Below are 121,247 nucleotides of genomic sequence, written 5' to 3'. Positions count from 1 at the left end.
AAGCAGAACAAGCTGCAGCAGCTGAGGCTCGTGGGAACAGAACCACTTTATGAGGAAGCAAAAGTCAAGGTCACACAAAGGCAATGTGAGAAGATGTGAAGGCCTGGCAGGCATCAGGAGACCTGCAGTGCAGGACACCCGAGTTTGGAAAAGGACCGTCACAGGGTGTCAGGTGAAGAGACATCTCCTAGCCAGGTTAGAGAGCAGAGGAAGGGTGGGCAGGGACTGCAGACACAACCAAACAAAAGGCATTCAGCTGTGCTCTCAGTCACTGGTACTGCCATCACCTCCGCGACAAAGATTGTCCCCTGGAATCTTACATCCTCATGTTTCCTCTTTAAGCCTGGGACGCTGGTGCCAAGCTGTCCATGCCTGCAGGCTCAGGCTCAGGAGCTGAGCTGCCTGCCATACCACACAGGAACTGCTTAGCTGCCCTTACAGCGCTCCCCTGAGCATGGGCAGTCGGACACTCAGGAGTGCAGGCCCAACTCACGGGGAAAATAAAGTACTTGGTAGCCAGTTTCTGTCTTCTGCTATCTCTTTACATCTTTTCCTCCTTCAATCCATGCAGCATCAGCTTCCCACACTGTGGGCCCCAGTCAGAAAAGCAGCCAAACTATGCATGGGCGTGGGATACAGTCTGTTGGACTAAAAAAAGCCTCTGTTTTAGTTTCTTGGGGAGCTCCCGCAACATCTACTGGATTAAACACAACCAAGAAATCCTGGCAGAATGAGGATGGACTACCAAAGCTTCTGCCTCTATAAGGGGCAATAAGTGGTAGAAAGATTAAAAAGACTGACTACCAAATGGTTGGATACGTGGACAACACAGCACTTAAAACTCTGGTCTGTGTTGCTCCTCTTGCAGAGAAGAGCAGAGCCAGGTGAATGCTGGACTCCGCTTGCAGAGCAAGCCTTGTAGGACAGAGCAGAAATTGTATTATCTGAGGAGCTTGTAGCACTGTTCATGGTTGATGACCATGCACTGAAGAAGGCATGTAACTGGGACAAAGGACCTTGCAGGAAGCAGCTCAGGTGGGTGGGGGGCAGATACAGGATGGGTTTCCTTATCCATGGAGTGGCTGCCCAGCTGCCATGGGGAGATGGGGGAAGTTCCCCAGCTGCCAACACACTTAACAGAGAGTCTCCTTCACCATCTAACTGAGCTGAGACTTCATTTCACACGCCTTTGCAGCTCCATCTGCTGCAAATCACCATTCAAGAAACTCCGTCGACTTGTTGGCTTCTTAAAATACCAGCATCCCTTAAGAGCCCAAGCACTGCAATGCCAGCACCAAGCAAGTGTGCCAAAGACACATCATTTTGACACATGGAATCTGAGCTCCCACCAAGGCTGCTCTGCAGGCCAGCCTGCTGGGGCAAAGAAAATGTGTTCCAGGGAGATCAGCAAAAAAATGGAGATCTTTAGATTAAATAGGGGTTTAAAAGAAAAGAGACAAGCATAATATTTTTCTGTCTTGTGTTTTCTATCCCGCCCCCTCCCCCCCCCCCCGCCTGCAGGCTGTATCCTATTTTGCAGTGACAAATTGGGGAAATAAAAAATGAAGATGAACAGAAAATAAGGCTGGGGGAGGGAAAAGAAAAGGTATTTCTTGTCCAAAATTCATGAGGAGAAACAAATGCCACAAAATTCTTCAAACTATCACCACTGATTTACAGGCTGTTTTTCGTAGGAACAGGCATTTGGAATGATGGTCAGGAGGTCACTGCCTCCTGACCCCTGCTCTTTCCTCAGCACTGTCTCCCTGTTGGTGAATCCCTTGACTTCTCTGTGGTAATAGCATTAATCTGACTGCCCTTGTGATCCCTCTCCCTCTCCTTAACGATGGTGTGGTTGACTCTGGGCAACCCAGAGGCCATGGGGACCGTGTGCAGTGGCTAAGTGAAAGTCTGGATGTGTTCAGGGGGGATTTGCTCCAGTCAGATATGGAAAAGAGTTTTTCTGTTCTGGGTGCAGAGACACAGAGATAAGGGCTCCATCAAGCCCTGTGCTGCACAAAAGGTTTCATTCTCGTCACGTAGTGATCTGAGCTGCAAGACTAGAAAGGGCTGCAATGATTTCAGCAGCATTGTGCAATCCTCTTCCCAGTAAACGTGTGATTACAGATGGGGTGATAGAGACACAGGGAACCCATTCTGTCAGAGAGTTCGTGTGCACACGTCAGAGAACAAGAGCAGACATGTGCTATGTGTGCATGCATGCAAATGAGTGCTTATTGCACGATTGCATGCACGCGTGTGTGTGTGTGTACGTACAACTGCGTGGATGTGGATAAACACACAGACATATTCGTGCCATGCACGGATTCAAGCAGATCTATGTGTGCATGAAACCATGTGAGGCCACCCTCACAGGTGCACACACACCCAGACCTGCAGGTACTGCTTGGCCTAGGCATGAACGCCCAGAATGCAGCACATTCTCCTTAATGCACGCAGCCCAGGCACGGGCTCAGGCTGGGAGGTGGCATCTGGACCTTGCCCTTGGCTCTCCAGACACACACGTACCCAGCCACCAAACCCAACCACACAACAGTGGTCTGGGGCAGCCATGGACCCATTCAGTGTGACCCTTCTGCTCTGCAGTGGATCTTCAGGAGAAAAACTGGAAGGGCAATGAATGGTGATGGCAGAGGGGCTCCAGTGTGGAGAAGCGAGGGTGTGTTTCCAGGCTGTTACCAACACAGCCCACACATAAAGTCATTTGAAGCTGTTGTTAGGGAGCCGCTGTATTTGTCATCAGCAGGGAATCACAGCAGCTCAGAGCAGGCAACAGCAAAACTGTCCAGGCCATGTTTCAGCTGTTGTATGGGGCTGTGGAACAAGGGGGTGTGTGGAGGGGGCAAGAAGCAGTTAATCCATTGTTGTAATGGGGTAGCCTCCAGAGAAAAGAGACAGGGGAATACAAACAAGGGAAACACCTTCAAAAAAGAAGATGCTCCTAGCTCTCCTGAGGATCCGGCAGAGAATTGAAATGCTTTATCTGCTCGAACGAGTGGAAAATATGCAAATATTTGCTCATGAAAAATTGCTGTTCTTTGCCTTCCCAAGCATAAACTATGCAAACGCCACACACCACGCAGCCGGCTAGCGCAGGTCTCACACTCAGCACGTCATGCACAAACAGACACACGCGCGTACCCCGTACGTCAATGCAGCCGGGCAAGGACACGTGCCTGGGCTGCAGCACAGCAGCCTCCCCTGCGTGACAAACAGGGCCCCGGGGCACGGGAATACGGATGCCTCGACTGGCAAACTGTGCCTGGGCGGGCAGTGCCCCGCCGCGGCTCCCTGCGGTGCTCTGGAGCCGGAGCGGCTGCGGAGCTGCGGGCGGAGGGAACGCGAGAGCCCATCCCGGTCCTGCCGTGCTCGGGGCCACGCGGGACGCCGCCGGGGGACAGGGCAGGGGTGGCACCGAGCGGCGCGGGGGACGCGGGGGACGCGGGGGACGCGGGCGCTGCGCGGCGCGCCCTGCAGAGGGGGATCGGGCGCCGGCCGCAGGTGCGGCACCGCGGGGAGCCGGGAAGCACGGCCAGACCTCTGCCCTTCTCACTGGTGCGAGGGGCAGGCTCGGGACTGTGCTGCCAAGCAGTGGTGGAGCCTCTCCGTGCCAAACTCCCGCGTGTCAGACATCCAGAGGGACTTGTGCAGGCAGGAGAGGCGTGCACTCGCAGCACAGAGAGCCAGTTGTGTCCTGGGCTGCATCAAAAGAAAAGTGGTCGTCCTGCCCCTCTCCTCCTCTCTGGTGAGACCCTGTCTGGAGTGCTGCATCCAGGTCTGGGACCCCCAATATATGAAGGAGCAGGTCCAAGATGACAGTGATTAAGATAATCAGAGGGCTGGAGCATCTGTCCTGTGAAGACAAACTGGGAGAATTGGAGTTGTTAGCCTGGAGAAGAGAAGGCTCCGTGGAGATCTTATAGTCCCAGTACCTAATGGGAGCCTACAGGAGAGCTGGAGAAGGAATTATCACAAGGGCATGTAGTGATAGGACAAGGGGGAATGGCTTTACAATGAAGGAGGTCAGGGTTAAATTAGATATTAGGAAGAAATTGGTCACTGTGAGGATGGTGAGGCATTGGCACAGGTTGCCCAAAGATGCTGTAGCTGCCCCATCTCTGGCAGTATTCAAGGCCAGGCTGGATGGAGCTTTGAGCAACCTGATCCAGTGGAATGTGTCCCTGCCCGTGGCAGGGGGCTTGGAATTAGATGATCTTGAAGGTCCCTTTAACCCAAACCACCCTGTGATTCTATGATTCTGTCATGTCAGTCTGGTTCCCTTAGTGGAAAGCACCTCTCACAAATCCAACAGTCTGTGAGCTCCTAAACACCAGCTTCCTTGCCCATCCATCTGTCCACTCATGTCCCACCAGCCCATCCCCCCTCCACAAAGTTTTTGTTTCTTTGGCAAGAAAGCTCATGGGTATCTCTGAAGAAAGTTTTCTCACCCAAACTGCTGTGCACCTTTCTCAGCACTCCTTGTGAGAGCTGATATGCCCTGAGTAGAGATCTACTGTTGATAAGTGATATGGGCAGGTCTAGGAGTGTGCATAGGAGAGGACAGCACAGGAGTAAAAATGTTGGGGTCTAGACAAGAGCGGATGGGAGGAGGGGGCCTTCCGGTGCACTCAGATGCAGAGAAGCAAAAGGCAGCAGGTTTGGCTGAAGGTCATTTTTAAGAACTGGTTCAAACAGGCTACAATGTCACCTGGTGTCTCCCACCCAGCCAAGCTGCTGGATCTAGATGTTCACAAGGCAGCAAACTCTTCCTTGTTGCAGTAGGGATAGTCCTTGTAGTCATATGCCAGAGTTTGGAGTGGATACCAGCACAGTTCCGTGTCTTGGTGGTCTCACAGGCAGCGTCACAAGGCGGGGGTAAAAGATGGGACACTCAAGCTGGAAAAGCTGCTGATGGGGAGAGGGGCAGCCTGGGTAATGCTTCCTTAGCTGTGAGGCATCTCCAGCTGATGCAGCTTGTGAGCCAGTGTGTGATACCCTCCCTGCTCAGCTGTGTCACACATGGACTGGCTGTGGGGGCACCGGCAAGTGGGAGACAAGCTCACACTTTCATGCTCAATATCAGAGACTGCCAGGTCTAGCAATAGCTTTGCTCAAGCAAGGCGTGCAGGTGAAAGGCTCTTCCAGCTGCTCCTCAGCCACGTGGCATTTCAGCAATGCACAGCAAAAAAAATAAAAATGAGAGTCTTTGCCAGGCCTTGATCTCTGTGTGAGACAGGCCAGGCCGCCAAGCAGCACACAGCAGAAATCCCTGCTGGCAGAAGCGCCTTCAAACTCAGCAGCAGCCTGTGTAAAGCCAGGGAACATGTTGTTTCTGCTTGGTCCAGGCTCCATATGGGCAGAAGTCTTAAGAGCAATGTAGCCATGCAGCTGACATCTAATAGGCCTGCCCATCCTTAGAGACGTAGAAAGTATCCTAAGCCAGTAATTTCATACCATGTCAGTGCTCTTGAGTAACAAGGGCTGGCTGTTACACAAGCCCTGTGCACAGACGTGGAGTCCACAGGCTGGAAAAGATTCATCTAATCATGGAATCACAGAATAGTTTGGGTTTGAAGGGACCTTTAAAGGTCATCTATTCTTCCCAACCTCCTCTGCTGCCTGGCCAGAGATGATCAGTGATCCTGGTACAGCAGAGTGACAGCTGCTCTTACAGGATAACCTGAGGGGACCACAAATTACTGAAGCAAAAGAACACATTGCCACCTTTCCATCTCTCAGGTGTACCCCTCCCCATTTACAGGCCCTTGGAAGGGAAAGGCAAAAGTACCCAGGAGCAGTCGGGCCGTGACGGAGAGGAGGCAAGTGCAGAGCAGTGCTGCTCATCCCTTCCCAGCTCTTCGAACACATGTGAGCTCTCTTTCCAAGGGTAGCAACAACAGTAGCCAAAAGCCTGAACTTTGCTTCCAGAAGGAATCAGCTGTTGAGCTGAGCAAATTGTGATGCTGTGCAGGGTGGGTGGAAGAAGGGAGGGAGGAAGGGAGGGAGGGAAGAAGGGAGGGAAAAGGGAGGGAGAGCCAAGCCTGACACGGGCCAGAGCAGGAGGGGAGGCACACACAAAGGCCTTGGAGGCAGGATGGAAAAGACAGTAATTACATAAGAGCACTTGGCGAGCATCTGGCTGGAGTCAGCTGGGCCCCGCCGGCCCTCCCTCCCACGCTGCTAGCCAGGAGCAGCTGAGGATACAGGATACACATAACTCAGCGCGGGACCCCTGCGGAGGGGAGCGGAGGTAAGAGGTGCTCCGCTTCCCCTCCCGGCTTGCGATGCTCTTGAAGAGTAGGGGCAGAGGACTGGGGAGCATGGGGAAAGAAAGGCAGCTGTGGTGGAGGAGAAGCAGTCAAGAAGGGGAGGAGAAGGGGCTCTTCCTCTGCCTCTTGGTGCAAATGATACCTTCACTCCAGAGTTTGGTGAGGGAGGAACTGTGAAGGGCAAGTGTTTGTGTGTGGATGTAGGTGTGTGTGTGCAACAGATCCACATGTGCCACAGGGGAGCTGAGCTGTGCACAGGGGCTAGAGAGGGGAGAAAACATCAATTTCCTTCTCCATACCTGTGGTAGAAAGGGGTAATAGGGTGGATGCAGCCACTGAGGTAGAGACAGGCTTTGTCCCCCTACAGTGTTGTGGTGCTTACAGGAAAAGGGAGGAAATGGAGGAGGAGGAGGAAGCAGCTGCTTTTGAGCAGGGCTCGTTGCAGTATAATCTGGACAGTTCTTCCCTGGGCTGCCTCCAAGGCAAAGTGTGTGATGAGGGAAAGGGAAGATTGTTGGGCACACAGGGTGCCCTCAGGCTTGGACTACACTTTAAAGCATGGCTGGTGCAGGTTTACTGGATAGAATTCTCAAAATCTCCTGCAAATGTGGCTGCTCTGGCAAAATGTTGCTGGTACACACCGTTCCCTTCAGGGAGGAGGGCAATATTACCCTAGCAAAAGTGTCTTTACTGGCATAAACTTCTGCCCAGCTGGGCAATGCCACCAGGGCAAGTCTTTGTTTGCTGGCTCCTGGCAGGTCCCTATTCAGCCCAGACGAGACATTAAATACAAAGTCCTGCTCACTTCCCACTGTGAGCTGTTCTCGCAGTCAGATGAGACACAGGCAGAGGCCCCAGCTGATGAGGTTCCCCATGAAGAACATCTGCTTGGCTGTGAGCAGCTCAGGAGAGCAGATGGAAATGTGGGACGGAAATGAGGACAATGGCCTCCCTGCTACCTGTTTCCCTTGGAAAGGTGGAAGAGGCCAGGCGAAAGGCCAAGAGCTGCAAAAGTGGGTAATGTCATGTTTGGAAATAAGCCAGGCAGGAAAACTTGAAAGAGGCACTGCAGTAGCTTTTTTGGGACAGAGAGGAACTTTGTCTTCAGTCTCAGACTCTAAGTTTTCATGCACCCCAGAAAATTTATTTGCCTTTAATAGTACTGTCAGCTGCCAAAATTCCCACCAGCAGCAGCCAGGAGTAGACAACACAACTGCTCACAAAATCCCTCTTCTGTCAGCTGGCGAGGCTCCATTAGCAATAAGTATTGCCCTAACCTTTGCCCCTGCCTCTCATTTCCCAAAAGGGGAAACTGAGGCACAGGCAAACATGGGCAACTTGCAGTGGATTTCATTGCACGTCCATGCTGGAGCCCGGTGAGGAGCTCACGTGCTCAGCAGTGAATTTCTCTGTCCTCCTCCTGCCCCAGCTGGAAGGCATGTTCACTCCATGTTCATTGAGCTCCAGGCTGACAGGCAGCCTGAGAATATTTCCAGGCCTCCCAGCCCCCATTCCTCCCTTCCCCCCCCAGCTCACAGTACATATTTTCCCAGAGTTTTCCGCTTGCTTCTCCAGTGGTTCTGGGGTCCTGCCAAACGCCAGCCACTCTCTGGGAAGCGGGGCCTCCCATTCCTAAACCAAACAAATGGGAGAAGGGAAACGGGGAAAAAAAAGTTGCAGTACATGTAGACACGCTCAAAACCCTATTCCCCTCAGAAACCTTGGAGCCTTCTGCAGCTCCTCTTGGAAACTGCAGGAGGCACAGTGCTGACTTGGCATTTCTGACCCCTGCAGAACAGAGCTATTGTCCATCCTTCCTTCTGCCTCCCAAAGATCCCTATGTGCACACACCCCCTCCACACACATCCAGGGTATAAATACCCAGTTTTGGTGCAGGATAGATTCTTATAATCTTCTTCCCAACAGACTCTGCAGTGTGAGAAAAGTCTCCTGTCTCTTCCACCCTGCATTCTTCTCCCCTCCAAAATGCCCTTCATTCCAGCGTTCTGGTGCAGCCACATCATGCTTACCCCAAAGGCAAAAGCTTGTCAGCTTGGCGCCAAGCTGGGGACAATGGTCACAGCCAGGATCTGTTTCCAGATCCCCAGTTTTGCTGGCAGGCAGCTCCCAGCAGCCAGCCTATGCTTCAGACCAGCCACACCCCTCCCATCCAAAATGCTCGGCCCGGGACCTAAGCAAGGGACATGACCAGGGGATGACACGTGCTGGAGCACAAGGCTTGGGGCTCTGCCCAGGCAGAGGGGATGACCAGAGAGGGAAAAAACTGATGCCTCGCCCAGTTGGCAGCTGCTCCTGCTAGAAATACCATGCCTGGGGCAAGAGGCCACAGTGACGTGCAGAAAAAACAATGCAGGAGAGAATGAAAGATGAAGTTTGGGGACTGTGAGTGGGTCAGGCACAGCTGGGGAGAGAGCATGGCCAAGTGAAGGACAAATGCATGGGACAAGGGACTAGCATGGAGGACTGAGGGCAGTCCTGCCTGAAGGGAAGTCTGTCTCTTGCACCAATGCACCTTACCTTGTCCATCCTGAGATGCTAAGAGTGGGACACTGCCCTGCTGCTCTCCACCCTTTGCACAGGGCACAAGCTGTGCTGCCTGCATTTTGCTGGCTGGAAGTGAAAAGGCGGAGAAAAAAACCAAACCAACAACATGGACAAGGACAAGGCGCTTCCTAGGAAAGAGTTAAAAAGACGCTGAAACCCAAGCCGGTTTAGGATGGAGAGCACCCAAAGCCAGGGAGGGAGAAGGAGGGAGAGGAGAGGGGAGGGAGCCGGTCCAAGCCCAGCTTGCGCACCCAGCCAGCAGTGCCTGTGCCAAGAGCCGGCTTCCTTAAAGCCATGGGCCCGGGGGCCGGCCCTGCAGGCAGAGGGGAGCCGGCGAGCAGGGGCTGGGAAGCGAAGAGGGGAGCCTTCGGCCCCCGGGGTGAGCAGCTGCGCTGTGCCGGGGGGCAGGCAGCGGGATGGGGCGCAGGCTGCGAGAGGGGCTTTCTCAGCTGCTTGGCGTGCCTGTCTTTCGTAAGCGTACTTCTCTGCAAGCTGCAGAGCCTCGCGTCCTTCACCTCGGCAGCGAAGCAGCTCCTCTCTGGTGTGCCCGCAAAGGCTGCGCTGAGGAGCCGGCCGTCCCCTTGGGAAGGTGCTGGGGTGTGCCTTGGGAGGGGGCCGAGCCGCCGGGACCGGTGGGGTTTGGTGGGGGAAAGGAGGGGGCTGAATTCAAGTTCCCAGCCCATAAGAGAAGAGGCATCTCCGCCAAGAGATGTGGGTCAGACTCCATCTGGGACTTGGTGATTTTTGGGTTAGATTCCTACAGAGAGTTGATACACAGTGATAGGAGGGCTGGAGAATTTTTTTGCAGCGCTTCCCACAGACTGAGCAGCCTACCAGAGCATGCTTTCGCTAAAGAGCTGTTGAGGTTGGACTCAATGACCCTAGAGGTCTTTTTCAACCTTAACAACTCTATGATTCTCTCTCCTTCCTGTATCCCAGCCTGGGGACTGAACATTCTAGTGGCTTTAATGGTTTGCCTAGCCAGCATCAATCTTTCTTCCAGGGTCAGCACAAAGTCTCCACTGGCCTGGACAGAAGGGCTTGGGGCATCCTCTTGGGCCATGTGGTTGCTGCACAGATTGCAGCCTCGAAAAAGCATGTAAACTCCCTCCACAGGACAATGCCATTTCATCCCACCCCTGGCTCCAGCCACAGAAAGAGGTTTTATCATGATCTCTGTTCCATCCCTTATGACCTCCCCCTTCTTTTACCTCACTCTGGCACTTCCTCGTATCTTCCCAGGTCACCATGGACATAACCTACCTGCGCACATCCCTGACCTTCCTTTTTCTCCCTCTTGTTGTGTTTGGGGCACCCGCTGACGAACCCAACCTCACAGAACCACGCCCTGGTGCTTGCAAGCGCTGTTGTGACTCACTGGACTCTGCCACAGATACCCCACCAGTCCCTCCCAGCCATCACCACTTTCCCTACCCAGTGCCAGAGGTCCGTCCCTATATCAACATCACCATTCTGAAGGGTAAGTCTTTGCCCCGGGATGCCAAGGTTGGCTCAGGGACTGATGGCATTGCAGTGGAGGTGACAGCTGGATTGCTGGCATGCTGGCTGTGCTGACAGACCACCAAGAGCCATCCTGGAGGATAAGTGGCCACACACACCGTGCCCAGCCTTTAGGTGTTTTGTGCTGCCATGAGTAGCCTGGGGGGATGGAATTCAGTCCGAATCCCTGCTGTGATCTCTGTGTCTCAGGATGCTGCCTGCTACCAACTCTTCCTCCCTGCTGACACAGGAGTGGCAGTGACAGCCTCTTGCCAAGCTGGGAGAACACATTCCTTACGTCAGATTTACAGAGTCCTGTAGTGAATGAGGGAAGGAACGCTCCTTATCAACTGCAGAATAAGCATGTTTGGAGGGCATTGGTACCCAGGGAGGCTGGGGGGAAACCTTCTCCAGCTCTGTGGGTTGCATGCATTTGGGAGCAGGAGGAGGGCAAAGGGAAGCAGCAGCTATTTACAAGCACCTCCAGGCTAAACTGGCAGTGACCCCCAGCTCACTCCACCCTGCAGTGGCTGGCTTGGCTAAGGGAAAGGGTTCCCTATCTTAGACCAGCTCCTCCCTTAAGAACTCCCCTTTTAGCCTTTGCTGTGGGCAAAAGCCTGTTCCCAGCTGGATACTGCCACTCGCTTCTTGTAGCTCTGTGGTTCGTGTGGGTTAGCTGGGCAGATGCTCTCCCTTCCCTGCCCTGCCTGGAAGTAGCTGCAATCCACCAAAGCTCAGAAGGGTAGATTGAGGCCTAGATTAGAGTGGAGTGTCATAGGGGGACCTGCAATACTGCGCAGGGGATGGAGAGAAGGATAAGAACAAGACATGAAGTTTGAATGCTGTCACTTTGTGCTGGAGGCTGCTCTCAGCCCCATTTCTTCTCTGCATACACAAAGTACGTTCTGGTGCTGGTGCCTCTCTATATTGATGCCTGCCCAAGTGTGTGATGGGCAGTGCACACACCCCGGTTAGAACTGCAGAATTAATTATACAAGATGCCCAAAGCATGCCAGTATTGTCAGAGTACCATCCCTCTAACTTGCAGTGCTCCATCTGCCCTGTCCAGCTTGGATCTTTTTCCTCTGACCCACCCCATGTAACCCTCCCTAATCATATTCCCCCACAGGCGCTTGCAGTTATTCCCCTTGTCCCGCCTACAGCAAGAACTGTGTGCATCCTGTGTGGATAATTGGGTCATAGGAGAGGTGCGTAGGAGGGCAGGGCCGTGCTGGAGGTAAAGGAGTGTGGGGGAGGAAGAAGAGGTCAAGAGCCTCAGTGGTGCTCTCAGAAGTGTTCCTTCCTCTGGCTTTGCCCCATTCTTGTGCAATCCTCTGCCTCCTTCTTAGGCTTTCTCACCACCACTTCCACATCTTCTGGTATCACACAGGAGTTGTGTCCTCTGCTTCCTCCTGTAGGAGAGAAAGGAGACCGGGGAGAGCCTGGGATGCCGGGGAAATGGGGCAAAGAAGGACCACGAGGCGAGCGGGGTGCCCAGGGCCAGAAAGGCAGTAAGGGGCAGATGGGCACAGCGGGAGACCCCTGCAAGCACCAGTACGCTGCGTTCTCCGTCGGGCGCAAGAAAGCGCTGCACAGCAGCGAGGGCTTCCAGGTCCTGATCTTTGACACCGTCTTCGTCAACCTCTACAGCCACTTCGACATGTTCAATGGCAAATTCTACTGCTCAGTGGGTGGACTTTACTATTTCAGCCTCAATGTCCACACCTGGAACTTCAAGGAGACCTACATGCACATCATGCACAATGAAGAAGAGGCGGTCATCCTGTACGCTCAGCCCAGTGACCGCAGCATCATGCAGAGCCAGAGCCTCATGCTGGAGCTCCAGGAAAATGATGAGATCTGGGTGAGGCTCTACAAGCGGGAGCGGGAGAATGCCATTTACAGTGATGATGTTGATGTGTACATCACCTTCAGCGGGTACTTGGTCAAGCCCAGCACTGAATAACTGCCTCTCCTCTTCCTTGGGGCCTCTTAGGCCTTTTCCTTTTTCCTCTCTCTCTCTCTCTCTCTCTCTCTCCTGCCCGTAACCACTGCAAATCACTTGGAAATGGGCCTGTCAAATCTCAGGCACTGAGTGTGAAACTTGCCACACTGGCTCCCACCTCACGCTCTCTTGTAGCCAGACCTGTATCTGCCCACTTTACATCATGACACTACCCCCTCTTGCCCCTCACCTTATAACCCCAACTTAGGTTATTGGCTTCTTCTCAATCTGCCATGAGCTGCCTCTGGCATTTAGGGTTCTAGAGCAAGAGGAAAGCTAAAATGCTGGTCCTGGGCCTGTGTCCCTCCTTGGGGCTTCATACACAAAGGACTCCTGTGGAAAGGGCTAGAAAGTACCCACTGCCAAGGTACATTCTGGCTCCTCTCCATCCCAACTAGACACACCACTTTTGCAGCCTGAAACATGGTCTTAATGTCACCTCTGATATCTGTAGTCCAAAGAGTGGACTGGGGTCTGATGGTCTCCTGTAGCACCAGGAAGATGTAGGAGCACTGAGAGAGGATATTGTCTTTCCAAAAAGGGAACTGTTGGCCTTCTAAACTGGCTTTCCTTAGACACCCTTCTGTGTCACAGAGTCCAGGTTGGCTGTCAAACCTAGACCTGGTGGGATCGTCCTCCTCTGTGCCAGCTCTAGCTCTTCAAAGAGATGAGGGGTGAGACACCTGGCCAGACACTTCATGGGCATCTGCCATTGATGCCGTAGGGGCAACCATTCTGTTCCCACTAGGGATCACCAGCACAGAATGAGAGAGAGAGAGAGAAAACCTTGGACACCTCCCTCCCACACCTCCCCTGGGAGCTACTCAGCTGTGGGAAGTCTTGGCTCCTCAGCTATGGGAAGCTAGTCCAGAGAGCAAACCCGAATCTGCTCTCCTTTGGCAGAGGTGTCATTTCATTGTTCTCCTGAAGGTGGTTCTCCCACACTGGTACTGAAGGACCACTGTTTCAGGGCCTGAGCTTGAGGCTGTGGGGGCAATTGCAATCAAATCAATTCGAAACCTGGACAGGCTGCCACTTCTTTGCCTCTGTGGTGGAAAAGAGATAGAAGTGAGATTACAGCACCTTGCCCAAGGGTTAAAAGCTTCCCTGCTGCATGCTCCGTGCCCTTTTCTGGCAATGTCATCAGAGAAACTGAGAAAAGCACGTGGCTAAAACAAACCCTCGCTCTTTTTGTCAGGTTGGAGATGTCGCAGTGAGAAAGGCATGCCAGTGCTAGGGTTTTCTAGTACTATTTATATTGGTCTCACACTGCTCCCACTTGCATCCCTCTGGAGGGGATGCTGCAGTCCTGGGGGGAGCAGGTGAGGCTGGCTCAGCACTTTAGAAAGCCTACTTCCACGTGTTGTGATGCTCCCATAGACAGCAGTGCAAGACTTGTCTCTTTTTTGAGTCTCAGGGCAGGACAAGCAGGAGAAACACAGGTATTTCTCCTCTACTCATCACTGATCATGAAATCTTCTGACTTACCCGAGTTCTGCTGTCTCATGGTCTGTGCTTCTAGCACCTGGGACTACCAGAGCTCTCCCATAAGAAATGTGCATCATTGTACAGGGTTAGGTCAGGCACACACAGCTCAGGATGGCAAAGGAGCAGGGACCAAGGCTAAATATTAAAAATGACCTTGAAAAACTTGCAGGGCATTTTCTCTCTTATCCTGTTTACTTACTCTCCGTGCTTTTCTAAGGAAGCTATTCAGACTGTAGTGAGTTTCAGGAAATTTGCTCTGGATCCTCCTCACCACTGTCAGTGAGGCAATGGGTATAAAAACAAAGTTTCACTAAAGCAAGGCTGTTTTTTTCACAGAGAAACATGTGCTGAAGGGATCATGGAAACTAAAGGAGACTGTGGGTTTCTTCCTCTCCCTTAGCAGGTCAAGTGTGTGGAATTGCTCAGAGACAGGATTTCAGATAGCAGAGGAAGCAGAGACCTGGAGGTGATGCTCAGGACTGAATCCCTTTCTCTCTTCCTCAACAGGCTGCAAACCCAGATATAGTCTATTTACAGTCTATAGTGCCCCATGCCTCCCTGAAGAGAAGCAAACCTCTCTAACACTGAATATCTCCATAAACAAGCTTCCTTCTTCCTCCTTTCCTATTTGGTGATTGAATGTTGGTGACAGGTCTCCTGTGCTACCCATGAGCAGCCAGAGGGTGCCTGATGTACGTGAGAGAGGAGGGCAGGGGGACCAAAGGGTGTGTTTAACAGGCTTCTGGTGCTAAACAAGATGGCATTCCCTTGGTGCTAAATCAGATTTCAGGAGTATTGGGTGCTTTCTGGAAGGTGTAGTAGGCTGAGTTGTGATGTACTCTGGAATTAATGGTGCTTTATGTAACAAAACCAAACAAACTCCAAGAACTTTTGTATATATATATTTTTTCAGTGGTATTAAACTTTTTTCCTTGGTTGTTTTGCACTTAAATCTGTTTTTCCCTCCCAACCTATTCATGCTAGCTGTGGTTATTGATGAATGGTGTGACAGAAGAGACACTGACCTGAAATTGACAGGTACAAAGTCTAACTCAGCTCTGAAACTTCCCTGGGTAATCTTTGGCAATCTTGTGTCTGTTTCCCTTGTGAGGAACCATTACCTTAAAATATTTACTGCTTGAACACTTCTAATTATGACAACCCTCTCCTTTTTGCTGGAAATGCTTCCAGGAAATTCAAAAAGGATTCTTTGGAGATTACAAAAAAAATCCCGGGATAGTAGAATGGGTTGTGTGAGCAGGCTGCAAGTACTTAATTATATGGAGGAAGGCTGGGTTAATGTTGCAGTTCTCTTAAGGGAAATCAAATCCTTCATCTTATGGAATTTTTAGCACATTATCAAGTACTTGGTAAGCATGAGTGTTTTCTGTTTTCCCTGTGACATTTCTCTTTTCTCTGCCAAGAGCTGAAGGCCAGGAAGCACAGGGTAGGAGGGATAGTAAACTGTTGATTGGACGCTTGTGCTTCCTAACATTGGAATGAGTGGGAGTTCCAGAATCAAGCTGGACACGCATACTTTGAAGACTTGTGTTTGATGAGAAAGGCCTGAGATTCAGGTCAGAGGTGGAAAGACAAGTGGCAATTGCCCATAAAGTTGGGGGAAAAGGGAAGACATAAGCGGGGTGTGGAGACTTGTAAGCTTGAGTGAAAGATCTAGAAGGAGTAGAATCCTAAGGACGGGGAGATGCCTTTTGGGGTTTCAGTCCAAGTCAAAAAGGTACATGGGGTTTTGTTTATCATCTTTGGATTAGGGGACTCCTGCTGAGTTAGAAGGGTTGAGGGGACTCCTACTGAGATAGAAGGATAGACAGAAAAACAAGATGAAGTGCCCATATAGGAGCTTCTGTTTTGAATTTAATTTGCCTTCACATAGTTTCTCCCGTGGTTTGATGTGTACCAGACACTTCATTTGGCAAAGGGTGGAATACATAATCATACACATCCCTACAGGCCTCTTTGGTCCTGTGTCAGGCCCAGAGCAAGGGCTATAAATATCCTAGCAAATGCAATATTTTGTCAGGTCAGAGCCCAGCCTTCTTCCCATTTCTTATTTACTTCTGAGGAAGCAGATAAAAACGTGTCCTCAGGAAGTGTAGTGGTTGTGTTTGTGCATATTCTGTTCCTTGAGGTGAGATGCTGGCAGATTGGAAGTGACTTTGTCACACTTCTGAAAGGTGAGGAAAGGAGCGAGGAAGGGAGGAGAGGGGACCAGAAAAGTGTAGCCAGATCTTCAAGAAAAGTTTTCTATGATTCAACCTTTTAGCCTGCCACCTGAATAGTCCCTTCTGCCAAATCCCTTGGGGCTAAGCTGCATGGTGACAGGCAGGGTCTGTAGCTGGTGCCACCCATCACACCATGGATGCCCGACCAGGGAGCTGCTGTAGATGAGGCTCAGCTCAGGCAAGGCAGACCCTGCAATGCTTTGAAGGAACAAGGTCGAAACTGGGTCAGGTCAGCCCTGCTGCCCTGCCAGTGAGCACACCCATGCCCAGAAGGCCACAAAACCATTCATTCATTTATTCGTTCATTTATTCACCCAAGGTCTGTGTTCATTTCCCTGCAGTGGAGCTGCCCTGTGGAATGTGATTCAGGGGTTGGTGACAGCCGGTATCTCTCTCCTGGGAAAGCCATGTGTGCCCTGGGGTTGTGCCTCTCTTTTGCTCTGAAAGAGTGGCCCAAACTCTGCTGCAAAGGGCTCTGTGGACATCTCTGAAGTTCAAGGCACCTGTCACGGGCCTGGCCCTTTACACTGCCTTCCTGCAGGTCTGTGGTCTTGCAGGTATGAAAGGAAGGGAGTGGGACGGAGGGCATGAAGGGCAGGACATGGTGCTGCCTCTGGGAAAGAAAGCACATGCCAGGGACAAGTCAGGAGAAGCTGAAGGCCCTGCGATAGCTCCTTGCCCTGTGACAGCTGTGGGAAAGGGAAGAGAGAAGCAGGACAAGAAAAGTATAAAGGAGACCTTTGACCCTGCTGGTGGGCACAGGTGGACGTTCCTGCACCCAAAGCACCAGGGAGAGCAGAGACACAACACAGCAGGACCTGGCTCCACACAGGAGCTCCTTTGTCACAGGAGGGGTAGTCACAGGAAGTGTCTCTGGCCTTGCCCCAGCTGTCAGCTATGGTGCAAGGTCTGCCCCCATCAGTGCACTATGCAGGGGGCTGCCACGCCCTACTATAGCAGGTTTCCCCTCTGCTGCAGCCTGCTGCCCCTCCTCCTCTCCCAAACCACCCAGACAACCTGCTTCACTCACACCTCACTCTTGTTTATCTCCCAGAGTCCAGAGACGGAGAGGGCGTGATGCAACACCCCAGCCAGCGTCGCCCAGTGCCACAAGCAGAGCTGCCACCTCCCTCCATCTAGCACACTGCTGCCAGATGCCAGCAGTGGATTCAACCTGCCCAGGTCTCCTTTCTCTCAGCTTCCCTTTCCCACTGTTGGCTGGGAGCTGCCGTAGGATTTGAAGGGCTGGATGTGGACCCTGCTCGTGGCTGTGTGGATGATGGGGCACAGCTGCATTTGTGGGCAATTGTTCCACTGCCTCCTGTGGTGCGGCCCTTCTCTGACCACAGTGGCAAAGCAGCCCAACCATGCCAGGCTTCGGAGGTCTGCTCGAGGTATGCTCTGCTGTGACACCCACACATGTATACACACACATACCAACCTCATGTGGACATCTCTCACCTTCCTGCCAGCGGAAACTGTTGCTCTTTTCAAGCCTGGTTCGTTCTGAAGATGCTATCAGGAGGTGGGCAGTGGGGGCTGAGGGTCCAGGCCTCTTTGGTATAGGCACAGCTCCCTCATCTAATGAAATGCCTTCTTCACCCACGAGCTCTCTGTGATCTCTCACCTTGCAGTTATACCACAGTGAGGGCCAGAGCAGAAGGTCTAAATCAAAGGCTTCTGACAGTTTCTCATTCCACAGACCATCCAGCCTCTTGAGTCCACTTGACTCACAAATGACCTGGGAATTATTGCAATACTTCACACTTTTCCCAGTCTGTTTGCAGCAGTTAAAATGGGAGGGAGCAGGATGTAGAGCTCTCGGCTTGGAGAAGCTAAGGAGTAGGGAGCTCCCCATCTAGCTGGGGAGGTTGTAAATAGAGCCGTGGGTGAGTGGGAGGCAGGAGGCTGGGTTCTTTCTTGATTCATTTTAACACACTTGGACCCATTGCCAGTGTGGGTGAGGATGGAAAAGTGCAGAGGTGCCTCTGCTGACAGGGAGCCCAGATGGTGTCAGCTGCAGTGCACCTCTGAGGGGGCAGATGTGCCCAAGCCTCGCCAGGTGCGACTGAGGGCAGATGCAACGCTTCAAAGTAGCCAGAGGAAGAAAAGTTCTGTGGAGAAGGAGGCAATAGGTCTCCTGTCTAACTGACCCACATCCTGCAGGGATCATTTTCACAATTCTGGTCTCCTGCTCTGAAGCCCTGACCACCTTCCATGTGTTTGACACTGCAGGGATCATTTTCACAATTCTGATCCCCTGCTCTGAAGCCCTGACCACCTTCCGTGTGTTTGACACAACAGTGCCCTAGAGCAAGCATCATCCATGGAGTGCCTGATGGCCACTGCATTCTGTTTGCCCCACACATGGTTTTCTGGGCTTGTGGCGTTCTCACGTTCACCCCTATGGATGCTTTCTTTTCTTCCCCACGTGTCCCCAATTCTTCCCCTGAAACAGTGGAATGGGGCAGATGACTAGACAGGACATTCCAGGCAACAAAGCCCTGCCACCTGCAGCCGCAGCCAGTAACTCAGCAGATCTTTAGGGCCAAGGATCCACAGGATTACCATTCCACACACCATCTAAAACACCTCCCAAGCCTTTGCTTTGCTCCAATTCCCACTTTTCTATGTGTGGTGTGCTGGTGACATTGTTTGACTCTAAGAGCCTATGCAGGCTTTTACAGCTGCACCACACGATTTTAAATGTTTTTTGGTGTTTTAATTCTATTTGTTCATTATATGGCAGATACTGAAGCACTCCCCTGACCCTCAGACAGGCTTGCTTCTCCTCTCTCATCCCCAGTCCTGCCAGCCATGGAGGCAGAACACCTGTGCCTTCAGTCCAATGGCTAGACCAGGCAGGGACAGTGGTGAGCTGGCTCAGCCCATGACTCTCTTGTCCTGCAGGATGGCAACCTGAGCCCAGAGGAAATGGAGAGAGGATGAATGCATAGCCTTCTCTTTGCTGCAGGTATTTTTTTTTTTCCACTCCCCCCTCCTCCTTTACATTCCTATGCCAGTCCCCCTCACCATTTCAAAGCACTGTGCAGAGAGCTCTCAGAGTGCAAAGTGCAGGGGGAGCAGTGGGAGGGTCAGGTGAGGACTGAGAAGGGCAAGAGGAAAAGGTCAGTGACGCAAGCCCAAAGCAATGGCTCTCAGCTGAGCTGCTCGGCTGTTTGTCCGTGCTGCGCTATTTCTACTAGGCAACAATTCACACATCTGGGGACCACAACTCCTTCCACCTCCCACGCTCTTCCCTCCCCCACCACGGGGGCTGAGGCAGGGGAGGGGGAAGGACAGAGAGATGCTGCACCAGCTTGCTAGCATCGTTTCCAAGACCAAAAGGATAAAAACCCTGAGCAGTCCTTTTCATCAGCCACTTTCCCTCTGAACACTGAGCATCTCTGACGAAGGAACCTGCTGCCTGCAAAGAGGCGGGGGAGAGTAGCAAGAAAGTGGGGGGTCTTTTGTGGTGCTCGTAGTGGCACCCTCACCCTTGAAACATAAAAGCAACAGTACATGTTTCCTATTAGAATTAAAGCCTCACCTAAGTAGACCGTGGCTAAGAGAAGGGACTCTGGTGCCTGCGGACACGTGCTGTCCTTGGCCTGTTTCCAGGGTAAGCATTCAAGTGGAGCCAAGTGCTTGATGCCCCCCACGCTGCCCCACTGGGCCTGGACTGTGCTCTGTGCATGTGTTTGTGTGCACGAATGTGTGCACAGGTGCAAGCACAGGGCAGTGCCCCCACGGACCTGCCCCACAGCCTGCTCCACCTGTGTGACACAGCACCTGCCTAAAATAGCCCTCCCAGCCCCGTGCAATTGCTCTTTGCAACTGCAGGGAGAGGGAGGGTGAAATCATGAACTGCTTCAACACTCTGTGCCCTTTCCTGCCTCTTATGTGGGAGCTACCAGAGCGACAGGGAACGGCAATACCCAAAATGACATTTCCTCCCTGCCCATGCATGTCAGCCAGGAAGAGAAGGGGAGGAAAGTGTAACCCTGTGTGTCTTTCTCACAAGGAACTAAGTCCCATTTTCCCTGAGACTTCTACATCCCATTTCCCAAACAGGGGCACAGCCTATGAAGCAGATGGGGTGAGGTGCACCTTGGGTTTTGTGTTATGGCAATGAGCCTGGCGGGTACCTCATGGACAGGGCTCTGTGTTGCATCTCTCAAGGAGCATCTACAGGCTCCTCAGAGACCACAGTGAGGAAAACAGTAGTATCCATAGTGCTTGTTTTTCCTCCAAGTGGTGGTTTGCAATGTTCACCGGGATCTGTTAGTAGTCTCCACTAACATGCAGCCTTGGCTGCCCATAGCCAAAAAAAAGGCTTTTCAATTGTGTGCAGCCTCATCTAGCCACAGAGCCACTCTGCTACAGGCAGTTCACGTCAGAGGAGGGCTCCATAGGAGAAAAAGTCCCCAGAGAAGCGATCCCATAGCTGAAACCCTGGCAGAGGTGTGCTCTCAGGAGGGCTGGGGAGCTCTTAGTTCTGAGCTGTTTCACAAGGTGGTGGTACATCCCTTGAGGGAGTGAAGTGCCCTCAAGTCCTTGGGTCAGGGGGTGGACCTGAACACCACCCTTCCCTTCCATTCCTTACACCCAGGCACGTTGGCTGCTGCCTTTCTCATCAGACCTTCTGCCTCCCCAGGTGGGGAGCAGCAACGTTAGAGAGCAAATGGGAGGAGAGCTGAACCCAGGAAACTACAGAGCAGAGGAAAAATAGCTCTTCTGGCTGAGCCCAGGGGAGAAACAGGAATGCAGCTCCTGAGCAGCGAGCTGTAAGGAGACAGGAAGCTGCCTCCAAACAAGTAATTTCTGTGCAGGCATCTTAATGACATGAAAGTTAATAATTGCCGCAGTCACAAATCAGTAACCCCCGGAAGGGCTTAAGGGGGAGTAGGGGGCTGGCCCTTGGATAAGCATGACATCACCAACCATATTTTATAACAAAATCAACAATCCAATTAATTCCCTTTCTAGAAACTGCTCAGGCACAGAGATGAAGAAAACAGAGGAGCAAGGAGAGCTCTGAGCAGAATGGGGGTGGTGGCTGTAATGATTTTTTCCTCTAGAGAAGGAAGGGAAATGTGATTAAACTGGGAGCAAGCCTTGATAATCAAAATACCTGAGGGTTTATTCTCAAGAATCTTCTTACAGTATCGTGTCTTGCCTTCAAGCAATTTTGAACGTACAATAAATCTCTAAATTCTTCTCAATTTATTAGGTCTGGAAGCTGTCATTGCTTCGTATTAGGCTTGTCAAGTATTTGTACCCTCTAGCTTTAAATAGAGAGAGATGTAACACATTGACAGGCTGAAAAACAGAGCAGGGCTTTATCTCTCCAAGACTGCCCAGGTAATAAGGTAATGATTTCCCTCAAGGACAAGAGCAGCCACTGATGCTGAATAGCAAATCAGCCAGCATTCAGCTCATTAGTTTGCTTAGGCATGGATTTGGTGTGAGGCTGTTCTCTGAGTCCAGTGCTGCCTTCCTGTAGAACATATCACTTGCACAGGCAATCCCTCTTCAAGACAGTCCTGTGAGCAAGTTCTGTGGGCAATCAAGCCATGCATCTTCAGCATTCAGTGCCAGGAGAACCCTCAGGGATTTGCAGAGGCATGTTTTAACACTGTAAGTCCATAACAGCCCTACAGACCTGGGCAGTGGACACCTGGGTGTGATGCAGGACCCAGAGCCTGGTCTGTGAATCTGTTTTTGAAGAAGATGGGAAGGTGTCCTTTGCGCTCCTTTCTCTGCTGTGGAAATTGAGACTCAGAGAGGATGTGAGAGCTGTACACACATGCTGATAGTCCCATGGGTACGTCACCCTCCTTACAGTTCACGCTACTGAGTTTTCCATCGCAGGTGTGCCAGAATTAGACCATCTGCACACACAAGCACCACAATTAGCTGGCAGAGATCACTTGCCACACTGCTGTGTCTCAAATGCCTGCTGGGCCTCAGACACTGTCTCCACAGGCTCAGACAAGGGTGTAGGCACTGGCCTTCCTTCATGTTGCTGAGCCTAAGGATGCCTACGGACGCAGAGTGCCAGGCCCAGGGTGACAGCCCAGGTCTTCCTCGAGTGTCTCTAGGGAGGGACTCTGGGTCTGAGCAAACCTTGTGGCACCATGAGCACTCATCAGGGAGACAGACATCCACTCCTGGGAGCTCTCGTAAAGTTTGACTCTGCTGCTGGGCTCCAGCCCCTCCAGCCAAAGTCCTGTCACCATCTAGTTCAACCCAAACATAATGAGGAGCCAGGGCTCAGGTCCTGAGCAGGGGCATCTCGTGGCCATCCCGTGCTCCTCCTCACGAGTTCATAGCAGTGTATTCACAGCCAGGCAGGCTAAGAGTGAAACTGCTTGAAAGTAGCATGCTCTCCCTCCCACCCTTTTTTCCCCACTTCTCTGTGGCTGTGGCCATCACTGTCAAGGAGTGAAAGTGAACACCTCCTCCATCGCCTCCCACCTCTGGCCCCTGACTTGCCTCGAGTGAAAGTGCTTGTGAGTGCCTCAGCTTCCTAACACTTTTGCCCATGTTCCTCTATAGCCTACAGGGCTAGGGAATCCCTACTTTTGAACATTTTGTGTATTCATGTGTATATTTGATGTCTACTGCCTTTACCAAGCATGTCTATCAGGACGCTCCGTAGGGCAGAATTTGTAAGGAAAGAAATGCAGGAATATCATCTGCTCTGTAGATAGGCTTAGTACTTGCTGCCCAGCATTGTTACTCCGTTGTGGTACCCGATTCCAGATCTTAAACTCCGTTGCTGAAATGCCTCTCCACTTAGTGGTGGAGATTAACCTGAGGGCAGTGTTTAGCCTGCAGCAGCAATATCCCTAGGGATGATGGAGCAGGAGGGGAAAAAACCTCTCTCTTACTTCAGCCCAAGTTTGCTGTTTTGATACAAAGTAAAGCCTCTTTTAGGCCTGTAATGTGAAAAAATTGAATAAAGACCTCACTGATACACTGAGCAGTGGTTTCCCACAAGGCCATTTTAGAGACATTTTTCGGAGTAGAACCACAGTTTAACGGGAAAATAACTGCAGATGTAGAACAACAGCGTAGTTTTGAGAAGCGCACGCATACGATTGGCAGGAAACTCAATGCAAAGGTTATAGTTAAAACAACATTATTTGGAAAGTACCAGAAATAACTTACAGAGCGTCTCGAGACCTTCACAGTGTATCCTGTCAGGAAGCGAACTTTAGTGGCCACCAGGGCATCTCTGCCCTCCTCCCTTCACCTCCTGCTGGTTCTGCGCTCTTTCCACTGCTCCAGTCCAGAGGGCCGTGAGGACAGTCCAAGATGGATCTGCTGAGCCCTCCACTGAGCTCACCCCGTGAGCTGGGTGGCTTGCAAGGCATCCCAGTTAGCCTGGCATTCTGGTCCCACTGAGAGCCAGCAAAGGCAAAGGATGTCCCCAGCCTAATGAACATGTTGAGCTGGTGAATCCTGGGGTAGTTTGACACCACACAACACTTTTGCCTTCGTGCTTCTTCTCTGTCTCTGTTGCGCTGTTCTCCTTTGCCATTTTGCAGAGACTCTCAGTGGACGTGCAGCTGAAAACAAGCAGTTTCAGCAGCACTGCTCTTCTCTAATGAAAGCTGTGTGAGGGGAAAAAAGTCTTGTGCATAAGTACATGCCTCAGTCTTGAGTATTTTTAAAACTTTTAAAGCTTATGAAACCAGTCTGGCCCAAACAACATCTTTAAGCAAACCTCCATCATCACACTTTTACCTGCCACTTTAACACTGAACAACAACACTGACTGCAGAGTTTACCCATCCCAGCCACCATTATGGGGACAGGAAGGTAAAGACAAGAACACCTCGCATATGTTGCTGACAATGTGGTTTTGTTTGGCTTCTCACATTACAAATGGCACAATTCCTAACAATATCAGTGTAAAGGAGATAAAAAGTGCTACATTCTCAGTAGCACAACATCTTGGGCAATCAAGTTTGAAAACTGTGGTGGCAGGAAGCGTAATTTATATGTGCCAAACAGGGTCTGCACATAGTACTATTATCATGTCTCTGGAGGAAACCTTCTCTTATTTATGCCACACAATTGTTGTTTCAATGCATTTTAAACTGTGTTTCCAAGGGAAATATGCTGAGGAAGTTTGTGTCCCCACACATCAAGGTTTGGTTGTCTGTTAGCTGATCCGTCGGACCATTCCCCCTCCCTTCACAGTTTTGGAAAAGTCAATCAATTCCAGTTGCACTTGACAAAGAGGTATATGTCTTATTACTCTTGAGCAAGGGTATCTTGATAGAGGAGTGCTGTTTTTCCATTGGCACCCTGCGTGGGAAAGTCTTCAATGTGACACCAGTGCTTACTAGATAGCAGAAAATCTGCATGAGAGTCTATCACAGAGAAACAGATCTAGAAAAAAACAGTCTCCAGAGAGGCAGCTGATCACACAAATCCTTGTTTCCAACTGCAGCAGCCACCATCTCCTAGAGGGCCTGACTACATGTTAAGTTTTCCACTTCCACTGTTTCAGGTACCATAGTGCACAATCAATCTCATAAGATTTTTATATATTAAAAAAAAAAAAAAAGAAAAAAATAGGAAAAAAAAGGAATCAGTGGATTTTTTTCCCTGATAAGCTGAACAGAGCTGTGCTTTGTGCTCTTGCTGTCCCAAAGTGGTCTCTGGTCTTAAGCTGTAGGTTTCTGCAGTCTGAAAGACAAACAGGAAAAATGATGGTTAATAGGAAAGCTCCATTGCAGCTGCAATGCTGGTGATGCCAAGATCTTACTCACAGAGCACTTCATTGCTTCAGATGAGGATTTCTGTGTCAGAGTAAGCTGCATTCATTTTAAGAGTTCCTGGCAAAGGCGGGCTGTGGCCTGATGATCCATGCCATTGCAGCTCCATCCCAACGGGAGCCTCCACAGTGCAGCATACACAGCCAGCGGTTACCAGAGCAGGAGAGCACACAGCTCATCCTCTCTGCTGCTCCTCCTCAACAGAGGCTGGCTGGTTCTGATTCCCCAGTTGTCCTCCCCAAGCCTGGCCATGACAAGAGTTTTCAGATGCCTAGGAAGAGCATTCAAATGACAGCTCTCAAGACTCCCAGTCCTTGTTGTGCGTGGTGAAGAAAGAGGTGCTGCACTCCACTACTGCTGGCTGAGTGAGTGTTTGGTTCTGGATCAGCTGCTATGCTTTCCCAGAAATGGCCATGAGGACTGACTATTGCAGCCTCCTGCAAAACAGCTCTGCCCATGCCTTCAAGCTACTGGTTTGCTCCAACGCTACTTCTTTTTGAGGTCTAGTATCTTCTGAGATCCAGTGTCTGGGCTGGGCTTCCTGTGACTAAGAACTCATCCTCCTCCTACACCCTTTTTCCACTACCTGAATCCAAGATCCCTTTGTTGTTAAACTCAGTCCCATCCTCCAGGTTTATAGAGCCCTCAAACAGGAACTGCCTGAAGATTTGTGATTAGCCTCTGGCAACTTTTGGTCAGCAAAACTGTCTTGCCAGACCTGAGCTTGGGCCTTGAGCTGCTCTAGGAGAGAAAGATGAGAAGCATGGAGTGTGGTGACCACTGTACATGTAAGAGGAGATGCTCATCATCTGGCCTCACACCAGTGGCCATCATTGTGCAGCGCAGACCAGGCAGGAAATATGATGTGCTGCACTTCAGAGAATTCTATTTCTGTATGGAAAAGAGAGAGGGGGGTGAGGACACGTTTGCAGGTCCGTGTCTATCTGTGAACCGGGCAACCATCAGGCTGTGGATTTGCATTTGTACATCTGCCTTGGCTTGGGATGTGAAGGCAACAAAAGGGGCTATCTGTCTGCAAAGGTGAGGGCACAGGAAGCTTTGGAAAAAGGTGGAAATATTTTTTGTATCCTTGTCTGCCCTGTTGAACGGACAAGCCATGCCAGACAGACACTGCAGCTACTGCAGGGTGGCATTGCCTGGCTGGACTAGCTGCAAGGCTTAGGTTAGAGGGGGTGGTTCTTCCTTCTGTGGAGTGAATGGGGTGTTTGGCTGGGTAGGGAGGCAGTGGGATGGGTGTTCTTGTGGTGTCACAACATCTGCAAGTGTGAGGGTGTACCTCAAATTTGTTCACACTCAGTGTTGACCTGGTTCCACTCCCACTGCGACCCAAGATGGATCCTCTAAAACTGGGGCAACGATGTCTGGTTTCATTCAGGTGTTGCTCAGGTCAACAACTCCAGCTATTTTTCACAAAGTGGTCCATGGCATTTCTACTGTAGACAGACTCCTGTCCCCGGTTTCAAAGTGATCTGTAAACTTGTGCAGACCCTGAGAGCAATATGAGTGAACCATTTGGGTGTCTGAAAGAGGAAGCTATGGGTCTTGCCAGTATCCCAAGAGGACAGGTCCTTTTCGCTCTCTCTTTTGCCTCCCAGCAATGGCTTAAACTGGTCCCAGTATGTCTGAGCAGTGCTAACACCTGACCCCTCTAACTCGGTTTCTACACTTATTGCTTTATCAGCAGGAAGTAGAATGTGGTTTGGGTTTTTTTATTCTTGGCCTTACTAGCCTTTTCGATACTTCGGGGCCTTGTCTCAGTCTGACAAGGCAAGCAAGCAGCAGCTTCCTGTGCACAGGTGAGAGGGAGAAGACAGAGAGAGACCATGCATGTATGACAGAAACAGCTTTGAAGCAGAACTGCTGGGCTGGAGGCACCTCTTCTCTTGTGGACATGCGCTGAGCCAGGATACCTGCCTTCATCGCTCTCCCTTTTTCCCCTTGCCCTTCCCCTCACTATTTGACAATCAGCACCTGCTGCCATCCAACCTCACGACCCCAGGCACTCCCTTCGTCCAGACTGCTCAGTGACTGGAGCTGGAAGGTAAAGGGGGCAATGCCAGCTCTCTCCCACATGGGGGTGGCTGACCTGAAAGCATCTTAGAAGGAGTTTCAATCTGACAAACTGAATCTTGCCGTTGGGAAGGGCTTAGAACGTATTTATCTCTCTGTCTCTCCACAATCCTCTCAAATCATACCCCACATCTCACTACCACACCGCCCACTTTCTCTCTCTCCCCTGTCTGCTAATGTGTTGTCATCATGTTTTTCTTCCTCTGAACCTAATCTTTTATCACAACGGGAATTGGTAGTAAGCTCATGCCAGCCCTTTATAAACCCTCTCTTCCCACTCCTCTGGCAGTCCCAGCAAGGTCCAGTGGGGCTCCCCTCTTGTTTTGCTCAGGTCTGCCTGAGCTCCAGGGCTGGTGAGAGGTGAGGGTGGTTCCTTCTCCTGTGGGCAAAGGCAGATCTCAAGGTATGGGTGTCCAGGTGGATGGGGAGAGAGAGGGGCTTGGATGAGAAGACCATGAGACCAGTCTGTCTGATATGGAACAAGATTGTACAGGCTTTGTAAGACGAGGAGGCTCCCTGGGTGCCTGGGCTGGATGAGGGCTGCTGCTGAGTTTCCTTATTACAAAGCCCAACTTTTCTGATACCTAAAATCATGACTCCTTCCAAGGCAGAGCAAGGGTCTACTTAGAGGGGATGATGCATAGTTTGTGCACAGCTATGTAATATTTTTTTGATATGGTAAAGCCTTGACTTTCTAGGACCTGGTAAACACTTTCTTCTCCCTGATTCTCCCACCTGTCCCAAACATGGTATTCAAAATCTGCCTCCTAAGCCATGAGCTCTGCAACTAACTTCTGCCAGTTGCATCCAGAGACCCTCTTACTCAGCAAGCACCTAGTTATTTCAGCCCTAGGGTTTACCAAAAAAAGAAGCTCTCCAAAGCGCAGGCTGTGCGCAGCCGAGGCAGCACTCTCTACCTGAGTCAGCAAGCAGCCTGAGACAACGTGCGCGGACCGCTGTGCGCTCGCTCACGCGCTTTCAGAAGATATGATTCCTCCAAGCAGCCTCTCTGTGCTGCCCTGTGAACAGCTTCACTGCTGAGCAAAGCACCCAAGGCAGGAAAGCAGTGAGGTGCTGAGGGAGAAGTGCAGGCTCTGGAGTGGAAGGGATATGAGTTTCTGAACCCAGAAGACTGGCACTGCATCCCAGGACCGTGGATGCCGCCTGTGAGATGACATCTTGACATCTTCCCAAGTTCCACTGCTGAGCTGTGTTGTGGGGGTGTCTTCTCTCTTTCAGTGTGACACCAGTACTGATGAAGCCTTCATTGCTGCTTCTGTCTCACCTCTGCCTGTTCAGCCTCATGCCTCCCTCATGGGCATTAGACTCGGCGCAAGGTAAGAAGCGATTCCTTTCGCCTGTGCCAGCTGGGTGAACAGGGAGGGGAGTCAGCCAGGGCAGTGAGTGTGCCACAGTATGCTGCTGTGCAATGTTTGTGTTGTAACATACAGCCAGAGGAGGTTGCAGTATTACCAGTCTCTTACGAGCACATCAGCCTCCAAGGATATAGAGAAATGAGTGGCTCTGCTTTTCTTACTTGGAGTTGTCCAGCAGAGGAGTCAGTCTGTAGTTTGGGATGGGGCAGAATTGTCCGGGGTGGTGGTTAATGCCGAGCATCGATGCTAATTGGGCCACACTGCTGTCCATTTCTTCTCTGCTGGCAGGTGCCTCCAGCCTCACTTGTTGGTATGACTCACGGGCAGCTCTCTTCTGTGACTGGGACCCGGGCAGGGATCTGGTTGAAGCACCCTGCCAGCTGGAGATTTTATCAAAGAATGGCTTTTGTGACAGGTGGGTGACTGGAGAGGCTGAGGAAAAACAATGCCACTTAACAAAAATGTAGGCTTCCCCTTCCCAGGCCAGGTGTAGCGGAGTCACAGAGCTGAGGTGTTTTGTCTTGAATTCTGTCTCTAACCCCAGGTGGGCTGAGATGCTGGCAGCCACTGCTCAGTGTTTGCCATCTGACGGTCCCAAACTGTCTAGCACGACCCATCTTCCAGCTCCTTGGTTCTTTCTGAGCTTCGCTTTTCAGAAAATCCCTTTTCCTTGTCAGCCACCCTTGGGACAGAAAGGCATTTTCCATGGAAAATGAGGATGTATGGAGATGGGCTGGAGAAGGATGGAATTGAAGTTATACAGAGGCCATTTGGTGGTTGCCAGGATGAGATGAGATGTTGCACCCTGAGTAACAATGAATGAAGAAAAAGATTGTCCCACTTCTCTCCCCTGGCTCTTTCACCTCTTCCAGTTCATGGTGTTTTCCTCTCCCATATGCCTCCCAGCACAGGGGAGGTGTTTGCCCAGTCCTGCAGAGGGGGCTGGCTGACTCTCTGTCACCTCCAAATAGGACATCTGCAGCCAGGAGGGTTGCCAGCCTAGCCCAGGACTGCCCTGGGTGCCTGTCCTAAGGAGAGGCTCACTGTGATTCTGGCATTGAGTGGATTACTTGTCACTGTCATACAGACACCACCAATGGGGTCAGATTGGCAAATATGTCCTGGGGCTGGTGCATGGACCTAGAAAGTTGAAATATTTATGTTGCTCCATGAATGTGAATCAGACACTGTGGCTGGATTTGTTTGACCAGTGCTGTAGGAAAAAACTCCTCCCCACCATCAGCAAGTCCCAGGCCTGATCTGACCTTACAGGCAGATCAGTCAGACACCCCCCAGCTGCTCCAGCCACACTTAGAGCAGAAGAGAGGTCATGGTGTAGTGCTACCACTTGTGATGTCCTGTTCTGGCTGACTGAGATGTGACCTGGCTCAGAAGGTACATGTCACTCAGTATCTGAGATCCTACAGGGCTGTCAGTGGCTGGAAGGAGATCTGTAAATCCTAGAGGAGCTGAAACAGGCACCTGTCTTCCAGGGCCACGTTGCTGTAGGTGAGTTTGGGCTCTGCATGCCCTCTGAAATCAACAGGAAGCAGAGAAGATAGGAAGAGGGTTTTGTGAAGTCTTTGAAACTGGAAATCTGCTATTATCTTTGCCTTGAAATAACAGGGGTGCATTGACTTCCATGTGCCAGCACATAAAATTTGTTTGAGTGATACAATGGGGAGAGAAAGTAGGATTAGATCTTTGCTGTAACCTGTTCAGCAAATACAGTAGGATGTAAAATGCTTTGAAAGCCCTTTAGTGTTACATAATATTTGACTAACTATGAAACAACCTTCCCAGCTCATTGGAGTTCTTTCCCCCACCTGAAAAACGCAAGAAGCACTGCACATTACTCAAGGGAGAGAATATGACAGGGCTGAGGAGATGCAACAAAACCTTCAACCAAAACGTTAATGTGAGTAATTCATCTGGGATGTCCTGGCTAATGACAGGGTGGAAAGGATTTATATATGCATTTTGGGTGTATAAACACTGTGGCATCCAGGAGTAGTACAAAAAGCCCAGACCTAATCCCTGGCTCTGGTTCTGGGATTGGGCTTGGTGTTTTGTACTGTTGATGTACATGACTCCTGTGGGTTCCCCTGCAGGAGGGATTGGCTTCCTTGTGAGCTGGGCCACACTGGCCTGACCCATGCAGAAGAGCTGCAGGACAGACAGATCATATGCAGTGTCCCATGTCTCTGTTACCTGGGTTTGGCCCTAATCTCTTCCTCTGAGGAGGGATGGGCATCACCACCAGCTCTGAGGTCACCTCCTGAACTCATTTTCCTGGAAAGGATCAATACCATTTTCCAGATCATTAGCTACTGTGAAGTGGGGTTAGATGTGTCTAAAGCAAGATGCAACAGCAACACATCATTGGAGATGATGGTGATGCAAATCTAACTACTATTCCGTATTTAAATCACTCATATTTTAGATTCATTATGTATTTCCATCAGCCATACCCAGAGTCACTGCAGTCCCCATATTTTCAGAAAACACCCACCCAAATTTGAGCTAATATTTTTATTGATAAAGTCACAACCAGTTCTAACGACAGACAAGCTTTCATATATTTGTATATCATGTGCAAAGACAAATTTCAGGGTGGGTATATAGCTCCAAAGTCTTTTCTTTCCAATCAAGCTAATTCGTTGCTTATTCAGTACTGTATGGTGTATGTGGCCCTTCAGCATCATTGCATCTCAAGTGTCATGTTTAATACTAATGCAGTTTCAGTCTTACCAGGGAACTTAAAATGCTTTCATAAAAACAAAATTTCTCAATAAATGTCACTCATAGAGAGTAACTTCTTTTCTGCTTAGTCAGCACATACAGGAATCCCAGGAAATTAATGTATCGCAATATTTTGTGCCCTTCTTGCCAACAAACCAAGAAACAATCCAACCACATGAAATATAAATTTTTGGTTCCTCACTCACCACTGAGGTTTATGCCCTTCCACCACAAATACCTTCCATATTTATTGTCAAGTATTCCTAAACATCTTATGCATAGGCAATGCTTAGAAATCTGAATGCTTATTCACGAGATTTCATTGTCAGCAGTGGTTAATTTTCCTTGCAGAATCAGTGCTTCACCATTTCAGACCGTCTTGACTTGTCTGTCCATTGCCAAACTGGAGAGAATGAGAACAGAATACCTGTGGAAATAAAAAACTTCAATCCATTTGCAAATAGTGAGTACTCATCTGTCTTCTGGTCTCTGAAGCTTCCCCATGAGAGGATAGCTGATTTCCCTTCCTCCTCCACCCCTGTGCAACACCCACAGCTGATTTTAAGGCTTGGTCTTTTGCTTGTCCCCTGCTACAATGAGCACAATGTTGACTGCTGCCACTCGCACCTCTGTCATGCCAGTCACATCCTGTCCTGTCCCTTATCTGGATTCAAACAGGTATATCTCAGCTGCCTTCCTGAAAAATATGTGCTGCTAGAAGGACGGAAAGTCCTGCTGCTCTTCCTCTGCCCCCACACTAGTTATGTGCTTCCACCCTTCTTTAAGACAGCTTTGGCATGCATCAGTCTTTGCTGAAAGGATTCAGCTCACTAACCCAGAAGAAAAACATCTGCTTGGGACATTGTTTTGCTGGATATGTGAGTTTACCTGTCTCAAGGAGATGTCCTGCTGCTGAGGGGCTTGATGTGCAGTCCTGTTATGGGCAGACTATAGGGATATCAGCCCTGCTTCTTCTCTCTTTCCAGTAAAGCTGAGGCCTCCAGGAAACCTTCAGGTGGCTAACATAACTGAAAACACCTCCAACCTAACATGGAGCCTGAATATTTCCTCTCACTATTTGGAGGGGAGACGGGAGTACCAAGTGCGGTACCGACATGTGAGTCAGTCCTGGGAGGTGAGTACCAGAGGGAGAAACTGGGATGTGTTACCATATGAATCCTGGATGAATCCTGGTCTTGTTTATGTAACCCAAGACTTGCTCCTGGGCCTCCTCTCAGAATGTAACCAGTTTTGGTGAAGCTGGAGAGTGGATGACAGCCCCCGTTCTTTTATCTGTGTCACCTGCTGCCAGTGTTTGGTGATGACAAGGAGGCAGATGGGGATCCTATTTTACTTAGTGCTGTCACAAAAAAAATTCAGACAGTTCCAGGACAGACCTGAAAGGGATGAAAAAAGCAAAGTGAAGAAGAATTTTCCTTCAGGGTGAACAAGGAGTGCAGGAGGTGTAAGGTTTTGAGACAGGTCTTCTCTGAGGGCCTTGGAAAAGATGGGTATGTGAGGCTGTAAACCAAGGTGTTGACGATGTTCTAAATTCTCCCTACTGCCAGGAGGCTGCAAACTTGCCCATTGAACAGGACCAGATGTGGACAAATTTTGAGAGACTCTCACCCAACTCGAAATACGAGGCAGCTGTCCGTGCAAGGCCGAGTGCCAGAAGCACCTACAAAGGCATGTGGAGTGACTGGAGCAAGCCGGTCCTGTGGAGGACACACGCTGACCGTAAGGATCAGTCAGGTAGTCTGACCTGGAGGGGAAAATGGGGACTCAGGGCACACAAGGTAGAATGGCCAAAACAGGGTGAGAAGCTGAAGGAAGATGTGTAGGGAGGACTGTGTTGACCAAAGAGCAGTAGAAAGGCTGAAAACTGTCCCTCCTGATCAGTAAGGACAGATGTCTGACCAGCAGAAGCAGTGGCCAGGACTGGCATTTTCCCAGATGCTAATGTTACCTAGGAACATTCTCCCAGCTTCCTAAAATGGCCCAGTTCAGTGGAGGTATTGATCAGTGAAATGCAGTGAAATGGCTCTCAGCTCCTGAGCTGAAGAACACCTGAGCCCGGGAAGCAAAGTCTCGTGGAAACTGGGAGAGACCCACTGACTTACATGCATGATAAGACCCTTTCAAAGAAAGATCTGCTGAGATTTGCATCGGTCACTGCATGAACTTCCAGCCTTGAAAGATAATGCCCTTCGGTGAGTCACTGGCTGTGGCCTCTGTCATTTTTTTTTCCCAAAAAATAAGCAGGTAGAGGTTATTCCTTCTCATGTTGCCCCCATCCTGCCCCTGCTCAACCCCTCCCTGTTGTTCCTGGTGTTGGTATAAACAGAGGAGCTATGTTTAGAAAGGGCACTGTGTTGCTGTGGCGATCAAATTTTGACAGTGTGTGATGTCAGAGAATAGGATACAGCCGCAACCAGTTGTCATAGCAACCAAGACCCAAAGATAACCAGGGTACCAGAGGCAGAGGAGACAAAGTGATCTGAGTAGCATCTCAAGGACAGGGAAAGAGAGAATGTGCTAAAAATGTCTCCTCTGTCTTTTATTTTCCTCTGTTCTCTCATAACTTCTCCAGAGACTCTCTGCATGACCAGACCAAGGGACACAAGGGATGGGAGGAGATGAGGGGCAGGCAGAGGAAACAGGCACCAGAATAGCAAGACCAAGCAAAGGTGCACTGGGGAGATACGTGTGAAAGAGACAGATCAAGGAAAGTTTGAGATGGCGCCAAACAAGCCTGAGGAGTGCTGGCAGCCCTGGCAACGTGGGAACCCAGTCTCTTTGTCCTAACCCTACAATCCAAGTACTAAAATATGGTGTGAAGCTGTAAACTTTGACTAGGAAGGTTCCTGATGCTTTCCTACACCTCTCAAAAGAAAGAAGCCAGTCCCTTGATCCCTAGCCTTCTCTATCCTTATCCTCTTGCATTCTCAGAGACTTGTGGACCCCATGACTCCCTCCCCCACTGACCATTAATGCTGCTTCAAGCCTCCAACCCCACTTTTAGCTGGTTTTAGGAGTCCCTGCTTTCCTTGGCAATGAAACAGACGGGTTGGTGGACACTTCAATCAGCAGCAGACTGTGCCACCTCATCTGTGGCAAGCCCTAGCTGTGGTGCTGTTGTGAACAGGGAGCTCAAGCTGTTCAGCACAGATTATCTCTTAAGCAGCACTTAGGCTCTGAAACCCGTATCAGCTCAAAGGCACCCAACACAACACAGCAGAACCCACTCATACTCTGACCTGTATATTACAATTCTATGTATTATTATAATATTATATAAAATTATAACAAAGGCCCACTTTGATCATCTTGAACAGCCATGAGAGGGCTGCAGCTTCTACCTCCAGAATCCTGGTTACATTTTCACAGCCATTTCCTCATTCTTTCTCATCTTGCAGGAACATCCCAGCCAGTCCTGCCAGTTCTTATAGTGAGCACTTTCCTCTTCGTGATCATTGGGACTGCCTTCCTTATTAACTTACGGACCCTGAAATGGTAATTGAGAATTAAGTTTACATCTCTGTTCCTCTCCTGTACCTTGTGTGTACTCTCAAAACTCAGATTATTTTTCACCTGATGTTACTCAGGATAGAGATGGCTTTAAGCCAACCAATTTATGGTTTATAGCCCAACCTTCTGAGACTGATATTTGCCTGTGGAGAAATAACACCACCACCAACACTGTCGTATTGTGCCTGGTGACCTGGTGCCATGCCCTGGTGCCATGCCCTGGTGCTATGCCCTGGCTAAATTTAAAACAGCTGCATCAACACATCTGCTTCCCAGGGGTTAGAGTGGTGTTTCCTAGCAGGGATGCATCAAAATTGCCTCTTCAAAAGCAGGTCACTGGGTTGAGCACTCTCCCTGCAGCAAAAACCAAGCAAGCCTGGTTACCACTACCTTCTCATTTAAACATTCCAGCAAGAGCTCAGGCAGGATGAGGTGACTTTGGTCTGCAAGCAAAACTCCTGAGCGAGGAGTACAATTCTTGTTCTCCCTGGTCTGTGCAGTCCTCATGCACTGATAAAACCCATATGATGCTTCAAGACCTCTTTGCCAGTGTTTCTACCCAGACACTGCTTTTATTAGGGACTGAAAGTGTCTCACAAGGTTATTCCACACAATAATAGGAACAGTGACCTGTCAGCTTGGCAAGGTTAGAAACAGTCACAGGTTTTCTCATCTCAGGTCAGGGATAAAGAAGCAGGGTGCTGATATTCATGGCAGGGAGCAGGGACAAACATCCTCAGGGATGAAGCTGCAGAGGCTGGATGGTTTCTCTGTAAGGAAAGACAGAGAACCGTGCTGAAGGAAGATGGATACTGAGAAAGTCACTGGTCACTCTTTTACCCTGAGTCATAACACAAAGTTGAGGAAGTGCTAGATGTACAGCACAGAGAGAGTTAAAAAGGCCTTCTTTCTCCACAAAGTATAATTAACCTAGGGGAATTGAGTGCAGAATAATGCTGAGGTAAGATGCAAGGAAGGATTAGACATGCATGAATAAAAATAGCATCTGCAATGATGTAAGGTAGTTTATATGCAAGAACTAGCAAGTTCTGATGCTTCAGAGAGTACACCAAATGCCTCCAGAGGTCAGGAGGGTTTTTCCTTAGAAAATCCTACAGCAAAGCTTCTGCAAAGGAATGACAAGATGATCCAACCACCCTGAGGAATTGAGGAGCAGATTAGATCACTTCATGCTGCCTCAGGATGACAACGCAGCGGTTCCAGTGAAGGAGAGGCCTCTGGACCGATGCAAGGTGTACTCACTCAGGTGGCTTGCATGGCCAGTGTGCCACAGCTGTACCATGCAGCACCCTGCTAGGAGGGCAGAGAGCTGTGGCACAGCTTTCCCACTGATGGCCCTGCTCAGGCCACATGGTCCCTGTGGTGTCATTGTGGTGGCAGCAAAACAAAGAAGGGGCAGCTCACAGCAGTGGGAGCTTGGAAACAAGGGAGGTCTGCTCAGCTTGTCATCAGGACAGGGGCTGAAGGGGGTGTGTGGAGAGGTTAAGGTGACCAGGCAAGGCAAGGAAGAAACCACTAAAACCAGGAAAACCACTTCCCCAGGGAAAAGGCTGAGGGAAGCGTATTTTCCAATGCCAGGTTTATCTGTCTCATCTCTGCACATCTCATGGCTCAGCTAGTGCCTCTCGGACCACGTGAGCAAGGACAGCCCTCAGGCTCGACCTTGTTTTACCTCTCCCCCATGCCAGGGCAGTACCTGTGAATTGCAGTCCACTCTTCCACCCCCACCACAGCGACAGTGATCAGGATCAGGCCCTGCTTCATTTGTCCTTCTCATTCTCTTTCCTCAAGGTTTAAGAAGATCCTGAAGATTCACATCCCAGACCCTGAGAAGTTCTTTCCCCCACTCGTTTCGGTGCACGGCGGTGACATTCAGGTATTGGACTGGGGATGGAACCATAGGAGGGGGAAATGAGGGAAAGGAGCGTCCAGCTGCACGTGCCCAGGACAGATAGACCTACACATGCACACATGATATATGTGCCTGTAGCACCAGCTGCTGGGTTCTCTTCTTAAGTTCTATTTTCTGACCTTCTGAAACCTGACACTCAGCCAAGGCATCTCTAATTACAGAGAAATGGCAAACCACGCAAAACACAGCAAACCCTGCTCCCATAATTGGCAGCCTGAGAGAAAACAAGGGACCTGCAGGAGGGAGCTTGGCCTCTCAAGATCCCCTTCCCTCCCAGCTGAGTGCCTCCCTGCCTGCCCTAGGATGCTGTTCCAGTTTGGGCAAATTTAGAAATATATCCTCTGAGAGAAGGCACAACCACCCCTCCCCCACCAGGTTCGGGAAAAAATAAATTTTCCTCGAAGGAAAGTGAAGAAGATAAAACTATTTATTTAACAAACACATGGGAAGGAAAACAATGTTAGATGGTAAAATCTTTCGCGGTAGAGGAAAAAAACTGGGAAAGTGTTCGAGTCCTCCCTTTGGTCTCCTCGGAGCTGGGGCTTGGGCCGGGGCCAGGCCCTCTGTGCCCGGTGGAAAGTCCTCCCGATGTGCTCTGATGTTACAGCAATCAGGCAGTCCAGTAGAAAAGGGGAAAAATCCGGAATTCCAGAGAAGGAAATCCAAAGTCCAACTCTCAGTCTCTCTCCAGAGAACAAGAAGAAAAAACTGGCCAAAAACTGACTGGAAAAAAAACAAGCCGGGTGCTTCCTCCCTCCCCTGCCCCAGCTAGGGAAAAAAAAAAAACCTGCTATCTTTTTGTAACCTTGAACGAGCTGCAAACTGCTTTGAGAAAGTTTTGCTCAGTTTTTTCCTTCCCCCTTTCAGGCTCAGTTTAGAGGCATAGAAAGGCACAAAAATTAATTTCTGGGCATAGGCAGCGATATGGGATACACATCATAAGGTCACCCCAAGACATTCCACCCCTTATCCCATATTGTTGGCTCAATGCCCAAACTAAGATATTCCAATTTTACACACACATTAATACATATATATATATATATATATATACACAGCTATATATGAACAGTGACAGTGATAATCAGCAAGCAGGGGTATACTGGCATTTCACACTACAGGTGGTTGTCACACAACAATCAGATCTCCCTGTGGTACACAACGTGTTGTTCCATCTTTCTGCATTACCCACCATGTGCAACCAGGTCCCTGAGCAAAGACAACCCCACGGATGGGTTTGTCTGTACTCGAGGCAGAATTTATCCACACAGTCTTTCCTAATAGACCTCTGACATGCACTACTGGGACCTTATCTCCATCTGTTGTATGCAGGGATTCAGATTGGGCTGGACCAGCTCTATTGGTGGAACCTCGGGTGTTAACTAACCAGGTGGCTTTTGCTAGATTCTGTTCCCAATTTTTGAAAGTTCCCCCACCCAGTGCCTTCAAAGTGGTTTTCAACAATCCATTGCACCGTTCCACTTTGCCTGCAGCTGGTGCATGGTAAGGGATGTGGTACACCCACTCAATGCCATGTTCTCTAGCCCAGGTGTTTATAAGGCTGTTCTTAAAATGAGTCCCATTGTCAGATTCGATTCTCTCAGGGGTGCCATGCCTCCAAAGGACTTGCTTTTCCAGGCCCAGGATGGTGTTCCGGGCAGTAGCATGAGGCACAGGGTAGGTCTCCAGCCATCCAGTGGTGGCTTCTACCATTGTGAGCACATAGCGCTTGCCTTGGCGGGTTTGAGGCAGTGTGATGTAATCAATCTGCCAGGCCTCCCCGTACTTGTATTTGGACCATCGCCCACCATACCACAGGGGCTTCACCCGCTTGGCCTGCTTGATCGCAGCGCATGTCTCACAATCATGGATAACCTGGGAGATACTGTCCATGGTTAGATCCACCCCTCGGTCTCGTGCCCACTTATAGGTGGCATCTCTGCCCTGATGGCCTGAGGCATCATGGGCCCATCGAGCTAGAAACAACTCTCCCTTGTGTTTCCAGTCCAAGTCTACCTGTGACACTTCTATCTTTGCAGCCTGATCTACCTGCTTGTTGTTTTGGTGTTCTTCATTAGCCCTACTCTTGGGGACATGGGCATCTACGTGGCGGACTTTCACAACCAGCTTTCTTACTCGGGCAGCGATGTCTTTCCACTCTTCAGCAGCCCAGATTGGTTTTCCCCTACGCTGCCAATTAGCTTTTTCCCACTTTTCTAACCATCCCCACAGAGCATTGGCTACCATCCATGAATCAGTGTAGAGGTAGAGCTTTGGCCACTTCTCCCTTTCAGCAATGTCCAGGGCTAGTTGAACAGCTTTGAGTTCAGCGAGTTGGCTTGATCCCCCTTCTCCTTCAGTAGCTTCTGCAACCCGTCGTGTGGGACTCCATACGGCTGCTTTCCACTTTCGTTTCATCCCTACGATGCGACAAGAACCGTCGGTGAAAAGAGCGTAGCGTGTGTCTTCTGATGGCAGCTGGTTGTACGGTGGAGCTTCTTCAGCACGTGTCACTTGTTCTTCTTCATCAGTGAGACCAAAGTTTTCACCTTCAGGCCAGTTTGTAATTATTTCCAAAATCCCAGGGCGATTCAGTTTTCCGATACGGGCGCGCTGTGTGATGAGAGCAATCCATTTGCTCCACGTGGCATTGGTGGCATGGTGGGTAGAGGGAACCTCTGCTTTGAACATCCACCCTAGCACTGGTAGTCGGGGTGCCAGGAGGAGTTGTGCCTCAGTGCCAATTACCTCTGAGACGGCTTGGATTCCTTCATAGGCTGCCAAGATTTCCTTCTCTGTTGGGGTGTAGTTGGCCTCAGACCCTCTGTAGCTTCGGCTCCAAAATCCCAGTGGTCGACCTCGAGTCTCACCGGACACCTTCTGCCAAAGGCTCCAGGACAGGCCATGGCTCCCGGCTGCAGAGTAGAGCACGTTGTTCACTTCGGGTCCTGTCCTGACTGGGCCAAGGGCTACCGCATGAGCGATTTCCTGCTTGATCTGGGCAAAAGCTTGTTGCTGTTCAGGGCCCCAATGGAAATCGTTCTTCTTGCGGGTAACCAGGTAAAGAGGACTCACAATCTGGCTGTACTCAGGAATGTGCATCCTCCAGAAACCTATAGCACCTAGGAAAGCTTGTGTTTCCTTCTTGTTGGTTGGTGGATCTTATTGCTGTGATCTTATTGATGACCTCAGTGGGAATCTGACGCCGTCCATCTTGCCATTTCACTCCCAGGAACTGGATCTCTCGGGCAGGTCCCTTGACTTTGCTCTTCTTGATGGCGAAAACAGCTTCCAGGAGAATCCTGATAACTTTCTCTCCTTTCTCAAACACTTCTGTTGCGGTGTTCCCCCACACAATGATGTCATCAATGTACTGCAAATGTTCTGGAGCCTCACCTTTTTCTAGTGCAGTCTGGATCAGTCCATGGCAGATGGTGGGGCTATGCTTCCACCCCTGGGGCAGTCGGTTCCAGGTGTACTGCACGCCCCTCCAGGTGAAGGCAAACTGAGGCCTGCACTCTGCTGCCAGAGGAATGGAGAAAAATGCATTAGCAATGTCAATAGTGGCATACCACTTCGCTGCTTTGGACTCCAGCTCGTACTGGAGCTCCAACATGTCTGGCACAGCAGCACTCAGTGGTGGAGTCACTTCATTCAGGGCACGATAGTCCACAGTCAATCTCCATTCCCCGTCAGACTTGCGCACAGGCCAAATGGGGCTGTTGAAGGGTGAGTGGGTCTTGCTGACCACCCCTTGGCTCTCCAGCTCACGGATCATCTTGTGGATGGGAATCACAGCATCTCGAGTTGTCCGGTACTGCCGGCGGTGCACTGTCGAGGTAGCAATTGGTACTCTTTGTTCTTCCACCTTCAGAAGGCCGACTGCAGACGGGTTCTCTGATAGCCCAGGCAAAGCGTTCAATTGCTTAATGCCCTCTGTCTCCACAGCAGCTATTCCAAAAGCCCACCTGAGTCCCTTTGGGTCTCTAAAATACCCGTTCCGGAGGAAGTCTATGCCCAAAATGCACGGGGCCTCTGGGCCAGTCACAATGAGATGTCTCTTCCACTCATTTCCAGTCAGGCTCACCTCGGCTTCCACCAAGGTCAAATCTTGTGATCCACCTGTTACACCAGAGATAGAAACAGATTCTACCCCCACATGCTGCGATGGAATTATTGTACACTGCGCACCAGTGTCAACCAAGGCATCATATTTTTGTGGTTCTGATGTACCAGGCCAACGAATCCACACAGTCCAAAAAACACGGTTTTCCCTGGCCTCTACCTGGCTAGAGGCAGGGCCCCTCTATGCCTGGTTATCCTTCTTTCCCTGGGCCTGCACCTTAGAGGTTCCTTCATGGGAATTGGACATGCCATCGTCTTTTCCATCATTTCCAGCAGTTTGGCTACAGGCAACTGGAGCTACTTCCTTTTTGGTAGATCCTCCTTTCTGAGACTTGCGCTCCTTCAATTCACTCACTCGTGCTGCCAGAGCAGACGTGGGTTGTCCACCCCACTTCCTCATGTTTTCCCCACTGTCACACAGGAAATTCCACAGCTCACTTCGTGGGATGTACCTTCTCTCTGGGGAACGTCCGCGGAGAAGGCACTCTTTAATCTCCTGGTGATTCTTCTTCATTTCATCTTCAATTTTCTGCATACGTGTTTCCACAGCTGCAATTCTTGCATATGTTGGGCCATGCACAGAGTCTGCATATGCTCTGAGCTTCACTGCCATATCCCGCACGGTCTCATTCGCACCGTAGTCCGGTTTCATTATTGCTAAAGCAGAAGCATATTCTGGTGGCCCAAGATGTATGAGTTTTCGCCACATGTATGGAATAACTCTGGCCCGGTCTGGACTTCTCAATCCTGGGTCATTTGTGAAGACAACCTCTACCACCCCTAGTTCTCTCAGGCGCTGGATCCCTTGTTCTATGGTCTTCCACTGGGTTTGCTGCATGTAGAGATCATCTCCGCACATATATCTTTCAGCCACGCCTGTCAAAATCCGTCTCCAGAGACTGGTAGAGTTAGCCTCCCTTTTCATCTCTTGGTCGATCACTGGATCATGTGACAGGGATCCCAAATGCCTCGCTTCAGCACCGTCCAGCATCACATCATCACCTGCCGCATCCCAAATACGGACCATCCAACTTATTATGGATTCATCGGACCGTCGGGTGTAATCCTTTCTTAGGCTGTGAAGGTCCTTTATGGACATGGACTCAGTAATGGTTTCTGTGCCTGAGTCCGTTGGTGGTTTTGAGGTTCCTTCCCCTGCATCATCATCATCTTTCACTGGGCGATCAGTTTTGGTTGTGTGCTTTTTCCTCGTGACAGGAGCCACTGTCAATGGCTTAGACTCTCCATCTGGTTTGGGCTTGCTGTCTGGTTTATCTGCAGCCTGAGTGACTGGGGTATCTGCAGGCTTTGCTGATTTATCTTCCTGCCTCTCTACCTTTACTTGCTGCTGCAGTGTGCGATAGGCATATGCCAAAGCCCAACATATTGCAAGGAGCTTGTTCTCATTAGAATTGTCATTGTATTTCTCTTTCAGATATTTTCCCACCTCAGCTGGTTTCTGAATTTGTTCAGATGGGAAATCCCAAACTATCGGGTCAGAGAATTTCTTTAGGGTTTGGCCGATGTCCTCCCATTCCCCACACCACTCAAGATGTTCCACCTCTGGGTCAGGTGTCTCAGCAGTCACCCTGGAAATCTGAGCTCTCATTCTAGACAAGCTATGAATTACATGGAGGAAGATTACCAGATTAAATACCAGGAGGGTGGTCTCTTTAACATCAAGGGGATACTGAACATTCTCAAAAGATAACCTATCAAATTTAAAGGGAAGGGAAACCCCATCTCCTCCTCCTCTAACAATCTGGGTACAATTACTAATAAATTCCCAAAACAGGCTACTGAAGCTAGGACTGGGGTTAGGACGGAGAAACCACTTATCATACACACCTCGAACAGCTGCTTGTACCTCTATCAACTTCTTATAAATCATTATCACCGAGCACAGCAAAATAGAAATCCTGGTTCGTCTCCCTTCTCTGTAAAATTTACATACCAGGGACAAGATTGGAGCAAGTTGTGGATAGGTAAACAACCCTAGGGACCAAAAAAGCACTAGTACCTCAATGAAGCCTAAGGACCAGAAAGACATGAGTACATCGAGCCAGAGAGACATTATGAACTCAACCAGCATGGTGACTACTTTACTCCAACACAGAATAAGTAAATTCAACCCAAAATGTAATTAGCACAAGTTTTTTCACTTTCCTTCGAGCCACACAGTTGGGCGCCACTAAATTTGTTCCAGTTTGGGCAAATTTAGAAATATATCCTCTGAGAGAAGGCACAACCACCCCTCCCCCACCAGGTTCGGGAAAAAATAAATTTTCCTCGAAGGAAAGTGAAGAAGATAAAACTATTTATTTAACAAACACATGGGAAGGAAAACAATGTTAGATGGTAAAATCTTTCGCGGTAGAGGAAAAAACCTGGGAAAGTGTTCGAGTCCTCCCTTTGGTCTCCTCGGAGCTGGGGCTTGGGCCGGGGCCAGGCCCTCTGTGCCCGGTGGAAAGTCCTCCCGATGTGCTCTGATGTTACAGCAATCAGGCAGTCCAGTAGAAAAGGGGAAAAATCCGGAATTCCAGAGAAGGAAATCCAAAGTCCAACTCTCAGTCTCTCTCCAGAGAACAAGAAGAAAAAACTGGCCAAAAACTGACTGGAAAAAAAACAAGCCGGGTGCTTCCTCCCTCCCCTGCCCCAGCTAGGGAAAAAAAAAAACCTGCTATCTTTTTGTAACCTTGAACGAGCTGCAAACTGCTTTGAGAAAGTTTTGCTCAGTTTTTTCCTTCCCCCTTTCAGGCTCAGTTTAGAGGCATAGAAAGGCACAAAAATTAATTTCTGGGCATAGGCAGCGATATGGGATACACATCATAAGGTCACCCCAAGACAGATGCCCAGCTCTTCCCCAGATTTCCTGTTGTGATCCCCTCTCTGTGGAGGGGAGCCTCCTGTGAGCCTCTCCTCTGCTCCTGATATGAATTGCCATCACACTGGATAGCACTTTAGCAATTCCTTGCATTTTTGTCTCTTCCCCTTTTTTTCCACTCCACTATTCCCCTTGCCCTAGGCTCTCTGTGAGTATGGGCAGCTGCAAGGAGACAATTACCGTTCTGTGCAGTATTAAAGAGAGCATCAGGTGCAAGGCGTGGGAGGTGATCCCAAGTGTAAGGAGGGTGGAAACAAACTGCAGAGGGTCCAGAGACAGCAAAGCTTTGGAAAAGCCAAGGTGCAAAAAGGCTTAGAAAGCTTGAACTACAGGGAAAGAGTACAGAGTAGGGGAACGGGTGTGCAGCAGGCACTGAAGACACTTTATCAGTGCAGAAAGAACTTGAAAAATTTGCTTTACAAGCCATAAAGGCAATGGATTTGGGTGTCATCAAAAGCAGTTTATTTTTAAGGATAATGATGCGCTGCAGGATGTTGCTCATGATGAATGTGAAAATTAGGCACAAGGGGCCTGTAAGAGCACTTTAGACAAGAAATCTGCATACGGCCATGTGCATGTATCAGAGGCTTGTTCAGCACCGAGGAATAGATTGCATGAAATGCACCTCAATACTGTTTTTCATGCTTCACTTCATCTTATGGTCTTGTAAGGTTTTTTCCTATCTTTTTTATTCCCTTCGTGTCACTTTATTTGTCCATCTTAAATTCCCTGCTCCAGAAATCTCAAGCATAGGCTGACAAGGTCCACTCTTGATTTTAAAGTGACAGAATGACATACTCTCTCCACAAATCCTGCAGATGAGACATCAAGAATGTGAATTTCCATCCCCACCACCTCTGGTAACTCTTGCTTGGACAGAGAACAGGTCACTTGACTGCAGTGGCCACTCAATAGAAGAAACCTTTGGTTCCCCTCTGAGTGCTATACTTTGGTAGTCACAGTCTCTCTCTCTCATTTTTCTTTCCCATCAGAAATGGCTCTCCTCCCCATTCTCCACATCTTCCTACTGCTTGAACAGCACAATCCCAGAGATCTCCATGCTCGAGGTGATGCAGAAGAATGACCAGGAATCCCAGTTTCTACTTTCCAAGGGAACCCTGACTCCTGATTCTTCTGTAGAAACCAGTGTGCAATCTGGATCCAGCTGCTACACCAACCAAGGCTACTTCTTCTTCCACCTTTCCAACTCCTTTGAGATCCAGCCCTGTCAGGTCTACTTCACCTACGAGCCTTTCACCCAGGAGGGCAGTGGCAGCAAGGATGGCGAGTGTTACCAGGCTCTCCCCTCCCCAGACCTCTGCACACTGGCAGAGGGCATGAACGTGTTGCCCAGCAACTTCTTTCACTGTATTGAGGCAACCCAGGGCTCCCAAAACAGCTCCTTCATGGAACAGACAGAATGTGAAGCCCAGCAGGCCATGGCTGTTCCTGGGGCTCTCCAGTCGAGTGAAGGGACCTCACCAACACCGTTTCTGGAACAGGATGAGAAGGTGATGGACAAAGCAGTTTCACAACCTGTTGGGCCCGTGTGCCAGCTGGACACTGACTTTCCTGACCCACCGGACCTGCAGGACAGCGATACTGTCACTGTAACGGAGGGGAGTGGGAAGGGCGGTCCTCCAACTGACCCCTGCACACCAGCAGCAAGTGCTACCTCTGCCTTCTCCCAGCCTCCACCTCTAAGGCAAAGGCAGGATGAGGATCCATGCAAAACAGCCTTCTCCAGCCAGGTCCCAAACACTGGTGCCTACCTTTCTCTGAGGGACCTCCAGAGCCAGTACAGCCATTGCTCTGTCTAGGATCTGCCTGGAGGAGACCCACAGGTGGGGAAGGCCACCCCTGCAGGGAGGGCTAGATGGACATGAATGTAACTTCAGCATCAATCCCATCGGGACTGCTCACTAATGAGGCTGAGAACACAGGCCAGCAAGGACTCACCTTCATAACTGAACCTGTTTTTCTGTTATTACTGGCTCCGATGGTGTAGAAACTCCTCACACTTCTCAAGTGACACTCCAAACCTCACCATCTCGTTTTTCCCTTCCCAGCTCCCAGTAGGAGACTGTGCCAGCACTTCCATGCTCTGCATTTTGGTGTAAAATAGCACTCAGCTTTGAGGCTGAGCAAGCATATGGTCTGTTTGCCTCATCCTGGCCTAAAAACCTCTAATGGGAGGGAGAAGTGCCTGAAGATGCGATTTTGTACAGGGGACAATAACACTGCCAGTCAGTGCTGGGGTTGAAGATGAAATGGATGAAGACATCTCCTCCTGACTGACCAAGGGTGTGATTTTTTTCTATGATGTCCCCACTTTAGGTTTTAAGCAGAGATTACATCCTAAGCTACTTGGTCCAGCTTTAGACTTGAGAGTCTAGACCTTAGAGTCTCTAAGGTCAGCTCAGAGTACAACTGTGTCAGCTGTCTAAGCAGTGCAGTGTAAAAAAGAAATCCCCATTATTGGGTTAAAAATACTGGGGAAATCCCCTCCCTCTCTTTCTTTCCTCCAGCTCTGATGGTGGCAGTAAAAAGAACTCAGACAGTTTCCCATTTTGCTACAATATTTTTCATGAAATCGAAAGCCTTTCTGCCCTGCTGGCAAGCTACAGTTTTTTGACTACGATAAGCTGATTGCAGAATAGTTCATCCCACATCCTGTATTAGTGGAAAACAGCACAACGGTGCTGCCTATTCCTTCCATTGCTCAAGGGAAACCATTGCCTAATTAGCAGCAAAGATGTGGTGAATGAGCCCAGAAAAGCAACCCACGAATCAGCACCTTTACTGAACAGAAAACCTCAATCCACTTACAAAGAATGGGGATAGCACTTCATTGTTCTTCTTCCTCTACATGCCCTGATCTGGGTTGAGGAAAAGCCACAGAAGTGGTAAGGCGAAGGAAGACAAGTTGTTCTGGTTACATCGACCCCTGCATTGACCATTTCTACCATCTGTCCATTTTTTTGCCATATTTCTGGACTTTTCAGCAGTGGGAAAATACCTTAGCCATGTGCTAAGAGTTCCTCTTATCTCCTAAAAACTCTTCTAAGAGAATTTATACCAGAAAGCTCAAGGATATTGAACTTGTTAGTGCTCCTGTCACAGCTGTGAGTGTCAACTAGAACTAATTCTTTCCTACCTCTGCCTGTCCAATCATGGGGATTTTCTCCTCCTACACTGTTACCTGACCTGGCAGTATGCATCCTGAATATCATTATAAGTCCCAGGTGCAGGGTCACCCTCTGGCTTGGATTTCACTTCAAAAGAGCTTCTCGGAGGAGTTGAGCCTGCTTGTAGCTGGGAGGGCTCTGGGAACTATTCTCTCATCAGTTTCTTCACCACCTGTCTCAAGACATAGACTGCTCCATTATGTCCAGGAGAAAACAGGAGAGGACCCCACAGCTTCCCAGATAAGGAAGCATCAGGTTTTTCCAGCTGTTTCCTGTACTTTTAGAATCTTCCCATATGGACTTTGAAAAGAGACACAAACTCCCTTGCCTCTGATGGGCAGTTTGCTATCCTACATGGGCCAAGGATCCAAGCTGCACTGTCCTCATGTAGACCTTCTTAAGCTTTTCTATTTTCCTTCATAGAATCACTAAGGTTGGAAAAGACCTTCAAGATTATCTAGTCCAAATTTTGACTGAATACCACCATGCCCACTGAACTATATTGCAAAGTGCCACATCTACTTGTTTTCTGAACACTTCAGATGTGACTCCACCATTTCCCTGGGGAGCCTATTCCAGTGTTTAACCACTCTTTCAGTGAAGACATTTTTCCTGATATCCGACTTGGACTTCCCCTGGTGCCATTTGAAGTCATTTCCTCTCGATCTATCACTTGTTATCTGGAAGAAGAGACCGACCTCCACCGTGTCACAACTTCCTCTCAGAGAGCTGTAGAGAGCAGTAAGATCTCCCCTGAGCCTTCTTTTCTCCAGGCTAAACATCCCCAGCTCCCTCAGCTGCTCCTCACAGGACTTGAGTTCCAGATCCTTCTCCAGCTCCACTGCCCTTCTCTGGACACACTCCAACAACTCTGTGTCCTCCTTGTAGTGAGGGGCCCAATCCTGGACGCAGGATTCAAGGTGGGGCATCACCAGTGCTGCATACAGGGGCATGATCACTGCCCTGGTCCTGCTGGCCACACTATTGCTGGTACAAGCCAGGATGCCATTGGCCTTCTTGGCCACCAAGGCACACACTGGCTGATGTTCAGCTGCAGTCAACCAGTACCCCCAGGTCCTTTCCCACTGGGCTGGTTTTCAGCCACTCTGCCCCCAGCCTGCAGCGCTGCCTGGGGTTGTTGTGACCCAAGGGCAGCACCTGGCACTTCACCTTGTTGAACCTCATACAACTGGCCTTGGCTCATCAATCCAACCTGTCCAGACCCCTCTGCAGAGCCTTCCTACCCTGCAGCAGATCAACACTGCTGCCCAGCTTGGAGTCATCTGCAAACTGACTAAAGGGGAGCCCTTGATGCCCTCATCCTGATTATCGATAGACCTTAAACAGGACTGGCCCCTGTACTGAGCCCTGGGGAGCACTGCTGGTTAGCTGCCAACTGGATTCAACTCCAATCACCACAACTCTTTGGGCTCAGCCATCCATCCAGTGTTTTACCCCACAAAGAGTACACACATCCACGCCACGGGCTGCCACTTTCTCCAGGAGAACGCTGTGGTAGACAGTGTAAAAGGTTTTACTCCAGATTAGGTGGACAGCATCCACAGCCTTTCCCTCATCCACCAAGTGGGTCACCCTGTCATAGAAGGAGATCAGGTTGCTCAAGCAGGACATTCCTTTCCTAAACCCATGCTGGCTGGGCTAAATCCCTTCCTTGTTCCCTGCCTGCCATGTGATGGCACTCAAGGTGACCTGTGCCATGACCTTTCCTGGCACTGAGGTCAGGCTGACAGGGCTGTAGTTCCCCAGATCCTCCTTCCAACAATTTTTGTAGATGGATGTCACACTGGCTAACCTCCAGTCACCTGGGATCTCCCTGGCTAGCCAGGACTGCTGAGAAATGATGAAAAGTGGCTTGGTGAGTTCTTCTGCCAGTTTTCTCAGTGCCCTTGGTTGGATCCCATCCAGCCCCACAGACTTGGGAGTGTCTAAGTGACACAGCTAGTCACTAACTACCTCCTCCTGGATTACAGGAGGTTTATTCTGCTCCCTGACTTTCCCTCCTAGCTCAGGGGTGTGGGTACCCTGAAGACATCTGGTCTTCCTGCTAAAGACTGAGGCAAAGAAGGCATTAAGTAGCTCAGCCTCACCCTTGATGTCAATATTCCCCTGCCACATCAAATGAAGGATGGAGATTCTCCTTGACCCTCTTTTTGTTATTAATGTATTTGTTATTTTTTATTACAGTGGCTAGATTGAGTAGCTGGACTTTCTAATTTTCTCTCTGCATGACCAAACTATGTATCTGTACTCTTCCTGAGTACATCTTGCTGCTGAGTACAAAAAAACAGGTTTGCTTCTCTGTAAATAAACAAAATATTAAGTAATCTACAGTGTTTTTCTGTCCTTTGGGGTGGGGGGAAGTTATTAACAGCTTTTCTAAAGAGGGAACTAGGTAAAGTTTTGCTCAGACTAATATACTTTTAGCTCTCCTTCCTACTCCCTGCCCCAAGGGACTCAAGACACCTAAAAAAGAAAGCAGAGTTAGAGGTGATCCTGTTGCAAACTCCTGAGGACTGTCCTGCTGGCTCAGTATTTTTCCACCCCCCCCCCCCCCCCCCCCCTTTTTTTTGTGAAAATGTTGACAGCTTTGGAGCTGGCAAGCTGTTAGCATGGCTTTCGCAGCCATGCTGGGTGTGAATGTGTGACACACTGCGGCAGGAAGTGCTCAGCGTCAGATCTGGCGATAACCGGACCTTTCTTCCAGGAAGACGAGATCATGTGGTCTCCTATGTGAGTAACACAGGTTGCAAATGCCAGAGTTCGTAACACTCTCAGTGATTTGGGGACCTTTCACTGCTGGGTTCCCAACAGCTCTTTGGAAATGTCACACGAGAGCAGTCGCCTCTCGAGCCCACGAAAACACCGTGTGTAGTTCACAAACCCACAGAAACACGCCACGACCGTGTCCATCAGTACCAGAGGCAAACCAAAGCTGAATAACAGCACTGTGTGGAAAATATTGGTGTAGAAAATATCAAGCTAGCAGCCACAGGCACGAGTCCTCTCTTTATCTTAAGCCTAGAGACAGCAAAGATAGCTGTCACATCTCTCATCTCCTTTCCAGGATACGTTGTTCATAAATAGATATCACTCTCAGCCTCCTCCCACATCTCTTCCTTTTTTTTACTGTGGAGAAACAGAAAGTAAGGGGTACTTGCAGTAAAAAAATTCCTCTGAAGTCACATCTGATCAAGGGTTTGGGTCCTTGGTTGATTCAAAAGCCTGTGGTGATAGATGTGGTATGCTTGCTTAGATAGATCAGATTGAGATTCTGCATTTTTTTGTTCTGCTGAAAACACCAGAGAAGGACGATTCTTCTTTCCAGGAAAATTTAATTCAAAAAAGTAAGGTCTTTGGCACTGAGAAATACCCTCAGATAGGTTCTGACCCACTGTGGCAAGCCCTCATAGCATAAACTCAGAAAAGCTGTATATGAATACATGTGTGCCTAAAGATGCAGCTAGTCACTCATTATCTGTGGAAATTCTAGTTCAAAGTAACTTTTTAAAGTGAAACCAGGTCTCAAATCTCTTGAGAAGTTCTGAAAGCATTCCCAGTCAAACACTACAGCATTCTATCTACATTTAATGTTTATCTACTAAAATCCACTATGAGGCAACTACAGCAATGGCTTTTGGTCTTCATGCACTCCCAGACAAAACCTGGTCCAGTGGCAGAGCTGAAAATATCTATCCCTGCCCAGCTGCCAAAATGAGCCCAAGTGAGCCCTGGCTCAAATGAGCTCAACGTCAGGTCGATGTCACTGGCTGGAGCTCAGCCCTGGGTCAGGAGTCACCCATTTATTGACAGAATAACTCTGTTTACTCTGCTCTAGCTGCGGTGTCTCTGCTTTTTGTGAAAAACAAAGGGGCACATACAGACCTGCAGGACTGCAAGCAGAAGGTTATGTAGGAAAAGTAGCTGAGGAGGAGGACCTGGGGCTGGAAGAATAGCAGATGCTGCAGGGAGGCATAAGTGGTGGTGCAGCTGAGTGTGGGGAGCCCCGTGTCAGGAGAGTGGGCAGCGGGAATTGCAAGCAGACAAGAGCGAGTCTCTGAGGCTGGCACTGAGAGGCACTGTGCTTTGCTTTCATCCGCCTGAACACTGTGGCAACCAGACCCACTGTCTACTGCTGTCTTCCCTCTTTCCAGCCATCTACACCTGCAAGCCAGCATCTGCTCCATCCCTGTGCAGGGGAGCACACACCGATGAGACCAAAGAGGGTGCCTAAGAAATACAGCAGTTGCTCAGCAACTCCTTGTCCCCCGAGGAGGACAACGTAAGCGATCTGCACCCGTCTCCTGGGTTGCTCTTCTCTGCACAGCTGAAGGTGCTCCTACCTTGACTTTTTCTGGACTTCCCCTGCTCAGCCTGCAGATCTTCTCCCACTTTAAGCCTCCAAACCCTCAATTTCAGAAAAGGAAAAAGCCATCGTGCAGGGTACGCTGACCCACTGCGGCAGGACGGTGCAGGACAAAGGCCGAGCTGAAGGGACATGGCACGGGGTTATTGATCACTGAGGAGACCTTGAGCTGGGTAAATAGACGTCCTGCTTTCTCCCACTCTCCCTGCAGGTGTGAGCTGGCTTGCCTAGGGGTGTGGGCCAGGTCTCACAGGCAGCAGCAGGCTTTAGAGGTAGGTCTGCAGCTCTGGGGGAAACCCCAGTGCCTGCCACCAAATCTACTAACAAAGAGGCTCTTCTGCTGCTTCCTGCCCTCCCTCCCCTGCCCCTCCATCTGCGGTTGTGTGCTTATGCCTGCTGTTTCTGAAGGGATGCTGTGGTAGCGGAGAAGTGCCCTTGCCCTCCTGGACTACCCAACTTGGCTCCTTGGGGAGCAGATCCTTCCCAGAGGCTGTGCAGAAAGGTACCCCAGAAGGAGCGAGGGAGGGCAGTCTGTGCTGGACCTGTTAGTGCCACCCTCCTCTCTGGAAGGGTGTGTTACAGCAAGTGGATGTGTGACTGCTTGTCCGGGTGGGGGTGTTCACCAGGCTGGGCATAATGCTCTGGAGTGAGTTACCTGGTGCTTACACTCTGCAAATGTGTTTCCATGTTGCAAGGCAGCCTGGAGGGCTTGGGGCTCTGCAACTGGCGGGGAGGAGGCTGAAAAGCCCACTCACCCTTATCAGGTGATGCTCAGTGGCATCCACATGGGCTAAAATGCGCATGAGGCCAGCCACCTCTTCCCTCAGCTGTAGCAAGTCCCTCCCATGCACTCCTCTCCCCAGGTTCACGTGCACCACTGGGCACAAAGATGACTCACAGACACACAGACAGGACACAAGCATTCCACAAGACTTCTGTGTCCTCCCATGCAGATGCATTCACATCCCTTTCCCCTCCAAAACAGAAATGCAGAAAGCCTTTGAGGGCAGGCATGCACTGCGTGGTGGCAGGGGAAAGGAGGAGGAAAATGGGTGACAAAACCAGTATTAGTGTGGCTCTGTCAGGCAAAGGTATTTCTTATCCTCAGAGTGTGGGGCTGACAGAAGGGATGCAGTCAGGAAGAAGCAAAAGAAGCAGCCTGGGGGAGATGTGGGGTAAAGGAAAACAGAAGGTGTCCCCTGGCACAGGCAGAGGGTGGTGAAGGGCTGAATGTTACTCAGGTGCTCTCTTCTCATTAGCTCAGCTATTGAGCCAGTGCCAGCGTTGGCTTTGCCTGGGAACACACGGTCTGGTGGGAATGGCAAGGTTTGCTTACTTTTAGGGATCAAGATAAAAATGGCATGGCAGGCAAAGTGCAACTTCAGGCTCCCAGGCTGTGGCTGGATCATGCAACTTTTGCTCACATTTCAGGTCACAGGTTTTCTTCTGCATCGATTTCTAGATCAATAAAATACCAGTTTTAAAACAATTCCCAGCCTGGGGGACAACACTTTTGTATTCAGAGGAATTCATTATTGTACTCATTTGTGGTTTTGACAGAGGCAGAACCCAGAGAATGCCTTTGAAAACTGAGGGATTGCCAAGAGATGTAGACAGGACAGTGTCCTGGAAGCCTGTATCCCACTGATTTAGCAGTTTTACCCACATTTGCTTTGAGCAAAGTCTTTCATGGTTTGCACAGTCATCTCTTGGGGCTGTAGATCTTGGGAGAGGAGGACAGATTTGGCATAACACCTCCAGAGAGGGTGTAAAGGGAAACAGAAAAACCAGCCTGACCTCGGCATGCTGTGTCACCAGACGCGCCTGATGGAGGCCGAGGAACAGGAGGAAGACTCCAGCTCGCTCTCAAATGACAAATCAGAGACTAACTCACGTCGCTGCCTCCGCTATGTGCCCCTTGGGATAGCCTTTCTTGTGCTGGCTGGAGCTGCTGCAGCCACCTGGTATTTCCTAGGTAAAAATTCACATGTTTTTTTCCCCCTGCAGGAGGTGGATGGGGGATAGTCAAAGCAATGCCCAGCCCGAAGCACATTGGTGACTCTGGGGGATCTTTGGGTAGTCATAAACATGGGTAACCCCCTGTTTCCTATGTATCACTGAGGTAACTCAGTAGTGTCTTCTCTTGGCAGACTACAGACCATGGCACCTGGAGCCATCTGTCCTGCAGTTTTACTGTGGCAGCCTCCAGGTCCTCAACCGCCGGTACTCCCCGGACCTCGGGCAGGTGGAGTCCAGAGCCTTCTGGGTGGAGTCAGCTAAGCTCCAGAACATGGTGAGGGCAGTTTCATGAGCGGAGCCAGCCCTGAGGCTGCTCAGTCAGTAGAATGAGGAAGGGATAAGGCACCCCCATCCAAGGGCAGACTTGCCTGTATGGCAAGAGGGATGAAACATCAGATCAGGCACTCTAACATTGCACTGTAGTTCTCAGACGACATTCTCATTGCAGCTGAAGGAACTGATTCGTGCCACAGAGCTGGGTCGATACTACAACTCGAGCACGGTGTATGCCTTTGGGTGAGTAGCACCCACAGCATATTTGCCTGTTTGTGTGTGAAAGCTTCCAGTAAACTGTACTCTGGTTTCACTGAAATCTGCCCATGACAAACTTCTGCAGTCCCTTCCATGAGCTCCAGGCTAGGCTGGACAGTCCAGATTCAGAATGATTTCAGCATAACAGAGCTGGGGATATTTTGATGTTCCTGTTTATCCCAGGTCAAGATGAAAAGCCAAAACTGAGAAATTTTTCAGTGAGGCAGAAGTTCAAGAGAGCAAAAAAAAAAATCATTGGGAAGAGATTAAAAAAAAATTTGTCTTGGCATTGTCAGTAGAAACTAAACAGCTGGAAATTGATTTGTCTAATTCAAGAAAGCTATTTTATGGCCTGACTCTAGGCACCAGAAGGGAGAGGCCAGAATGCACCATGAAAAAGTTATTCCTGCAAAGAAGCATGGACCACCTGGGAACAGGATAACAGTGGAATGGGACAGATGTGGGACTACAGCTTTGCAGGTCATAACAGTAGATCAGGATAGCAGAAATAATTTCCAGACTGATGGTCATTTGCTTCTGATTTTTTTCCTATGAAAACCACACCCCTAAATCAGTCCTTCACCTGAGGAACATTCCAGCTTTGATGTGATTCCATTTTCAACTGGGGAAAGAAGTGTTTCGCTTGCACATCTTCCTCCAGCCTTTTATTGAACAAAGATGTGTTTCAACATCTCCTTGCCTTCCCCCAGCCAATTTTCTCTGCCAGCTGGTTGAACAGAACTTTCCCAGTCACAGTCTCTTGCAGCTTTAGCCTGCCCAGCATTAATGGGTTGTGGTAAGGTTCCTGGTCATAAATCATCCACTTGTCACCACTGGGAGATGAGACAAAGTCTTGGGCTTTTATTTTCAACCCCTGGTCAGTAGTACTCAAAGGTCATTTCTACCTGAAATTAGACTACTCATTAGACTAGTCTTGATTAATTGCCACATTAATTTGAGCTCATATGGTCATCACTAAAGCCAGATGGCATAGAAAGGCTTCTTCCGATAAAGCACCGAGCATTGACTCACCACACCATGGACATTGCAGCTCTCCTGCCCCACTCAAAATGGTTCCTCTGAGTCACAGCAGCAGAACTGGAAAGTCTACACAAATGTGTCTGATTGTGGAAAAACAGTGGGGAGGGTTAATCTCCTGGGTTTTTCTCTCCAGTAATTCTGGAGATGAAGAGCAAGAATATTTCACATGCTATTTCTCTGTTAGGGGGGGAGCCCTGACCTTCTTCTTCTGGTTCACCCTCCAAATCCCTGAGAGTCAGCAGAAGGAAGCAACTGCTGAGAGGGTAAACACAGTGCTCCACCAAGAGCTCTCCACCAGCTTCAACAGCTCAGGCAGCCTGTCCTACCAGACGGAGTACAGGATCAACCCAGACTCTCTGGTTCTCCTGGGTAAGTACCAGCTGCTCAGCTGTGGCCTGAGCACTCAGAAATGCTCCACAATGTATAATGTTAGGAGAAAAGGCCAGGACTCACTATTGAAGGAGACAGAAAAAATTTGAAGAGGATGAGGGAAATAGTAAGGATCAGGAGATACAATTACTCACATTTTTTCCTGATAGAGAAAAACTGAAGTTTGATGTTAAAAAAAAAAAATAGTTCCTTTGAAAGATTAAAATTATTGGAGATGCACCTGACCATGATCAGATAGGTAATTTTTTTTTCAGCCATCAGCTTTGGCTTCTGTAGAGCAAGATCTTAGACAGGTCATGACTTTGATCAGCTCAGCTTGAAAATAGAGAGCATTTAGGTTTCCTGCTTTCCTTTGGGAGATTATTCCAGACTATTTGATAGAGAGAACAAAAGCGACATATCTGAGTCACCACTAAGTCTTCCTCTGAGACAAAGCATCATTGTCACTTCAGTTCTTGATGTATGATTTTAAGGATTATTTATTGCTGCCCACAGTGAAGGTCACAGCCTGTTTAAAAAGCCACCCATGCAAAACTGGTCTAAAGTAAGTGTTAGGTAAAGGACTAGGGATGTAGCTATAGTCAATGCATACAAGTCCAATGGAATTTATATTTATAATGATCTTTATAATGAGGCTTAACTTGTCAGCCTGGTCTGATCCCTCTTACAGAGTCCCAAATCTCCCAGGTTTTAAAATACACTGTGTTTATTATCTCCTCTTGGGACTCCTATTTCCAAGTTTCTTCTTCCCATGAGATGTTACATCTCCAAGTTGGTTTCTTCTTTTTTCCTAGACATGCTATCTTGCATTATTCTAAGATAAAGCTTCTTTTATTATATCCTACAGATACCTCCTTTACCTTTTACCCCCACATCCCAATTGTTTTGTGGGTCATTTTTTGGTGTCCATAAAGAAAATTCAATTTCCTCTAAATGATTTTCCCTCCCTCATCCAGATAATCATTTTAAGACCCTAGTCAGAAGCTGCATTGGCATCTCATCAAGACATCTCCTCCCACAGTTACCATTAGTTCCTTATTTCTACTTATGATTTGTTTCCAGCATACCAGACCCTATGCTCAGCCAATTTAAACGAACTTTCTTAACAAAGATATCACAAGGAAATATGCTGAATCCTTCCAAGTCAGCTCATCTAGGATTTTCATTTTATTTGCTCACTGCATAATGCAACTCATAAACAAATAAAAATGATGGTGCCATAATTTTAGCTGTTCCCAGTTCCCTCTTACTTGCTTTGCATCTGTTTCACTGTTTTATTCATTTCAGCAGACCACACTTCTTTCTATTTTGGACTTAACACACCAGTTGTGGTTTATCCCGCTCCTTCTGCTTTCCCTAGTCCTTTCCACCTCCCTCTCCAGTCAGAAGTACAGTCTGATAACTGAGGCAAAAGCCAGAAACTTCTTATACTGCTGAGCCAGGGTGACCTCCAGCCAATGGCTTAACCTCTGGTTTCATTTGCCCTGTACAGTTAGAGTGAAAAAACAGCTAGCTCATAGCAGGTCATTAGCACTTCATTGCTTCCTGACAGACTCTTGCCGGGTTGCTCAGCTCTAAACATTCACTCTGCCTTGAGACACAGAGCTGCAAACCACTGAGTAGCACAGGAACCTCTCCAGTGCTTTACTTATTACTAACAGGCACACTCACCCCAGTAACACAGCTCCCCTCTTCCCCAAAAGTCTTTCAGGACTTCGTTTTTCAGGAACTCGGGCTTATTACCTTCAGATAAAAGAGTACTTACTACCAGCTCTGCACAAACTATTCCCTACAGCACATGAGCTTCGCTAGGATCCTGCCTTATGCCTGCAGGATCCTCTTTTCCACAGCATCTGTTTTTCCTATGACAAAACCACTCATCTCTCCCCATAGAATTGCTTAGAAACTACAGCAGGCCAAAGCCCTGACCTAGGCATACCCCCAACAACAGTCCTCACACCCAGCTGACCTCACAGTGCCTTTTATTTTGGCAATTATTCCCAGTAGCACCTGATCTCTGGCTGATTCCGGTTCAGCTGGGAGGCTGGAGAAAAGCCCAGGTCTCTTAAAGTGTTTTCCACCCCGTGAGTATTTTGCACAGATTTGTAGCCCTTGCTGGTCTCTTTCTCTGCAACTCCCTGCTCCAAAGGTGGACTCTATAAGGATGTCAAGTAGCCCATTGCAGAGTGGTCATCAAAAGAGGACTCCTTCTCCACCCTCAATAGCTCCCATGTGTTTGGGCACTCTTTAAACTGGGACAGCAGATGGTGAAGGCTCTGGGAAGTGGGATTGTGCCCTGTGATGTGGCTGGCAGAGGAGGGGGATGACTGCCTGAAGCAATGCCAGCTCTCCTGGGGAGAGGAAGAGGTCCCAGAACAGCACACGAAAATGGGCCAGGAAAAAAGGCAGAGAAGCCCATGGTGGGCTGGAAAGCATGAATTAGGGCTGCCAGATGTGGATCAGGGGCAGAGAAATTTCCCAGAGAAATGGGTTGGGGAAGGCAGGACTGAAACAGGTCCCTGAGAGCTGACAGAGGGGTAGCTGCAGGATGCCCCATGCTGAAGTTGTAAGTGAGCCAGTTACGTGAGGAAGGAAGGGAGTCCTCACCTGCCATGCTAGGTTGTCAGATTATCTTTTTTTATCCAGTTTATGCTTTTGTTTATCTTCCTTTATATATTTTTTTTCTAACAGAATCCAGTGTGAAAGACATAGTAGTGCTGAAATCCACTCTGGGTAGGCTACCTTTTCCTTTCCTTTTGAGTTCGTGACTTTATGGGAGGGATTTTCACAGGGGACAGAAAACTTATCTGCCTCCTGGAGTTGTAAATCCTGGGAAGGGGAGTAGGAGCAGGGGAGCACCAGTGCTGCTGCTTGTCCAGATCCAAACTACATGACTACTATGTACTGGATGGCTCTGGGCAGAGATACCAGCTGCCAGGGGCAATGCAGCCACCTCAGACTCTCTCCTAATGAGAACTGTGAAATAGCTTGGTGTACTGGTACCACACTGCTAATTCCAGGCCTCATGCAATACTGCTGAGTGGGGTGGGGATTTCCTGCGTGGCTCTGCACTGGATGTGCCTCATTTAGGAGTCTGTTGTCTTGGCAATGTTTGAAGATGCTTTTAGTAATTTCAGGCAGTGTTGTGAGTTCTCTGTCTAGCAGCTTGCATTAGATATGCTATTAGAAGCTCACTTTTAAGCTGACATTTACTCAAAAGTCCTGGTGTGAAAGTCTTCTGAAACCTGGAATTCAGATGAGGGAGATGTAAAGCCAGGAAGAATATAGGGCTGAGAGGAGAAAGAAGTAAAAACGTAACCTAAAGCCAGTGGAAGATAACTGTGCTGTGCTGATATTTAAAGCCTGAGGTAGTATTAGCTTAACCAAGGAAAAGGGGACAGTTCTTACAGAAAGAGAAACTGGGGCAATGGTACGAAAGGATCAGTGCCACCACAACATACGTAAAAGTAAACCGAGACCACTGGGATGAGTCAGCCTTACCCTAAAACAGGGCTTACGCTGATGTACCAAGTGACAGTCCCATATCTTAATTTCCCTTACAACCACCTCTGTTTCAGGTTGCTACAGGTACAGCTATGTCCAGGAGGATGACATCCTAAGGCTGGAGGGCCCTGACTACCTGGCCTCCAGTTGTCTTTGGCACCTCCATGGCCTCAAGGGCTACATGATCAAGCTACGCCTGGAGTGGACTCTGCCTGACTGCAGGGACCGCCTGGCAATGTACGATGCAGCCGGGCCCCTGGAGAAACACCTCATCACCTCGTAGGTAGCTCCCGAGCAGGGAGAACACGCTGGGGAAGGCAGGCAGGATGGCACGACACACCACAGCAGGGGAAGGTGTCAAGAGTACATCAGAGGAGGTTCTCTTTGATGTACAACCTGCCTGTTGCTGATGAGCTGAAGTCACTGATGTGGGATATGTCTCGCACAGCCATGCAGCAGGAGCTGTCACTGTTGGCCCTTTGTTTGGTTCAGTCAGTGCCTCACAACTGCTGTGTGTGGATAACACAGATCTCCATTGTCTCTCTTTCTCGTACTTCTCTTTTATTTGTTTATTGCTTGCTTCACTCCCATCCTTTTATCTCTTTCCCCTGAGGATCTATGGCTGCAGCCGGCAGGAGCCCATCGTGGAAGTCCTTTCATCTGGCCCTGTCATGTCCATTGTGTGGAAAAAAGCCATGTACAGCTACTATGACCCCTTCATCCTCTCAGCACAGGCGGTGGCCCTCGAAGGTGAGGAAGGCTGGAGGAGGGTGGTTGTAGTTACAAGGAGAATACGGGTTATCTCCTGCAGTATCAGAGCTCCTGGAGGTCCTGCATCCCTACTAGGGGCAGAATTCCCTCTGGATTGCAAGGGTGGTCAGTAAAAGGCAGGTTACATGTTGCTGCCTCGCAAGCCACTAGCATGTGGCTTGAGACTTTACAGCTCAGGGGCTGGCACGCAGCACCTGAGTGACTGTGATGCTTTAGGAGAAGGCCAAGCTCTCACGCATGGACAGACCAGATGTGGCCTGGACATCGCATCCACATGCGCTTGTAGATGAATGTCAATCTAACATAAGACACTAAGACAGCAAAATACATTACCATTACACTTCTCTGGACAAGAGGGGGAGGCTACAAAGGTTGCTGGGTAGAAATGGCTGCTTGAAGGGAGACAGCACAGCACCCCAGTCACCTTTGGCATCAGGCCTTAGAGTCCCTTCTCTCCTCCAGTGGGCTGGATACATGGCCTCCCCGGGCTGAGGCTGAGCTGACAGAGAGCAGGGCTTTGAATGTCTGTATTTACAGCTTGTGAAGTGAACATAACTCTGCGGGAGAGCCTGGAGTTGCAGGGGAAGATCGGCACCCCACACTACCCCAGCTACTACTCGCCCAACACGCAGTGCACCTGGCACATGATGGTAAGAGCCAGCTCCCACAAGAGCATCCATCCCATCCCCAAAACCCAGGCAGCACTCTGCACATTGTGGGGGGTACAGCCAGGGCTCTCAGTCAGATCATCATGAGAAGCAAGCAGAGGGTGGCAGCCTGCCCAACCTCCACATAAGGTGTGTTTCTGAAGGGGAAGGAGTCTAATATTACATACCAGCACAGAGATGCCATAGCTGAGGAGGAATCTGAAACCTCATCTCCAGAGGAGTTCTTCAAAACAGAACCACATTGATAGGAATTGAGAGGAATTGCCAGGCTTTGACACCAGCAGCAGAGGCACCCTGGGCTGTGGCACAGCTCCAGCTTAGAGGGTGCTTCTTTCTGACCTGCAATGTTGCCAGATAAGTCTGGCCTTCTCATTTGCTCTGCTCTTTTCTGACTTACGGAGTGTGCTGTAACGCTCCTGGGAGCCATCTGCCCTCTGCTCTGCACCCCCTTGTCTGCAGGTCCCATCCCTCGACTATGGGGTCACCCTCTGGTTCGACGCCTACGCACTCAGCAGACAGAAGCATGACCTGCCCTGTACCCAAGGCCAGTGGATAATTCAGAACAGAAGGTGTGTGGTGGGGTCCTGGTTTCTGTCTCTCACTTCCCACCTGGGATAAAACTGGGATTAAACCTCTGCAGGTTCCCTGCTCACTTCAGTCACCGTATTTGAAGAAGAAGAGCCACACACTGAGCTGCGCTCAGTGGCCACTCTTGGTGCTGGTGCCTCCTGCTTTTCTGCTCGTCTTGTTCACTCTCTCTCCAGTGAACACATTTCTTACAGATTTGCTTCGAGCTACCAACCTGCTTTCCCTGTCTTGCTGTTTGCATCAGGCTTCTTAGTTTTCTCCTCTGTGTGTAACCTTGGTGTCCTCCCACGTCTCCTGTGTTTGCAAATCTGCCTGTCACCACCTCTGCAATATTATCTGTGTGTGCCATTGCCTTGCATCCACCTCCGTACAAATCTTCCCTTTAGCTCCATATCCTCCTGCTTTGACTGCAGCCACTTCCCCTGCAGGACTTCCCACAATTAGCATCCATATGTGGCTGGGCCTGCTGCTCACCACTACCTGGGTGCAAAGGATGGAGAAGTTGTTGTGCTCCCCTCTCCTCAAAGCAAGCTCTGAGATAGATGGACCTACAGCTTTTGGGTTTCCTCCCACTAACTGTAAAATTACCTGTTTCCCTCCAAAACCTCCCCTGACCCATCTCATTAGTGCCTTCTCCATGGTTCCTGTGGAGGTAACTTGTTTTCCTATGAAGGGTCTGATCAAGAGGTTATGTTACCCTGGCTTAGGATTTCCACTTTTTCTCTCCCTGCCTTCCTCTCTTAAACTGTCAGTGCCACAGTTTCTACAACATGGTTTCTTCAGGAAGATGACAAAGGAGAATCTTCTTAAATTCTAAGAACTAAACTGCTTTGCATGGCCAGATCTCAGTGCTTGCCAGAAAGTGGGAAATATGCAAAGATAGGAGGGTCGCTCTGGACTCTGTATCTCACTTACACTGAAGGCATTTTGTATTCCTGGTTTCCCCACAGCACCCAGTCTGTGTGACCCCCTTCCCACCCCAGCCCCTCTGAGCCCCCTTGCCCTGCTCTGTCTCCTGCCTCCCTCTCCAAGCCACCCCGCCTGTGTTTCCCCTCAGGTTGTGTGGCCTGCGGACCCTGCAAGCCTACGCTGAGAGGATCCCAGTCACATCTTCTGCTGACATCACCATCACCTTCACCTCGCAGATCTCCTTAACCGGCCCTGGCGTACAGGCAGCTTACAGCCTGTACAAGCAATCTGACCGTAAGCTCAGGTTCTTCCCTGCTCCTTAGGGGGGTGGTGGGGACCAGCAACCCCTCTGCACTTGGCTTGTGCCAGGAGAAACACAAGGCACAGCCCAGGAACCCTAGGTGCCATCCACCATTCAGGAAGATGCTCACAAACCAGTGACACCAGTGATGACCCCAAAAGAAGAGGCAATTATGTGCAAAGCTGCTTCTGCACATGTGGCCCTGCCTCTTGTGGCCAGAGCATCCATGCAACAAAACCCAAGGTCACAAAGCTGCTTAAAATCTTACCCTCATGTCAATATCACGGGCTGGCCTTGGGAATTCAAGGAGAAAGCACCTCTGCTTGAAGCAATATTTGTTGCTAAATTTTGATTACAAGATCTCTTAGAGAGAGCTGTTTCCTGCTCACCTTGGAATCCGTGCAAACAAGACATAAATAAAACCGCACACAAATACACACATATGCAAATGCCACCCACAGTCTGTCTTTCCAAGGCTTCACCATCTTCCTCCTAAAGGGTGCCAGTAATGCACACCAGTCCCTGAATACATGCACCTGTCAACGTGTCTAACAGCAACCCCTTCAAGGTCCCACGTAAGTTTTGATCACAGCTCCAAAGAGTCTGTTTCAGCTTTCCCGTGGCATTCAGGAGACATGAAACTGCAGTGACCCCGAGGTATGGCGTGCCAGACAGGGGGTTATCCTGGATATTGCCCATTGGTACAATGTGAAACACGGAAAGCCCTCTTTCCCCTGGTGCATAGCCTGGCTCCATATGCCCCTGTCAAGAGCAGATGATGTGGCAGATTTTGGGGAGTGCAGTGAGTGCTGCCAGCACACTGCAGCAACGCTTGTGTGGTCAGGAGGGTGTGCAACTCTGCACTTTGTTTTCAAGCCATGGTGCTCTGTTGCCGGGAAGTTTCCAGTCACTGGCGACTGATTACTCTCTTTTGGTAATTTCACAGCCTGTCCTGGGGAGTTCCTGTGTTTGGTGAACGGTTTGTGCGTCCCAGCCTGTGATGGGATCAAAGATTGCCCCAATGGACTGGATGAGAGAAATTGTGGTGAGTGATTTGTTCTCCCCACTGGTCCCTGGTCTCAGCAAGACACAGCCCCTCACTCCTCCAAGGGTAGGGAGGGATGGGGAGGATTTGGTTGGCCAAGGCACAGCCTTGTACCTCAACTTCAGGAGCTTAAACCTCTGTGCCCTTAGAAGTCTCATCCCACTGCTGTATGGCTTTAGCCTGCTCTGGAAGGAGCAGTAATGCTTCTGGCTCCTGTCACAGCACAGCCTTCCCAAGAGAGTCCCCTAGTAGCCAAGAGCACCAAGAGTTCCAGGCAGCCTGAAAAAAGTCCTCTGCCCAAGCAGTCCCCCACCTTGTCCTGCTTTCCTCCCACTCAGTCTACAACCAACATCAGCCCTGGCCTACAGCCCCCTCTGCTGTCACACCACTCAGCAACCCCCTCCCCATTCACACTTCCCCAAGCCCACCGTCTGCCCTTCTGTCTCCTCTTTCCCCCCAGGCCATTTGTGACACTTAATCTGTACAAATCTTCACTCACATATTTTGCCCCAGTTTGGGAACATCAAAGTCCTTGATCAGCCTCAGTCAGTTCTTCATGCCAAAAGCAGTTAATGCTGATGCAGACTCCATCCTTAGCATCTCAGAACTCCTGCAGAGCCCCATTCTCATAGGAACAGTGATGCAGGCTTAGACATAACACCTAATTCGTCTGTTCTCTCATCTCTGGTGTGATGGGGGGCTCATCATATTGCTGCCACCACTTACTTTTCATTAGTTGTTTCCTACAGATGTTTTTTTACAGATAAAGAGCCCTGAACCACTGGAGACAGTGGCCAATTTTGAAAGATTCAGAGGAAGGTGTAGGAAAAGTCTAAAGTCAAAGGAAGGAGAAATATTTCTCAAGGAAGCTTTAATTCAATGCTAGAAATGTGAGAGCTCTCACAGGATTACCAAAGTTGGGTTTTGTATTGTCTGCAGTCTTGCTGATATTGTACTCTGTCCCATCATCCAGCTATCTGACATCACAGTTTGCATGCTTCCCTCCTGTAGACATGGATACCTTTGCATCCTTATGAATATCTAATCCTTTCTTGAATCCCAGTAGCTCCTTAGCCCCAGGGATATCGTGTCATTCAGTTCCACAGGCTGACACAGACCAAGACTGACAGAAACCCCACACTTTCTCAGTGTTTTCAAACATCACTTTATATTTGAAAAAGAAAATAGAGACATTATTATTTCTTCCTTTCTCGTACTCTTGCCACTGGTGCATCTCTGATTATTCACTCTATGTCTATATGGAACAGTCCCTGTCTTTAACATGAAAGTTGAGGATGTCTCAGACCTTCATGTGCCTTTAGTCATCTAGAAGCTTCATGCTATTAATGAAGAAATCATAGTCATTGCAGTAAGAAAATGGTACACACAAACAGAACAGTTCCTGCTATGGAAATCTGTAAACAGAAATCAAACTCTGCGATGGGCAGGCAGCTTAGGCCCATCTCCATCCTCCAATGTCCAGCAGAACTTATGGACACTGCGGAATCCATTGCTGGATTGTGACCCACGAGCTGAGGGTAACAGCAAGGCAGGAGGAATAGTGACATCACCAGACAGGATGCAGTCCTACAAAACCCTAACAAGGCAAGCAAACCAGGACTGGTGGTGGTAACTGAGGAGTCCATGGACCTCAAGGCAAGTACATAGTGCTGAGGCAGGTCTGAGACCAAGACAAGAAAAGTTAAGTCAGCAACAACAAAGTGTAAGACAGGGTCCAGGCACACCTACAATGCAGATCAGGAAAAGCTACGCAGCTGCACTATACCAGAGCTGGTCTTAAGCACAGCTTATGAGGTGTGGGAAGAGGCTGTAGAGACTACAGGACTTAGGACCCTGACCTCACACCTTGTCTTGCATGCCTGATTCCCATGTGCTTCCCTCCTGTGCAGTGTGCCCTGCAAAGTTCCAGTGCCGTGAGGACAGCACTTGCATCGAGTTCAGCAGGGTCTGCAACCAGCAGCTGGACTGTGTCAACGGGAGTGATGAGGAGTACTGCAGTGGAGGTAGGGAGGGGACAGTGCTGGGATGACAAATGCCCACCCCTGTGCTCGAGCCAAGGCTGTCTGTAGTGTACTTCCCCCATGTGACATAAGGGCACCATCTGGGAGGTAACTCGCCCAGCCTCCTCACAACGTTTGTGAGCTGTTTGTTTGTTCAGGAAACTCCCTGTCATCATTTATGGAGTTCCCCCAAGCTCTCTGCTGCCCTTTCTCCTCAGTTAAAGGACTTCAGGCTGCATCTACAACCAGCTGTCCTCTCTCAGCCTTGGTTTCCCTTCCTTTTTGCAGGAGTCCCTTGCAGTCCTTTCACCTACCGCTGTGAAGATGGGACCTGTGTGAAGAAACCCAACCCCCTGTGTGACACCACTGCGGACTGCAAGGACCTGTCTGATGAGAATCACTGTGGTGAGGAAATGATCAGCCACACCTCAGCCAGGCAGGTGCAGGAAGACACGTAGCTGCAAGTTGCCCCCTCTTTTCCCACCACCCAGAAGAAGCGCCCACCCTCCCTTGTTCCACCACCTTCTCCCCACCCCAGTCCCACAGTACCAGTGCCCCTGCTCCATCCTGCGGTGCCAGGGACAGCAGCAATGAGTCAACTCTGTGCTGAGCTGTGAGCAGGCACTTGCTCTGTGGACAGCTTCTCCCTGCCTCTCCCTTCAGGCTGAGGCATCAGGCCGGACAGACTTGTCTCACAGGCCTGGTTCTACCCACAGGCTGCCTGTTCGACCACTGTGTTGGCTTATATGCCATCGTACAAGGCTCCAGACAGGAAAATCACCCATGTCTGCATGGCTACTGGCAGGGAGGGAGTTTATGTTTTGATTTTCCCACTTGTTTTCTGCAGCCTTGGTAGGCAGTGAATCACTGGGAGGGTTTCCTGACAGCACAGCAGGCAGCACAGTCAGCATGCTGCCCCAAAGGCATCCCCAGGCTGCAGCTGGAGGTAGGGAACGCTGGGAGAGAGTGCTCACTAGACCCATCCTGGACAGTACATAAAGCATCTGCTGGCTGGGTAAGACAAGCAATTAGAGGTCAAACTCTTCAGTCAACTAAGCAGGAAAGGAAGAGCAGGCACAGTGTATCGTGTTCCCTTCCTTCCCTGAAGTACCTGCTGTGTCTCCTCCTCAGACTGTGGGATGCAAGCCCCTCTCAGCAGGATTGTGGGTGGTATGAATTCTGTGGAAGGGGAGTGGCCATGGCAGGCCAGCCTGCAAGTTCGGGGCCGCCACATTTGTGGGGGAACACTGATTGCTGACCGCTGGGTGGTCTCAGCTGCGCACTGCTTCCAGGATGAGAGGTAAATGGAGAGGGGAGGTGCTGGATAGAAAGATTTGCATTGCTTTCTATGTCATGCATAATTGGAAGCTCTTCTGACTGGAGAAAATGTCATGGGGCAGCTGCACCCCTCATCTGGCACCTCAGCCATGCTTCTCCATGGCTTGGAGCTGAAGAAAGGGGTATGGATACATGCAGTATTATCTGGGGGTGCGTGCAGGGAAAAGGGGGCAATGCTGGCATTTGCAGAGCAGCTTTGAGGGGGCAATGACAGTGGAAGATGCTTCACAGCTCCGTCTTTGTTTTGGCTTTGCGTTGTTCCCACATAAAGATGGAGATGTCAGCATGTGCTAGGATGGGGATAGCAGTACCTGCAAAGCCTGCCCTTTGGGTCCCATGCTCCTCTGCTGCATCCTACAGGCTGGCCTCCCCCTCCATCTGGACCGTTTACTTGGGCAAATACTTGCAAAATGCCACCGGCCATACAGAGGTGTCCTTCAAGGTTATCCATCTCTTCCTCCACCCTTATTACGAGGAGGACAGCCATGATTATGATGTGGCCCTGCTCCAGCTGGACCATCCTGTGATCATCTCATCCTTAATCCAGCCCATCTGCTTGCCTGCTCCTTCTCACATCTTTGAGCCTGGCCTTCATTGCTGGATCACTGGCTGGGGAGCCCTCAAGGAAGGTGGTAGGTTCAAGGTCTCTTAGTGGCCTACTGCAGCAGTGCTGAGGCAGAAACATAGGTTCAGATGTGTTGTAGGCACAAGAGGTTTCTGTTCATCCCAAAACATTGTGCTTTCTTCGCTCCTTTTGATTTTGGATAATAGGTTATGCAAAGTTACCTGTTGAGTGCCCTGAAACCCCATTTGGAGAGGCAGGCATGACAGTCTGGTAATCTATATGGGGACAGTGTGTGTTTCTTCCTCCAAGGACTAGAACAGCCCTTCAGGTCAACTTAGCGCCTTCACCCACCCACAGACTTGTTCCAGCTGCTTCCTAACTGGAAACACTCAGGAGTCTTTACAGAACTGGACAGTCCTGGTTTGTATTCTTAGACAGACGAGCTTAACAACCATTTCAGTGAGAAACAAACCCAAGACTGACAACCCAGAGGTTTCCCCAAAGCAGAATACCCCTTGTCCCAAAAGATGAAGTGCCCAAAACATATCCTTGTAGGGAAAGGAATGAAGGGGAATTTTACTTCTTCCATGCAGAAAAAGTGATCTGCTGAAAGTCAGAGACTGTGATGCCAGTGGAGAGCAGAACCGAAATTCCGATGGCAGGTTTCAGCATGCAGTGAGGTAGGCATGGGCTGGGGGAAGTTCCACCGTAGCTCACCTGTGCTACTTTTGGTGCTCTACCTTTCAGGGCACATCAGCAATGTTCTGCAGAAGGTGGACGTGCAGCTCATCCAGCAAAACATCTGCAGTGAGGCCTATCACTACATGATTACTCCCAGGATGCTGTGTGCTGGCTACTACCAGGGCAAGAAGGATGCCTGCCAGGTGACAGAGGAGTCATGGGATCAGGGGTGACTACCAGTGGTGGGATGTGTCCCAAGTCTCATAAATGCAATCCACAGTCTGAAATGAGGGGGAAAAGACTGTATAAGGTCCCTTTTCCAACACTTCCAACTAAGCTCTCATGACCACTTCTTCCCAGCATCCTTGCCTTAGACAGGATCCAAATACAGTTAAAATACTCTTTTCTCACTTCAGCCTGTTCTCCACTCTACCTCCCACTTTCAAGTCAGGTGACTACATCAGTCTCTTACACCCTCAGCCTCTTTAGCGCCTGCCATACACAGTAACCCGCCTGTTCCTTCATTACTATCAATCTCAAGGAATTCCTCTCTGCCATCCCTCAAGGAATCCAGTTAAATTCCATCAGCTTCCTTGCTTGCCACATGTTTGGAAATGCCATACACAGCAAGAGGAATCAGTAGAGCAATCAGCTTTTTGGGACCTGGCTGAGAGGGAGGAATTTGCACGATGAAGGAATAAATGAGTCAGATGTTTGCACTGTTTCTGGCGTCTACCTAAGGTACAAGGAATGTTGCAGATGTCCCAGGCACGAGTTGAGGGGATACAGGAATCTGTATACAGAGGGGCTCAAAGATGGCATAATCAGGCAGCAGCAGAACCTGGTGGATCACCATCACTTCATTTTACTTTTCTTTTTTCTAGGGTGATTCTGGAGGTCCACTGGCCTGCAAACAACCCAGTGGCAGATGGTTTCTGGCTGGTTTGGTCAGCTGGGGAATGGGATGTGCACGTGCAAATCATTATGGAGTATACACCAGGATCACTCAAGTGCTGGGCTGGATGAACCAAACCATGAGCTGAGAAAAGTGCATCTCTGTCTTCTCCCTATCACACCTACACTCACATGGCACTCATTCCTGATCTTGCTCACTTGCCTCTCAGAAAAAGAGTGTGGGATGTTGCCAGACCCAGGATGCTCTTCTGAACAGGGTTAAAAAAAGGCTGCTGCAGGGATTGTAGAGAAAAGCAGGCAGACCCTCTTCCCCATCAGTGCTTCCCAGGGAGCATCCCAAGGGGGTTTTAGGCCATCCATCCAAAAGAGGGGGGAAGGGAGGGAGGTGGGGGAGTTGTGGGCAATGACATGGCACACAGCAATAGTCCCAAGCCAATGGTTTCTGAGAAGAGGAATAAAGGGAGTTGAACTTTCCATGAACCATGTGATTCAGCCACAGTCCTATGCTGGAACATTTGCTGAAAGAAAATGTGACTGATGTAGTTAGAGATTCCAGTAACTGTGAAATCAATCTGCCTCCCTCTTCCTTCCTGCTGCTTATCCTTCATCCCCCTTCCCCTCCCATCACTCCTCCTCTTCCATCTCCCTAATTGCTTCTTTTCTTAGCTGGCGTGTGCTGTTCAGTGTGCTGTTCAGCTCAGCCGGGCAACTCTTCACGTCTCACTGACTCCCAGGCATGAGTCCAGCATTGCACCCCCAAGCACGTGTCCTGCCTCCATGCTGGAGCAGCACCCAACCTCCACTGCTGCACTTCCCCCAGTAAAAATGCTGGAGCAGACTCCAATCCCCTTCCCTTGGCCCTTCCAAATACCTTTAACATCAGGGCGTCTCAACTGCTTCCATCTCCTATCTCAGGTAATCCAGGAGGTGAAGGAGAAGGCTTCAGGGCACAGGGCTTAAACTGCAACTGCTGCGGGTTTAGTTTTTTAACTAAAGATATGTATGTGTGTGTGTGTGTGTGTGTGTGTGTGTGTGTGTGTACACAATTGGCCACTCTCTGGAATTAGAAATAAAATTAATTTGAGAATTATTTTGGCTCTAGTTTGCCTCACTCTGCTAAAAATTATCTTGAGGTTTGTATGTTTTTGACCACACTCCAGTCCTGGCACTGGCAACTGGTAAAAGTTTCCACACCCCTGCCCACCCGCTACCCCAGATGTCCCTGGGGTCGATACATTCACTAGACAGGTGGTCCTCACTGATTGTCATGATTTAAGGGTGCAGATATCAATAAGCAAACCTGCTCTGTAGCCCAGCTGCCTGCAGTGGGGATGCAGCACAGACACGCACTGACAGTGGGAAGAACCTCCAGCCCCCAGAAGACAGGCACAGCACAAGCAGCTTCTGGTGGCTCCAGGTGATGAATCCAAACTCCTTTTCTCCAACTCCCACCCCCTTACACACCAGCAGTGAATTCCTGCCACTTGAAATGAGAGGCGGCAAGGAGGAACAGACTGTGAATTTTATTCAGGAGTCTTCAGACATAGCAGTGAAGCAAACACCCCGCTCCCCAAAACTGGGATCTCCTGGTGCTGGCTGACACAACATCAGGTACCAGCATGTTCCTGGTACCCAGGAAGCACACCGTTCTCCTCACACTGCTGGCACAGGGCTGCTTTGGGGGACAGGGAGGGAGGCACCAAGGAACATGATACCCAGCACAGGGACACCTCCAAGCAATACAGGTGACCCAGAAAAGGACGGTGGCTCTGCATTTGTCCGCGGGCCACATGCCCAGACCAGTTGCCTGCAACAGCGAAAGGGCAAGGGCTGGTTCTTCCACAGCTGCCACCATTTCAGTCCCCATTTGCATCCAGGGTGCTCACGAAGGGACCGCAGGCTGCAGTGGCTGATCGCTCATGTCCCCACCAGGGGCCACTGTGACACTAAGGAAAGCCAGACTGCCAGGCATAGGAGGGGGCCCTGGGCTCCAGCTCCTACAGCAGCCCAGGGGCTCCATGGAGCATCTGCCCTCCTCCAGGGCTGGAAGCTCAGGCCTCTGACTTGAGTTTGTAAAAAAAAAATGGTTGCATGTGAAGAGTGAAGGGGGCTGGGGGTGTCACTGTGGGACAAGGGGCTGCCATACATTGCAGTACAAAAATAAAGATATAAACAAGAAATGAAAAGGCTGGACTGGAGTGTTCAGATCATGTCCTCAGATCTCTGGCTTGTAACAGCTAGAGGAGAGAGAAAGAGAAACAAAGTCAACGGTAGGAAAAAAAGGCAACTGAGCATGGGGGGGAGAGTGAGAATCAGAAAAAGGGAAATGACAGGAAACACGAACAGAAGAAAAAGAAAAGAGATGAGGAATGACAGTGGGAAAACGGACCAAAAGGAAGAAAAAGTCCATGTGATTAACATACACCGAGTCTTAAGATAATAACACTCAGGTCCCACAGCCATAGACAAGGAGGCTTTCAAACAGAGGGAGAGAGAAACGTCAGCCAGCTAACAAGTGCCCTCCATCAGGACAGGTGGAGATTGGCACTGAGCATCTCCAGTTTAACAAGAGCCTCACAGTTTTGCAGTATGGAGAGGAATCCTTCTAATGCTTTCCGTACCCAGCCCCATGCATGTCGGCCAGCCAGCCTTCCTAACCAGGAGGCAGAGCAGAGAGGCTCATTTTGCACACAGCTGTGAGAACATCTGCAATGGGGACCAGCTGCTTCTGCTCTGCCTTTGCCACCTTTCCCACTGCGCTCTCACCCTGGCACAGCCAGTGGGGGAAAAGCCCAGCGAGGGAAAAACAACAGGCTGCCTTCTGCAAACTGCTCCCGGGCTGGCAGGCAAAGGAGCTGCAGACGGAGCCTGGAGAAGCGATCTGGCATGTGTGTCACGCAGACACGTGGCAAAATTCCACCCCTTCCCTGAACCACCCCTGCCTGCTTTGCATTCATTTCCACCCCTCTCCCAGCTGCGCTCTCCTTTCTGCTGCCAGAGCCTCTGGTCCAGAGCCATAGGATCTGCTTGGCAGGTAAAGGCACGCATAGGTAAAGCCATCTTAGGGATGAGTCAACCTCACACCTCCCTCCTTCCCCTCCCCAAGCTCTACAAACCAGGGCCATACCCACAGAGGGAAGTGAGTCACTCATGCAGAGCTCAGGCTGGCAGGAGCTGGGAGTGCAGACAGGTAACATACCTGCAGAGGAGGAAAAGTGAGGAGCAGAGAGAGACAGGGCCCTGGGCAGAGACCACTCTGAGCCCTGGGGAACAAAGAGAGCAGAGGGAAGGATGCTGGAGGCTGGCAAGTGAGGCAATGTGGGAGGTAGATGACAGTGCTGGGATGGACACGGAAGGGAGCAGGAGGGAGGGTCCGCAGGAAGAGAGTTTAGCACAATCCCGAATAGATGGACAGTCTGCAAATAAAAATAAAACCGTAGATAAACCAAACAGTTTAAAATACAAAGCAGCAGCCATGGTAACAGCTCTCCCCTATCAGCTTTATCTCCAGAGAGACTCCAACTCCTGGAGAGGACAGCCCCCACACCCCACACCTGCTCTAGTCCTTCCCTGCTGCTAGCTGTGAGCTCTCACCAGAAAGGTGGCGGGTCTATGCCTGGGGGGTTATTTTTATCATTTTCCTCAGGGATTTGCTGCACCTTTCTCCTCTGCTTCTGCTTCTGCCTCTGCCTCTGCCTCCTCCTCCACCTCCTGCTCTTCCTCCTCCAGGTCCTCCTCTGTGCTCTGTGGCCCAGCATGCGGGACAAAAGGAAGAAAGAGTGGAGATACTTGCAAGATGAGCCACGGCAGTTCTTTCTGACACACAACGGAACAAAGCAATCGTCATAACACTGGAATAAAAAGAGACCTTTCCCCATGGCCAACACAATTCTAGGTCAGGGAACAGAGAGACTTGTTTTCCTCTGGAGTATCACGTCAGGGTATCTAACCCACTTACAAGTGCTGAGACCCCACCGCCCAACAACTGCCATCAGTTGCTAGTGTTCCTTCCTGCATCCTGGGTGTCTACAGGGTGTCATGCACTGCCACATGTTTCTGTCCTTCCCTCAAAAGGGGAGCAGGAGATATCCACCCCTCAGGCTGAGACTCGGAAAAAGGAAAGACAATGCTGCAAAACCTTCAGGGAAATAATGCCCTATAGGCAGTGACACACACAGAATGGGCATGAGGAGGCATGAGGGGGATGTTAGAGTAGCATGTGAAGTGCCAGGGTGACTTGCTAAAGCCATTTGCCGCACACAGCCACACACCACCCTTCCAACACACACACTCCTCCTTTTGGGCACTGGGTGTAATGCCACGGTGCTGAACACCAGGACAGGCTCCTGTATTTCACCACTGAGGTGCCCCACTGTCGCAGGGGAGAGAGAAAAGAGAGAAGGAGCAAAGAGCAAAGGATCTCATAGGCAATGGGAGCAGGGCCATAGCAAAGCTGATCTCACCTTGGCTTTGTGGCTGGGCTCAGAGCTCAGGCCATTGGGGGAGTTGTACAACTCCTTGGAGACCACGCACAGGAATTCTGTCTGATCCTCATTCCCATAATTATAGGATGAGCCAATGTTCACAAGCTAGAAAAGATGAGAGCAAGAATCACAAGCACACATTCCTGAAAACATCCACTCCACCTGAGGAGCAAGGCAGAAAGTCCACCATGCAGCATCAAGTCCAATCCATAATCCCAGTGGAAAGGCCTCATAACTAAGCTGAGGAGACAACACAGAGAACCAGGAGAGAAGTCAGCCAGCATGCAAAACAGACTGGCCTCACACAGTATCCTCTAAACCTCTAGAAAGGGGCAAGAAAGAGCCAGTGTGATGGCTCAGTCAATGACTTACCCAGTATTCTCAGAGAGGGAAGGAGCCTTGCCTGGCAACTGTATGGTATCCACGATCTTTTCCCCAAAAAACCACTCCTTCCCCCCCTGCTCTGCCTTATCCATACCTGCTCAAAGCGCCATCCATCTGACATAGTGGAAACCATCTGAGTGAGCTCCTCTTCCTGGCACTGCAGCACACGGTAGACATGCTTAGGAGGCACCTGAGAGCAAAATTGCAGCGAACACTGACAACAGTCACATGCTAAAAGCTGTTCCCCTCCTGCAAAATGAAGTGGTAATACCCCTCCTTGACAGACCTGTCCTTCCCCACGTTCCCAGGTGAAAGGGGAGTGGAAACCACGAACAACTTCATACTGTGCTGTCATTGGAAGCAAGAACAGTATCTCTTCTGGAGAGGAGGGACTGAGCTAAATGCTTCCTGCATTGTCCCCAGAAGATACTGGCTTCTTTTGATGGGGAGTTTGTACTTGTCATTACAAAACCATTTTTGCAAATGCAACAAAGGCTAATGGGGTTTTTCAGCACAAAATAACTGTGTTGCTGGAGGCTTACAGCCTGAGGCAGACAAGATGAAAAGTGAGATAGCAGACAATCGCCCCCCTAAGACAGATTTTCAAAGGTTGCTGGCCAAGACAGGGTGTGATTGTGCCACAGGATTGATTCCCTATCTGCACTTAACTCTTTCACAGCCATCTATTCACCTGTTTTCTCCAGGTTTCTCTACAGGTATTACCATGCTCTTCATTGTGATTACACTCCCAGGACTCCCCACACCATGACACCTCCATGACACCTTTGCTCTCCTCACAAACATTCCTCTATATCCCACAGCAACCAGCTGCCTTCTTCCAAAAGCTAGAGAAGCTGATTTAGTTTCAGGGGCTACATCCAGCATTACTTCTGGGGATGCAAAACAAACCTGCAACTTGTTTATTGTAACTAAATTGGTGGTAGCTTGTCCCCTGCAAAATTTTGCTGCATAGGGATTAGCACATAATCTCTAATTAGTTGCTTCCTTCCATTCCTTGCTGCTTCTCTCAAGTCTTCTCTCCCTCTAGACTCATCTTTCTCCCTTTTTACATCCCCTCCTTTCCTCACCCCACTCTATCTTGCCATACCTGTGTTACTGTGTAGTCCTTCTCCTCCATTCGATCCTTGATTATTCGGATCAAAGGACCGATGTTGTAGAACTCAGCTTCTTCAAGGATCCCTGAGAAAGACAGACAGAAGGACCACAAAGCTAACAGCCCATCTTTATTTTTCAACTTGCAAATGATCAATTCTGAGCTTCACAAGGTCCATAGAGAGAAATTACACTATTGCTTCACTTCTTAACAGGCTTGAAACTCTTACTGCAGAGAACTGAAACCTGGCTCTCTGCATCCTGTTTCTAATACTCACCCCAATTTCCTTATGCTGCCTGCTACTACAAAACAGGCACTGCCAGTGAAGGCTTGTGCTGAGGACTGCTAATACCTTTCCCAGATAACTGGCCAAGGAGAACAACTGTAGGCTTCAGTCTCTCTCAATGATAACTTGTTATCACCTTGCTCAGACTCTTATTAAGGCAGAGAACCACAACTTCTGGTTCTGACAAGTCATCAAAAGACCCTAGAAAAGCCTAATTTACCTCCTGGGCCACTTGGAATTGCAGCCCCATATGACTTTAGATGATCTTTGGCTCTCTTCCCTGTTCTTCAACTCAAAACAGGTAAACAGCAAAGTTTTGATTTTTTTCTCTATGGTGTCTGCATCCATCACCTCTCCTGAGACTCACCTGTTTGCTAACAGTCCTCCAGGAAAAGGGAGCTGGTTCCCAGAGGGTCAGTAAGGGAAAGGTGGCTGGGAGCCAACACTCACATGTCCCCAGGGCAGTACACAGAAAATGTAGGTGGGGAGATTGATCCTTCACTACCTGACACACTCAGACCTCTTCTGTATCTCTCATTCAGCCATGAATTGCCAAATGGATTAGTTTTATGCCAGCCTGAATGTTTGCAGCAGGAAAACAAAAGTCAGTGCAAATGAACTGGACTCCTGTTTATGTTTTAGATTTGATATTAAAACCTGCAGATGAACTCTGTCTGACCTCAAGATTACAAGAACTGTCAAGGACGAAACACCTCAAAATTGTGCTTATTACAATCCTGTACCATTACTTGGATATATTTCTGGAATTATAACTGATAAGACTGTTCTGAAGAAAACTTTCCTTGCTTTAGGTAAAGATATGTAAGAGAGGCAAGAAGACTAATGAACATGCAGAAACTGTGCTTGGAAAGGGCTGGACAGCACAGCCTGTCTTTGGAATTGGCTCCTTATTAGGCCCTAGCATCCAAAAAATAACAAGGCACTGTGAACTGCTGGCTGGTAACACTGTGATGTGACCGAGTCGTCCTACTGGACCCACTGTCAACCTCAAATGAGGGATTGGTTTGCCTGGCTTGCTCCACTGGAATTTCTGCAGTCCACAACCCGTCAGAGCACAAGCAGCATACAGTGCATATTGCTGATTAATGATGGTCTTTATTACAGAGCTCGGTTTTGTTTGGTCTTCAGGGCTTTCATTCCTAATTAGAAACACTCAGTCATTAATAGAAAACTCAGTCACAGAGCCTGGTTAAAAGTAGATTGGGAACAAGTAACAAATGGCTTATGGAGGCTGAGATCTTGCCTACTTCTCTTTTGGTGACATCTCTGCTGGACAAACAGTCATGATGCCACAACACCTGCTAGGATGTCTTCCTCATCCACTCCAATCCCCTTTAGTAAAGGAGACATTATCATGCTTTGCAGGGATAGCTCGCTGAAATCCCCCCACATCAACACCCAAAAGGAGAACGAGACAACAAGGTTGACAACAAGTCCTATTTTTCCTGACTATGGCAGTGATGGTAAGTGGGAGGTTTCTGAGCTCCACGACTCACCCTCTTCAGCCATATCTTTATCCAGGACCAGCTTCCCATGACGGAGGAAATTCAGAATGGGTCCAAAGTAAGTGGGGTCCCGATCTATTAGGTATGCACCAGTTTCATCCTAGCAACAGAGATAGATCACAAGGAGAAAAAACCCAAGGGAAACTTGTAACCAACCTTTGAATACCCTAAAATACAAGAAAATACAAACCTAAGCAAAAATGTCCGCAATTTCTAAGATTCTTTGGAAATCATGAGTCCCTGAGAGTCCCTAGCCAAGTCAGCCCAGCTTGGATTTTAACTCCTGTATTGGTCTGCTCAGCATGCCCACCTCAGCACGAATCAATCCAGCTGAAAAGGCCCAAAAAATAGGCCTCAGTCTCTTTGTGCAACTGTGCATCCAGGCCTGGGGTGAGAGAGCAGAGATCCCCTTACAGGGAACAAGGCTGAGTCAGGCAGACACAGCTGGGAAATAGACCCAGGATGTGGGGTGACAAAGAGGAAGGAGAACAGGAGCGAAGGGGAGATGGCCTCTCTTTTCCCCAGCTCGGGAAAGCAGGTGCCAGGCTACAACACAGCAAAGTGAGATCTGGCATGGGGAAATCCTTCCCGGGAGAGGAGGGGGAAAGAGCAGGCATTTCTCACTCAGTTGCTCCTGCAGCTGCCGGGGTCTGGCTCCGTCCCTGCATCCCTCCAGCCCTCCCCGTGCTCGGTGGGGCACGGTGCGGGAGGCAACCCAGCTGCCTTACCCGGTCCGACTGCAGCTCCTCGCCCTGGCACAAGCGACACAGGAAAGATTTCTGCTCCCGACACAGGGTCTGCCTGGTGGTGAGGAAGACGGTGCCCCCCACATTGAGCCTCACCCACTTGGCCTGGGTGCCAGCGGGTGGCGGGATGTCCCAGGTGCAGCGTAGCCCCACGGCGCCCTGCATCTCCTCCCTGCCCTCCATCCTCATCCTCACCCCCACCTCCCCCACGGCGTGCAGGGACTGCCGCAGGTGCTGCCTGTCGGAGAATGCCGGGATCTGTAGTTTATCTGCCTCTCTCTCCGCTGCAGCCGTGTTTCCCGGGGGCCAGGTTCTTCCCTGTGACTATCAAGGGAGTCCTGAGAGGAGGAAGGTTGCTCGGCGCTGGAGGATATCACTGCGACTATTGGGGCGGGCGAAACCACAGCTCCACAGCGCTGACACTCCCTGGCTTTTCCCCTGTTCCCGTTTTCACAAACCATGGGCCGGTCAGCACGCCGGAGGTGCAGGGTGTTATGCAAAAATCGTCGGCAATTTATTTCCATAGACATCCTCTGTGGCTCATTAAAAGGTTCTGGGAATTGTAGTTTCGCAGGGATATGCACAAAAGGGTGATGGGAACTGTAGTTTTCCCAGCTCGCTGTTCCTGCAATGAGGATGCTGTAACGGAGGGTACTGCACCACACGACCCCAGCCCTGCGGCTGGTACTGAGCCTGCTTCCAGTCCTGGGTCTTGTCTGCAAGCTTCCTCGGAGACAGGAAGCACAACCTGCTCCCTGGCAGTGGGCAGATAAGCCCCTCAGCGCTGTAATTCACAGCATTCCCTTCACGACACCATTACCCCAGGCTCACCGCTCAGTGCCGCGTCACTCGCCATACTTCCTTGCAGCAAAATATGCACAGTTGCCTTCTCGCTAACATATGTAGGGACACTTCTGGGAACTGTATTCTGGATCTGCATGAAGTGCTGGCAGGAGGCAGGAACAATTTTTCTTCCAGCTCAGAGGAGTTGCTGACTCAACAAACTCCCCCCTGTGCTGCTCTACCAGCACAAACCCGCCGCGCCCTTCCCCTGGGCTCCTGCCTTTCCTGGTCGCGTCTGGGCAACAGAGAGCTCAGACTGTAACTCAGCTCTGTGGGGAGTTTTACCTCTGCCCCAGGCACGTATCGCCCGCCGAGGCCGATGTGCCAATCCCGCGTTACGGAATCTAGCCCTGCCTCTGTCCCTCGCTCCTGCCAGGCCGAGCCTGGTGCTCAGCAGTTCATGCCCCAGGGGACTCTGTTCAAACACGCTCCTTGGCACGGACACTACCTGAACAAGCTCTCTCTCCAGCAGCTCTGCTTTTCCCACTCCCACCTAAGCACAGCTGTGCTTGCCAGCAGCTCAAGCACATTAAAAATGGAAAGGAAAGTCTGGCGTTTCACCCCACTGTGGCTCAAAACCTTCCTCCACCTAAGCAACTTCCTGTCTCTTCCTTGACAGGGTAATGCAGCACTGCAGAGACATACAACACTTTATTTTTCTTGCGTTTTTGAGGTGGGGCGTTATTGAGTGAAGAGGCTGGGTAAAGAGAAACATTATGTTTTACATTCCTTTTCTTCTCATCCTTCCTTCTTGTTTTACTTGCAAATCATTCCCTACAGGAGAAGGCAGCATCACCCTTCCCCCAAATCACCCAGGATTTCCTTAACAAAGATGGCGTGTGTACTTTGCTCCTTCTGTCGACGAGTGCCAAGGGGAGGAGAGGAAGAGAGGGCAACACGGAAAAGGTTTCAAGATTGCTGACCTTCAGCTAATTTAAGCACAGGAACAATCCAGCTGCCCCAAGGTATAAATTCAAATAATTTTGAACCAATGCTAGAGTGACCATTAACAGAGAGAGCATGAAAAAAATTTTTTTCTACCTATACGGAGCAGGCTCTGGCCAAAATTACTGCCCAGCCCTTGGACCAGTCTCCACTGAGCAGTAAAGTGCATCAAAGATGCTCACACTAACACTGACCCAAGCTGAAGCATCACACAGTGCAATACAGCTCTGGGCTGTCAGACTGCTGTCCTCCGAATTCTGGCTCTGAGTCAAACCACAGCAAATTGGAGACCTCTGCCCTGCACTCTGGTGTGTGAGGACTGCAGTCTGTCCTGGCTGCAGCTCCAGCACAGAACTGGGGTGAGGACTGTGGCTCTCCGATATGAGTGCAGCAGTTGGGTGGCAGCCTAAAACCCCTTATCTCCCCCTCCAAGAAATCTGCCCTGCCTTCATTTTTTTCCCCTCTTTTACCAAGGATTCACCCTCTCCTTTTCCTCCTCTCACAGCCCCTCAGCCTCTTGCTGCTTTTTAGGGTCCATCTCTTGTTCTCAACACCTTCTTTTCCAAGCTCCTGCCTGACAATGCCGCTCACAAGTCCAGGGTGATCTATATTGAAGGCATACTTTCTTCCATCAATACCAGTCTCCACCTGTGGCTGGAACCTCAAGTCTTGCTCACCCCAGGGCCATGGGGTGAAAAGTTAATTGCTAAATCTAAAGAGACATAGGAAATAGGTCAAGGAGCACCACTTCCAACACCAGAGCCTTCTCTTCTGCAACATACAGCAAAAAATGTATTGGAAGCCCACCAGATCAGGGATTTCCCCACAGTATGTGAAAATACTCTTTAGGAAGAAGCCAGTGTGGGGTGAGTTACCAACTAAAATGTTCTGATGAGTTGTTGGTGTGGGCTAAATACAGACCTGATTGCACACCATCACCAGATGTAGTTCTGAGATGCAATTAATGTGCCCTTGTTAAGCTCCCCTAAAATCAAGCAATAGAATACAGGAGAGGTAAATTTAAACAATCGGTGGTGTTTGGTCAAAGGTTGGACTTGATTGTAACAGTTCTTTCCCAATCTTAATGTTTTACAATTCTACGACTTGTTCCTCCTGCCTTTATGATGACTGTCTGTAAAACACATGTACAGAAACAGAGACAAGAGCAAGCAAGAGCTTACCTGGGGCTGTGTGATGGTGTAAGACCATACAGCCCTGCTGAGTACCAGTGAAATCATGGGGACCATTGCACGGACAGACTGGGAGCAGGAAAAACTTGACAGCCCTTGGATACCGGGCTGAACAAGAGCTGAAGAGAACAGAGCAGGGGGTAAATGGGAATGTCTTGGTTCAGCAGTCAGGCCTGCAATGCAATCCTGCAGAAGGTTGCACACACTGCAGTGCTCTGATGAGCCAGCTTGGTACATGGTATATGATGCATCTCTGGCGTTGTGGAGCTGCTCTTACGGAACTGTTATGTTGTGCAGGGATCACCATGTGTTGGCCCAGACAGTGTCACCACTCTGACAGGCTGGGAACACATATTAGGGATTACATGGTGTGAGACACCAGAGGAGAAACCAGGAAGAACTAATTGGCATGTCCATGTAGGATCAGTGCCACTCTCTTTTCTGCAGGAAGCGGAGAGGGGAAGACAAGTGATGCTCTGACATTTTGCCATTAAGCCGACAGTGAATCGGGGAAATAAAATTCCCTACACTGGACTTGGGGGTGAACACAGTTCAGTAATAGAGTCCAGCTTGACTGCCAGCTGAGCCAGGCATATGGCTCATGGAGAAGGAAGAGAAAGGCCCCATGGCATGCAGGCAAGTGAATCTTTCTCCAGCTCCTTGTGCTGCATGAGGTCTGTGAGCAATGTACCTGCATTCAAAGCAGCGTGCAAAGTCTGTGTGTGTACGTGCATCACTCAGCACCTTTGCTGGAAGACAGCTGGGAGAAGGAGACAGAATGGTTATGTAGCACCTGGTTGTAAGCTGGGACCAGGAGAGATGGGAGGAACATGAAATGTCCCTGCAGGCAACAGCAATTACCATGGCTCATGCAGTGCTCGGGCCAGTGGTGCTGGTAGAAGAACAGCTGCTTTAGAATTTGGAAAAGTTTGCAGGGGAACAAAAAGTTTGCTGGGAAATGAAGCATGAAATAGTGCAACCTGACTGCTAGGGAGCAGTATGGAAGGAAGAGGAAGGCAAGTGGCAAAGAAGACAAGTGAAGAACAGGGGACCATGGGATTACTTTTGACTGGAGCAGACTGTTTTCACAAAATCCCAATCTCCTTCAGGACAAAAGTATTGCAGATAGTAAAATATACCAATAAACCAATAAAGAGTTTACGTGCTGGCCTGGGATTCTCAAATTTGCATACAGAGCTGTAAAAACTCTAGTCTCAAGTTAGCCACAGGTCAATGTGACCTTCCTCCTACATCAGGGCTGTTGTTTAGGCAACTTTTTGCCTACCATGAGCCCTATTCCGCCAAAGATATGCTATTCCCATTTCCCTGTGGCAAATTTTCCACAGGAAAATAATGAACATTAGTGATTTGCATTACATCTACTTCTCCCCAGCTTTCAGTTCCCATAGGAAACCCACCCACTGAGTCAGGGACATAAAGATCTGCAGAACATTTATAGTCCTGGTGTAAGTCCCCTCAGCTGTTCCATATGTCCAGTAGCATCTGTTATAGCTCAAAATAGGTTTTTGCAGTCTCCAGGCTTTGAAAACATTGTCTTCACAACGTTCTCAGTGCTTTGCCTGCATCATGAGAACAGATCTCAACTACAAGGAGGGGGAACATCAGAAGACACTCTTTGATAGATTTTTGATACATGACATAAGAGAGCATATCCCAGAAAAACAAAGTATCTTGCTGTGGGAAAGAAGATCTCAGTTTCTCCTCTGTGGAGAAATCAAGGCAAAGCTAAGCATCTGGGAAAAGATTTGCCAAAAGCTGTGAAGAATTACTGAGATTTTGTAGCAGAAAATCTAGCCTGAGAAGGGCACTTGAGTACTGCCAAGCTTGGCATAAATACCAGAGAGGGGGAAGGGCCCAGCTAGGTGTCATCGAGCCATGGGAGTGAAATGTAGAGCGAGGGGAGAGGGAAGATTTGCACTTAATTTGCAATCTCCAGGTGGATGCCACGGCTGTGCCACACACCTCCCTGCGACACACAGGACAGAGAAAAGCATCTCAGCCTCGAGAGGAAGCAGAGAGATTCCCACTGACCCCAAGGACTGCTGGGTCAGTGGCAAAAAAGAAACACAGTGCTTAAGATGCATCACCAAATATCCTGGAAGGACATGCAAGAGACAGAAAGTAAGTCTGAAGCAATATGTCAATTTTCCTAATAACTAAAATTTCCTGGAGAAACAGAGCAGGCAGAGCACTCGTCTGGCCACAAAACTGCAAAATCAGCCCCTCTGTGTACTAAAGGGTCACTTGTTTCAGACCCCTGTGCACCCTGTATACTCAGCACTTGCTGCAATGCCAGCCCCAAGTCCTCAAAGAGCTGGGTTGTCAGTCTGGATGCAAGCAGGGAAATTGCAGGCTGTCAGTCACTGGGTTGTCAGGCCGTATGTGTGAGTGGGGAGGACAGAGGAAGAAATAAACTGCACAGTGAAACTCCAGCTCCCCAGGAGGTGAGCAGAAATAGAGCTTGCATGCATACAAGCCAAGGCCAAGAAGAAGTAGCCAAAAGAGGCAAGAGGAAATGCAAAGAATAAAACACTCAGCAACAGGGAAGAATCCAGTCCTTGCAGTCAAACCTGTGACAGTAAGCATCCATTGCATTCCCTAGAAAGGGCAACCTCATCATCCACAGATATCTACAGGTACCTGTTGCTGCAAGCCCAAGAGAAGAAACCATCTCATTAACTTCTAACCTAACAGTAGGCCAGAAAAGACGCAAGCTTCTTTTGTGGGAGGGTTTCTGTGGTTTTTTTGTTTAGTTTTGGGCATTTTTTGTAATGAAGAAAATCCCAGAGAGAACAAATTCTTGAACATTATCAGGGATACCTGGTGTGCTTTCAACTTTTAGATATAAGAGAAAAAGGTCTTGGGAAAAATAGGTGCCAGTGTGGGTTATTCCTCTGTAGGTCTCAGTTCTACTAAGTTTTTAGGAGGTTACATGGTAAGAATGAAAATAACCATGCAGTCCATTTTCTGCTATGTGAGCTGACATCCAGTGCTTCAAGAACAGAGCTGTGACTGACAACTGTCAGTCTTTGGACCTTAAGGCCAAAAAGCAAATGGACAAGGACCAAAAGGAGGAAGGTGGTGCAGAGATCCAAGAGAGAGGCATGCCATTATCTTTCCTGGACCAAAGAGCTTGTTGAGAGGTGTGGTTCTACTCACAGAGAGAAGGAAATAGCTCGTTTGAATCTCACTGTGGACAAAGTGATTCCATAAAAACAGAATTCCTGAAAAGGATTCAGCCAAGCAACACTCACATAAGTTTCATTCAGCAGAAAGACCTTGAAACATGTTTATTTACATTATTTAAATCCCAGAATCTCTTCTTTTTCTCAAGGGGGATTTTGGACCATGGGGCTACAAGGCTGGCTAAGTACATACTGCAGTTAAAGAGTCCAAGTACAAGAAGAAATACAGATCAAGTCTCTGGCCTAAGTGCCAACCTTAAAACCATATTTGCTCCTTTAACAGCCATGTCCTTCCACAAAGTTTTGCACTCAAAATGGCCATAAAGTGCATGGGTGGGACAGAGGCAGAGAGCAGGATTATGAGGCACAGTTATATAAGTATGACCATCCCATGAATGAACATGATTGAATGTTTTGAGTCAGGAGCTTGGCTTAATTAATTCCCCATGCTGGCAGCAGCACTCTCTGCCATCCATCTGATATGGTGAAATGGTCACAGAACCACAGAATGGTTGAGGTTGGAAGTGACCCTGGGATGACGTGTTCCACCCTATCTGCTCAGGCAGGGTTACCTAGAGCTGGCTGCCCAGAACTGCTGTCATCTTTATCCTCCTAAGCAGCAGCAGCAGCAGCAGCAGGGTAAGGAGAAAGTGCTGAAGCACCATGTGCACATAATTGTTATCCAATGCCTTCATCTCAAGACACTTAACCAGGAATGCTAAACCCATCTTTTCCAAATCCTGTTTCAAGGCAAACTACCTGCACAGCTGGGAGACAATGCAGCTTATTACACTGTTTTCCCCTTTCCCTCAGAAATAATATTTTCAGGCTGTGCCCGCATGTACCACTCCACCCAGGCCCCGTCGTACACTGCGACATCTGGCTTGCCACAGAGGTAGGCCCCCAGAGCCACGTGGCAGGCAGTGACCCCAGAGCCACACGTGGCTACCACTGGCTTTAAGAGGTCCACCTTCTTCTCCTGGAACAGAGTACGGATCTGCTCAGGGGTCTTCTCTAAGCCAGACTCTGTGAGGAAATCAGTGAAGGGGATGCTCGTCGACCCAGGGACATGACCAGGCTCAATTCCTGGAAAAAACAATATGGATAGGAATTAACCTCTATTGTCTGGGACAAGTCTATTGCAAAGCCTATTCTGTTTCACTGGGAGGAATATTTATTGGCTTAGTGTATTTTGCTAAAACGAATACATTTATTTCTGTTACACTTTACTAGATTACTGATTGCTCAGGAAGGAGGGCTCTATGTGTAACCTTCATGCTACCACACAGGCACAACCCTGTCAAGTTCCATTCTTTCCCCTTGTTCCCTCCACATCTTTCTCCCCGTCAGAGCAACCCACGCTGATGAAGCACCTCCACAGGCCATTCTGAGGGGAAGAGCAGCACCAGTACTTGAAGAGACCAGTGATAATGTTTGAGGTGTATTGAAAGCTATATTTCTCACCCCAGCCCCTCATGAGGCAAAAAAGATGCATGGCTTCCCCACTGCTGAATTTTCAAAGGGTAGCACTTGCTAGTCAAAAGGAGAGGAGGACAGGTGGACACATGGCCTCAAGTCCCATCCCATAAAAGACAGCCATTATTTCCCATCATTACAGGAGTCAAAGTGATGGGCACCTTAAATTAAGCCCCTCTTTATAATGCCAATGTCTCAGAAGGCACATTACCATCTCGGGGTTCTGGCTCTACTCCCCGGAACCGTCCTGCAGCGCGGGCATCCACCAGTTGGAAGCGATGGGAATCCAAGTTATCTAAGACATCCTCATAAGTTTTCACCAGGGACTTGTCCAAGGAGGCATGGAACTCAGATGGAGCTACCTGGGTTTTCCCAGAGCTCAGTGCATTCCCCTCTCGCTGCCAGTTCTTCAGGCCACCATCCAGAAGGGAGACAGCTTCATGTCCAAAGACCCGGAACATCCACCATACCCGGGGTGCTGAGAAGAGACCTTGGTCGCTGCCATCATACACCACAACGTGGGAATCATTCCCCACACCCAGCTTCCCCACATACTCAGCAAAGTCACTAGCCTTGGGCAGCATGTGATCGTAAGGCGAGGTTCGGTCACTGCACTGGTCAATGTCAAAGAAAACTGCACCAGGGATGTGGCGCTCCTCAAACTCCCGCTTCGGATCACGCTTCATCTTCGGCAAATACCAGGATGCATCCACGATTCTCAAGGCCAGGCCAGCTTGCTGGGACTTGATGGCTTCTGAAAGCCATTTTGCAGACACCAGAGCTCGGTAGAGGAGTTGTTGCGACATCGCTCCCGAGTCCTGGCTGAGATTAGCCAATTTCTGGATTCTGCCTGAGTCCACCTGACTGCAGAAGGTAGAAAATCACACATTAGAGACCGGCCTTTCAAAAAAGCGACTGGACAAAGATGCATTTTGGGACCCAGGTCTGCACTGAGGTGCTGGCTAAGCCTACAACGAGGGGCTTGAAATGCTCCAGCCCTGAAAGCAGTTTCCCAGAGCTCATCTCAAACACTGCCCCGAGCGGGACAGCCGCGACAGTCCTGCCCTGCGCCCAGCCCCACGCAGCCCCTCTGGCCCCATCCAGGGTCCCCAGCCAGCACTGACAGCGGCCAGAGGGGAGCAGGGCAGCCCCAGGAACTAAGTGCCCCGGGGTGAGGCACGGCCCCATAGCTCTGCCCGTCCCGGAGCACACCTGCAGCCGGGGCCTTACAGGGGCCGCGCCGCCGCCCGCTGCGAGCCCCCCCGGCCCGGCGAGGCCGCGGTTCGCGCCGCTTCGCCCCGTACCTCCGCGCTGGGCCTCGATGCCCGCCAGCCACCGCCGCCGGAGGGCGGGAGCGCTCCCAGCGGGCCGGTCCCGGCCGTACGGCCGCCTCCGTGCCGCCCCTCGGGCCGCGCCTCCCGCCGCCATTTCGCGTGTGTCGGGCTGTGTCGGGCTCTGTGTGTGAGGGGAGCGCATCCCAGCGGCGGCGCCCCCGCCGGTCCCCCGAGATGGCGCGGCAGGGTCTCAGCCGGGCGCTGGTCACGGCCGCCTGGCTGGCGGAGGCGGTGCGGGCCGGGCGGGTGGGCGCCGGCCTGCGGGTGCTGGACGCCTCCTGGTACCCCCCCAAGGAGCGAAACGCCCGGCAGGAGTTCAAGGAGAGGCACATCCCCGGCGCGTCGTTCTTCGACATCGAGGAGTGCCGGGACAAGTCCTCCCCGTACGACTTCATGCTGCCCAGCGAGTCCCACTTCGCTGACTACGTGGGGGGGCTGGGGGTCAGCAATGACACCCACGTGGTGGTGTACGACGGGGACGAGGTGGGCACCTTCTACGCCCCCCGCGCCTGGTGGATGTTCCGGGCCTTTGGGCACAAGGAGGTCTCTGTGCTGAACGGTGGCTTCAAGAACTGGTTGAAGGAGGGGCACCCCGTCACGGCGGAGGTCACCCAGCCCACCCCGGCTGTCTTTAAGGCCAGGCTGAACAAGGCCCTGGTGAAGACTTTTGAGGAGATGGTACAGAACGTGTCGTCCCTAAAGTTCCAGGTGGTGGATTCCCGCCCCGAGGGTCGGTTTCGGGGGACAGAGCTGGACCAAGGTAATGGAGGTGGGACTGGCACCTGCCCCAGAATGGGATGAATGTCAATACTACACTGGGAGTAACAGCTCCTAGCAGCCGTCAGACAGGTTTTCCTAATGCACAGGCGTGCCTCGGCCTGACTCATTGATTACCTTAAGGGATCCGCAGTTGCACGTTCAGATCCCAGTGCCATCGCTGAATGCTTTTGTTGCAGTTAGCTCTAAAGCTGCAGGAGGAAATAGCAGAAAAGGGCTGCAGTCATTTGATTCCTGGATCTCCCATCCCGCACCCTGCAGAAGTTTATCAAAATGCAAACATGAGAGATGAGAGCTCCCAGGGGTTTGTTCAGGGTCCTATCAAAAACCAGCAGACGCACACAAACTATCAGTATTCATGTAGGCACCTCTCACCATAATGAGGGCACCAGCAAAAGCCGAGGTTTTAGGTAATATAGTAACCCAAGGGACATTCTCCTTATCGCTCTGATTCCCAGCAAATAGAGAATTTGCTTGAGCTGATCTTTGTTCTTTTACTTATGTAAGAAAAGCCTGAAGCCTTTGGCAAATGTATCGGGTGTTAGCTCTCTCTTTTGGATGCCCCAAGTTACAGGAACAAAAACTGATTTTGTTACCTCCGTTAACCACTGGACACACAAGCAGCAGGGGTGGGAGAAGTCCTGTGCAGTGGGGACAGCAGGTACAGCAGTGTGCCTGGAATGAAATGGAAGTTGGTTAAAGGAGGCCCTTGCTGTGTAATTTAAGCCTTGGTATATCCCAGAATAACCTCCCCTCTGAAAGGGTGTAAAGGAAACTTTCCTGACTGACCATTTAGGAAGCACTCTGGCGATCACAATTCCACCACCAGAAACTTTTAACTGCTGGGACCAGAGCCCTTCTCAGCAGGCAGCTCCACTGAACTGGTGGGTGTCCCTCTTGGCTCCCTACGCACCCTGCACACACACACAGACCAGGTTTTCTTACCGTCTTGAGCCTGGACTTCCCTTAGCAGAGCCTCAAAAGTCTGGTTCCTTCAAGCAATTTATTAACAGCACAGTAACACAGTAACAGCTTGAGCTGGTGTCTCCGAGGAGGGACCTGAACAAAGGAAACACTGAACTTTTATACCCTCCCAGTCTGTGTGTGACGAAGTCCTGGCTCTTCCAGCTGAGTCCTGGCTCCTGCTGTGTCTCAGTGTCCGGTCACCTGGCTGTGCCACAGGTCCTGTGCCCTCTGTTGTGCAAAAGGTCGGCGCCAGTTCCTGGCCTCTTGCCTGGGGCTCTCACCACCCAGAGCTCAACCTGCGGCTGACACTGCAGCTGCACACCGAGCTGCCTGCACTGAGTGTGTTCCTTGACGAGGGAATCGGAGAAATGGTTGGAAAAGAAAGAGTTCCTAGAAGAAAGCACAGGACAGCTCAGCAGCAGCTGTTAGGTCTGAGCAGAGCCCACACTGCTGGAACGTGCAGCGGGCTGTGGCTCCCAGGCAGTGCTGCCCCAATGCCCCGCAGGTTGTTGCCATTCTGTCCTGGCTGTTCACATATGTGTCTGCTGCTGTACAGCTAGTTAGTGTGACACCATGTCCTGAAGTACATTCCTGCATCCAAACTTCAGAAGCATTTGGCTGTAAATGACTCTGTACACGTGGGTGGCCCAGGTGTCTACAGTGAGCCCCCGCAACACATTTGAGCTGTGTAAAGACAATGTGGAAGGTGAGAAAGGTAATGGGAGTGATGGAGAAGACTGTGGAAGGGAAAGGGAAAGCTAGACTTATTGCTCATTCTGTTTCTTCTACCACGGCCCATCGAAGGTTGAATTTTAACCTCAAGATGTAACTAAAATGCTCCATGCTGGGAGCTGGTGGATTTTGCATTCTTTCCCAAGGTGAGGGTTGTCATCAGGTGACAAATACTGCAGCCCCAACAGCATCTTCGAAACAGATTTTTCCTTTGAAATGAGTCAGCATGGAACAGCTTATTTGTGGTGGTCCAGTTTTGCTTCCCACAGCAGATCCAGCAGGATAAGCACTCCAGCTGCAGCTGCTCATTCCACAGGAGCTTGACAGCTTTCTGAACCAAGCTACCTAGTAGCAGCACATCAGCCAGCAGTGGGTAAAAGACAGTGCTTACACCTAAAAGAACAATTTGAAATCAATGCTGATTAATGGCAGGGGTCATCCAATCAGGGAGGATGCAATTTAGAGAAGACTAATGGTCTTCAGGTTAAGGAACTTGCTGCCTTCTCAGGTGATTTCAGTTTAATTATTGCTTCAGTTCTTGACTTCCTAATTAAGTCAATTAATCTCTCCTGTTCTGTGAACTCCATCTCTAGAAGAGGCTAATTGCAGCTGACTCTTTCGCCTCTTTAGTTTTTCAGTTCTTTGTGGTAAGAATTAATTGTCCCTGGTTTATTTTTATCCTTGCTGGGATTTAGACCTCTGCACTGGTTAAGATAAGCCATAATACAGGACTATTTTTTATTTGCTGGAAGAGGTTCACCAAAGTTGCCAGAGTGGAAAAAACCAGGCATTTCTATGAGCCAGGTCTTGTAGGTTTTAAATGCAGGTATTGCTTTGGGTGAAAATCTTGGATGTTCATGCAGAGTGTGCAGCATAAGCCTGACAGATGTGCAGCCCTGACCTATGCACCGAGTACTTTGAGGGGCCCCTGCACAGTGCTGTGTTTCTGCAGGAACTAGCAGTCCAGGGCTGATAATAAAAATAATTACATGATGGTTGCCAGTACTGACCCTCTGAGTGCTGGGCACTGAAAACTGATGAACAAGAATTGTAGCTAACCAAGTGCATACAGAAAAGTTGTGAATTTCTGAATTCAGAGGAGAAAGTTGCCAGGCAAGAACTCCATCATCTAAAAAAGAGAGCAAACCCAAAATCATTTCTTGAACTTACAGGTATTTTTCTTCTCATTCTCAGCCCTGAAGTAGTCCTTGTCTTCCTCTGGCACACAGAACTCCATATTTTGCCCATTTTCCCAGCTCTCCATCCTGCCTGCCCCAAACATAAACCTTTTGCTCATCTTGAATATTCAGTGGGAATAAGAATGAAATGTTTTTCCTCTCTCTCTCCTTCGAGAGGATTCTGCAACTGGGTCTGGACTGGCTTTGCTTTGACCATGTAGTAATACTCGGGGCACAGCAATGGAGAGTGAGAAACTTCATCGAAGTCTGTTTCAACCCACAGGAACCTACGAGGACTTTCAGGGACCTGGCTAGGACCAAGCCTAAAGTGTTCCTTACAATGTGTTCACTGTAGGTTGGACAAGATCAGTAATTGTCCCTTCTAAGACATACCATTTGAATGGAAGAGAGAGATAAACAAGGAGGCAACAGAGGAGGCATTTGGAAAAGAGCTATCTGCAGCCAGCGCACTCCAAAGCCATAGGGAGTTAAATATGGGCAGAGCAAATCTTTTATCTTTTTGACAATAAGGAATTTCATCTGGAGCTTTCGTCGCAAAGGGAAGGCTGCAGAGGAGGGGCTGTGGTCTTAGACAAATAGCCAACAATAAAAACAATATGTAAGCAGAGAATCTAACAGATGTGGAAAAGGGGATTAAGTAGTGAAGAAGATAACATATTACAGGTTATAAATTGTGAGGAAGAATTGCCAGACACCAAGCTGAGTGAGACTTGGCAAAAGGAGTTAAAACAAATAACAAAAACTTCTGGAACAGAGTGAACAAAAGAGAACAAAGAGAGAAAGAATAAATAAGGTTGCTGTGCGGTTAGCAGGGGTTCCAGGTGGAAGATTATTTGTGTGTGGTCTCAGAATTATACTGATCCTTGAATCTGTGCTGCCATGTTTTCTTCTCTCCTAAGAATGAGTCTGCAGAGCAGGGAGAGAGCTAACCAAAAGATATCCCCATTCTCAAATCAGTGAGGCAAATGATCTCTACCCCAAATATGTGTCAAAAATCAGTCATGTGACATTTTAACTTCATGAGGCAAGAATTTGATAAATTTAATCAAAGCAGGGTTCTGTGGGACAGAAACACTTGCAACGTTCATATTTAAAATAGGCACTACAACCTCGGCAATTGCTGGTCTTCTAACATGGATAGACTGGGAGGCTTTCAAAAAACCCTTCAAGAAAAATTATTTTAAATGAAGACAAAATTGAGTAAAATATGTTGGTAGACTTGCACTGCAGCCAAGGGCTTTATTTCCTTGCCAACAGAATTGGTTGGCCAGATAAGAAAAATGGGAACATACGTGTCTGGAAGTTATGTCTGATCTTTTCTTCTAGCCATTGGAAGCACCTACAAGGTAAAGTTGTGCTATTTGGACTTCATCAGTGCTTTGGACATAACATTAGAGGGGCATTTATTATCTCAATATGAGGAGAGGGCAAATAGCACAAATACTGTGAGATTACAAAAAAAAATTGACTTAAAAGCAGATAAGTGAGATAAGAATAGCAAGTACTGAAAGATCTATGGGGCTGGAAGTTGCCAGCATGGTCCCATCATTATGCTTCTGTGCTTTGTGTCGTGTTTTTCTGAATCATTGAGGCATTGAAAATAGGGAGTTGTTACTGAAATGTGCTGCTGACACAGCCATGGGAAGGTCTAAGTGATCGCATGGGGAGAATTATGTGAGGTGCCACCTGCAGATATAGGAGTGACAGGAAGTATAACACTACAGAGAGCAAAATGAGTGCTTAGTAGCCCAAAACACTGAACTGCTTGAGTTTCTCTTACAAGCGGATGACCCACATTTGGAAGCAGTAGAGGAAGGTAAGACTTGGATCAATTAGTTGAGTGCAGGAACATCACATGTGATTTAGACTTGGAAACAGCCTTGGCAACTCCTGTCTACCAACTGTGGTGTTAGGAAATACCACTTCCTTATCCAGAAGCCTGCTGGACACCTAGAGCTGTGTCTAGGGTGGCCAAGACAGAGAAAAGTGTATCTAATGGGCTCTTACTGGATTTAGGCTAAGGACGCGAGGTTGTTGGGAGTGCTTGCCATCAGTCTGTTGGAGCAATAGCAGAAGGGCAGAAAAACTGTTTCAGCCAAAGGGCAGTGTTAGCTCAAGGTCAAACGGTGTACGGACTGACTGTGATGATCTCAACACTGGAAATGAGTATTCCTCCTCACATGAGCCAGGAGGTGCCTCAGTGGGAAGTTTCATGATGAGAATCCAAACTGTTTCTGAGGTGGATGCTTTTTTGAAAGGCAGCTTATAAAATGATTACTGTAGTAGCTGGGGCCCAGGCTCTGTAGTCCTAGGGTTCCTTCCTGGAGTTTTAGTGGTGACTGCATGAATCTGGTGTGGAGTATCCTCTGTTTCACATGGGGCAGGAGCAGATGTATCCTCTCCCCTGTTCAGATCCCAGCTGCATCCAGCCTTGCCTTCCAGTCCTTTGTTTCTCTGCTCTTGACCCAGCAGAGAGAGATGGTAAAGCTTCCTTAGCCACTCGAGAGCACTTCTTAGGCAGTCCAAGGAATTGTGGTTGTGCAGTTTCAGCTCCTTCTCTCAGCTGAACACCCACATATGTGAATAAATGCAGTTTCTACAGAATTCCCCATCTTTTGCACCCACAGAGTGCAAACACTGGTCTCTGACTCCAACAGACTTTTGAATCTCTGGAGCAAGAAAGTCTCCCTACAGATCAAAGTCAAAACTGCTCTAGAATGAGAGTGGTTTTTTCAGATCTGCTCAGCTCCTACCTGAAGAGTTGTTTAAGGCTGGTGAATTGTCAGTCTCCAATAAGAGAGGGGTACAAACCTATTTTAAGATGCATGAACAGTCTAGAGAAGCAATATTGATTGCCCAGCAAGCTTCTTTGAGCAAGAGTTCCCTTCTAGTTCATCCTCCAGGACTTCCTGGTCTCAGTACACTTCCCAGTGCCCTAGGATGGCTCACCGACTTGTCTGTGTTGGGGTGATCACCAGTACTGCAGCAGAGCCTTGCAGAAATCCTTTGCTGAATGGCAGGGTCAGGATCATTTACTCTGTGGGAAAGTGGTAGCCTAACGCAGGCGTGTAAGAGGCTCCAGTAAGCAGCTTTGCAGTCTGAGAACTATACACAAGGTTTTCTCAGTTTTTGCTTCATTTTTTGTTTCCTCTCTGTCATACAGACACTCTATTGATGAGTGAGTTTTGCAGTTCTCTGTACTGAAGTGATGAACTGTTGTTTTCTGGAACTGCAAAAATGTGGTGAAAGCATCAGTCCAAAACACTGCCTCTTTCTTTTTTTCTTTTCAAGTGTTAGTCCCTGCAGAAGTCAGCAGTTTTTCTCCCAGCTTCTCTCAGTAATGCTAAACATTTCTGAAGGATGCATGAGGTGACTCCTAGACAACTGTGCACTCGGGAAGGATGAATCAAGAGACAAAGAGGGTCCATCTGGAACAGGAAGAGAACTTGTGAAGCTGACTCAGGGCAGCTTTGATTGTCTTTAGGCTCTGTCTCTATCCAGCAGAGCAAAAATTCCCTTCAGTTCCATGCCAAAGCTGTTTTCTCCTTACATCTCACCATGTCATGTTACCACGCTGCATAGTGATGAAACTGCAGTGTCATTATGATGTGTGATGTCAGTCCCTGACTAGGTATAGTTCAGTCATTTGACTGTAACAAAGTCAAATGATTAAACTGCCTCAATCTCTCCTATATCCTGAGACCAGTTACCCTAATAATTTGAGCAAGTGGAAAGCTGCCAGTGAAACAGGTTACTATTCATGTGATTTTTTCAAACGTGTCTCATTAGAAGTTCAAACCTAGCAAGGAACCATTCCCTGAAATGCATTTTCAGTGTAATAGATAATGTTTTTGGCTCCAATGAGGCTTGATCCAAAGCCTCTCAAAATCATTGGAAAAGCTTCCATTATTAAGCCTTAAGAGTCTGAATTTGAAGGGCGTGATGCCAACCTTGTCCATCGTATTTTTGTATCTGCTACTCTCTAAAGACCTTGTTTTGACATGCAGCTTTGAACTTGCCTGAAATGGTCAGATACACCAGCAGAAAAAGAGAACCTGTGCTGATTTCATGCATGGAGTAGATAAGAAGTGATACAAAATCTAAATTCTGACTTCTCTGACCCCACTGTCCCAGGATAGCTGCCTCAGCAGTGATGTGGCTGACTTTAAGGTTGCTTTATGATTTCTCTTATTTACTTTTCTGAAATATGATTTTGGGGTGATGCAGGAATAAACTGTGAACGGATAACCACTTTCACAAATTCCACATGCAGGCCACACTTCCTGCTTCTGAACACTGTGTCACTACACACTGCTGGCATGCCTGGGGAAGGTTGGAAATGCATTGCTTTATTCCTCTTATCACATGTGCCCTTAATGCCTTTGTTAGAGCCTTTTCTGTGGAAGTTCTTTGATTCCTGTCATGTCTAGAGCTTCTTCAGATTTCTGCATCTCATTGCTTTCAGTGAGGAAATAGTTTGCTAAATATTCTGGAAGTTTTGACTTCATCGAAGCTGAATAATAATTTGTCCTCTTCTTTTTAGTCCAATACCACTTTGCATCTTCGTCATCAAGTGGAACAAATGAGTCTTTTGGAGGGAGTGAGACTATCTGCAGTGATGTCTCTTAATGTCTCTTGTGGGTGTCTTTCATCACCTACGTTAATGTGTCCTTGCTCATGTTTCCTTTTCTGGTTCACTCTTGCAGGGTTGGAATCTGGCCACATCCCTGGTGCTGTGAACATACCCTTCCACTCATTCCTATCAGAAACCGGGCATGAGAAGAGTATTGAGGAGATCCAGGAAATATTCCGTGAGAAGAAAGTGGATCTCTCGAAGCCACTGACGGCCACGTGCCGCAAGGGTGTCACGGCGTGTCAGATCGCCTTGGCAGCCTTCCTGTGTGGCAAGCGCGACGTGGCCGTGTACGATGGCTCCTGGTCCGAGTGGTTCCACCGAGCCCCACCACACTACAAGGTCTCCGAGTCGAAGCGCAGCAAGGCCTAGAGGGAGAGCTGTGTCTGGGGCAGTGCGGTCTAGTAGCTGTCTCCAGCCCAGGGTAAAGCAAAAGGGTGGAGGTGGAAGTAAAGGAAAAATCGGTTGATTTGGATTTTGCCAACTTTTATAAGAATTATCATTAGATTTCTATTGAACTTTTGATTTTTGACAATTAATAAAATCTTAGATGCTGCATCTGTGAGTATTTCTAATTCTCCTCTGTTACCTGCGACCTACTTGTGTTGGGTGGGAAAAGGAGCTCTGCAACATGAAAGAGAGTTACACTCTATGCCTGAAGACCTGCAGAAATTCCAGTGGCCTGGTGAGAGATCAGGAGCAGAATGAATGAAAAGTCCAGTGCTACAATACAGCGCTGGGTACTGGCCATGGGAGGGCCAAGCTGTAGTTCTGTCATTGACTCTGTGTAAGACTTCTCACCAGCCCACCATCTTCCCATTTGTAATGTGGAAAATGGGGATACCTTCTGTATGGCAACTGGACCCAACCCACAGGGTGGCATATTGCCTCCTTGGGGCTCAGGTAAGGGACATCAAAAAGAAATGTATGGTATCAACTGGTATGGCACACTTATTGCCCTCTACTGGTGTTCCAGGTAGGCAGCAACAAGGACCCAACAAGAAGGCTGAGGTCAGAGAGCTCATGTGAAGCATTTGGAGATGCTAAAAGATGCAGTTCTGCTGAAATACAGTCTTGTTGATTATCATGACTGTGTTAGGAAAGTCACCAAGAAATCCTGTATGTGTGGTGAGAACTTTTGGGCACAGGTATTTCATGAGACACGAGCCTTCTATTCTGCTCCTTGTGTATTTTTTCAATACAAGCGAGGATAACCCTTCACCACACCCAGTGAGTTCCATTTCCCATGGAGCTGGAGCCCACAGCTCATAGAGGGGGGGAGCATTGTTCCCTAGCAACCATCTCTACTCTTCAGCCTTCATCCCACCTCCATACCTGGACTTCAGCAGGACCTGCCTGCTTGTACGAACCACCAGTCACCACACCAGGGATCATGGACCAGGTGAGAGAGGTAGTTATGGAAGAGGCTTTGCCTCTTGGTAAATCATGGATCTTTGGATTTTTTTTTTAATAAAAAATAAAGAGGAAGAGAGAAGGAAGAGAGAAATGTTATTTTCACATCCATGGGGCTCCTCAGGTTTGGAAAGTCGCTGAAACCTCCTCATAGTTTGGAGATTTAGTCAAATGCGGAAGGCCTGTGAGACCACTCGTGGCCACGTCGGGTGGCTGGTGAGAATGGCCAGTTCCCACACCTGTCTAAGGATGTTTTCTGCCTGGGAAAAACAGCTCTCTGTTTCCTCAAAGGCTGCATGTCAGGAAAGTCAGAATGTTAGGCTATGCTAAACATTTCATCCAGAAAGAAAGATCAGGTTTAATCCTTTTCAGCTCTTTGATCAAGATATATCTTTTCTGATTGGTTGCCTATTGTCCCTCACAGAATTGGCTTAGCAAAGCAATAAGTAGACATACTTCTGTGGTTTCTGTTATCCAGGAGGATGGTAAAATGGCCTTAAAGTCCTTCTTGGCCTCAAGATGTAGGATACTCTGAGCAGTGCTTTGACTTTGGACCTTCAGGGGTAGAAGGAAAATGAACAATAACAATCACATGCAGTTGCAATGTTTATATAATAACAGTGACAGCAACATCATATATAGCTACAAACTAGAAAGTAGGAACAGTTGCTTTGGTGTCATTTTGTCCAAGAGGAACTGGGGAAATGGAAGTTATTGATGAATGGGGTTTGGGAAATGAGCACATTGCCTCATTACACAGAAATTCTGTTTTGTTGGAAAAAATGGGAGAGGAGGAATTTCTACATCAGCAGACTGGAAAGTTCTTCCCACTGAATATAGGAATAATAACAAAACAGACATGTTTTTGTTTTAAGTAGGAGGTGGGAGTTAGCACAGGAGTTTATTTAGCAGCAGATTCCTCCACTTTGATCATGTGTAAGTGTATGACTCTTCTTTAAAAAGAAAGAAGAGCAATAGAGAAAAGAAGCAGATCATTCTCTCTGAGTCAGGACTGTCTTCCTCTCCTCATCTCTTGTGGCCCTGTTCTTTTTGTGGGAGAGGATCTGCAGAGCATGCAGCACTGACTCCTGGAGTCTGACTGATACAGAAACTTCATCTTCAGGATCCCAATACTTGGGACATGGTGCTGCAAAGACCTGTCAGTGTAAGACCCAAGCTGCTGCTAGTTCAAGTCAGCCCTCGTGGAGCACTAGGCTCCTACCCCATGGGCTGGTGCCTTCATTCCCATAACTGCCTCAAGAGCAGAAAGTAAGACCTGTGTCATGTCCTGAGCTAATCTGATGAATCCACATGTACATTCCTACCTAATCCGGATCCCATTTGTCCTGCTGCTAGTGCCAGCAGGCTCACAATTACCATATTCACCACCATGGGCTGTGGCTTCAGTTTTAACTTGTCACAGCCTTCACATGGGCTAAACCTGTCAAGTCCCCCTGGGATGAGGAACACACACAATAAGCAGGACATGACAGAGGGTTACACAGACATTCCCTCTGCAGGAAAGACACTTCTCATCCTAGTTGTCCCGTACAAGTACAATGCCTACAGAAGCCACTGAGGGAGACTCAAGGACAGACTCAGGTCCCAGGGATTAGTCATAGCTCAAAGAGCTGTGCAGGGGTGGAAATGCCAGGAGTTTGCTGCACTTCGGGAATGTGGACTGACAGAGTTTCCCTGTTGTTTGTGTTTTCAGAAATGTCAAGCTCAGGGCAATGCAGCATTAGAAACAGAACAGAAAGGACCCAGCAACGCTACTGAAATGACAGAAAACTCCTTGGCCTGGGCATCTCTTTCAGATTACCAACAGCTGAGTTACAACTTGAATGTAAATCTCTGCCAAGGTGAGGAGACACACCGCCCATCCCTGACCTTCAAAGCTGGTTCCATCTATGCTTTGCCAGGGCTCAGGGCAGCCACATTGCTGTGGGTAGAGATCTGACTACAGGTAGTACTCACTTTCCCCTCTTATTCCTTCTATCCAAAGTCACTGCTTTTCCAGGCTGTGGTACCTGAGGAACTGGAATCTAGACACTGCCATTTATGTCATCTGTCCCTTTCTTTTCTTTATTTTTTTTTCCCAAGGTGTGAAAAGTGAACATGATTCATAGCCTCTGTCCTCTTGTCCAGAGCTGTCCAGATGGACACCATTTGCATGTTCCCTGTCATGTTCAGTTGCTAGTTACCTCCAGTTCCGGTGCCAACATAATTTCTCTTCCAGGCCTTTAGACATGCGGGGCTCTGAAATAAGTTTCCCAAACCTCTGTTTCCAAGGTTCCCCAAGATCCCTCCATCTAAGAAAATATTGGAAACTGAGCATTCATCCAAGAAACTCTGAAATGATTGTCTCTGGTTCTAGTTTCTCATGTACCAGCATAAGGCAGATTCCTTTTCCTTATACAGTATGTTCCATGACAAGACCTTGCTGGGTATGGAGGACTGCATTGTCCTGGGTTTGTGTGGTCACACAGAAGGGAAGGACATCTTTCCTCAGGGAGCTCAAAATCATTATTGTCAAGACAAAGGTGTGATTAAAAGGAAGGTGAAGAGGAAAGAATTAGAGATTAAAGTAAAGCCCCCTTGTGGCTAGAAGTCAAGAGGGGATAAAAAGAGAAGTCAGTTGGGAACTCTTTGTTAAGTATTGTGGCAGAAAAGGAGATCAGGAAGGCCTGGAGTGGTAAGATGGTGGGGGTTTTGTGGAGTTATGCTGTTACTAGCTGCACATGGACGAGGAGATTCAATAGGAGGTAAGTGGACACTTGACTGATGAAAGGGCACTGGGATACAAATAAAGATGATACCTTACAGCACTCTCTGTGTGCATCTCATACTTGAAGATGAAAAGCAGACAAATTGGCAAACACAAGCAACCTCCTGGGTGATGATGAAGCTATTTTTCAGCACCCAGCCTCAAACCTGATCAAAGGTACTGCAGTCAACACACACCTTTTCTTGAGCCCTTGCGACTGCTGGTGTTGCTCCCCTGTTCATTTCCAGGACTGCAGTAGGGTGATTTCTACATACAGTTCCTTATTTGCTGTTCCTTGCAGGTGGCCCACTGAAGAGCCGAAGCTTGATGAAAGATTCCTACACCCCTGATGTATTTCAGAAGGCAACCATAGATCCCAGGCATTGGCATGGAAGGACAATTAATGAGCTAGGTATGACTTCTGCCAGGAAAAGTATATTGCAGAATTCCTGAGATGGGTGCTGCTTCTGCCAAGGACAAAGGATGAATTTGGGCAAAAGCACAAGGGGACTAGAAACGGGCATTTTAACAAGAGAGAAGCTCTACAGCTAGAATAGTCCTTGGGGTATAATAGCACTAGGAGGGAGCTGTAGCTGATCTATGATTTGCCTTCTTTACAGGGAGATGGTTTGAGAAGTATTTCCTAGCTGTTAACGTGCAGAAAGCAATGAAGGAGAAATATGGGGGTAAAAAAAAAAAGCCCTAGAAGATGAAGGTTGGAGATTTGAGTGCATTCAGCAACGAGTCTTTTTCCTCTGCCGACTAATAAGCCTGCCTGTGAAACCTGAACCCATCATCTGCTAGCTGGCAACAGCAGATTTGTTCCTGGTGCTTTCTCTCCTCTCTATTAAAGCATCTCTGGGAAGAGCACTGCAAGTCTGAATATGAGTACCAAAAAAAAATCACTTTGTTGGTCACTAGTACAGTGGGAAGGAATAGGGTGTGAGGTACACACCCTTGCAGAAGGATTGGTGGTGAGAGGAGCCCACACAGAAATTCATCTGCTCAGCATTTAAGTTGGAGCAGGACCTGTGCATGGTGTAAGAGGGCAGTGGTGGAAGAGGGGGGTGTGTGTGTGTGAAGAAACTCATGTTTGCCAGAAGATTCATGACACTGACAGCTGCCCCAGTGCTCCAGAGAGTGCAGAGGATGCAGTGGAAACCAACCAGGGTTGTCCCAGCAGCAGAAAGGTGCGAAAGCAAATGGAAATTCACCTGAGGAGGCATCTGGCTGTTCATGAAAGCTCATACTATTTGCAGGCCAAGCCAGGGAAAAACAAACAAACAAACAAACAAACAAACAGCCTATTCCACCTAAAGGCAACAGGAAAGCTGCAAGAAGCCTCAGGACTCCTCCAACGCACAAATCACCCCACAATGTTCATGTACCCTTACTGAAGCTCTCACAACAAGCCCTACTTGCCCCTGACAGCCCTTTCCCTGACTCAGAGGTAAGTGACTCTCAGAGAGAAGCACGGGAATCCAGCATCCAGTCTGTACAACGTAAAGTTCGAGAGTGTATCTGGACAGTAAGTAAGGACCACCCAAGCCTTGAAAGATGCAGGATATGCAGAGTCTTTAGTGCTTCCTGATGTGTTTTTCTCACCAATTTAATGGTCTTTATTGCAGGACTCTGCCTTCCAGCTCCAAAGTGTAGCAATTTGGTGCAGCAATCGCAAAGTACGTTTCTGGGAATAGTGATGCCCTGATCTTCCCTGTCTGGTCCTAAGCTCTCACCATTTTAGAAGATTGATGCTTTGCTCCATGATATGAACTGTTTTGGGACAGAATTAGGATTGTTACTTCACCATTGGCTGGTTATTAGATAACACTATGCTGACTCTGTTCAAGTAGCGAAGGAGGTTAAAATTTAGCTAATATGATAATCAAGTGATAATCATTTTCCACCACCAATAATTAACCATTTGGACTTAGGATATTTCCAGGCAGATGTCCAAGTCTTTCAAATTAAGGAGACCAGCCAAACTGCAGCTTGTAGAAACCTCCCTGTGGATTTGCTTGGTACATCAGTACTGAGTGGCTGCTGTCTGAGCACACACCACTCTCGCCTCTCCTGAACAGCACAGCTCTGTAGGAACAGACGGTTCTCTGTGTTACATCCAGCACTGATGGCCAATATAACTCCAGGTACATAATGAGGACTCTCTTCTGAGAACACAGCAGGTCCTAATCCAGAAAACATGGAGCTGAACAGACGTCTTCTGGTGTTGTTTGGCATACTGGAAGCACACAGTTCAGGGCACAGTCAGCTAATAGACAACACATAGTGTGGGACGGATCCACACATAGATTTACAGATCTGTTTCTACTAGACATTAAAAATGCCTATTAGCCATTAGAAATAGACACTAGGACAAGCAGGCAGACTGCAGGATTATGGTTCAGCTGGAAACAAATGCCCTTTTGCTATTCATGAAGGGCTCGTAAAGAGAGTAGATTAGAAAAGAAATGGACTAGAAGGTCTTGTTGGTGCACCACTGTGCACAAAATGGGGTGCTTGCCTCTTGCAGTGAAGTCACTGTGTACACCTTTTACAAATAAAAATATTTTATAAGCACTTAAATAGTATAAAATACTTGGTGTTGTATAGTGCACTCAAATGGGTGACAGCTGTTTGATGACAAATGAACATACATGTGTCGATCCTCCTCTCTTCTTTGCTTTGCCAAGTGGTACAGCTCAGCCAGGGATAAACACTTTCAGACAGGTGACACATGAAAGCTGCAGAGATAACTGAGATTATAGCTTTCAGTGAGGCAGCACAGCCGCTGGGAACAATCAATACCTGAAGTCTTTGAGTGCTGAACAGACTAATTTAGCCACAACCTTGGCAAGGAGCATTTTCCTGTGTGGCACTCTGTGTTGTAGAGTGCTTTGGATATCCAAACATGCGTATGGAAAGCCAGCTTTGCAATCTCCAGGTATCATGTCATATGCAGTTAGACAAGAACAGAGCTAAAATAAGTACTCATGCTCGCTGCAGCTGAAATCTCCCTTCTATCCATTCTTTGGCCCTCAACAGTTCATTCCTTCTTGCCTGTTTTGTGCTAGTGTTAGCACTTCCCTGTCCAAGCTCTGAACTGAGTCAAATTGATAAACCAGCAGAAAATCAGTACAGAAGGGGAAAAAAAAAAAACACACACAACAAAAAACAACAAAGCAAAAGTTAACAGGTTAACCAATTAAAATTTCTAAGCAAAGATCCTTGTTGCAGACAAGGCAACGAGTGATGGGATGTGCAGATATTGGGAAAGAGGAGTAGAAAGAGAGTGGAGGTGGAAATGGCCTTTCACTGCCTTATTTTACACAGCAAGAAATTCTTTTGCCTCCACTGTATTCTCTCACAGGACTCGGTGCTTTGCAACACAGGTAGCCCGTATTTAAGTGATTTTACAAGGTCTGATCATTGGGTGGCAGCTCTGAGCCATTGTTGTTATCTGACAGGTCAGAAACTGGGAAAAAGAAGTGGGTTCTTCTCTGGTTTAGCTAAACCATTCACTGAAACTGCTGTTTAAGAACTGTTTGGGTCACCTCTAAACAGTCAATCCACTTGAAGTATAATCAGACCACAAGGATTTGAAGTAGAAGAAACCACTTGCATCCCAGCTTCTGCAGCACTCTCCTCACAACTTTCTCTAGCAGTAATGGCTACTTCCCAGTTCAGGTTTATGCATCTCTGCAGTTGAGGCACAGGTCATTTTGCAGGATATCACCTTTAATAAAGATTTACTACTCTCCAAACAATACTTCATTTTTCTTTTCATTTAACCCTCTGACCTCTTCCTATCTCATGCTATCCTGAATGATTCCAACCTTTCGTATTTCCACTGTGAATGACTTTGAATGGCTCATATAAAGAGATGGTAACAACTGTAAGAACAGAAGACAGACACTGCAAAAACTCTTATTAGAGTCTTCAGCTGACTATTCGATTCAATCCTTTGTGCTGTAAAGCTTGCACGGAAGTAAAATTTAAGTTCAGAGCTACATCTATCCTGAGGTAAGCCCTGTATTCCTAGAAGAATGGAGTACTTACTGCTGATCCTGCCTATAATGGGATAAAAGAAAAATCTAGCACTGCGTGAAGTGATGAGAGATCACAACAAAAAGGGAGCAGGTGAATTGACTTCAGTGGATTTCACTCTCAGGCACTGGGTTTAAAATACAATTGTGTCTTACATTTGAAGGTAGTAAAATCTCTTATTCATCAAGACAGAATGGTGATTTGAGGGTTAGGAATTACCTGTGGTGTTCCACTTGATAGTGGTCAAGGAGCCAAGGAGCAAGAAAAGTATAAAACAAAACCAAAACTGAAATGGTGTGTTCCTCAGGGTTCTCTTTGTGTTTTCCTTGCTGCAGACTCCTCTCTGACAGAGCCAAGGCTTCATGGACTGAAGCTGGAAGAGCAGTGACCCAGTGTCAGGGGTGGGATCACTGCACTTGGAAACAGTACAAGAGGTTTAAGAACAACAACTCCTTACAGATGGAGAACAGGCTCTCTCAGCTTTGGACAAAACAGGGATGAGGGCTGCATTGAAGAATATACAAGAAGGTTCTATTGCTGATTTTAGTGAACAGGCCTACCAATTTTTATGCTGACTTGCCATTTTCCCCCTCTTAATAATATTCCTTTTCTTTTAAACCCTTGGATTCATTGCTTCTGAGCAGAAAAACTGATTATCCAAGCTCATTATGTCCCCAAGTGAAACCATTTTCTTTTCCTATAACCCGAGAGCCTTGAACTGAAATTGATTAGCTATTTTTAGAAAGAAGCTCTAGCTAAATCTGACTTCTTCCCCTGCCAATCACACCTATCAGGGGAATGAGAAACAAGCCTATCTAAATGCAGGTGCCTAGGAATTATGGCCTGTCCCTTTTACCAAATACATTAATATAACTAAGAAAAGGATGGGATTATTTGAGATCTTTCACCATGTTGGACTAGAAGTTGGAGAGGAGAGGTAGCATTTGTGGAAAGAAAATGGGATAATAATGGTGTTATTTTTCGAATTTTTGATTTGGTTATCTAAGAGCCCTGCAACTCCAGCAGGCTTTTCTGAATCTCAAGGCTGGCTATACTTTCTTTTTCCAACAGCTTTCTTTAGGGTTCTGAACACCCATGCATTGTCTTCCTTGCCACTGCTGGATGAAAAAAAGCACAGGACTTGGCTGCTATTAACAGCTCTCTAGCTGGCAGCTTTCTAAGGGGCCAACTGTACACAGACAGGAGATGACCTGACGGAGTACACTGTCTTCCAGGAAGCCAGAAGGAACCTCTGGCCACATCTCTTGTACCTTCCTCAGAAGTTGCCAGCCTCAGACTTTTCTATGTCACAGGAAGAGTGACATGGAAACTGCCAACCACAAGTGTTCCAGTTCCAAGATATGAAAGCAAAATTCAGCTTTTGAGAAAAATCCGTGTTTTTCCTGTAAATAAAACAGGAGCAGAGACCATTCTCTGGCTGTCTGGTAAATTGGCACAGACTGGCTGCATCCACAGACTTGCTCTCCTTGGTCTCCCACAGAGCCTCTGTCGTCTAAAATGCAGCTAAAGTTCTATGTCTCTTTCATTCACTTCAAAGTGCACAACACACTGTGTTACAGCTGTACTCCGAGTGAAAAAGGATGTGCTTTGCACAGCCTGGGTGCAAAGTCTGCTGGAATGCTGCTGAAGGACACTGGATGCAGCCTAACCTGATACAGCTGGGTCCATGTTGCCCAGTGGGAATGATTTCTATCCTGTGCTATCTCCCAAAAGGTGCCAGGTTGTTATCTTGGAGAGCACTGGTTGGCACACGCAAAACCATGGCAGCGGGAGTGCTGACAACAAAGCAGTGCAAGCAGTTGCAAGGCAGTGTGTGATACTACATCTTGGCCCTGATTTATTTGGCACTAATTACTGTGACTGCTAGCATCAGCATTTATGAAGCTCACGAGTTTTCAGGGATATTTTGCAGTTAGTTTTGGAAAATAAAGGGCCCTTGTCTCTTACAAGCACTGAGTGTGAAACTAGACAAAGGGAGAAGACAATAATTTCTGAGAAGCAACAAACAAACCCATCTTTCCTTCACATGACTTACGAAAGTACAAATTAAAAAGACCTGACCCTGGCTCCTAAGAGCCAGATAATTATCACAAGACCCAGGAGTCAGTTTAATTTGTATCAGCTTCCCCAACTGCTTTGCAACATAGGATATTTTCCCAAAGAGGATGTTCTGGTCACCTTCCCACTCTGTCTTTGAAGACATGACATAAATTTGAGGCATTATGGACTATTTGGAGCTATTTCTGATCAGCCACACACTGGCTGGGACCAATGCAGCTCTTTTTTGTTTACATTCCACTTTCAAAGTCAGGCTTTGCTTCAAGGAGCAGAAAGTATGTCATTTCTAAAGGATGAGGAGGTAAGGGAATATGTGTGTTTTCATGAGAGGGAAGTTGTGTTCAGGCAAGGTGGGAGGAATTCAGCCAGCAAGGTTTCCACTGCCTTTTATTGAAACCTATTTCCGAAGGAAATGCAGAAGAAGAAAGGAAGCAGTTTTCTATCCTCAGACTTCCATCCAGGGAGGTCAAGGTCTGCAGCTGCGGTAACTCCCTACAATTTCCATAGATGTTTGGAAGGTGTACACAGACCTAGGAGCTAAATGGGTGAAAATGCTTTATCCCCCCCATCACAATGGGTGATACCCATGTTGAACCTGCTCTTACCCTATGGCTAGTAAGGAATTTTAGCATTAGATATTAAATACTATAGTGTGAGAATGTTTTAAATACTTAAGACTAGAGACAAGACTTAGTGGTTCACCTTTATCATTCTGAAACAAGGAGATGTTTATCTCTGCCTGCACTGTCGGGTCAAATTTGAAGTTGTAGTTCTCTTGATCATATCCATGGATGTGACACACACAGGGTATCATGAAGTTCTGGCAGTCAGGGTGTTTTAGACCTTTGTGGGACCTTCAGATCCATTTCTTTGTTCAGAACCATTTCTTTGCTCCTGCTTAAGCAGAAGGGAAAAAGGCATGACTATCTGAATAGGATGCTGCTACACAGCCCAAGTGTGTGGTTTCTGAAACCTTCCCACATATATTCTGTTTCTAAATCAATATTACATTGTGCTGGCATACTCCTGTAATTCATTAAGTGACACGAATAAATTCTCTAATATCAAACACTTCTGCTTTATTCTCTTGCTTTCCTCAGAGGAAGATGCACTCACAATAACTATTTTGGGTTGGTGGGTGTCTCGTGCCTGAGCACAACCTCTTTCATGCCTTCCCCCAAAAGGGGTTTGGCTGCCCATGCTCAAGACTGTCTAAGCTGGAACCAGCCTGGCTGAGGGTCTCCCTTCCTTCACTCAGAAGCTGCTTTTGGTGGTGCCTGGTAATGCACACTGCTGATTGTGATCCACAGGATTGACTTCCTAGCTTGACCTTAAGTCTGGCTGCTGGATAGGGACTTCATATGGGATCTGGATTGATGGCTGATTCCAGTCACTCTCACTGTTCTGCATTTCTTGTTACTGTGGGATTACACTGTTTTCATGGAGGTCAATGCCTTGCTATCGCCCTCAGCTCCCAGCTGACCTTCCTTCAGCAAGCAAAGCTTGTGACTTCCTTAGCAGCAGGCTTGGCATTTTACATGTGTACACATGTCTGTTATGCTGTGCTCACGCTAGAGAATCCAAAGAAGGGACACCAGAGAAATGCAACCACCAGTTGGGACAGAGGTTTTGTGAGGACTGTGGGGCTGCAGAGCTCCTACAAACAGAAAATTATTTCCATGCAGACTGTGAAGTCCTTTAAGCTGCAGGAACACTTCTGTGGTTTGAGACTTCAACCCACAGCAAATTGCTAACATTTAAAATGTGGTTCAATACCCGAGGGATTGTAAGAGCCACTTTCTCCATTGGCTTCACAGCTGTCAGGTCAATTCATGCATGAATCCTACAGCTCTTTCTCAGAATTAAAACCAAGGTAATTTCTTCCTATTCTTATTTCATGTGTTTTCTTCCCTGCCTCCCATCTCTCTGCTGTTTATCCCTCCATCTCCAGCATCCACTATTATACTTTTTCTCTTTCCCCTATCTCTTCTTTATTCTCTGTTCCTTCCTCTCTCTCATACTCTCCTGTCTGACTGTTCTGTTTTCTTCTTGAAAGGAAGCAGAAGTAGCAACAAGATAATGCAAGACATATCTAGTATATCTGAGAGGAAACACACACATACAACTTCTGTGTTTCTCACAGTTTTTGTTTTGCAGAAATAATTTCAACATAGCTGTGTTCTTGCTGGCATAAGGAAGAAGCAGCCTTCTTTGCCAATCTGATTAGGTATTATCACCACTGCCTCTAGTGTAACACATTATTCTCCACTCAAGTGCAATTATTAGCATGTCCTGCTATATTGTGTGTGTGCTCTCACAGCAAAAGCAGGGGACAGTGATTGAAAAGCTAATGAAACCAGATGGATCAACATGCTCTGTTTCCCGTTCTTCCTCATCCTGTACAGAACCAGCTTCCTCCCTAGCCTGGACATAACACTGGTGTCTGCAAGCTGGATACTATGCTAGCTGCAAGACCAGTCCATGTCTTTTTGCCCAGCTCCATCTCTTAGGTTCATCAACCAAGTCTCCTCAGGCCCTTCACAGGACACCAGCCAGGAACTTTGTTTTCAGCAGTTGTTAAAGCTCGGAGTCACATTCACGATTTGGTGAGCCTCAGAACACTCCACCCATGTGCAAGTGGTAAGAGATACTAAGTCATTGGAGCACTGCGGGGTCTTCACTGGGAGGCTCTCTGAAAAGAAGACTGGGCTGAAGAACCCCATGGGAAATGGTAAAATGAACACAAGTTACTGGACTGGAGAAAACAGAGACAGAGAAGTGAGGTGCTCTGTGATGAGAACTCCTAGAATATCCACGGTATTCATCTGCATTTATTTCACTAATCAAAATTGGTCCTTCATGGGAAAGTGGCAAGAAGTCTCCAACATCAGTTGCTGCTCTTTGAGTAGGCTGGACTTTGTTTTTTATCAGAGTTTTATCATGAATCTTAGAACTAAAAAAGTCTCAACTCTTTGAGTCTGCTTGTTTGTAAATCAAAATGGTCATGCAAGAAAAGTAAGACTGGTCTACAACCTGTGCAGAAAAGTTGGAATTGTTTTCTAATAGACAAAATTAAATATTCTAATTCAAAATATAGGTCTAAAGGGTTAAGCTTGATGTTTTGAAGCCTCATTAGGCTTCATGCCTTTGAATCAAAAGGGCCTCATAACACTGGCTAAAACCACAAACACATCTTTCCCTTTCTCACCCCCCAAAAGGGATCACAGCCATTCTGACACAGTGAACAATCATCTAAGACTCGTGATGGTACCTTTGTTTCTCTTCCTGAACTGCAGAGGCCTGATGTTCTATGAAACTCTAACACAGATGGAGGGCTGGTCAAGCAAGTGTGAGTATAACATAGGAAGCCTAAAAGAGCAGCTCTCCCCAGTGAGAAGCCTGCTGTTGGAGGAAATGAAAGTACCAACACCAACTGGGTAATAAATGGGGATTTATTTAGCTGAGCACTCCCATCAGTATCAGTGTCCTAGGATAAGCATAATTCTGAGTCCTGGTAATTCTCCACATAGTTTTGCAATAAGCAAGGGTCCAAGCTGAACGAGAGCACCCTCAGAACCTAAGCAGTGTAGTGTTGACTTTTGTACCCCTTAACAAGAGAAAGAATGTGGCAGACATTTAGAAAAACAACTTTTAAAAACATAATTACAGATTTTTTAAAAGCCAAACAAATGCTCTCAGCAATCCACTGCTCTTCTAGCAGTCAAGAGAGGTCTCAGTAAAATGTCAGTAAGGGTAAGATATGAGTGAGTGATTTATTGTATAAGGCAAAAAACCCAGATGCCTCATTAAGCAGAACATTCAACTTTGCCTTTGTGGGTTGTTTTCGTTTGGTGAATACATTACCATGCCCACCAAATAAGCCCACTTGCCTTAGCAGGAGTTCTCCCTCTGGGAAGTCATATGCAAAAGTGAGAGACACCCACTCTGTTTAGCTACAAAGTCATGGAAAGGAGAAAGCTTCCTGGCAAGGAAAACATATTTTAAAAGCCTAGCAGCTGAAAAACTCGTGTCCCTCTATCAGTAAACAAACATACCTCATAGGTGGATTTGCAGAGAACCCGCTTTTCCTTTTTCTTTTGTGAAAAAGCTCTGTGCAAGAGGGAGCTGTGTCTGTGTTGAGGAAAGGTCACTGTTAACCAGGGAAAATGAATGTGCCCTTCCCTGAGAATTCAAACTCCAAGAACAAGAGGTGAAGCTGTCTGTGCTGTCATGAGAACTAGGGGCCCAGGATCAGCTTGTAGAGTGCTCTGTTTTTTAGAAACAGCAGCCAAAAGATGGCAAGGAATGATTTTGCCTTTCCTAGCAGCCCAAGGGCAGCCTAATCTTGCAAGAAACACCTGTGCCTGAGCCAAGTCACTTTCAGGTCCAAAAAGTGAAACATGCTGCCAAGCCAAGGTTGTTTCAGCCATCATAGAGTTACTGCTTGAGAGACCACAGAGTCCAAGGCGTCCAGTACTGTGAATCACATGTTAGGCAAGGGATTATAATCTCCCCAGCATGTGTTTATTTCTGGAAAGATCAGCGTGCAATGATGTGCTGGTTTTGGCTTTCATAGAGTTAATTTTCTTCACAGTAGCTGTTATGGGGCTGTGTTTTGGATTTGTGCTGGGAACAGTGTTGATAATTCAGGGATGTTTTAGTTACTGCTGAGCAGTGCTTACAGAGAGTCAAGGCCTTTTCTGCTTCACCCCACCAGTGAGGAAGCTGAGCATGCACAAGAAGTTGGGAGGGAATACAACCAGGACAGCTGACCCCGACTGACCCAAAGGATATTCCATACCACATGGCATCATGGTCAGCATATAGAGCTGAGGGAAGAAGAGGGAAGGGGAATGTTTGGAGTCATAGCATTTGTCTTCCCAAGTCACTGTAACATGAAATAGAAGGAGCCCTGCTTTCCTGGGGATGGCCTTCCCATGGGAAGTAGTGAATGAATTTCCTGTTTCATTTTGCTTCTATGAGCAGGTTTTGCTTTCCCTACTAAACTGTCTACTTCAACACACGAGTTTTCTCACTTTTACCCTCCCTTTCCCATTCTTTTTCCCATCCCACCAGGGGGGGCTGAGTGGTAGTTGCCAGTTGGAATGAAACCACAAACATTTTCGTCACCTTTTGTTTCAATACCTTTCACTGAGCACCCCAAAGGCTCCAACACTTATGAGTAATGGCTGAGTTCCTCACTCACACAGGTGCTGTGCCTCTGCTCTGCCAGCTGTGTTACAAACTAAATCTTGACTTTAGCACAGGTCCAGCAACTAGGTTCCTGATCAGCTGTCATAAAATTAAGAACAGGGAAGTAAGTATTTTCAGTTACATTTTGCTTAACCAGTTTCCCAGAACTGTGATATTTTTCTGCAAGTGAGATGTAATGATCTCTTAACAGAGGCTGACAAGTTTGCTGCTTGTTCCCTTTTCTGTTTAAATCACCATTCTCCTGGTGTGCAATGCTTTCTGAAAGGAAAATTCGTTTCCATAAATTTAAACAGTCATTAAACAAAATATTGGTTTACAAAGTGAATGTTGTCTTAAAGGCACTTTGTTGTTGCTAAGCCTGAGGTGTATAAAGCTGTCTCCATTCAAATAGTAGCATAACTGAGTAGGTAATGGCACTATTGAGTACTTAATAGTAGCACTACTAAATATGGATTCTGTTTAAACCAAACCCACACAGCTAAGGGATTAAAATTCAAGCCACACTCTGATTACTTATTTTAATTGAAGTGATAATATCACTCTGCATCAATAGAAGTGAGGCAAATACACTCAAATGGAGACAGTGTAATTTAACATACATTTATCTTTTTAATCTTTGGGTAATAAAGGAAGGGGCTGGTGGCATCTAAAGAAGTGAGAGGCAGTGAAGTCTCTTACTGTTTTCTCTAGCCTGGACTGCAGCCTCTGTGAACAGAGTACTGCAGGTTTGGGCAGTGCCTTCAGCAGTTGAAAGTACCAGAGCTCAAGCAACTTTGGACTACATCCACCACAGCGTACACAGTTTCTTAGGAATCAGTGACAGCTGGAAGTGCGTCAGAAATGAAAAAAGAAGCAGAAATGTAAGAAGCAAAAACGAAAGCAGAGTAAGCAAAGGAGTGGAAGAAGAAGGGAAAGCTACTTGACAATGATTTTCAGGGTATACTGTAAAAATGAATGTTGTACACAGTGTATGGACACAGAGCTTGAGAATGGAGACTTTTCATCTTCACATTTCCCAAAGGGCACACATACACTCTTCTCTCTTCATGCTTCTTTCCCAGATTTTTTTTTAAAAAGAGAGAGAGATGTGTAAACTTATCCTTTCAGTTTCTTCTTAACAGGCAGAAGAACTTTCCCACTCAGATGGAGAGACCTCAGTGGAGAAAGATGATGACTGGTAGTGAATACCCATGCTCTATGTCTCTTGAAACTTCAGTCATTCATAAATAATTGCTTTTTCTTTCCCTCATGCTTGTTAAACACAGTCGCTCTGTGTGTGATTCCAAGCAATACTTTGTTACTCCTCTCACTTAATTTACTCCAATTCAGTTCTGGCATCCCTAGACACCAAGGAGCTACCTATCAGATGGAGTGTTTCTGCAGCAGGGCAATGCTTGGTGAACATGAGATTAAAGTTCCCTAGAGTGGAACTGAGGCATCTCTGTTCAGCAAAGCTGCTGCAGCAATTTGTGCTTGCCTGGAATGTGGCGGGATCGGTGACAGCAAGTTCACCACGCTGGTCTCACGGCAGAGTCTGGCAGCACCAGTCACCTCGTTAGTTTGCACTGAAATGACTGTCAGGACATACCCGTGCTAAAAAGGCCTGAGGAGCTCTGGTTTGGGAAGGTTGAAAGGCAACTTCCTCTGTAGAGTCAGGCTGTGAAGTGGTGCCTTTCTTTTTAAAGGTCACACAAAGGGAGTTATCTGGTGTGTTAATTCCCTATCTAAAGTGAAATCCAGTTAGAGCCTTTAGCAGCAGCCTAGGGTAGGGGTTCGAGAAAGCTCGTCTGATACAAAGTCGGAGAGATCGTCTAAATCCCAGAAACTTGATAGCAAGTCGGAGAGATCAGTCTAAATCCCAGAATTTCTCCTTCTCTATTTGCTGAGCCATAGTGAAAGCAACTTTCATGGGTATACATAAAAAGCAGTGGCCAGATTGCCATAAATTCAGTGGTAATCTCTTCAGGGCTGCTGGGATGGGCTCTTTGACCAGAAATACTTTAATTAATCCTTTCACAAACACAGAATCATGAACTGATAAGACACCAAAAGGCCATCTGTAAATCAGTTAAAAACTTCAATCCCAAAGCAGGACATAACTGGACTGAATTGGTAGACGAGTCGAGCCTTTCAGCTCCAAGACAGAACATGAGGATGAAGCCAAATCATTCTTTAGACACTGTGTGGGTATTGCCATATCTGTGTAGGCCATCCCCAGCCTCTCTTGGACGCAGTGGAAGTTTTGTCAGGCATGTGATGTCACAGACTGATATCACGGCAGCCAGGTACCACCTGCTGGATCTGGTCTCCACCTCCAGGAGGAGGTCACCTCCCAAAAGGAGATCGGGACTTACGTGAACACTACCAACACTGCACCATGAGTTACCCAACAGGTACCATGTGCAGCAAGGGCTGAAAGGTGTCTTAAGTAGGACGGGCTCCCTTCAGGAGCAGAAAGAAGGAAAACATCTCCTTCATTTCTCATGAGCAAGTAAATACAAAAATGGAAAAACATTTTTCTAGAAAAGACACATGCAGTTGAAAAGACGAGAGGGCACAAGGTATCTGGGCATTCTCTCAGTAGCTGCCAAGAAAAACCCAGTGGTTGTGGCCCAAAAACAAAGAAACAGAGGGTGAGAGGTTCTGAAAGCAAGGTTTAAACCAGGAGGCTGAAAAAAGCAGTCCTGTATTGTAGCATTCTTCAATGGTCCTGCTTTTATACACTCTGTCAGATAACAGAGTCTCACTGCATGATTGATTAAACTGTGAGGGGAAAAGGGGTTTATATTTATTAGTATCTGGTAACATTTTGAAGCAGATTAAGTTTATATAAGATGGATTCCACCTAATCAAAACAGAATCAGTGCTGCTGACATTTAAGATTAAAGACACTATGAGGCAATTTTAAAATGAAAACCAAGGAAATGATGCCAGATGTAGAAAATAAATTGTTTGGACTGATCTATTTGTGTGGTCTGAAATCACAGAAAGCCTATGGCTTAGGAAAAGGGATAGAATAGAAGGTAAGAAAAACACAGGGAAAAACAATAACCTGGGTAAGCAGAGTGTATAAAACTATGCAATCAAATCAAGACAAATGCTTTGTTTTATTTTACTTTATTTGCTAGTATGAATCTAGCTACAGGGTCTACATTTTTAGCCACTGTAAATGATTGCTTCTTGGAGTTATTTGTGAAAGCACTCACAAGAAAACAAGCAGATTTGGTCCTGAATAATATACAAGACCTCGTACAAGTTGAAACAATGAAGGGCACAAGTTTGCTACAATAATGTTTTAAGAAAAAACTGGCAAAAATAAGGCCGAGAAGCTGTTAAAGGATCAAATGTTTTCAGTAGATAAAGGAGCTGTTTAAAGAATCATATACGAATTTAAAGTGAACTTGGGCCTTTTGTAAGTCTACCCATGCTATAAAGGTAGAGTTATTGTAGACTTAATGTTCTGAAAAAGTAAATGAGGCAAGACATGTAGGGAAAAATGATAACTTAGAATGATCTTTTCCAGCTAAATTTTACTGTTCAATAAAACATATTTACTTTCTTTACAAACCTTGCATAACATATACTATTACTCAATTGCTTTCATATCATATAAATCTGCAAAGGAACTTAAATGTTCAATTGCTGAACAAGTAATTGAGGTAGATAATCAAAGGCTTTAGCAGGCCTCAGCATCAAAGAAAAAGAAATACCAAATGAAAGCTTTTGAGGAGTACTCAGAGAACAATCCAGGGAAGTAGTGACCAGGCAGGCTGGCTTTTGTACAGGATGATACAAACTATAATGAGAAATAGAAATACTAGAGAAAAATATTCTGGAGAAGTGTGAACATATCTCTACAAAAGAGAGTAGTTCGTGGCCGAGAAAACTGGTAGAGTTCTTGGAAGAACTCCAGAGCAAACATGTACAGGGTTATCCAATTAATGCCTCATATCTAGATGTCTAAAGAGCTTGAAGTCCCTCACAAATGCATTTCCAAGAAACGAAGAGATAAAAGGAAGGTTGTCATGTAGATTAAAGTAATTTGAATACAGAAAACAAATGAGAAAAATGAATGGTTAGTTTTCATATTGGAGGAAGGATTTAAGCGATTTTTCCCAGGAAAATTATAATCTTTGATGTAGTTATTAATTATCTGGCAGACTGAGTGGTGAGAAATCTCTCACCTGAGAGATCTGAGTGACTGAGAAAGGTAACATTTTATCTGGGTTACTCCAACCTGATGATGATGGAGAAAACACTAAGCTATTAGGTATAAATGGGACATGAGATTAGAATCATAGAAACAGAGATTCACATACTGGCTTGGGTTGGAAGGATCCAAACCACCTGCCATGGGCAAGGACATCTTCCACTAGGCCAGGTTGCTGAAAGCCCCATCCAACCTGGCCTTGAACCTTCTAATGAATAAGCATCCACAGCTTCCCTGAGATACCAATTTCTGTGTCTTGCCAGCCTCATGTAAAAATTTCTTCCTCATATCCAATCCAAATCTATCCTTTTCCAGTTTAAAACTGCTGCACACTGTCCTGACACCATAGACCTTGGTAAAAAAGTCTCTCTCTATCTTCTTTATAAACCACCTTGTTGTGGATACAAAAATGCTGCTAGCAAGGATTTTCTTGCTATTTTCTAAGCCCGTGAGAGACTTTTCTCTCTCACAGAAGAGGTAGCAGAGTTATGTAAACAACCAAACACCAGCCTTGAGAAGTCTTGTTTATGGTACAGTATAAAAATATTTTGACAATGGATGTTTTAGGATTTTAGCCAATCACCCCCAAGGGGTGGCTGATCCTTTGTCCAATTAGACTACAAAGAAAAAAGGCTATTAAAGAGTTTGTAAATAATTAAATAAATCAATCTTGCTGCACAATTCCTGCCTGCTGGATCTTCTCTCCTCCTCCCTATGGCTGCAGGACATGGTGATATACCCTAGGGCTTATTTTTATTTTTAATACCTTTTATATATTGAAAGGCTGCAATAATGTGGCCCTAGACCCTTCTCTTCTCCAGGCTGAACACCTCCAGCTCTCTCAGCCTGTTTTCACAGCAGAGGCTCCATACCTCCCACCATCTTCATGGTCTTCCTCTGGACCCTCTCTGACACGTCCATGTCTTCCTTGCACTGGGGACTCCAGAGCTGGCTGCAGCACTCCAGGTGGGATCTCACCAGAGCAGAGCAGAGGGGCAGAATCTCCTCCCTCACCCTGCTGGCTTGGAAAAAGAGACAGCTGAGGAATCATTTGACAGAAGGTTGTAGCATCTCAAACAAGGGGTGATGAATAAGGAATGATGGTTTATCAGTTCTCCTAGAACAAAATCTAAGGAGCAACTTACCAAGCAGTTGGCACAAAATTGGTTCAGGAAAATATGGGCAGTATTTTTTTGTTTGTATGTTTTTATTTATGAAAAAATTTATTAATGTTTTACTATCAGATATTAAGAAGCTAAAAATTTAGTGGTTTTAGAAAGGCATTAGTTGAATCTCTTTCTCAGGAAAGCTCTGGGCTGGGATTTACCTATTGACTGGATATTGTTCCATGTTTACTATACCTGAGCTTTAAGCATCTACTGCAAATATTGGCAGAGGCAGAATCCTGGGCTAGATGGAATGATTGTTTAGATCCAGTGTGTTAGTCTCCTGATCCTGTACTACGGTCTGTGCTGCAAGTAGAAGGGAGGAAAAGGGTGTCTTCAGATGCTGAAGCAGCACCATGAATCCATCCTGAATCTTCGGGGAATGAAATAAACTCAAAAATGTGTGTCAACGTCTTACGTAACTTTGAGTGCCACAGAAGGACAAACAGCTTAGAAGATTAAAAAGTACTCATCCCAAACCTTTGCAATGTATGTGCACACTGCGAGCAAGGAGCTGGAAATTTTTTGAAAAGAGAATAGGAAAAGCTGTCCAGTTGTTTCAGATAGCTTTACAACTACTTCTCTAGACAAACAAATCATCCTTCAAGAATGAGGACCAAATGCTTCCTTACCAACAAGCTGGAAAGAATAGAGCCAACCTAGAAAGGTTTTGACCTAAAGCTGGTTCGTGTTGTACAAGATTGCAGAGGAGTTTGGGTTCACCTGCTGAACCTCATGGTGAAACATCTGTTGTGTATTATGAGGAGTTGTTAGGGTCAGAGTTGGAGCATATGGAATCCTGGCATACACTTGAAAGGATTTATAAAGGGCCAAAAGAGGCATGAAGTCATGGTGTTACTTATTCCCCATGTAGAGAATGTGACATGTGGAGTTCCTTCTCACGGAAATTTCATCTCCATAATGAGAGCAGAGGGAGCATGTAGGGAGTGAGGAGGAGAAGAGACAGAGTGGAGTTGTATGGGAGTAAGATGGTGTGTACAACGTGCTTGTGAACATGAAACTATGCAGAGACTGCAGGATGGGTTGGTTTTGTTTTGCATTACCCAGCAGAGGCACAGGATTCTCTGAAATCCTCCAGCTGTTGTTCCTTGAGGTCTTGAAGGGCTTTCCACTGCAGGTTTCTTTTTCTAGCAAACCATTCAGCCCCATTTTCCTTCCTTACATAAGAGTCAACCCCGAAGCCAACAGAAATACAGCAGCAGACCGGTTCAGCGTTGACCTTAATTAGAGCTACTGAGGTCACAATATACCTCCTACCCTACTCTCATGCAAATTCAGGTAATATGTTTCTGGTTGATGAAGATTATGATAAGGGAATAATAAAGTGATTACTTCAGAGCAAGGAAAAATGCCTGCTGTTAAAACATGGGCAGAATCTTTTATGTTTGAGTATGCAGTAAGGAAAGGGTTGCAATCATCTCATAACTCGTTTTTTGACTGTATAGGAAACATTGGTGACTCATCGTGCAGATATAAGGCTGAGGGGCTGGAACTACTTAGTGAGAAGCCCTACAGAGAGGAGCATGTCATAATTGGCTCCTGAATCATCAGAATGAAGATTCCTCTCCTGCATATCCGTACCTAGCACTGGGGAAGGGAGCAGCAACTTGCCTTTGTGCAGTAACTTTGTGGCTCAAGCTAATGATCAGGAAGTTGAAGACCTGGGACTCATGACTGCTTCTAAGTCTTGAATCACCAGGCTACAGGATTGTAAAATGCTTTTTACAGACCTCATGCAGAAGAGAATGGAAGATTCATATGATCAGCAACAGATGAAGTTTATGGAAGTTTTGATTCTGCGAGCCAGTAAGAAGTGGATTCCTCTGGCAGAGAAGAGCCGTAGATGATGAGCTCTGCTTCCAATGTGCATTACATATTTTATTTAATGATACTTAGGTGGATACTGAAGAAGGAGTCCCTAGAGCAGAAACTCATTCTGCCCTAAATGAATTGTTATAGTTGGAAAGCAAACCACTGCTTAGTTCCCCTTTCCTGACAATGGCATGTTACTCTGCAAATTCCAGGCTCCTAAAGTGATCTTCAGATGATAATATCATCTCTGTGGGATCATAACAAATGTGCTTTTATCTGTAAATCCTTTCACCAAAATCAGCCTCTGCAAATGCCCAGTGAAGTGCAGAGGAACAGAAGGAACAGAGTGCTCTTAGAGCACTTATCACATCTCAGAATACTGATCACAATGCAAATGGGCTTTATCCAAAAGCCACTGAGTTGAATAAAACTTCTCCCACTCATTATTCTTCTTGATTATTAAACCCCAGCAATTCAAGGTCCAGTAAAGTGATGCATATCTAAGATATGAACTCAGATACAATATTTGCATATGAATTTGAACATCTCCTTTTGGGACATGCTTCAATAGAGCACAATTATACAGCCTGGAAGAAATTGTTGTGCCACTCATAAAAGGCCAAAGAAGAGACTAACAAAAAAATACATTGATTACAAAAGGCCTAAATTGAAAATCCCTCAAAGTGTTCATCAGTATTCTCTCCTGGAGGCTGCAACTGCCTGCCTTCTGCTGTCAAGAGCACCAAGCTCAATTCGCACACCTTTCAGATTTAAAATGGTATTTACAAGGGTTAAATTCTCAAAAACCCAAATAATTTCACTATAATTTCTGAATCAGCACAGTCCCATTAACCCAGCAGGAGGAATCGGGTGGCACAGACACAGAACTCATTTTCTCTGTCAAATAATACAGCTGAGTCAGGAGAAAATGTCCTACCTCACATATGGCACAGCTGAACCTATAGAATTTTTTGAGACCTGAGCAAATGAGGTGATAGTAATTTTATTGTAAACACAATATTTTTAACATATGAAAGGAAATATTTATAGGAAGAAATAGTATGTTTATTAATACAGATTTTATATTTGAAGAAAAAAAAGTTTTTTGGAAATCAAGTCCACCTTCAGGTCTGAAGCCAAAGCCTTTTCACTGATTACAGAGTAGCAGTTCTGAACAAATGCTCTTATCTTGCACCACCTTCTTTACAGCAAAACTGGGGGGAAAAGTCTCCTCTTTCTCAACACTCATTATTTAGGGAAAAACAAACCAAACTAAGAATCAATTACATGTTAGGATGAAGTATATAGTGTATAAATGGTCAATGAACTTAAAAGAAAATCATATAGTACTTTAACACTTAGAAATAGAAAAAAACAAGCAGATACAGGCTTGTGCACTTTCCCAGCATCTCTTACCTGCCATTTTGTGTTATCTGCCCCACTCCCTCTCACTGAACCTTAGGAGCCCTTGAGTTTTCTTTCAGTAACGTTTCTTCTTCCAAATGGTTCTCTACAACTTGCTTTATGTATCCCAGTAATGTTTCCTTCTTACCCTTTGAATCCACTGTGATATACTGCACATTAACATTAAGAAAGTTTTCCTGGATTTCAACAATTATTTTTCTCATTTTTTATTTATGCTTCTGTAACTGTCTGGGGTTTTTTCACCTTAGACAATACCTATTTCATGCCATAGTGGAAAGGCAGCGATATAAAAGTTCCTTGATGACTTTTAGAGCTTTTTTACAAATACACAAAAGTTCAACAAAATTGCTTTTAAGAATATAACTTTTCTTTCCAAGATTTCCAAGCTTGTCATCTTCTGATAGCCTTTCAAATGTTAAGTCTGCATTTCCTGCCATGAGTTTTGCCAAACAATCTGATATAATGGCAAGATGATTGTGATGGGTCACAGGATCATGAGGAGGATAAACTGTTCATCATGGATAAGCCAAAAAGTTTGAAAAACACTAAAGAGCAATATTTGTGTTGTCTTTCATGCCAAATCTGTGAAGGCCACCGAGAATGAGATTGAGCTACTTCAAGTTTTTCAACACATTGGACTGGAAGCTTGAAAATGGAACTGGTGTTTATTTGTTCCTAGGTTTGAAGGTTCCTTTTCACCAGATAATTGCAACCTCTTTCAGTTACCTGTCTCTTTGATATTCATTAATATTTACCCATTTAACAGACTTCTTTGATCCTCAAAGACTGCTGCCAGGAAAAGTAATCATCTGATTTCAGGTTTTTGAAAAGCTGAATGGCCTGTATTTTTTTCCTCTTCCATACATCCTTTTCCTTGCCAGTGATGGATTCATCATCACTTACAGGCTTCCCAAGTGTTGTCTCACCATCAGAAAGTTTCTTGACTTGGTGGTCTTCCTGACTATTGTCCATCTTCATGCTGGATTTTAGGCTCTGGAAGCAATAGTCACCAACCTGGCAGAGGAAAACTGGCTCAGTGCTGTCAGGGTTTAACACCACCAAGTTACCCTCTGACAAAGGCTGCTTTCTAGGAATACCATTTTCCTTCTGTAAGACAGGCAGAGGAATCTCTGTGTGGTTTGATTGTTCATGGAGACCTTCAGGCACAGTAAGATAGTCACCAAACACATCCAGGTGCAATTCAGGAGACGAGGTTGGTGCTTGGACTGAAACTGGGATTGTGACACCATTTTTCTCAGGAGAAAACTCATGGCAAGAGTGGTCGCTGGCAGGCTGGGGCTCCTGTGAGCCACAAGGTGATTCCCCAGCTGCGACAAGTGGAGGATGGGTGGAGGTGATGGCTGAGGGCAGTAATGGGCTGTCCGTGGCCATGTACTCCAAGGGGCACTGTTGAGGAGACGTGGTACAGCTGAGAGCCTTTGGAGAGTTCTGCTCTTCTGTTCCCTGGTTGGTGCCTTCCCCACAGGCTGGTGAGACCCACGAGAGTTCTTCCTTGTCATCAAGGTGCTGCATCGTTTCCTTCTGATCTGGGAGCAAGTCCTTTGGAGGAGCTGCTCCTGGCTGTTCTTGCCTCTGTGGGGCCTGGGGAGAGTCTTCCCCTGGGAGTGTCACATACTGAAGGGAAACTGATTTCTTACTGAGCCCCACGGGGTCCATTTTCAGGGTCTCATGTATATCAGGGTGAGAGGACACCACTGGGCTGTACAAGTATGGACCATTGAAATCAAAGCAAGGGATTGCTGTGTGGGAAGCAATACTTGCATCAGCACTGTTTCTCCTAGAAATGGGAAAGGAATGACCAGCATTCTGACTTGAGCAGACAACTGGGGCATGCTCTGACTCATTTAAAGCTTGGTATGAGTTCTGTAGGTCCAGTGTAACAGGGGAAACATCTGTCTTTTGAGTCTGCTCTTCAAGGCACTCTGCCAAAGTCTTCGCCTGCCTGAATGTGGGAAAGTTAAAAGTTGCTCATGAGAGAGATTATTGTGGTAAACAAGAAATATAAACCAATTTTAGTTGAAAACACACATAGCTACACACAGGCTTAGAAAAAATTTTCTTGCAGATGCAGTTACCCATTTAGCAAAAAATTGAATCTCCTCCTCAAAAGAAACTTGTATGGGGTTTTTAGTGACAGAACATTTGATTATGTCCTGCCGTGACACAGTGAGGTCTTAGAGACCATCCACAGTGTCACTATTATGTGCTGTTCACTTACCTGTCCACGACTTGAAGGAAGCTAGGCTGCTCCATCTTCTCTGAAAAGTTGTATTTGTTGAAGTCCAGCTGGTTGCTTGTTGGCCAACTTCCCAAGTGTCCTTTCTGAAAATGAAAAAGCAGACATGACCAAAGAGCGGTATCTCACTGGCAGTAGAATCAAGAACTGTATGTTCCTCGTGGACAAAGAAAACAAATAGGAGAGCCTATAGCACCCAGTGACAGGGATACAACTTCACTAATACAACTCAAAGGTGTGTTCAGCTCTTCAGAAGATGGTTTGTTCAAACCCGTATTGCCTTACCACTGACCTAAACAAGTACTCAGTGAGCCAACTAGGAAAGATGCCCTCCTAAACTTGTTATTTGTGAATAGAGGACTTGAGGGATTTGATAGTAGGTGGTTTTCTTGGCCACAGTGATCATGAAATGATTGAGTTTAAAATTTTCAGAGTAATGGGAAGAAAGAAAAAGGAACAGTAGGACTGCTACTCTGTATTTCAAGAGAGCAAACTTCAAGCTGTTCAGGGAGCTACTTGGCAGTATCCCCTAGGAACCTGCTTTTGAGAGTTAGTGAGTCCACAAGTGCTG

General features: G+C 47.9%; 7 protein-coding genes and 1 long non-coding RNA gene across 22 annotated transcripts in view; 4 read left to right on the top strand and 4 right to left on the bottom strand.

Moving 5' to 3' along the window:
• The first annotated feature begins 6,095 nt into the window (after positions 1-6,095).
• On the top strand, positions 6,096-14,786 carry C1QTNF6 (C1q and TNF related 6). Of its 3 annotated transcripts, none has more exons than XM_032107366.1 (3): positions 6,096-6,271; positions 10,098-10,335; positions 11,774-14,786. In XM_032107366.1, the coding sequence occupies exons 2-3, from the start codon at positions 10,104-10,106 to the stop codon at positions 12,319-12,321; spliced, it is 780 nt and encodes a 259-aa protein (XP_031963257.1). In that variant the 5' UTR covers positions 6,096-6,271; positions 10,098-10,103; the 3' UTR covers positions 12,322-14,786. The 3 variants fall into 3 exon arrangements, with proteins under 3 accessions (XP_031963257.1, XP_031963256.1, XP_031963258.1); XM_032107365.1 differs by lacking the exon at positions 6,096-6,271 and adding an exon at positions 9,013-9,234; XM_032107367.1 differs by lacking the exon at positions 6,096-6,271 and adding an exon at positions 9,344-9,444.
• Positions 14,787-26,551: 11,765 nt separating this feature from the next.
• Positions 26,552-49,105, top strand: IL2RB (interleukin 2 receptor subunit beta). 2 transcript variants are annotated; one of them, XM_032107158.1, is made up of 10 exons: positions 26,552-26,948; positions 28,217-28,314; positions 28,642-28,768; positions 30,157-30,271; positions 31,447-31,558; positions 32,082-32,230; positions 32,664-32,850; positions 34,515-34,611; positions 36,439-36,523; positions 44,561-49,105. In XM_032107158.1, the coding sequence occupies exons 2-10, from the start codon at positions 28,233-28,235 to the stop codon at positions 45,386-45,388; spliced, it is 1,782 nt and encodes a 593-aa protein (XP_031963049.1). In that variant the 5' UTR covers positions 26,552-26,948; positions 28,217-28,232; the 3' UTR covers positions 45,389-49,105. The 2 variants fall into 2 exon arrangements, with proteins under 2 accessions (XP_031963049.1, XP_031963050.1); XM_032107159.1 differs by lacking the exon at positions 26,552-26,948 and having other exon boundaries at positions 26,976-28,314; positions 32,664-32,835.
• LOC116443181 lies at positions 31,442-51,228 on the bottom strand. Its single transcript, XR_004239768.1, has 3 exons — positions 51,118-51,228; positions 36,344-36,531; positions 31,442-31,522 (listed from the first exon to the last, which is right to left on the bottom strand). It is a non-coding gene; the product is annotated as an uncharacterized LOC116443181 (long non-coding RNA).
• Positions 50,642-68,907, top strand: TMPRSS6 (transmembrane serine protease 6). 3 transcript variants are annotated; one of them, XM_032107156.1, is made up of 19 exons: positions 50,642-51,056; positions 51,194-51,313; positions 52,959-53,115; positions 53,291-53,433; positions 53,608-53,675; positions 54,916-55,100; positions 57,813-57,854; positions 58,700-58,904; positions 59,239-59,375; positions 59,934-60,046; positions 60,524-60,633; positions 61,710-61,855; positions 62,809-62,907; positions 64,818-64,931; positions 65,217-65,333; positions 66,060-66,228; positions 66,627-66,898; positions 67,579-67,715; positions 68,397-68,907. In XM_032107156.1, exons 3-19 carry the CDS (start codon positions 52,968-52,970, stop codon positions 68,553-68,555), a joined length of 2,364 nt encoding a protein of 787 aa, XP_031963047.1. In that variant the 5' UTR covers positions 50,642-51,056; positions 51,194-51,313; positions 52,959-52,967; the 3' UTR covers positions 68,556-68,907. The 3 variants fall into 3 exon arrangements, with proteins under 3 accessions (XP_031963047.1, XP_031963046.1, XP_031963048.1); XM_032107155.1 differs by lacking the exons at positions 50,642-51,056; positions 51,194-51,313 and adding an exon at positions 51,320-51,412; XM_032107157.1 differs by lacking the exons at positions 50,642-51,056; positions 51,194-51,313; positions 68,397-68,907 and adding exons at positions 51,320-51,412; positions 68,079-68,227.
• A 1,024-nt stretch (positions 68,908-69,931) lies between these two features.
• KCTD17 (potassium channel tetramerization domain containing 17) lies at positions 69,932-77,156 on the bottom strand. Of its 5 annotated transcripts, none has more exons than XM_032105567.1 (8): positions 76,950-77,156; positions 76,213-76,321; positions 74,404-74,495; positions 73,390-73,485; positions 72,891-73,016; positions 72,087-72,171; positions 71,555-71,843; positions 69,932-70,664 (listed from the first exon to the last, which is right to left on the bottom strand). In XM_032105567.1, exons 1-7 carry the CDS (start codon positions 77,154-77,156, stop codon positions 71,587-71,589), a joined length of 972 nt encoding a protein of 323 aa, XP_031961458.1. In that variant the 3' UTR covers positions 69,932-70,664; positions 71,555-71,586. The 5 variants fall into 5 exon arrangements, with proteins under 5 accessions (XP_031961458.1, XP_031961459.1, XP_031961461.1 ...); XM_032105568.1 differs by having other exon boundaries at positions 71,627-71,843; XM_032105570.1 differs by lacking the exon at positions 71,555-71,843 and having other exon boundaries at positions 72,022-72,171.
• A 6,065-nt stretch (positions 77,157-83,221) lies between these two features.
• Positions 83,222-87,882, bottom strand: MPST (mercaptopyruvate sulfurtransferase). Of its 4 annotated transcripts, XM_032105563.1 has the most exons (5): positions 87,684-87,882; positions 87,335-87,413; positions 86,856-86,929; positions 84,839-85,491; positions 83,222-84,237 (listed from the first exon to the last, which is right to left on the bottom strand). In XM_032105563.1, the coding sequence occupies exons 3-5, from the start codon at positions 86,894-86,896 to the stop codon at positions 83,939-83,941; spliced, it is 993 nt and encodes a 330-aa protein (XP_031961454.1). In that variant the 5' UTR covers positions 86,897-86,929; positions 87,335-87,413; positions 87,684-87,882; the 3' UTR covers positions 83,222-83,938. The 4 variants fall into 4 exon arrangements, with proteins under 4 accessions (XP_031961454.1, XP_031961455.1, XP_031961453.1 ...); XM_032105564.1 differs by lacking the exons at positions 87,335-87,413; positions 87,684-87,882 and having other exon boundaries at positions 86,856-86,949; XM_032105562.1 differs by lacking the exons at positions 86,856-86,929; positions 87,335-87,413; positions 87,684-87,882 and adding an exon at positions 85,932-86,034.
• On the top strand, positions 86,047-94,826 carry TST (thiosulfate sulfurtransferase). Its single transcript, XM_032105572.1, has 2 exons — positions 86,047-86,721; positions 94,342-94,826. Exons 1-2 carry the CDS (start codon positions 86,136-86,138, stop codon positions 94,638-94,640), a joined length of 885 nt encoding a protein of 294 aa, XP_031961463.1. The 5' UTR covers positions 86,047-86,135; the 3' UTR covers positions 94,641-94,826.
• Positions 94,827-117,981: 23,155 nt separating this feature from the next.
• The window catches only part of CSF2RB (colony stimulating factor 2 receptor subunit beta), a 14,027-nt gene continuing 10,761 nt past the window's right edge, over positions 117,982-121,247 (bottom strand). For all 3 annotated transcript variants that reach the window (XM_032106103.1, XM_032106102.1, XM_032106104.1), the window contains 2 exons: positions 120,659-120,762; positions 117,982-120,382 (listed from right to left, as the gene is read on the bottom strand). In XM_032106103.1, coding sequence (XP_031961994.1) covers positions 119,179-120,382; positions 120,659-120,762 — 1,308 coding nt within the window. In that variant the 3' untranslated portion in view covers positions 117,982-119,178. The remainder of the gene's footprint in view (positions 120,383-120,658; positions 120,763-121,247) is intronic.

The sequence above is a fragment of the Corvus moneduloides genome, chromosome 4 (assembly GCF_009650955.1).
Source record: "Corvus moneduloides isolate bCorMon1 chromosome 4, bCorMon1.pri, whole genome shotgun sequence".
Lineage (NCBI taxonomy): Eukaryota > Metazoa > Chordata > Aves > Passeriformes > Corvidae > Corvus > Corvus moneduloides.
Note: the sequence above shows the minus strand (reverse complement) of the source record. Positions and strands in the feature narration are given on the sequence as shown.

Bases quoted from the DNA above. Each gene is read 5' to 3' on its own strand.
- C1QTNF6 (XM_032107365.1), top strand. From the start codon at position 9,028: ATGGAGAGCACCCAAAGCCAGGGAGGGAGAAGGAGGGAGAGGAGAGGG. The intron at 9,235-10,097 runs GTGAGCAGCTGC...GTATCTTCCCAG, and splicing joins GGGAGCCTTCGGCCCCCGGG to GTCACCATGGACATAACCTA. The intron at 10,336-11,773 runs GTAAGTCTTTGC...TTCCTCCTGTAG, and splicing joins CAACATCACCATTCTGAAGG to GAGAGAAAGGAGACCGGGGA.
- MPST (XM_032105563.1), bottom strand. From the start codon at position 86,896: ATGGCACTGGGATCTGAACGTGCAACTGCGGATCCCTTAAG. The intron at 85,492-86,855 runs GTAATCAATGAG...TACCTTCTGCAG, and splicing joins GCAACTGCGGATCCCTTAAG to TCAGGTGGACTCAGGCAGAA. The intron at 84,238-84,838 runs GTAATGTGCCTT...TGTTTTTTCCAG, and splicing joins AGAGCCAGAACCCCGAGATG to GAATTGAGCCTGGTCATGTC.
- IL2RB (XM_032107158.1), top strand. From the start codon at position 28,233: ATGAAGCCTTCATTGCTGCTTCTGTCTCACCTCTGCCTGTTCAGCCTC. The intron at 28,315-28,641 runs GTAAGAAGCGAT...CTCTGCTGGCAG, and splicing joins GGCATTAGACTCGGCGCAAG to GTGCCTCCAGCCTCACTTGT. The intron at 32,231-32,663 runs GTGAGTACCAGA...CCCTACTGCCAG, and splicing joins ATGTGAGTCAGTCCTGGGAG to GAGGCTGCAAACTTGCCCAT.
- TMPRSS6 (XM_032107156.1), top strand. From the start codon at position 52,968: ATGGAGGCCGAGGAACAGGAGGAAGACTCCAGCTCGCTCTCAAATGAC. The intron at 64,932-65,216 runs GTAGGGAGGGGA...TCCTTTTTGCAG, and splicing joins TGAGGAGTACTGCAGTGGAG to GAGTCCCTTGCAGTCCTTTC. The intron at 66,229-66,626 runs GTAAATGGAGAG...TGCATCCTACAG, and splicing joins CACTGCTTCCAGGATGAGAG to GCTGGCCTCCCCCTCCATCT.
- TST (XM_032105572.1), top strand. From the start codon at position 86,136: ATGGCGCGGCAGGGTCTCAGCCGGGCGCTGGTCACGGCCGCCTGGCTG. The intron at 86,722-94,341 runs GTAATGGAGGTG...TCACTCTTGCAG, and splicing joins GGGGACAGAGCTGGACCAAG to GGTTGGAATCTGGCCACATC.
- KCTD17 (XM_032105567.1), bottom strand. From the start codon at position 77,156: ATGAGGATGGAGGGCAGGGAGGAGATGCAGGGCGCCGTGGGGCTACGC. The intron at 73,017-73,389 runs GTATGGATAAGG...CATCTTTTCTAG, and splicing joins ATGGATGGCGCTTTGAGCAG to CTTGTGAACATTGGCTCATC. The intron at 72,172-72,890 runs GTGAGATCAGCT...GCTGGGCCACAG, and splicing joins AGCCCAGCCACAAAGCCAAG to AGCACAGAGGAGGACCTGGA.